The sequence below is a fragment of the Salvelinus alpinus genome, chromosome 26 (genome assembly GCF_045679555.1).
Source record: "Salvelinus alpinus chromosome 26, SLU_Salpinus.1, whole genome shotgun sequence".
Classification (NCBI taxonomy): Eukaryota; Metazoa; Chordata; class Actinopteri; order Salmoniformes; family Salmonidae; genus Salvelinus; species Salvelinus alpinus.
The window spans coordinates 46,373,568-46,517,746 of record NC_092111.1 but is presented as its reverse complement, the minus strand read 5'-3'; the positions used below and the strand labels follow the sequence as shown (position 1 = coordinate 46,517,746).

At 45.7% G+C, this 144,179-nt stretch overlaps 3 protein-coding genes and 1 non-coding gene across 9 annotated transcripts in view; all 4 read left to right on the top strand.

Moving 5' to 3' along the window:
* Positions 1 to 25,339, top strand: part of LOC139555356 (protein spire homolog 1-like) — a 132,003-nt gene extending 106,664 nt beyond the window's left edge. For 2 of the 5 annotated variants that reach the window (XM_071369079.1, XM_071369077.1), the window contains 7 exons: positions 3,930 to 4,057; positions 9,666 to 9,701; positions 13,898 to 14,035; positions 16,298 to 16,368; positions 18,422 to 18,449; positions 18,564 to 18,721; positions 21,553 to 25,339. In XM_071369079.1, the coding sequence (XP_071225180.1) occupies positions 3,930 to 4,057; positions 9,666 to 9,701; positions 13,898 to 14,035; positions 16,298 to 16,368; positions 18,422 to 18,449; positions 18,564 to 18,721; positions 21,553 to 21,802 (809 nt within the window). In that variant the 3' untranslated portion in view covers positions 21,803 to 25,339. The remainder of the gene's footprint in view (positions 1 to 3,929; positions 4,058 to 9,665; positions 9,702 to 13,897; positions 14,036 to 16,297; positions 16,369 to 18,421; positions 18,450 to 18,563; positions 18,722 to 21,552) is intronic. The other 3 variants (XR_011670989.1, XR_011670990.1, XM_071369078.1) reach the window with 3 other exon arrangements.
* An 11,358-nt stretch (positions 25,340 to 36,697) lies between these two features.
* LOC139555355 (protein FAM91A1) lies at positions 36,698 to 132,898 on the top strand. Of its 2 annotated transcripts, XM_071369075.1 has the most exons (24): positions 36,698 to 36,947; positions 38,647 to 38,731; positions 50,877 to 51,028; positions 54,235 to 54,292; positions 58,395 to 58,462; positions 58,794 to 58,907; positions 64,704 to 64,794; positions 69,544 to 69,606; positions 74,874 to 74,980; positions 75,197 to 75,235; positions 81,968 to 82,080; positions 85,971 to 86,080; positions 90,639 to 90,757; positions 93,974 to 94,060; positions 94,641 to 94,770; positions 103,702 to 103,850; positions 106,360 to 106,494; positions 108,189 to 108,302; positions 108,599 to 108,671; positions 108,905 to 109,051; positions 120,704 to 120,802; positions 127,464 to 127,587; positions 127,871 to 127,940; positions 128,520 to 132,898. In XM_071369075.1, exons 1-24 carry the CDS (start codon positions 36,876 to 36,878, stop codon positions 128,706 to 128,708), a joined length of 2,508 nt encoding a protein of 835 aa, XP_071225176.1. In that variant the 5' UTR covers positions 36,698 to 36,875; the 3' UTR covers positions 128,709 to 132,898. The 2 variants fall into 2 exon arrangements, with proteins under 2 accessions (XP_071225176.1, XP_071225177.1); XM_071369076.1 differs by lacking the exons at positions 36,698 to 36,947; positions 38,647 to 38,731; positions 50,877 to 51,028 and adding an exon at positions 52,696 to 52,720.
* On the top strand, positions 95,444 to 95,520 carry trnaa-ugc (transfer RNA alanine (anticodon UGC)). The gene has a single exon. It is a non-coding gene; the product is annotated as a tRNA-Ala (tRNA).
* A 7,468-nt stretch (positions 132,899 to 140,366) lies between the features above and the next one.
* Positions 140,367 to 142,129, top strand: LOC139555354 (protein LRATD2-like). Its single transcript, XM_071369074.1, has one exon. It carries the CDS (start codon positions 140,852 to 140,854, stop codon positions 141,713 to 141,715), a length of 864 nt encoding a protein of 287 aa, XP_071225175.1. The 5' UTR covers positions 140,367 to 140,851; the 3' UTR covers positions 141,716 to 142,129.
* The last annotated feature ends 2,050 nt before the right edge of the window (positions 142,130 to 144,179 follow it).

Here is a 144,179-nt window from a genome sequence, read left to right as displayed (position 1 = left end):
GGATTGCAGATCCCCTAACAGAGTAGCACATGTTATTGGATTACAGATCCCCTAACAGAATAGCACATGTTATTGGATTACAGATCCCCTAACAGAGTAGCACATGTTATTGGATTGCAGATCCCCTAACAGAGTAGCACATGTTATTGGATTGCAGATCCCCTAACAGAGTAGCACATGTTATTGGATTGCAGATCACCTAACAGAGTAGCACATGTTATTGGATTGCAGATCCCCTAACAGAGTAGCACATGTTATTGGATTGCAGATCCCCTAACAGAGTAGCACATGTTATTGCATTGCAGATCCCCTAACAGAGTAGCACATGTTATTGGATTGCAGATCCCCTAACAGAGTAGCACATGTTATTGAATTGCAGATCCCCTAACAGAGTAGCACATGTTATTGGATTGCAGATCCCCTAACAGAGTAGCACATGTTATTGGATTGCAGATCCCCTAACAGAGTAGCACATGTTATTGGATTGCAGATCCCCTAACAGAGTAGCACATGTTATTGAATTACAGATCCCCTAACAGAGTAGCACATGTTATTGGATTGCAGATCCCCTAACAGAGTAGCACATGTTATTGAATTGCAGATCCCCTAACAGAGTAGCACATGTTATTGAATTGCAGATCCCCCTAACAGAGTAGCACATGTTATTGAATTACAGATCCCATAACAGAGTAGCACATGTTATTGGATTGCAGATCCCCTAACAGAGTAGCACATGTTATTGGATTACAGATCCCCCTAACAGAGTAGCACATGTTATTGGATTGCAGATCCCCTAACAGAGTAGCACATGTTATTGGATTGCAGATCCCCTAACAGAGTAGCACATGTTATTGGATTGCAGATCCCCTAACAGAGTAGCACATGTTATTGAATTGCAGATCCCCTAACAGAGTAGCACATGTTATTGGATTACAGATCCCCTAACAGAGTAGCACATGTTATTGGATTGCAGATCCCCTAACAGAGTAGCACATGTTATTGGATTGCAGATCCCCTAACAGAGTAGCACATGTTATTGCATTGCAGATCCCCTAACAGAGTAGCACATGTTATTGGATTGCAGATCCCCTAACAGAGTAGCACATGTTATTGAATTGCAGATCCCCTAACAGAGTAGCACATGTTATTGAATTGCAGATCCCCTAACAGAGTAGCACATGTTATTGGATTGCAGATCCCCTAACAGAGTAGCACATGTTATTGGATTGCAGATCCCCTAACAGAGTAGCACATGTTATTGGATTGCAGATCCCCTAACAGAGTAGCACATGTTATTGGATTGCAGATCCCCTAACAGAGTAGCACATGTTATTGAATTGCAGATCCCCTAACAGAGTAGCACATGTTATTGAATTACAGATCCCCTAACAGAGTAGCACATGTTATTGGATTGCAGATCCCCTAACAGAGTAGCACATGTTATTGGATTGCAGATCCCCTAACAGAGTAGCACATGTTATTGGATTGCAGATCCCCTAACAGAGTAGCACATGTTATTGGATTGCAGATCCCCTAACAGAGTAGCACATGTTATTGAATTGCAGATCCCCTAACAGAGTAGCACATGTTATTGCATTGCAGATCCCCTAACAGAGTAGCACATGTTATTGAATTGCAGATCCCCTAACAGAGTAGCACATGTTATTGGATTGCAGATCCCCTAACAGAGTAGCACATTTCTCTAGTTTGAGACTTCCTTTATCCAGTGGTTAAAAGTAGGAGACAAACCTTCTTTCCACTTAAACAGTTTAAAGCGTCTATCTAGGAGGGTAGTGAATGTTTGCATATTGTCTATATTGAGGAGTGAATGTTAGCATATTACCCATATAACTGTTTAAATACTTGTTCTCCCCACTGTACAGGGTGTTACGGTACAGAGTCGATGTGGAGGCTATATACAGGGTGTTACGGTACAGAGTCGATGTGGAGACTATATACAGGGTGTTACGGTACAGAGTCGATGTGGAGGCTATATACAGGTGGTACCGGTACAGAGTCAATGTGGAGGCTATATACAGGGTGTTACGGTACAGAGTCAATGTGGAGGCTATATACAGGGTGTTATGGTACAGAGCCAATGTGGAGACTATATACAGGGTGTTACGGTACAGAGTCGATGTGGAGACTATATACAGGGTGTTACGGTACAGAGTCGATGTGGAGGCTATATACAGGTGGTACCGGTACAGAGTCAATGTGGAGGCTATATACAGGGTGTTACGGTACAGAGTCAATGTGGAGGCTATATACAGGGGGTACCGGTACAGAGTCAATGTGGAGGCTATATACAGGGGGTACCGGTACAGAGTCATTGTGGAGGCTATATACAGGGGGTACCGGTACAGAGTCAATGTGGAGGCTATATACAGGGGGTACCGGTACAGAGTCAATGTGGAGGCTATATACAGGGGGTACCGGTACAGAGTCAATGTGGAGGCTATATACAGGGGGTACCGGTACAGAGTCAATGTGGAGGCTATATACAGGGTGTTACGGTACAGAGTCAATGTGGAGACTATATACAGGGGGTACCGTTACAGAGTCAATGTGGAGGCTATATACAGGGGGTACCGGTACAGAGTCAATGTGGAGGCTATATACAGGGGGTACCGGTACAGAGTCAATGTGGAGGCTATATACAGGGGGTACCGGTACAGAGTCAATGTGGAGGCTATATACAGGGGGTACTGGTACAGAGTCAATGTGGAGGCTATATACAGGGGGTACCGGTACAGAGTCAATGTGGAGGCTATATACAGGGGGTACCGGTACAGAGTCAATGTGGAGACTATATACAGGGGGTACCGGTACAGAGTCAATGTGGAGGCTATATACAGGGGGTACCGGTACAGAGTCAATGTGGAGGCTATATACAGGGTGTTACGGTACAGAGTCAATGTGGAGGCTATATACAGGGGGTACCGGTACAGTGTCAATGTGGAGGCTATATACAGGGTGTTACGGTACAGAGTCAATGTGGAGGCTATATACAGGGTGTTACGGTACAATGTGGAGGCTATATACAGGGGGTACCGGTACAGAGTCAATGTGGAGACTATATACAGGGGGTACCGGTACAGAGTCAATGTGGAGGCTATATACAGGGTGTTACGGTACAGAGTCAATGTGGAGGCTATATACAGGGTGTTACGGTACAGAGTCAATGTGCGGGGGGGCGCCGGTTAGTCGGTCTGATTGAGGTAGTTCATGTAGTGTAGTTTACTACTTTAGTCCTATTGGCCCTGGTCAAATGTAGTTCACTACTTTAGTCCTATTGGCCCTGGTCAAATGTAGTTCACTACTTTAGTCCTATTGGCCCTGGTCAAATGTAGTTCACTACTTTAGTCCTATTGGCCCTGGTCAAATGTAGTGCACTACTTTAGGCCTATTGGCCCTGGTCAAATGTAGTGCACTACTTTAGGCCTATTGGCCCTGGTCAAATGTAGTGCACTACTTTAGTCCTTTTGGCCCTGGTCAAATGTAGTTCACTACTTTAGTCCTATTGGCCCTGTTCAAATGTAGTGCACTACTTTAGTCCTATGGGCCCTGGTCAAATGTAGTGCACTACTTTAGTCCTATGGGCCCTGGTCAAATGTAGTGCGCTACTTTAGTCCTATGGGTCCTGGTCAAATGTAGTGCACTACTTTAGTCCTATTGGTCCTGGTCAAACTACTTTAGTCCTATCATTTAGTCCTTTCCTCCGACACATTGGTGCGGCTGGCTTCCGGGATAAGTGGGCATTGTGTCAAGAAGCAGTGCGGCTAGGCTGGGTTGTGTTTCGGAGTTGCAGCGATGAGACTTTAACTACCAATTGGATACCACGAAAACGGGGTAAAAGTAAAATATAAAATATATAAACTGCCTGTTCCCTCATTCCTTCCAGCCTGTCTTCTCTCTCTGCCCTCCAGCACCCCCTAGGTTCCTGCCCATCACCATGACTCCCCAGCCTGACAGTCGCCCCTCCCCTCAGAGGAGACACTCCATTGAGAAGGAGCCCCCCTTCACAGCCCCCACCAGACAGAGCTCCAAGTCTCTGGTATGTACACTATTGTGCTGCAGACAGTCAAGCCTCGTGTTTTCAATTACCTGGTTGGCCTCGTGTTTTCAATTACCTGGTTGGCCTCATGTTTTTTAATTACCTGGTTGGCCTCGTGTTTTCAATTACCTGGTTGGCCTCGTGTTTTCAATTACCTGGTTGGCCTCGTGTTTTCAATTACCTGGTTGGCCTCGTGTTTTCAATTACCTAGTTGGCCTCGTGTTTTCAATTACCTGGTTGGCCTCGTGTTTTCAATTACCTGGTTGGCCTCGTGTTTTCAATTACCTGGTTGGCCTCGTGTTTTCAATTACCTGGTTGGCCTCGTGTTTTCAATTACCTGGTTGGCCTCGTGTTTTCAAACACATTGTATGATGCTTCAAATGGGATAACTATTTTGTCCCATCTTCTACACCTGCATTGCTTGCTGTTTGGGGTTTTAGGCTGGGTTTCTGTACAGCGCTTTGAGATATCAGCTGATGTAAGAAGGCCTATATAAAAACATTTGATTTGATTCCTGCCCTACTGTGAGATGGTTTCTCTGAGGTAACTTACTTGCTGAATGACCTGGTACTGGTCAGGTCAGGCAGTGTGTCATGGAGGGGGACGAGGAACTAGAGGTCGACTGATTAGGATTTTTCAACACCGATACCGATTATTGGAGGACCAAAAAAAGCCGATACCGATTAATCAGCCGATTTTACATTAAAAAAATTAAAAAAGAGAAAAAATGACTTATATATATATAAATATATATAAAAAATATAGTAAAAATATAGTAAAAATTTTTATATATTTTTTTAATTTATTTGTGATAATGACAATTACAACAATACTTAATGAACACTTATTTGAACTTAATATAATACATCAATAAAATCTATTTAGCCTCAAATAAATAATGAAACATGTTCAATTTGGTTTAAATAATGCAAAAACAAAGTGTTGGAGAAGAAAGTAAAAGTGCAATATGTGCCATGTAAAAAAGCTAACGTTTAAGTTCCTTGCTCAGAACATGAGAACATATGAAAGCTGGTGGTTCCTTTTAACATGAGTCTTCAATATTCCCAGGTAAGAAGTTTTAGGTTGTAGTTATTATAGAAATTATAGGACTATTTCTCTCTATACCATTTGTATTCCATATACCTTTGACTATTGGATGTTCTTATAGGCACTTTAGTATTGCCAGTGTAACAGTATAGCTTCCATACCTGGGCTCGAACCAGGAACACATCGACAACAGCCACCCTCGAAGCAGCGTTACCCATGCAGAGCAAGTCGCAGAGCGAGTGACGTTTGAAACGCTATTAGCGCGCACCCCGCTAACTAGCTAGCCATTTCACATCGGTTACACCAGCCTAATCTCGGGAGTTGATAGGCTTGAAGTCATAAACAGCGCAATGCTTGAAGCATTGCGAAGAGCTGCTGGCAAAACGCAAGTGCTGTTTGAATGAATGCTTACGAGCATGCTGGTGCCTACCATCGCTCAGTCAGACTGCTCTATCAAATCATAGACTTAATTATAACATAATAACACACAGAAATACGAGCCTTAGGTCATTAAAATGGTCGAATCCGGAAACTATCATTTCGAAAACAAAACGTTTATTCTTTCAGTGAAATACGGAACCGTTCCGTATTTTATCTAACGGGTGGCATCCCTAAGTCTAAATATTGCTGTTACATTGTACAACCTTCAATGTTATGTCATAATTATGTACAATTCTGGCAAATTAATTACGGTCTTTGTTAGGAAGAAATGGTCTTCACACAGTTCGCAACGAGCCAGGCGGCCCAAACTGCTGCATATACCCTGACTGCTTGCACGGAACGCAAGAGAAGTGACACAATTTCCCTAATTATAAGAAATTCATGTTAGCAGGCAATATTAACTAAATATGCAAGTTTTTAAAAATATATACTTGTGTATTGATTTTCAGAAAGGCATTGATGTTTATGGTTAGGTACATTGGTGCAACGACAGTGCTTTTTTCACGAATGTGCTTGTTAAATCACCCGTTTGGCGAAGTAGGCTGTGATTCAATGATAAATTAACAGGCACCGCATCAATTATATACAACGCAGGACACACTAGATAAACTAGTAATATCATCAACCATGTGTAGTTATAACTAGTGATTATGATTGATTATTTTTATAAGATTAATGCTAGCTAGCAACTTACCTTGGCTTCTTGGTGCCCTTGCGTAACAGGTAGCCAGGTGCACGTGGAGTGCAATGTAAGGCAGGTGGTTAGGGCGTTGGACTAGTAACCGGAAGATTGCAAAAACGAATCCCGAGCTGACAAGGTAAACATCTGTCGTTCTGCCCCTGAACAAGGCAGTTAACCCACCGTTCCTAGGCCGTCATTGAAAATAAGAATGTGTTCTTAACTGACTTGCCTAGTTAAATTAAGGTGTAAAAGAAAAAAATCACATTTCCGATTGTTATGAAAACTTGAAATCGGCGTGTATGGTGCATGTGGCATCTCCAGAGGCAGATATAATGGTATTATTATGGTGTATGTGGCATCTCCAGAGGCAGATATAATGGTATTATTATGGTGTATGGGGCATCTCCAGAGGCAGATATAATGGTATTATTATGGTGTATGTGGCATCTCCAGAGGCAGACATAATGATATAATGGTATTATTATGGTGTATGGGGCATCTCCAGAGGCAGACATAATGACATAATGGTATTATTATGGTGTATGTGGCATCTCCAGAGGCAGATATAATGGTATTATTATGGTGTATGTGGCATCTCCAGAGGCAGATATAATGGTATTATTATGGTGTATGTGGCATCTCCAGAGGCAGATATAATGGTATTATTATGGTGTATGGGGCATCTCCAGAGGCAGATATAATGGTATTATTATGGTGTATGTGGCATCTCCAGAGGCAGATATAATGGTATTATTATGGTGTATGGGGCATCTCCAGAGGCAGATATAATGGTATTATTATGGTGTATGGGGCATCTCCAGAGGCAGATATAATGGTATTATTATGGTGTATGTGGCATCTCCAGAGGCAGACATAATGATATAATGGTATTATTATGGTGTATGGGGCATCTCCAGAGGCAGACATAATGACATAATGGTATTATTATGGTGTATGTGGCATCTCCAGAGGCAGATATAATGGTATTATTATGGTGTATGTGGCATCTCCAGAGGCAGATATAATGGTATTATTATGGTGTATGTGGCATCTCCAGAGGCAGATATAATGGTATTATTATGGTGTATGGGGCATCTCCAGAGGCAGATATAATGGTATTATTATGGTGTATGTGGCATCTCCAGAGGCAGACATAATGATATAATGGTATTATTATGGTGTATGGGGCATCTCCAGAGGCAGACATAATGACATAATGGTATTATTATGGTGTATGTGGCATCTCCAGAGGCAGATATAATGGTATTATTATGGTGTATGTGGCATCTCCAGAGGCAGATATAATGGTATTATTATGGTGTATGTGGCATCTCCAGAGGCAGATATAATGGTATTATTATGGTGTATGTGGCATCTCCAGAGGCAGATATAATGGTATTATTATGGTGTATGTGGCATCTCCAGAGGCAGATATAATGGTATTATTATGGTGTATGGGGCATCTCCAGAGGCAGATATAATGGTATTATTATGGTGTATGTGGCATCTCCAGAGGCAGACATAATGATATAATGGTATTATTATGGTGTATGGGGCATCTCCAGAGGCAGACATAATGACATAATGGTATTATTATGGTGTATGTGGCATCTCCAGAGGCAGATATAATGGTATTATTATGGTGTATGTGGCATCTCCAGAGGCAGATATAATGGTATTATTATGGTGTATGTGGCATCTCCAGAGGCAGATATAATGGTATTATTATGGTGTATGTGGCATCTCCAGAGGCAGATATAATGGTATTATTATGGTGTATGTGGCATCTCCAGAGGCAGATATAATGGTATTATTATGGTGTATGTGGCATCTCCAGAGGCAGATATAATGGTATTATTATGGTGTATGTGGCATCTCCAGAGGCAGATATAATGGTATTATTATGGTGTATGTGGCATCTCCAGAGGCAGATATAATGGTATTATTATGGTGTATGTGGCATCTCCAGAGGCAGACATAATGATATAATGGTATTATTATGGTGTATGTGGCATCTCCAGAGGCAGACATAATGATATAATGGTATTATTATGGTGTATGGGGCATCTCCAGAGGCAGATATAATGGTATTATTATGGTGTATGGGGCATCTCCAGAGGCAGATATAATGGTATTATTATGGTGTATGTGGCATCTCCAGAGGCAGACATAATGATATAATGGTATTATTATGGTGTATGTGGCATCTCCAGAGGCAGACATAATGATATAATGGTATTATTATGGTGTATGGGGCATCTCCAGAGGCAGATATAATGGTATTATTATGGTGTATGGGGCATCTCCAGAGGCAGATATAATGGTATTATTATGGTGTATGTGGCATCTCCAGAGGCAGATATAATGATATCATGGTATTATTATGGTGTATGTGGCATCTCCAGAGGCAGACATAATGATATAATGGTATTATTATGGTGTATGTGGCATCTCCAGAGGCAGACATAATGATATAATGGTATTATTATGGTGTATGTGGCATCTCCAGAGGCAGATATAATGGTATTATTATGGTGTATGTGGCATTTCCAGAGGCAGATATAATGGTATTATTATGGTGTATGTGGCATCTCCAGAGGCAGACATAATGATATAATGGTATTATTATGGTGTATGTGGCATCTCCAGAGGCAGACATAATGATATAATGGTATTATTATGGTGTATGGGGCATCTCCAGAGGCAGATATAATGGTATTATTATGGTGTATGTGGCATTTCCAGAGGCAGATATAATGGTATTATTATGGTGTATGTGGCATCTCCAGAGGCAGATATAATGGTATTATTATGGTGTATGGGGCATCTCCAGAGGCAGATATAATGGTATTATTATGGTGTATGTGGCATTTCCAGAGGCAGATATAATGGTATTATTATGGTGTATGTGGCATCTCCAGAGGCAGATATAATGGTATTATTATGGTGTATGTGGCATCTCCAGAGGCAGACATAATGATATAATGGTATTATTATGGTGTATGTGGCATCTCCAGAGGCAGACATAATGACATAATGGTATTATTATGGTGTATGTGGCATCTCCAGAGGCAGGCATAATGGTATTATTATGGTGTATGTGGCATCTCCAGAGGCAGACATAATGATATAATGGTATTATTATGGTGTATGGGGCATCTCCAGAGGCAGACATAATGACATAATGGTATTATTATGGTGTATGTGGCATCTCCAGAGGCAGATATAATGGTATTATTATGGTGTATGTGGCATCTCCAGAGGCAGGCATAATGGTATTATTATGGTGTATGTGGCATCTCCAGAGGCAGACATAATGATATAATGGTATTATTATGGTGTATGGGGCATCTCCAGAGGCAGACATAATGATGTAATGGTATTCTGGAGAAGTCGGTGCTCCAATCAGTTCTACTGAACTATTTTATTTCCTGTCAGGTGGAAAACCCCGCCCCCAGCAGAGGTGTTAAGGTGGTATGTCATGGATGTATTTCGTCACTCCACTCAGAATAACTAAGGATGCGTTCCAGGTCCTCACCACATCGATGTATAATATTGCAATATTCAGAGATTATTGGACCCCCGACTGCAAAAAAAAAGATGACCTGGAACGCACCCAATGACTTCATCAATGATCACCTAATGCAATTTATCATGTTAAAACTAACAATGTTTGGTAACACATTTTAGACTTTATACACTCCAACTAACTACATGACTCACTGGGTGTTAAGATGGGCTCAGAGCTGCTGTGTTGTTCTTCATCATCATCATCATCAGTCTGGGCTCTGTGTGCTCCCTGGGAATGATATGGGTGAGGTGGCGTGGCGACGTAACGGGTGAGGTGGCGTGGTGACGTAACGGGTGAGGTGGCGTGGTGACGTAACGGGTGAGGTGGCGTGGTGACGTAACGGGTGAGGTGGCGTGGCGACGTAACGGGTGAGGTGGCGTGGCGACGTAACGGGTGAGGTGGCGTGGCGACGTAACGGGTGAGGTGGCGTGGCGACGTAACGGGTGAGGTGGCGTGGCGACGTAACGGGTGAGGTGGCGTGGCGACGTAACGGGTGAGGTGGCGTGGCGACGTAACGGGTGAGGTGGCGTGGCGACGTAACGGGTGAGGTGGCGTGGCGACGTAACGGGTGAGGTGGCGTGGCGACGTAACGGGTGAGGTGGCGTGGCGACGTAACGGGTGAGGTGGCGTGGCGACGTGACGGGTGAGGTGGCGTGGCGACGTGACGGGTGAGGTGGCGTGGCGACGTAACGGCTGAGGTGGCGTGGCGACGTAACGGGTGAGGTGGCGTGGCGACGTAACGGGTGAGGTGGCGTGGCGACGTAACGGGTGAGGTGGCGTGGCGACGTAACGGGTGAGGTGGCGTGGCGACGTGACGGGTGAGGTGGCGTGGCGACGTGACGGGTGAGGTGGCGTGGCGACGTGACGGGTGAGGTGGCGTGGCGACGTGACGGGTGAGGTGGCGTGGCGACGTGACGGGTGAGATGGCGTGGTGACGTGATGGGTGAGTTGGTGACGGGTGAGGTGGCGTGGTGACGTAACGGGTGAGGTGGCGTGGTGACGTAACGGGTGAGGTGGCGTGGTGACGTAACGGGTGAGGTGGCGTGGTGACGTAACGGGTGAGGTGGCGTGGTGACGTAACGGGTGAGGTGGCGTGGTGACGTAACGGGTGAGGTGGCGTGGTAAGGTAACGGGTGAGGTGGCGTGGTGACGTAACGGGTGAGGTGGCGTGGTGACGTAACGGGTGAGGTGGCGTGGTGACGTAACGGGTGTGGTGACGTGTGAGGTGGCGACGTGACGGGTGAGGTGGTGACGTGACGGGTGAGGTGGTGACGGGTGAGGTGGCGACGTGGCGGGTGAGGTGGCGACGTGACGGGTGAGGTGGCGTGGCGACGTACCGGGCGAGGTGGCGTGGCGACGTACCGGGCGAGGTGGCGTGGCGACGTAACGGGCGAGGTGGCGTGGCGACGTATCGGGTGAGGTGGCGACGGGTGAGGTGGCGTGACGACGTGACGGGTGAGGTGGCGTGGCGACGTGACGGGTGAGGTGGCGTGGCGACGCGACGGCTGAGGTGGCGTGGCGACGGGTGAGGTGGCGTGGCGACGTGTCGCGTGGCGATGCGACGGGTGGCGTGGTGACGCGACGGGTGGCGTGGCGTGGGGACGTAACGGGTGAGGTGGCGTGGGGACGTAACGGGTGAGGTGGCGTGGGGACGTAACGGGTGAGGTGGCGTGGCGACGTAACGGGTGAGGTGGCGTGGCGACGTAACGGGTGGCGTGGGGACGTAACGGGTGAGGTGGCGTGGCGACGTAACGGGTGAGGTGGCGTGGCGACGTAACGGGTGGCGTGGGGACGTAACGGGTGAGGTGGTTGTGGAATTGAGCCGCATGCTCCAATAATGGTTTTGTCTCCTGTTTCCGTGGTAACCAACCAACATCATCACCTTGTGCTGCTGGGCTGTAGGTTCCCTTTTAGATTCTTTGTTAATGTGATCGCCTCATTTTCACCTTTATGTGATCGCCTCATTTTCACGCTGTCAGAATAAAGGTACAACTCCTCTATGGTATGTTGAGGCTTTCCATTGTCATGGAGCTTTGATAATAGCCTGGTCCCACACCTGTTTGGCATGATGACACAAACAGACACTAGCCTGGTCCCACATCTGTTTGGCATGATGACACAAACAGACACTAGCCTGGTCCCACATCTGTTTGGCATGATGACACAAACAGACACTAGCCTGGTCCCACATCTGTTTGGCATGATGACACAAACAGACACTAGCCTGGTCCCACACCTGTTTGGCATGATGACACAAACAGACACTAGCCTGGTCCCACACCTGTTTGGCATGATGACACAAACAGACACTAGCCTGGTCCCACATCTGTTTGGCATGATGACACAAACAGATAATAGCCTGGTCCCACACCTGTTTGGCATGATGACACAAACAGACACTAGCCTGGTCCCACATCTGTTTGGCATGATGACACAAACAGACACTAGCCTGGTCCCACATCTGTTTGGCATGATGACACAAACAGACACTAGCCTGGTCCCACACCTGTTTGGCATGATGACACAAACAGACAATAGCCTGGTCCCACATCTGTTTGGCATGATGACACAAACAGACACTAGCCTGGTCCCACACCTGTTTGGCATGATGACACAAACAGACAATAGCCTGGTCCCACATCTGTTTGGCATGATGACACAAACAGACACTAGCCTGGTCCCACATCTGTTTGGCATGATGACACAAACAGACAATAGCCTGGTCCCACATCTGTTTGGCATGATGACACAAACAGACACTAGCCTGGTCCCACATCTGTTTGGCATGATGACACAAACAGACACTAGCCTGGTCCCACACCTGTTTGGCATGATGACACAAACAGACAATAGCCTGGTCCCACACCTGTTTGGCATGATGACACAAACAGACAATAGCCTGGTCCCACATCTGTTTGGCATGATGACACAAACAGACACTAGCCTGGTCCCACATCTGTTTGGCATGATGACACAAACAGACACTAGCCTGGTCCCACATCTGTTTGGCATGATGACACAAACAGACACTAGCCTGGTCCCACATCTGTTTGGCATGATGACACAAACAGACACTAGCCTGGTCCCACATCTGTTTGGCATGATGACACAAACAGACACTAGCCTGGTCCCACATCTGTTTGGCATGATGACACAAACAGACACTAGCCTGGTCCCACATCTGTTTGGCATGATGACACAAACAGACACTAGCCTGGTCCCACATCTGTTTGGCATGATGACACAAACAGACACTAGCCTGGTCCCACACCTGTTTGGCATGATGACACAAACAGACAATAGCCTGGTCCCACACCTGTTTGGCATGATGACACAAACAGACAATAGCCTGGTCCCACATCTGTTTGGCATGATGACACAAACAGACACTAGCCTGGTCCCACATCTGTTTGGCATGATGACACAAACAGACACTAGCCTGGTCCCACATCTGTTTGGCATGATGACACAAACAGACACTAGCCTGGTCCCACATCTGTTTGGCATGATGACACAAACAGACACTAGCCTGGTCCCACATCTGTTTGGCATGATGACACAAACAGACACTAGCCTGGTCCCACATCTGTTTGGCATGATGACACAAACAGACACTAGCCTGGTCCCACATCTGTTTGGCATGATGACACAAACAGACACTAGCCTGGTCCCACATCTGTTTGGCATGATGGCACAAACAGACAGGGTGGCCTAGCGGTTAGAGCGTTGGGTCAGTAACCGAAAGGTCACTGGTTCCAATACCCAAGCCGACAAGGTGACATCTGTCTGTCCTTGAGCAAGGCACTTAACCCTAATTTGCTCTGGGATGTCGCACTACTGTGGCTGACCCTGTAAAACAACACATTTCACTGCACCTATCTGGTTGTCCCAGCTAGCTCTTTTACGATGAATGCACAAATTGTTATTTGCTCTGGATAAAAGCATCTGCTAAATTACTCAAATGTATATGCATGTACCCAGGCTACTTTGTTAAAGCTGGATAAAAGCATCTGCTAAATTACTCAAATGTATATGCATGTACCCAGGCTACTTTGTTAAAGCTAATCAGCTAACTGTGTCTGTCTGTGTGTTGTTTCAGGAGGACTTCTGCTACCCTGTAGAGTGTCTGGCTCTAACAGTAGAAGAGGTGATGCACATCAGACAGGTTCTGGTCAAAGCTGAGCTGGAGAAGTTCCAACAGTACAAAGACGTCTACAACGCACTGAGGAAAGGAAAGGTGAGAGCTGGGCCTGTCTAGATATTGTACCGGCGGGGCTAGGCCTGTCTAGATACTGTACCAGCAGGGCCTGTCTAGATACTGTACCAGCAGTGGTGGACCTGTCTAGATACTGTACCAGCAGGGCCTGTCTATATACTGTACCAGCAGTGGTGGACCTGTCTAGATACTGTACCAGCAGTGGTGGACCTGTCTAGATACTGTACCAGCAGGGCTAGGCCTGTCTAGATACTGTACCAGCAGGCCTGGGCCTGTCTAGATACTGTACCAGCAGGGCCTGTCTAGATACTGTACCAGCAGGGCCTGTCTAGATACTGTACCAGCAGGGCCTGTGTAGATACTGTACCAGCAGGGCCTGTCTAGATACTGTACCAGCAGGGCCTGTGTAGATACTGTACCAGCAGGGCCTGTGTAGATACTGTACCAGCAGGGCCTGTCTAGATACTGTACCGGCGGGGCTAGACCTGTCTAGATACTGTACAAGCAGGGATAGACCTGGGCCTGTCTAGATACTGTACCAGCAGGCCTGGGCCTGTCTAGATACTGTACCAGCAGGCCTGGGCCTGTCTAGATACTGTACCAGCAGGCCTGGGCCTGTCTAGATACTGTACCAGCAGACCTGGGCCTGTCTAGATACTGTACCAGCAGGCCTGAGCCTGTCTAGATACTGTACCAGCAGGCCTGGGCCTGTCTAGATACTGTACCAGCAGGCCTGGGCCTGTCTAGATACTGTACCAGCAGGCCTGGGCCTGTCTAGATACTGTACCAGCAGGCCTGGGCCTGTCTAGATACTGTACCAGCAGGCCTGGGCCTGTCTAGATACTGTACCAGCAGGCCTGGACCTGTCTAGATACTGTACCAGCAGGCCTGGGCCTGTCTAGATACTGTACCAGCAGGCCTGGGCCTGTCTAGATACTGTACCAGCAGGCCTGGGCCTGTCTAGATACTGTACCAGCAGGCCTGGGCCTGTCTAGATACTGTACCAGCAGGCCTGGGCCTGTCTAGATACTGTACCAGCAGGCCTGGGCCTGTCTAGATACTGTACCAGCAGGCCTGGGCCTGTCTAGATACTGTACCAGCAGGCCTGGGCTTGTCTAGATACTGTACCGGCAGGGCCTGTCTAGATACTGTACCGGCAGGGCCTGTCTAGATACTGTACCGGCAGGGCCTGTCTAGATACTGTACCGGCAGGGCCTGTCTAGATACTGTACCAGCAGGGCCTGTCTAGATACTGTACCAGCAGGGCCTGTCTAGATACTGTACCGGCAGGGCCTGTCTAGATACTGTACCAGCAGGGCTAGGCCTGGGCCTGTCTAGATACTGTACCGGCAGGGCCTGTCTAGATACTGTACCGGCAGGGCCTGTATAGATACTGTACCAGCAGGGCCTGTCTAGATACTGTACCAGCAGGGCCTGTCTAGATACTGTACCAGCAGGGCCTGTCTAGATACTGTACCAGCAGGGCCTGTCTAGATACTGTACCAGCAGGGCCTGTCTAGATACTGTACCAGCAGGGCCTGTCTAGATACTGTACCAGCAGGGCCTGTCTAGATACTGTACCGGCAGGGCCTGTCTAGATACTGTACCTGCAGGGCCTGTCTAGATACTGTACCAGCAGGGCCTGTCTAGATACTGTACCGGCAGGGCCTGTCTAGATACTGTACCGGCAGGGCCTGTCTAGATACTGTACCGGCAGGGCCTGTCTAGATACTGTACCGGCAGGGCCTGTCTAGATACTGTACCGGCAGGGCCTGTCTAGATACTGTACCAGCAGGGCCTGTCTAGATACTGTACCAGCAGGGCTGGGCCTGTCTAGATACTGTACCAGCAGGGCTAGGCCTGGGCCTGTCTAGATACTGTACCAGCAGGGCTAGGCCTGGGCCTGTCTAGATACTGTACCAGCAGGGCTAGGCCTGGGCCTGTCTAGATACTGTACCAGCAGGGCCTGTCTAGATACTGTACCAGCGGGGTGGTGTTCAGTAGGAAATCATTGCAGATATAAATGGCATGAATAGAGATGACACGGTTCCTTATTCTACATTTCGGAGTGGCCTGTGTTCTACAAAAGTATCTGAACCTTGTACACCGTTGTGTCCTCCTGGGCCTGCAATGCTCCTTGTTGCTGTCACAATAAACATCACACACCTCAATTACCAAAGTAGTCTGACTGGATCATCTTGTAACATTCCTGCAGCGCTTAATGTCTTAGACTTGATATTTACTTGATCTGTGAAATAACCGTTCTCCTCCTCTCTCCTGTAGCTGTGTTTTTCCTGTCAGACTAAACGGTTCTCCTTTTTCACCTGGTCGTACACCTGCCAGTTCTGCAAAAGGTACGTTTATATTATAGCTGAATTTATATTAGAATATAGTTCTCTATTATGGCTGTCACTTTGGTGAATACTAAGTATTTTTAAACCCTCTGGCTTTGGGCTGGATGTGTCAATGTGTAATTCATACATGTATAATCTAGGAGCAGAAGTGCTGTCTAATCCTCAATTAGCCACGAAATCTCTAGTCTGAAGGAGACTGTGTTTCTGGAAGCTGTGTGGTGCCGTTTTCCCCCATGATTGCGAGCTCCTAGCAGTTCAAGCCAATGAGCTTCAGCCCCTCGCCATTTGAGCGACAGCAAGCAAGACACACCAGGCAGAGCGAGAGAACGCAGGGGTGCACATATGTAATGTAGTACGACATTTTCAAGGGACCACTTGACTCGTGACAAGCACTACATTCAAAACTACTTACTCAAAAGTACCGGAGAATCTGTTTTAACATGAATCAGAATTAAGGGGGTCTCTTGGACATTATAAGATCATATGTAAATCACAGAGCATCGTCTGATTATAATTCAACATTTTCTTTAAGGGTTTTTTCTGTATTTGTTTGTGAACTGTACCCCCCCATGCTTGACTCCTGCCAGGTCAGACAGGATGCCTGGCTTGCTGTGGCAGGGCTCGCTGGGTGTCGTGTTTCCTGGTAGGACCCAGGCTACGTACCCTCCAGATTCCACCCATCAATTGTTTATTGTCATGTTTGGATGTTTGTAGTCACTGTTGTTGTTATTGTCCTTCTAAATGGAAAATAAAGTATAAATGAAAAAATATCCAGTACATTCGGGAAGTATTCAGACCGCTCGACTTTCTCCACATTTTGTTACATTACATCCTTATTTTACATTTTTAAGTATTCAGGCCCTTTACTCAGTATAACGCTACAAGCTTGGCACACCTGTATTTGGAGAGGTTCTCCCATTCTTCTCTGCAGATCCTCTCAAACTCTGTCAGGTTGGATGGGGAGCGTTGCTGCACAGCTATTTTCAGGTCTCTCCAGAGATGTTCGATTGGGTTCAAGTCCAGGCTCTGGCTGGGCCACTCAAGGACAAGCAGAGACTTGTCCTGAAGCCACTCCTGTGCTGTTTTGGCTGTGTGCTTGGTGGTTGACTGGGGGTGAGGTCCTGAGTGCTCTGGAGGAGGTTTTCATTAAGGATCTCTCTGTACTTTGCTCCATTCATCTTTCCCTCAATCCTGACTAGTCTCCAAGTCCCTGCCGCTGAAGAACATCCCCACAGCATGATGCTGCCACCCCCATGCTTCACAGTAGGGATGGTGCCAGATTTCCTCCAGATGTGACGCTTGGCATTCAGACCAAAGAGTTCAATCTTGGTTTCATCAGACCAGAGAATCTTGTTTCTCATGGTCTGAAAGTCTTTAGGCCACTCTACCATAAATACCTGATTGGTGGAGTGCTGCAGAGATGGTTGTCCTTCAGGAAGGTTCTCCCATCTCCACAGAGGAACTCTGGCACTCTGTCAGAGTGACCACCTGGTTCTTGATCACCTCCCTGACCAAGGTCCCTTCTCCCCCGACACTGTGTTCTTGGGGACCTTCAATGCTGCAGAAATATTTTGGTACCCTTCTTCAGATCTGTGCCTCGACACAATCCTGTCTCAGAGCTCTATGGACAATTCCTTTGACCTCATGGCTTGGTTTTTGCTCTGACATGCACTGTCAACTGTGGGACCTTATATAGACAGGTGTGTGCCTTTCCAAATCATGTCCAATCAATTAAATTTACCACAGGTGGACTCCAATCAAGTTGTAGAAACATCTCAAGGATGATCAATGGAAACAGGATGCACCTGAGCTCAATTTCGAGTCTCATAGCAAAGAGTCTAAATATATATCTATTTAAATAATTATGTAAATGTACAACACTTTCTATAAACCTGTTTTCGCTTTGTTTTGTAGATTGAGTTTTAATCAATTTTAGAATAATGCTGTAACATAAAATTGGAAAAATTCAAGGGGTCTGAATAATTTCCGAAGGCACTGTATATATCAGAATTCGTGCAATTTGTTGTGACTGAATATTTCACTCTCTCTCCAGGCCTGTGTGCTCGCAGTGCTGTAAAAAGGTGAGCCGAAGTTGTCCTCGTCCGTCCATTGACCACACTATTCCTTTAATTGTTGACAGATGTTCAGATTATGCCTATATATCTGACCCTCCTAACTCTGTCCTGTCGTTCCAGATGAGACTTCCCTCTAAGCCGTATGCCAACCTGCCCGTCTCCTCTCTGGGCCCTACTGCCACTCTACCCAGGGAGGAGGCTGGAGGGACATCAGCCTTGGACACCCCAGAGAAGCCCTCGTCCAGCCAGCGCCACAGCCTGCGCCGGACCGTCTCCAGGTACACAGAACATCATTACCGGTCTTGGGCCTAGAGATGTGACGAATAACGTTGAAACTGCTATTCTTTTTATAGTTTAAACGATAATAAAAAAATATATAAAATGACATGTGAATTCACAATTCAGATATGGTCTGCTGTTTGACCGCTAGGAGGCAGTGCAGTTCAATCTACTGCAGTCCTGGCTACCTACCAGACTGCGTTACTGCAGTCCCCCACTCACTCAAATCACATTTTATTTGTCACATGCGCTGAATACAACAGGTGGTAGACCTTATCATGAAATGCTTACTTACAAGCCCTTAACCAAGAATACAGTTCAAGAAATAGTTAAGAAAACATTTACTAAATAAACTAAAGGAAAAAAAAAAAAAAAACGTTTCCTAAACGTTAACGATCCCAATTTAGTTTAAAGGTTCACGCCCCTATTTACTTAACATTAGGTCCAGACTCCTCCTCTGTGAGCAGTGCTGTGCCACTAGGTCAGTCCAGACTCCTCTGTGAGGAGTGCTGTGCCACTAGGTCAGTCCAGACTCCTCTGTGAGCAGTGCTGTGCCACTAGGTTGATGGAGCAGCAGTGAGGGCTGCATGGTACGGTCTTTCAATTTGGTAGAGCTCCATTTCCATTATAATTATCTGGAAGCTTCAGGGCTCGGGTATTTTCTGTAAACCAGTTTCTTGTAGTCATGGCAGATATTCCCAAAAATGTATTGTCATATGGTCCGATAGGAATTCAGGGAACTCAGTGAGGAACGCTGTATACGGCCCAGGAGGCCTGTTATAAAAAGTGATTGAGTTGAAATCTTTTCCGCCCTCTTCTGAATGGTAGCTATAAATGTGAGATTGCGCACAGTGCAACAATATGATGAAGTGTGAATATTTCTGCCACCCACACACAGGAAAACGTTTCCAAATAAATGACTAGTACGTGTTCCACCACTCATGTTATCTACATGATTAAATGTCCATGTGGGCTGTGTAATGTCGGTTAAACCTCTCGTTCTCTCAAACAGAGAATCAGTGAACATAAAAGTTCAATCAGGACAGGGATTATCCAGTCGCAGTACATTTTAATGACCTAAAACATGACATTTCTACCTTTTTTTTTTAGATTTTGTGGTATAGAGAAAGTTAAGATATCAGACAGGGGAGGAGATAATAATAATACTCTGAGTAAAATATAATGTTTAGGATCTCCACCCTCCAGACATTATTTCCTGAAGTCTTAATGATGGAATGCTGTTCTGGCTAGTTATGTTGTAAATGTGAACATTAATTAATGCCACCATTTTAGATTACTCTGAGGATTTTCTTGCGCTGTACCCAATGATTTATGAGAACTTGCTTGATGGGTCGATGTCCTCATTTTGGTTTTACGGACGTGTTTAATGTGTTTTATGTACACATTTTACTATAATATTTATGGAATGTACATTGCTATATTTGGTAACACTTGTTTTCCCTGGACTCCAACCCCATTCGATGCGTTGAACGGATGTGGGTGGAGCTATGTCTACATAAGGGTGCTAATTTAAAAAAACTCACCACAGTGTCCGGGTTTCTTCTTTCTTTCTCATGACTAGAAGGTCAAAAGACACAAACGCAGTCATTTGCTGTTGTAAATGTTAGCAACACCTCCGACACGACAGGCAGGCTGGCTAACCCTACTCTCCACCCCCAGGTTATCTGAATACGACAGGCAGGCTGGCTAACCCTACTCTCCACCCCCAGGTTATCTGAATACGACAGGCAGGCTGGCTAACCCTACTCTCCACCCCCAGGTTATCTGAATACGACAGGAAGGCTGGCTAACCCTACTCTCCACCCCCAGGTTATCTGAATACGACAGGCAGGCTGGCTAACCCTACTCTCCACCCCAAGGTTATCTGAATACGACAGGCAGGCTGGCTAACCCTACTCTCCACCCCCAGGTTATCTGAATACGACAGGCAGGCTGGCTAACCCTACTCTCCACCCCCAGGTTATCTGAATACGACAGGAAGGCTGGCTAACCCTACTCTCCACCCCCAGGTTATCTGAATACGACAGGCAGGCTGGCTAACCCTACTCTCCACCCCCAGGTTATCTGAATACGACAGGCAGGCTGGCTAACCCTACTCTCCACCCCCAGGTTATCTGAATACGACAGGGAGGCTGGCTAACCCTACTCTCCACCCCCAGGTTATCTGAATACGACAGGCAGGCTGGCTAACCCTACTCTCCACCCCCAGGTTATCTGACTACGACAGGCAGGCTGGCTAACCCTACTCTCCACCCCCAGGTTATCTGAATACGACAGGCAGGCTGGCTAACCCTACTCTCCACCCCCAGGTTATCTGAATACGACAGGCAGGCTGGCTAACCCTACTCTCCACCCCCAGGTTATCTGAATACGACAGGCAGGCTGGCTAACCCTACTCTCCACCCCCAGGTTATCTGAATACGACAGGAAGGCTGGCTAACCCTACTCTCCACCCCCAGGTTATCTGAATACGACAGGAAGGCTGGCTAACCCTACTCTCCACCCCCAGGTTATCTGAATACGACAGGCAGGCTGGCTAACCCTACTCTCCACCCCCAGGTTATCTGAATACGACAGGCAGGCTGGCTAACCCTACTCTCCACCCCCAGGTTATCTGAATACGACAGGCAGGCTGGCTAACCCTACTCTCCACCCCCAGGTTATCTGAATACGACAGGCAGGCTGGCTAACCCTACTCTCCACCCCCAGGTTATCTGAATACGACAGGCAGGCTGGCTAACCCTACTCTCCACCCCCAGGTTATCTGAATACGACAGGCAGGCTGGCTAACCCTACTCTCCACCCCCAGGTTATCTGAATACGACAGCAGTGAGGGGTCTCGTGACGAGCCGGATCTTCCCAAGGAGCTGACAGAGGATTGGTGTACCATGGAGGTCTGCATCAACTGTAAGACGTTTGTCTCTGAGATCATCTCCAGCAGCAAGCGCTCTCTGGCCACCAAGCGAGCCCGTCTGAAGAGGAAGACCCAGTCCTTCTACTTGTCTTCACCTAACACAGACGACTACAGACTCTCTGAGAGGACCGTCAATGAGGTTTAGACTACAGACCCTCTGAGAGGACCGCCAACCAGGTTTAGACTACAGACTCTCTGAGAGGACCGCCAACCAGGTTTAGACTACAGACGATCTGAGAGGACCGTCAACCAGGTTTAGACTACAGACGCTCTGAGAGGACCATCAACCAGGTTTAGACTACAGACGCTCTGAGAGGACCGTCAACCAGGTTTAGATTACAGACGCTCTGAGAGGACCGTCAACCAGGTTTAGACTACAGACGCTCTGAGAGGACCGTCAACCAGGTTTAGATTACAGACGCTCTGAGAGGACCGTCAACCAGGTTTAGACTACAGACACTCTGAGAGGACCGTCAACCAGGTTTAGACTACAGACGCTCTGAGAGGACCGTCAACCAGGTTTAGACTACAGACGCTCTGAGAGGACCGTCAACCAGGTTTAGACTACAGACGCTCTGAGAGGACCGTCAACCAGGTTTAGACTACAGACGCTCTGAGAGGACCGTCAACCAGGTTTAGACTACAGACGCTCTGAGAGGACCGTCAACCAGGTTTAGACTACAGACGCTCTGAGAGGACCGTCAACCAGGTTTAGACTACAGACGCTCTGAGAGGACCGTCAACCAGGTTTAGACTACAGACCCTCTGAGAGGACCGTCAACCAGGTTTAGTTTTAGGGTTAGACCTCTCGCTCTCTCGTCCGCTCCTTGGGGAGACCCTGTTCCCTAGATAGTGCACTACATTTGACCATGGACCCTGGTAGTGCACTACATTTGACCATGGACCCTGGTAGTGCATTACATTTGACCATGGACCCTGGTAGTACACTACTTTAGACCAGGGACCCTGGTAGTGCACTACTTTAGACCAGGGACCCTGGTAGTACACTACTTTAGACCCTGGTAGTACACTACTTTAGACCCTGGTAGTACACTACTTTAGACCAGGGACCCTGGTAGTGCACTACTTTAGACCAGGGACCCTGGTAGTACACTACTTTAGACCAGGGACCCTGGTAGTGCACTACATTTGACCATGGACCCTGGTAGTGCACTACATTTAACCATGGACCCTGGTAGTGCACTACATCAGAGGCCATAGGGGACCAGGCTATAGGTGGGCATGTCACCGTGTGAAGTATTTAGCATGCCAGATGGCACCCTATTCCCTACATAGTGCCAGATGGCACCCTATTCCCTACATAGTGCCAGATGGCACCCTATTCCCTACATAGTGCCAGATGGCACCCTATTCCTTACATAGTGCCAGATGGCACCCTATTCCCTACATAGTGCCAGATGGCACCCTATTCCCTACATAGTGCCAGATGGCACCCTATTCCCTACATAGTGCCAGATGGCACCCTATTCCCTACATAGTGCCAGATGGCACCCTATTCCCTACATAGTGCACTACTTTAGACCAGAGCCCTATAGAACCCTATTCCCTACATAGTGCACTACCATTTGGGACACTGCCCTTGTCTAACAGGCAATGCACTATAGAGCCATCAGTCAGGTCTTAGCAGGCTAGTTTCCAGTTTCCATAGAAATACAATGCCTAGAGTGGTCATGCCTAAGGTAGTCTCTGCCAATCTCCAGCCCCAGCCAATACAATTAAACCAAATGACATGCCTAAGGTAGTCTCTGACAATCTCCAGCCCCAGCCAATACAATTAAACCAAATGACATGCCAATGGTAGTCTCTGCCAATACATTTTTTATTTATTTTTCTCCCAAAAAATATTTGTCCCAGCTGCAGATCTAATTGGCTGGGAAACAGGAAGTGTTCAGAGGTTACTATTGGGTGGGTTTACTATGTCTTTTTTTTTTTTTTGGTCTGAGCCTGGTGCCAAACTAAATTCCCCTCCTGTCTGAATGCTATGTCATTCAATGGACCTGTAGTATATTGTAAATAACTTGGCGAGGAAGTGATATGGGAGATTCTAGAAACAGAATCTGTTGTTTTTACAGGTTTTAGCTGACCAATAGGATCTCAGAATGGTGGGATATGATTGTGTACATCAGTGGAGTCTGCTGAGAGGAGGACGGCTCATAATAATGGATGGAACGAAGCCAACCACATGGAAACCAGCCATTACCACGAGCCCGTCCTCCTGTGGTCTACATGCTGTATCCAAAATCATCCAAAAATACATGATCTATTATTATATTGTAATGTATTATTCTGATGTTTTTCCATTACTATTATCTTAAAGATGTATTTTTATTTTACTTGTAATATTGGATTGTAATCTCCTGTTGGGATCAGACCAGATCAGATAAATGGGTCTCCAAGACCAGTCAGGTCTGGATCAGACCAGGTAGATGGACCTCCGAGATCAGACCAGGTAGATGGACCTCCGAGTCCAGTCAGGTCTGGATCAGACCAGGTAGATGGACCTCCGAGTCCAGTCAGGTCTGGATCAGACCAGGTAGATGGACCTCCGAGTCCAGTCAGGTCTGGATCAGACCAGGTAGATGGACCTCCGAGTCCAGTCAGGTCTGGATCAGACCAGGTAGATGGACCTCCGAGTCCAGTCAGGTCTGGATCAGACCAGATAGATGGACCTACGAGATCAGACCAGGTAGATGGACCTCCGAGATCAGACCAGATAGATGGACCTCCGAGATCAGACCAGATAGATTGTCCTTCTTGACCAATCAGGTCTGAATAGCACTTTTACTGGACCAATGTATTGTTGTTTTGAAGTTCCTTCTCTTTATTCATTTAATTTCTTAATCTTTTGTTTTTTTTCACCTCTTGAAGTTATGGTGAGGGTATCCTAGGGTTAATGGTGAGGGTATCCTAGGGTTAATGGTGAGGGTATCCTAGGGTTAATGGTGAGGGTATCCTAGGGTTAATGGTGAGGGTATCCTAGGGTTAATGGTGAGGGTATCCTAGGGTTAATGGTGAGGGTATCCTAGGGTTAATGGTGAGGGTATCCTAGGGTTAATGGTATCCTAGGGTTAATGGTGAGGGTATCCTAGGGTTAATGGTGAGGGTATCCTAGGGTTAATGGTGAGGGTATCCTAGGGTTAATGGTGTATGCAAATAGCTTGGGGTTTGGTAGCAGGTGTCATCAAAACACAGCTTTCTGAATGTACAGGGTATACTGTCTTTTAAATCTTATTTCACATGCAATGTAAATCTACGTATATAGAATTTTAATGCTCCCGGTAAATTATTTTGTCACGCGCACTATCCATGTGTAGTCCACCTACATACAAGACATGGACGCGTTGTCATTCATACACTTATTACACACACACACACACACACACACACACACACACACACACACACACACACACACACACACACACACACACACACACACACTCCCAATTAGTCATTTATTTATTTTCTGACCTCTTAAACTAACTGCGGTAGAAAGATCATAATTATAACACACAACCGTTTGACATTACTAACGTCAATATCAACCTCGCATAAAATATTCCATTGGACCATATGGATTCCAGTGAGGAAGGAATGGCGTGCATGCTGTCATTTTGTAAACATTGTTTTTTATATGCCAATAAAATGATCTCTGTTTGAATTCTGTGTTGTAGTATTCATACTCTGCAGGGTTGAACCAAAATGTTCCCTGTTTTAATAAATTACAGTATTGTATCATGTGTCAGCTCAACAGTAAAATAAAAATGTAACCACTGCATGAGTAGTGTAGTAGAATCAGCCATTGATATCACTGCATGATTAAAGTAGTGTGTATCAGCCATGTGATTAAATCACATTAAAAGCATCTGAAAATAGAGGGCCATCCTATAAATCAGGCACAAAGTGCAGAAATCGGCAGATAGTTTGGAGAAGGTTGCAAATCTCCGTTTTGTGCAGGTGTCGATGGAAATCCTGTTGGGATTAGAGATCTAGCAAACTCAGGCAGCAATTACTAAAACTACTAGGGTTTTTTCTCAATGGTCCTGATGGCAGTCTGAAATTGAATATGTCTTGCAGAGGACACAGTAAGAGACCATACAGTATGTCTTGCCGAGGACACAGTAAGAGTCCATACAGTATGTCTTGCCTGTGACCCAATCACAGAGCCCATATGTCTTGCCTGAGACCCAAACACAGGGGTTCTGTGTTCATATGGGCTCTGTCTTGCCGGGGACCCAAACACAGAGCCAATATGTCTTGCTGGGGACCCAAACACAGAGCCAATGTGTGTTTGTGGGAGATGATCCCTCTGATGGTAAACCTGATGGGACCATATCCAGGTAAGATGTGCTGAATACATGTGACTATATACAGGACCAGTCAAACGTTTGGACACTCCTACTCATTCAAGGGTTTTTCTTTATTTTTACTATTTTCTACATTGTAGAATAATAGTGAAGACATCAAAACTATGAAATAACACATATGGAATCATGTAGTAACCAAAAAAGTGTTAAACAAATCAAAATATATTTTATATTTGAGATTCTTCAAAGTAGCCACCCTTATTGGTGTCCTTTAGTAGTGGTTTCTTTGCAGCAATTCGACCGCTCTGGTGACAAACAAACTTTGCTGCCCTGTTTTCAGTCGTCCACATGGCTGGGAGAACCTCTTGAGATGAAGGGAGTTAGATATGCATAGGAAGTGTAGTGTACTGTTTTTGTCTGTATATATGAATTACAAATCAGCCTTTACTTAAATCATGTTTCTAGTCTATTGCATAGTTACAATGTGTAATCATTGATGTCCCAGGAGCAAGAGTAGTAAACACTGTTGAAGTGTATAATTGTAATACATACATGCAGACACAGCATCATTCAAATAATGGAGTTTGATACACCTGGTATTGGATGTGACTGAAAATAAACTTGCTAAAGAGCAATTTTCATAAATTAACTTCATGACAAAAAACATATACACAATCGTTTGTCTCTACATTAACATATTCCTCTCAATTGTAAATGTTTTGCTTGACTCATTATGACGTTATAATTACTTACATTTGCTTCCACCGTAAGGTTTTGTCAACCATCTTTACTGAAGAAAGTCACCAGGGACAGGTGGCTCGCATCAAATTCGTCATTGGAACCACTCAATATTTTTATATATATTTTTTTTTCAACCTTTATTTAACTAGGCAAGTCAGTAACAAATTCTTATTTACAATGACGGCCTAGGAACAGTGGGTTAACTGCCTTGTTCAGTTATGATTGGTCATATAAAAACCATAGGACACACATGCATAATAAGTGCTGTCTGTTACTTGAACTCTGTGAAGCATTTATTTTGGCTGCAATCTGAGGTGCAGTCAACTCTCATGAACATAGCGTCATCAGCAGAAATATTTCTGGGTTTTCCATTCTTGTGTTGTGGTCCTCATGAGATCCAGTTTCATTCTAGTGTTTGCTGGTTTTTGCGACTGCACTTGAAGAAACTTTCAAAGTTCTTGACATATTCCGGAATGACTGACCTTCATGTCTTAAAGTAATGATGGACTGTCGTTTTTCTTTGCTTATTTGAGCTGTTCTTGCCATGATATGGCAGAGACCTGCCAAATGCATTAAGAAGGAAAGAAATTCCACAAATGACCTTTTAATAAGGCACGCGTGTTAATTGAAATGCATTCCAGGTGACCACCTCATGATGCTAGTTGAGAGAATGCTAAGCTGTCATCAAGGCAAAGGGTGGCTACTTTGAAGAATCCCAAATATAAAAAATATTTTGATTTGTTTAACACTTTTTTAACACTTTTATCTTCTGACAAGATGGCGCCGACAGAGATGGTCGCCTCGCTTCAGGTCCTTAGGAAACTATGCAGTTATTCGTTTTTTTTAATGTATTTTTTTTGTGTACTATTTCTTACATTGTTAGCCCAGAAAATCTCAAGTGTTATTACATACAGCCGGGAAGAACTACTGGATATAAAAGCGATGTCAATTTACCAACATTACGAGCAGGAATACGACTTTCCCGAAGCGGATCCTTTGTTCAAACCTCCACTCTGGACATGGGATCTTATCCCAGAGGCCGACCCAAAACAACGTGGTCGCCACAGCAGAGGCAGATGGAGCGGACTATTGATCAGAATTAGATGGAGCGCACACCATCCACCGCTTGCGAGCATATTACTCACCAATGTCCAATCTCTAGATAGAAGGTGGATGAAATTAGGGCCAGAGAGACATCAGAGATTGTAGCATTCTCTGTTTCATGGAAACATGGCTCACTCGGGATATGTTGTCAGAGTCGGTACAGCCACCCAGTTTCTTCATGCATTGCGCAGACAGAAACAAACATCTCTCTGATAAGAAGAAAGGCGGGGGTGTATGCCTTATGATTAACGACTCATGGTGTAATTATAACAACATACAGGAACTCAAGTCCTTTTGTTCACTTGACCTAGAATTCCTTACAATCAAATGCGACCACATTATCTACCAAGAGAATTTTCTTCGATTATAATCACAGTTGTGTATATTCCCTCCCAAGCAGATACCTCGACGGCCCTGAAATAACTTCTCTGGACTCTATGTAAACTGGAAACCATATATCCTGAGACTGCATTTATTGTAGCTGGGGAGTTTAACAAAGCTAATCTGAGAACAAGGCTTCCTAAATTCTATCAGCATAACGAATGCGCGACACGAGCATTCTGGACCATTGCTACTCTAACTTCCATTATGAATACAAAGCCCTCCCATGCCCTCCCTTCGGCAAATCTGACCATGACTCCATCTTGTTGCTCCCCTGCTAAAGGCAGAAACTCACAGGTCACGCCCGTGCTTAGGTCTATCCAACGCTGGTCTGACCAATCGGATTCCACGCTTCAAGATTGCTTCGATCACGTGGACCGGGATATGTTCCGGGTAACCTCAGACAACAACATTGATGTATACGCTGACTCAGTGAGCGAGTTTATAAGGAAGTGCATCGGAGATGTTGTACTCACTGTGACTATTAAAACCTTCCCTAACCAGAAACTGTGGATTGATTGCAGCATTCACGCAAAACTGAAAGCGCGAACCACGGCATTTAATCATGGCTAGGCGACTGGAAACATTACTGAATACAAACAGTGTAACTATTCCCTCCAAGGCAATCAAACAAGCAAAGCGCCAGTATAGAGACAAAGTAGAGTCACAATTCAACGGCTCAGACACGAGACTTATGTGGCAGGGTCTACAGTCAATCACAGATTACAAAAGGAAAACCAGCCACATTGCGAACACTGACGTCTTGCACCCAGATAAGCTATACATCTTTGCCTGCTTTGAAGATAATAGAGTACCGACGTGGCTCCCAAGGAATGTGGGCTCTCCTTCGACGTGAGACATTTAAACGTGTTAACCCTCGCAAGGCTGCCGGCCCAGACAGCATCCCTAGTCGCATCCTCAGAGCATGCGCAGACCAGCTGTCTGGTGTGTTTACGAACATTCAATCAATCCCTATCCCAGTCTGCTGTCCCCACATGCTTCAAGATGGCCACCATTGTTCCTGTTCCCAAGAAAGCAAAGGTAACTGAACTAAATGACTATCGCCCCATAGAACTCACTTCTGTCATCATGAAGTTCTTTGAGAGACTAGTCAAAGATCATATCACCTCCACCTTACCTGATACCCTAGCCCCACTCCAATTTGCTTACCGCCCCAATAGGGCCACAGACGATACAATCGCCATCACACTGCCCTATCCCATTTGGACAAGAGAAATACCTATGTAAGAATGCTCTTCATTGACTACAGCTCAGAATTCAACACCATAATACCCTCCAAACTCATCATTAAGCTTGAGACCCTGGGTCTCGACCCCGCCCTGTGCAACTGGGTCCTGGACTTTCTGACGGGTCGCCCCCAGGTGGTGAGGGTAGGGAACAACATCTCCACCCCGCTGATCCTCAACACTGGGGCCCCACAAGGGTGCGTGCTCAGCCCCTTCCTGTACTCCCTGTTCACTCACAACTGCGTGGCCGTGCACGCCTCCAACTCAATCATCAAGTTTGCAGATGACACTACGCTGGTAGGCTTGATTACCAACAACGACGAGACAGCCTACAGAGAGGAGGTGAGGGACCTCGGAGTGTGGTGTCAGGAAAATAACCTCTCACTCAACGTCAACAAAACAAAGGAGATGATCGTGGACTTCAGGAAACAGCAGAGTGAGCAGCTCCCCATCCACATCGACGGGACAGTAGTTGAGAAGGTGGAAAGTTTTAAGTTCCTCGGAGTACACATCACGGACAAACAAAGTCAATACTTTGTAGAACCACCTTTTGCAGCAATTACAGCTGCAAGTCTCGTGGGGTATGTCTCTATAAGCTTGGCACATCTAGCCACTGGGATTTTTACCCATTCTTCAAGGCAAAACTGCTCCAGCTCCTTCAAGTTGGATGGGTTCCGCTGGTATACAGCAATCTTTAAGTCACATCACAGATTCTCAATTGGATTGTGGTCTGGGCTTTGACTAGGCCATTCCAAGACATTTAAATGTTTCCCCTTAAACCACTCGAGTGTTGCTTTAGCAGTATGCTCAGGGTCATTGTCCTGCGGGAAGGTGAACCTCCATCCCAGTCTCAAATCTCTGGAAGACTGAAACAGGTTTCTCTCAAGAACTTCCCTGTATTTAGCGCCATCCATCATTCCTTCAATTCTGACCAGTTTCCCAGTCCCTGCCGATTAAAAAACATACCCACAGCATGTTACTGTCACCACGCTTCACTGTGGGGATGGTGTCCTCGGGGTGATGAGAGGTGTTGGGTTTGCGTCAGACAGCGTTTTCCTTGATGGCTAAAAAGCTCAATTTTAGTCTGCAACACCACTAGGTGATCTGTCACATGATCTCAGAATATATTCACCTGCTCTGAAAGGCCCCAGAGTCTGCAACACCACTAAGCAAGGGGCACCACCAAGCAAGCTGCACCATGAAGACCAAGGAGCTCTCCAAACAGGTCAGGGACAAAGTTGTGGAGAAGTACAGAGCAGGGTTGGGTTATAAAAAAAATATCAGAAACTTTGAACATCCCACGGAGCACCATTAAATCCATTATTGAAAACTGGAAAGAATATGGCACCACAACAAACCTGCCAAGAGGTTAATTAAATTAATTAATTGAAGACATTAAATCCATTATGTGGTTCTAAAAGCCTATTTCACAACATAGCCTGCTGAATTAGCAAGAAAACGTTCATTTAATTTTGATTTCGGCACAAATGAAAATGTGGCACTGTCTCACCCATGGATAGACGTTTCAGCATTGTCTGGTTAGCGTTAGAAAACCCTGAGTACCCCTTAGGACTTGGCTGGTCCTACCTCTGATGAACAATGTGTTAATTCTGCTCTGTTGCTCAGATACTCTGGGTAACTGAGGACTTACCCATTTTGTCCACATGGGGGAAGAGAAGAGCTTCTGTCTATGTCCTTGGCTGTGCAGAGAAAATATTTCTGTCTGTCTGTGACCTTAAACATTGTCATATCTATAACTACAAACCAGATCTATAACTATAGTCAGACCTTCAACTGTCGCCAGATCTATAACTACAGTCAGATCTATAACTATAGTCAGACCTTCAACTACAGCCAGATCTATAACTATAGTCAGATCTACAACTATAGTCAGATCTACAACTACAGTCAGATCTACAACTATAGTCAGATCTACAACTACAGTCAGATCTACAACTACAGTCAGATCTACAACTACAGTCAGATCTACAACTACAGTCAGATCTACAACTACAGTCCGATCTACAACTACAGTCCGATCTACAACTACAGTCAGATCTACAACTACAGTCAGATCTACAACTATAGTCAGATCTACAACTACAGTCCGATCTATAACTATAACTACAAACCAGATCTGTAACCGCATTCAGATCTACAACCACAAACCAGATCTACAACTACAGTCAGATCTATAAACACAAATCAGATCTATAACCACATTCAGATCTATAACGACAGTCAGATCTATAACTACAAACCAGATCTATAACGACAGTCAGATCTATAACTACAAACCAGATCTATAACGACAGTCGGCTCTATAAACACAAATCAGATCTATAACCACATTCAGATCTATAACTATAGTCCGTCTACAACTATAATCCGTCTACAACTATAGTCCGTCTACAACTATAGTCAGATCTATAACTACAAACCAGATCTACAACTATAGTCAGATCTATAAAAACAAATCAGATCTATAACCACATTCAGATCTATAACGACAGTCAGATCTATAACTACAAACCAGATCTACAACTACAGTCAGATCTATAAAAACAAATCAGATCTATAACCACATTCAGATCTATAACTATAGTCCGTCTACAACTATAATCCGTCTACAACTATAGTCAGATCTATAACTACAAACCAGATCTATAACTGTCATGAGAATTTTCAATCCCAATGATTATAACTAACAATTATTTAAGCTTTGACCAATCCCCAAGGTTTGTGAGACCTGGGTTTAATAATAATTAGGCAAAGACTCAGCTCATGCAAAAGGTCCGTACAGTTGATTCAGAGAACATTCTGAAGTCCATAATACAAAGACATCCATTTTATAACTCACTCCCTATTTACGCACATACCTTCACACAAACAGTAGATATCCTACACACATACATACCACGATCAGTAGGTGAGTTGTATCCACTGTTTATCACTACCAAGCCGGCAGTTCCATTCCCCCGAGATTAGAGGAACCTTGTAAGGACTCCCTGTCCTATCATAAGTTTCTCAGAGTTCTAGCCAGGTCGGGTCAAACACAGTTGAATTGTTCTCGGTATTTTCTTAGACACACACACACACACATTTCTCTCCCAAACCTTATTGGACTTATGTTTAGTACTTTAATCATTCATTATACATGCTACATAAACTAATAATCACTAATAGTTACGTTTCAGGGTGGAATTCTTTAATCATTACCTTTAAGCATATAAATTCCCTTATCAATAACTACAAACCAGATCTACAACTACAAACCAGATCTACAACTACAGTCAGATCTACAACTATAGTCAGATCTACAACCTACACTACCTGGATATAACAACATGGATATATTTATTATCTGATAGGAAACAACATGGATATATTTATTATCTGATAGGAAACAACATGGATATATTTATTATCTGATAGGAAACAACATGGATATATTTATTGTCTGATAGGAAACAACATGGATATATTTATTATCTGATAGGAAATAACATGGATATATTTATTATCTGATAGGAAACAACATGGATATATTTATTATCTGATAGGAAACAACATGGATATATTTATTATCTGATAGGAAACAACATGGATATATTTATTATCTGATAGGAAACAACATGGATATATTTATTATCTGATAGGAAACAACATGGATATATTTATTATCTGATAGGAAACAACATGGATATATTTATTATCTGATAGGAAACAACATGGATATATTTATTATCTGATAGGAAACAACATGGATATATTTATTATCTGATAGGAAATAACATGGATATATTTATTATCTGATAGGAAACAACATGGATATATTTATTATCTGATAGGAAACAACAAGGATATATTTATTATCTGATAGGAAACAACATGGATATATTTATTATCTGATAGGAAACAGCATGGATAGATTTATTATCTGATAGGAAACAACATGGATATATTTATTATCTGATAGGAAACAGCATGGATATATTTATTATCTGATAGGAAACAGCATGGATATATTTATTATCTGATAGGAAACAACATGGATATATTTATTATCTGATAGGAAACAACATGGATATATTTATTATCTGATAGGAAACAGCATGGACCCTTGTAAGCAAGCCTCGCAAACCAGCCAGTAAGATTCCATGTTGAGTAAGGCAAGGCAAGACAAAACAAAAACCCCAAAACGAATTGGTTTACAATGAAGTGGCAAGGGGAATCACCCATAATAACTCTGATACACTAACAAAATCAATGGGGGTCTTCCAGACAGTATTTCGACCATGATTACTTCAAGGCCGCAAGACTAACTTACAATCTGACATAACAAGAGAAAAACTAATGACGCACAACCAAACTTCGAAATTACAGCTTCTGTATTCTACTATTCTAACTCTCAACAGTAATTTGAGACCCCGACGGAGTCCACACCCCAAAAATGTTTTTAATTATTTTTTTAGTCCGAGGTCCTACGAAAGGGGGGCAAAAAATACCAGTTGCCCATCCTTGATCTATCCCCATCCTAGTACTCTGAACTCATCTATAGAATCAGAATCCTTTTCCTATAGCTCTGAACTCATCTACAGAATCAGAATGCTGTCCTTATCCTTTAGCTCTGAACTCATCTACAGAATCAGAATGCTGTCCTTATCCTATAGCTGTATTTTCATTTATAGAATCAGACTCCTTATCCTATAGCTGTATTTTCATTTATAGAATCAGAATCCTTATCCTATAGCTGTATTTTCATCTATATAATCAGAATCCTTTTCCTATAGCTGTATTTTCACCTGCATCCCAAATAGCACCCTATTCCCTATGGCACTACTACTACACTATGAGCCCTGGTCAAAAGTAGTCCACTATATACAGTCAGGTCCATACATATTTGGACATTGACCAAGTTATTATTATTTTAGCTATCTACCACAGCATATTGGAGTTGAAGTTATAACTCGAATATGAGCTAGTAGTATAGACTTTCAGCTTTAATTTGAGGGTATTTACATCCATATCGTGTGAACGGTGTAGACCCTGGTTCAATTCCAGGCTGTATCACAACCGGCCGTGATTGGGAGCTCATAGGGCGGCGCACAATTGGCCCAGATTCGCCCGGGGTAGGCCGTCATTGTAAATAAGAATTAGTTCTTAACTGACTTGCCTAGTTAAATAAAGGTTAAATAAAATACAAATTAGAGTAAGACGTCAGCTACTAGGCAGCTAGTTGTAGTCAGAGCTGCACTCCAACACTGTTTATACTGGTTGGTTACCAAGAGCTGCACTCCAACACTGTTTATACTGGTTGGTTACCAAGAGCTGCACCCCAACACTGTTTATACTGGTTGGTTACCAAGAGCTGTACCCCAACACTGTTTATACTGGTTGGTTACCAAGAGCTGCACCCCAACACTGTTTATACTGGTTGGTTACCAAGAGCTGTACCCCAACACTGTTTATACTGGTTGGTTACCAAGAGCTGCACTCCAACACTGTTTATACTGGTTGGTTACCAAGAGCTGTACCCCAACACTGTTTATACTGGTTGGTTACCAAGAGCTGTACCCCAACACTGTTTATACTGGTTGGTTACCAAGAGCTGCACTCCAACACTGTTTATACTGGTTGGTTACCAAGAGCTGCACCCCAACACTGTTTATAATGGTTGGTTACCAAGAGCTGTACCCCAACACTGTTTATACTGGTTGGTTACCAAGAGCTGCACCCCAACACTGTTTATACTGGTTGGTTACCAAGAGCTGTACCCCAACACTGTTTATACTGGTTGGTTACCAAGAGCTGCACCCCAACACTGTTTATACTGGTTGGTTACCAAGAGCTGTACCCCAACACTGTTTATACTGGTTGGTTACCAAGAGCTGCACTCCAACACTGTTTATACTGGTTGGTTACCAAGAGCTGTACCCCAACACTGTTTATACTGGTTGGTTACCAAGAGCTGTACCCCAACACTGTTTATACTGGTTGGTTACCAAGAGCTGTACTCCAACACTGTTTATACTGGTTGGTTACCAAGAGCTGTACCCCAACACTGTTTATACTGGTTGGTTACCAAGAGCTGCACCCCAACACTGTTTATACTGGTTGGTTACCAAGAGCTGCACTCCAACACTGTTTATACTGGTTGGTTACCAAGAGCTGTACCCCAACACTGTTTATACTGGTTGGTTACCAAGAGCTGTACCCCAACACTGTTTATACTGGTTGGTTACCAAGAGCTGCACTCCAACACTGTTTATACTGGTTGGTTACCAAGAGCTGTACCCCAACACTGTTTATACTGGTTGGTTACCAAGAGCTGCACCCCAACACTGTTTATACTGGTTGGTTACCAAGAGCTGCACTCCAACACTGTTTATACTGGTTGGTTACCAAGAGCTGCACCCCAACACTGTTTATAATGGTTGGTTACCAAGAGCTGCACCCCAACACTGTTTATACTGGTTGGTTACCAAGAGCTGCACCCCAACACTGTTTATACTGGTTGGTTACCAAGAGCTGCACCCCAACACTGTTTATACTGGTTGGTTACCAAGAGCTGCACCCCAACACTGTTTATACTGGTTGGTTACCAAGTGACTTGAGGCCTATGGCACCCTATTCCCTATATAGTGAACTACTGTTGACCAGCGCCCATATGGTTCTGGTCAAAAGTAGTGCACTATAGTGAGTCATTGGGATGCAGCAAGTGAGTTGCGGTGCTTTTGCTCATCTTTGAGCTCTGCGTCTTCTCACACTGAAAGCCTGTGGCAAGGTTGACTGCCAGTCCAGCATTTCAGACAGTTGATTTATGTCATGAATTTATACAGTATGCAAGTTGGAATATCTATGTGGTCAAATGCAAAAACATTGTCATATCAGACCAACTGGAGGTTATTTATTTATATCTCATACGTTTGATAACGTTTAAACATTTGTCAATTAGACTTTGTTGAACCAGTTTCATGTGGACATGTGTGATAGTTTGACATTAGTAGCCACCAGCCAGACCGTTTATATGACCATTATGCTCGACGTTAGAAAGAATTATAGACATTTACTTTACAAGGTCGAGTAGACATTACTGGAAGGGAGCCAACCGTATGATTTTCTTAATTGACACAAAAACATTTACATTGAGTTTGATGCAAAAATAATTGTATCAGTGTTCACTTCAACTGCCGTCCCTCATCGACCATTCATCATCCGTTGGTCACGTCTTGGACGGAAGTGACGAATTTAGCCAAAAAGGTGACGAAAATACAACAAGGAAGTGAATATTTATCAAAAAGGAAAATAGGAAACGTTTGAAATATCAAGTTTAATTTGTCGATTTTTTATGTTTAGGAAATATAGTTATCTTGGACTATAGTTATCGTATCGTGGATCCACATTCACTCAAGCAATGAACACAGACGTTGAATTCCACATTAGGCAGAATTATCCGTGGAACAAGCTACCAGCAAATGTCAAACAGGTATGTGATATTGCTAACAGGTTTTACCACAGCTGGCTAGCTACATCTGTCCGTTAACGTTCTCCGTGCGTTTATAAATAGCTGATCAGTCTCCGGCGCATCTGCAACAACAGTGTCAATAACCTGAAAGCATCACTAAAGCACAGCTCCATTAGCTAGGTAGCTGGCTAGCCCAATAACGTTATTCCTTCGTCCAAGGACCTTATATGTTCTGTTTAAAGGGCTAATTGGTTCTGGAAGCCAAAACAGCCAAATACTCCATCTAAAAGTGAATCAGTTGCGGTATGGTTCTAGAAACATAAATCCCTCTACTTTCATATCACATCAAAATAATTTCACAAATGTAAACTACACTTACTGTATGTACACAGTTTTAACTCCATTGCAGCAGACAGTATTTTTAGTGCCAACATGTTTGTAGCCTATGTTTTCCGTTTACACACAGGCGTTCAGAGATGCTTCTACACCTGCATTGCTTGTTGTTTGGGGTTTTAGACTGGGTTTCTGTACAGCACTTTGTGACATCGGCTGATGTAAAAAGAGTTTTATAAATACATTTGATTGATTGAGCTAATAGGGTTGCCTAGGTTACTTTCTAAATGTAATCCGGTACGGTTACTAGTTACCTGTCCAAAATTGTAATCAGTAACGTAATTTTTGGATTGCCCAAACTCAGTAACATAATCTGATTACATTCAATTACTTTTAGATTACTTTCCTCTTAAGAGGCATTAGAAGAAGACATAAACGTAAGTTACCAACTGAACTACATCTATAGCAGGATAAATCAATGTTAAAGTTTACATAGCTGGCCATATATGGATGTTTACATTTTACTTTATGGGTTGGTTATGTAGGCTTCTTCTAACTCATCGCTTTCTACTACATATAGTAATATGATTAAAATATATCTTTACATTTAATATATATAATTTATAAGTCCAAAAATGGACGTAGCAACTACAGATTGTCCCTTTATATCTATCAAAAGTGGGTGGGTTTGAGCATGTCTCCATTAGGCCTATGGATAAAGAATGTTGTCAGCATGAATTAGATTGAGCAATAAAAGCCCCACTTTTATTCCATAGGCTGGTGTCCACATTATGCAGGTGTTGCAAGAGCACATGTTTCACTGTTGGTCCACTGGTTTAAAAAATAATACAAATAAATTAATCTTCGAAGTAATCATCTTGTTTTAAAAAAAAGTATCTGTAATCTGATTACAATATTTTTGCTGGTAATGGATTACAGTTACAGATTTTTTAGTAATCCGTTACTCCCCAACCCTGCTAATTAGCACAGGTAGTCCACTCTGTCTTCCGTCAGTTTTTTCTGTTAAACGCGATGTTACATGGAAATAGGTCCGTGTGGGAACATTAATCCTATGGAGTGGAGTAACTACTAAACAGAATAATAAACGCAACATGATGAGGTCCTGGGCTCACGTGGTCTGAGGTTGTGAGGCCAGTTGGTAATGCCAAATTCTGTAAAACAACAGGTGGCTTATGGTAGAGAAATTAACATTTACCTTCTCTGGCAACAGCTCTGGTGGACATTCCTGCAGTCAGCATGCCAACAGCACGCTCCCTCATAACTTGAGACATCTGTGGTATAATACTTACTGTATGCAATCATGCTTACTGGGTTACTGTATGTTACTGTATATTGATTCACCTCAATGTCCTGTTTTCATTTACAGAGTGTTGGGAACTCGCAGCGTGAATATGAGAAACATGTGCAGTTGTACAGTATCCGCAACCAGCTAAGGTTCCGCAATAACCTAGGTGAGTCACCATGGGAGGAGTCACCGTGGGAGGAGTCACCGTGGGAGGAGTCACCGTGGGAGGGGGCAGCGTGGGAGGAGTCAGCGTGGGAGGAGTCAGCGTGGGAGGAGTCAGCGTGGGAGGGGGCAGCGTGGGAGGAGTCAGCGTGGGAGGAGTCAGTGTGGGAGGAGTCAGCGTGGGAGGGGTCAGCATGGAAATCTCAGGCTTGTCAGAATAACGATGCTGTATGATGACTATATAATGACTACGATGACTATAATATCCACCCCATTTTTCAGGGTGAGCACAGGCTCGTATCTCATACACTTATATCCATTCAATTATAACCAATCATAAATCATTTATGGCTCGGTATAAATGCATTATTCTGAAATCATCTGTTATTGTCTGGTAGGCCTAACGGTCCATAGACCCAGGCCTCAAATCAAAGTTTATTGGTCGCGTACACAGTTTTGGAATTGTTATCGCAGGAGCATCGACATTCTTGTGTTTCTAGCTGCAACAGTGCAGTAATACCTAGCAATAACAAAAATACAATACACACATAATCCAGAATATAAAAAATAAATTAAGAAATATAACGAGCATTGTCAGAGACAGGAATATAAATATATTCAATGCATTAGGAAACTATTCAGACCCCTTGACTTTGTCCACATTTTATTACGTTACAGCATTATTCTAAAATTGATTAAATGGTTTTTTCCCTCATCAATCTACACACAATAACCCATAATGACAAAGCAAAAACAGTTTTTTTAGACATTTCTGCTTCTGTATATATAAAAAAATACAAATTATATAAGTATTCAGACCCTTTACTCAGTACTTTGTAGAAGCACCTTTGGCAGTGATTACAGCATTGAATCTTCTTGGGTATGACGCCACAAGCTTGGCACACCTGTATTTGGGGAGTTTCTCCCATTCTTCTCTGCAGATCCTCTCACGCTCTGTCAGGTTGGATGAGGAGCGTCGCTGCACAGCTAATTAGGTCTCTCCAGAGATGTTCGGTCATGTTCAAGTCTGTGGTCTGGCTGGGCCACTCAACGACATTCAGAGACTGTGCCAAGCTTGTAGCGTCATCCCTAAGAGGACTCAAGGCTGTAATCGCTGCCAAATGTGCTTCAACAAAGTACTGTGTAAAGGGACTTAATACTTATGTAAATGTCTTATTTCCATTTTTTATTTATTTTTATAACTTAGCAAAAATTTCTAGAAACCAGTTTTTGCTTTGTCATTATGGGGAATTGTGTGTAAATTGATGAGGGAATAATTTTTTTTTATTTTTATAATAAGGCTGTAACGTAACAAAATGTGGAAAAAGTCAAGGGGTCTGAATACTTTCCGAATGCCCTGTATATAAATATAATCCTGTGCATAGACAGTAAATAGATAGAACAGGTGTGTACAGCAGTAGTTATATAGGATGAGCCTTGACTAGAATACAGTATATACATATGAAGTGGACAGTAGTAGTTATATAGGATGAGCCTTGACTAGAATACAGTATATACATATGAAGTGGACAGCAGTAGTTATATAGGATGAGCCTTGACTAGAATACAGTATATACATATGAAGTGGACAGCAGTAGTTATATAGGATGAGCCTTGACTAGAATACAGTATATACATATGAAGTGGACAGCAGTAGTTATATAGGATGAACCAGGACTAGAATACAGTATTATACATATGAAGTGGACAGCAGTAGTTATATAGGATGAACCAGGACTAGAATACAGTATTATACATATGAAGTGGACAGCAGTAGTTATATAGGATGAACCAGGACTAGAATACAGTATTATACATATGAAGTGGACAGCAGTAGTTATATAGGATGAACCAGGACTAGAATACAGTATTATACATATGAAGTGGACAGCAGTAGTTATATAGGATGAACCAGGACTAGAATACAGTATTATACATATGAAGTGGACAGCAGTAGTTATATAGGATGAACCAGGACTAGAATACAGTATTATACATATGAAGTGGACAGCAGTAGTTATATAGGATGAGCCTTGACTAGAATACAGTATTATATATATGAAGTGGACAGCAGTAGTTATATAGGATGAACCAGGACTAGAATACAGTATTATACATATGAAGTGGACAGCAGTAGTTATATAGGATGAACCAGGACTAGAATACAGTATTATACATATGAAGTGGACAGCAGTAGTTATATAGGATGAGCCTTGACTAGAATACAGTATTATACATATGAAGTGGACAGCAGTAGTTATATAGGATGAACCAGGACTAGAATACAGTATTATACATATGAAGTGGACAGTAGTAGTTATATAGGATGAACCAGGACTAGAATACAGTATTATACATATGAAGTGGACAGTAGTAGTTATATAGGATGAACCAGGACAAGAATACAGTATGAAGTGGACAGCAGTAGTTATATAGGATGAGCCTTGACTAGAATACAGTATATACATATGAAGTGGACAGCAGTAGTTATATAGAATGAGCCTTGACTAGAATACAGTATTATACATATGAAGTGGACAGCAGTAGTTATATAGGATGAGCCTTGACTAGAATACAGTATTATACATATGAAGTGGACAGCAGTAGTTATATAGGATGAGCCTTGACTAGAATACAGTATTATACATATGAAGTGGACAGCAGTAGTTATATAGGATGAACCAGGACTAGAATACAGTATTATACATATGAAGTGGACAGCAGTAGTTATATAGGATGAACCAGGACTAGAATACAGTATATACATATGAAGTGGACAGCAGTAGTTATATAGGATGAACCAGGACTAGAATACAGTATTATACATATGAAGTGGACAGCAGTAGTTATATAGGATGAGCCTTGACTAGAATACAGTATTATACATATGAAGTGGACAGTAGTAGTTATATAGGATGAACCAGGACAAGAATACAGTATGAAGTGGACAGCAGTAGTTATATAGGATGAACCAGGACTAGAATACAGTATTATACATATGAAGTGGACAGTAGTAGTTATATAGGATGAACCAGGACTAGAATACAGTATTATACATATGAAGTGGACAGCAGTAGTTATATAGGATGAGCCTTGACTAGAATACAGTATTATACATATGAAGTGGACAGTAGTAGTTATATAGGATGAACCAGGACTAGAATACAGTATTATACATATGAAGTGGACAGTAGTAGTTATATAGGATGAACCAGGACTAGAATACAGTATTATACATTTGAAGTGGACAGCAGTAGTTATATAGGATGAACCAGGACTAGAATACAGTATTATACATATGAAGTGGACAGCAGTAGTTATATAGGATGAACCAGGACTAGAATACAGTATTATACATATGAAGTGGACAGCAGTAGTTATATAGGATGAACCAGGACTAGAATACAGTATTATACATATGAAGTGGACAGCAGTAGTTATATAGGATGAACCAGGACTAGAATACAGTATTATACATATGAAGTGGACAGTAGTAGTTATATAGGATGAACCAGGACTAGAATACAGTATTATACATATGAAGTGGACAGTAGTAGTTATATAGGATGAACCAGGACTAGAATACAGTATTATACATATGAAGTGGACAGCAGTAGTTATATAGGATGAACCAGGACTAGAATACAGTATTATACATATGAAGTGGACAGCAGTAGTTATATAGGATGAACCAGGACTAGAATACAGTATTATACATATGAAGTGGACAGTAGTAGTTATATAGGATGAACCAGGACTAGAATACAGTATTATACATATGAAGTGGACAGTAGTAGTTATATAGGATGAACCAGGACTAGAATACAGTATATACATATGAAGTGGACAGCAGTAGTTATATAGGATGAACCAGGACTAGAATACAGTATTATACATATGAAGTGGACAGTAGTAGTTATATAGGATGAACCAGGACTAGAATACAGTATTATACATATGAAGTGGACAGCAGTAGTTATATAGGATGAACCAGGACTAGAATACAGTATTATACATATGAAGTGGACAGCAGTAGTTATATAGGATGAACCAGGACTAGAATACAGTATTATACATATGAAGTGGACAGCAGTAGTTATATAGGATGAACCAGGACTAGAATACAGTATTATACATATGAAGTGGACAGCAGTAGTTATATAGGATGAACCAGGACTAGAATACAGTATTATACATATGAAGTGGACAGCAGTAGTTATATAGGATGAACCAGGACTAGAATACAGTATTATACATATGAAGTGGACAGCAGTAGTTATATAGGATGAACCAGGACTAGAATACAGTATTATACATATGAAGTGGACAGCAGTAGTTATATAGGATGAACCAGGACTAGAATACAGTATTATACATATGAAGTGGACAGCAGTAGTTATATAGGATGAACCAGGACTAGAATACAGTATATACATATGAAGTGGACAGCAGTAGTTATATAGGATGAACCAGGACTAGAATACAGTATTATACATATGAAGTGGACAGCAGTAGTTATATAGGATGAACCAGGACTAGAATACAGTATTATACATATGAAGTGGACAGCAGTAGTTATATAGGATGAACCAGGACTAGAATACAGTATTATACATATGAAGTGGACAGCAGTAGTTATATAGGATGAACCAGGACTAGAATACAGTATTATACATATGAAGTGGACAGCAGTAGTTATATAGGATGAACCAGGACTAGAATACAGTATTATACATATGAAGTGGACAGCAGTAGTTATATAGGATGAACCAGGACTAGAATACAGTATATACATATGAAGTGGACAGCAGTAGTTATATAGGATGAACCAGGACTAGAATACAGTATTATACATATGAAGTGGACAGCAGTAGTTATATAGGATGAACCAGGACTAGAATACAGTATTATACATATGAAGTGGACAGCAGTAGTTATATAGGATGAACCAGGACTAGAATACAGTATATACATATGAAGTGGACAGCAGTAGTTATATAGGATGAACCAGGACTAGAATACAGTATTATACATATGAAGTGGACAGCAGTAGTTATATAGGATGAACCAGGACTAGAATACAGTATTATACATATGAAGTGGACAGCAGTAGTTATATAGGATGAACCAGGACTAGAATACAGTATTATACATATGAAGTGGACAGCAGTAGTTATATAGGATGAACCAGGACTAGAATACAGTATTATACATATGAAGTGGACAGCAGTAGTTATATAGGATGAACCAGGACTAGAATACAGTATTATACATATGAAGTGGACAGCAGTAGTTATATAGGATGAGCCTTGACTAGAATACAGTATTATACATATGAAGTGGACAGCAGTAGTTATATAGGATGAACCAGGACTAGAATACAGTATTATACATATGAAGTGGACAGCAGTAGTTATATAGGATGAACCAGGACTAGAATACAGTATATACATATGAAGTGGACAGCAGTAGTTATATAGGATGAACCAGGACTAGAATACAGTATATACATATGAAGTGGACAGCAGTAGTTATATAGGATGAACCAGGACTAGAATACAGTATATACATATGAAGTGGACAGCAGTAGTTATATAGGATGAACCAGGACTAGAATACAGTATTATACATATGAAGTGGACAGCAGTAGTTATATAGGATGAACCAGGACTAGAATACAGTATTATACATATGAAGTGGACAGCAGTAGTTATATAGGATGAACCAGGACTAGAATACAGTATTATACATATGAAGTGGACAGCAGTAGTTATATAGGATGAACCAGGACTAGAATACAGTATTATACATATGAAGTGGACAGCAGTAGTTATATAGGATGAACCAGGACTAGAATACAGTATATACATATGAAGTGGACAGCAGTAGTTATATAGGATGAACCAGGACTAGAATACAGTATTATACATATGAAGTGGACAGCAGTAGTTATATAGGATGAACCAGGACTAGAATACAGTATTATACATATGAAGTGGACAGCAGTAGTTATATAGGATGAACCAGGACTAGAATACAGTATTATACATATGAAGTGGACAGCAGTAGTTATATAGGATGAACCAGGACTAGAATACAGTATTATACATATGAAGTGGACAGCAGTAGTTATATAGGATGAACCAGGACTAGAATACAGTATTATACATATGAAGTGGACAGCAGTAGTTATATAGGATGAACCAGGACTAGAATACAGTATTATACATATGAAGTGGACAGCAGTAGTTATATAGGATGAACCAGGACTAGAATACAGTATTATACATATGAAGTGGACAGCAGTAGTTATATAGGATGAACCAGGACTAGAATACAGTATTATACATATGAAGTGGACAGCAGTAGTTATATAGGATGAACCAGGACTAGAATACAGTATTATACATATGAAGTGGACAGCAGTAGTTATATAGGATGAACCAGGACTAGAATACAGTATTATACATATGAAGTGGACAGCAGTAGTTATATAGGATGAACCAGGACTAGAATACAGTATATACATATGAAGTGGACAGCAGTAGTTATATAGGATGAACCAGGACTAGAATACAGTATATACATATGAAGTGGACAGCAGTAGTTATATAGGATGAACCAGGACTAGAATACAGTATATACAGTGGGGAGAACAAGTATTTGATACACTGCCGATTTTGCAGGTTTTCCTACTTACAAAGCATGTAGAGGTCTGTAATTTTTATCATAGGTACACTTCAACTGTGAGAGACGGAATCTAAAACAAAAGTCCAGAAAATCACATTGTATGATTTTTAAGTAATTAATTTGCATTTTATTGCATGACATAAGTATTTGAACTCCTACCAACCAGTAAGAATTCCGGCTCTCACAGACCTGTTAGTTTTTCTTTAAGAAGCCCTCCTGTTCTCCACTCATTACCTGTATTAACTGCACCTGTTTGAACTCGTTACCTGTATAAAAGACACCTGTCCACACACTCAATCAAACAGACTCCAACCTCTCCACAATGGCCAAGACCAGAGAGCTGTGTAAGGACATCAGGGATAAATTGTAGACCTGTACAAGGCTGGGATGGGCTACAGGACAATAGGCAAGCAGCTTGATGAGAAGGCAACAACTGTTGGCACAATTATTAGAAAATGGAAGAAGTTCAAGATGACGGTCAATCACCCTTGGTCTGGGGCTCCATGCAAGATCTCACCTCGTGGGGCATCAATGATCATGAGGAATGTGAGGGATCAGCCCAGAACTACACGGCAGGACCTGGTCAATGACCTGAAGAGAGCTGGGACCACAGTCTCAAAGAAAACCATTAGTAACACACTACGCCGTCATGGATTAAAATCCTGCAGCGCACGCAAGGTCCCCCTGCTCAAGCCAGCGCATGTCCAGGCCCGTCTGAAGTTTGCCAATGACCATCTGGATGATCCAGAGGAGGAATGGGAGAAGGTCATGTGGTCTGATGAGACAAAAATAGAGCTTTTTGCTCTAAACTCCACTCGCCGTGTTTGGAGGAATAGAAGGATGAGTACAACCCCAAGAACACCATCCCAACCGTGAAGCATGGAGGTGGAAACATCATTCTTTGGGGATGCTTTTCTGCAAAGGGGACAGGACGACTGCACCGTATTGAGGGGAGGATGGATGGGGCCATGTATCGCGAGATCTACACCAACAACCTCCTTCCCTCAGTAAGAGCATTGAAGATGGGTCGTGGCTGGGTCTTCCAGCATGACAACGACCCGAAACACACAGCCAGGGCAACTAAGGAGTGGCTCCGTAAGAAGCATCTCAAGGTCCTGGAGTGGCCTAGCCAGTCTCCAGACCTGAACCCAATAGAAAATCTTTGGAGGGAGCCGAAAGTCCGTATTGCCCAGCGACAGCCCCGAAACCTGAAGGATCTGGAGAAGGTCTGTATGGAGGAGTGGGCCAAAATCCCTGCTGCAGTGTGTGCAAACCTGGTCAAGAACTACAGGAAACGTATGATCTCTGTAATTGCAAACTAAGGTTTCTGTACCAAATATTAAGTTCTGCTTTTCTGATGTATCAAATACTTATGTCATGCAATAAAATGCAAATTAATTACTTAAAAATCATACAATGTGATTTTCTGGATTTTTGTTTTAGATTCCGTCTCTCACAGTTGAAGTGTACCTATGATAAAAATTACAGACCTCTACATGCTTTGTAAGTAGGAAAACCTGCAAAATCATCAGTGTATCAAATACTTGTTCTCCCCACTGTACATATGAAGTGGGTAAAACAGTATGTAAACAAAGTGACCGGTGTTCCATGACTCTATGTACATAGGACAGCAGAGTTGAGTACAGTCAAATATACTTCACTGCATTGGATCCTTTCCAAGAGTGAAACTGGAGCACTCGATGAGTCTTTAACTTTTTTTACATGACTGTACTTTAAAGGAACAGGGGTCATTCTGATAGACTATCAGTGGGCCACACCTGTGGAGTCAGAGTGCTGATTTTAGAGCAGTTGTGCCTTTTGGATCACATTCAGATCAACTCTCCTGCATCTGAGATGCTTGATACATGGTCTGTTCTTTCTGAATCACAGCTATCCTACCCTGCCCAGTGCAGCAGTGCAATTCGACACATGTTGTTATGGGGCTGACAGAAAAATGTGCAGTTTTACAGCTAATTACCTTTAATTCTACACATTTTGCCGTGGCTTATGCTACCTGAGTGACTAACACATTATAACTAAATCAATGGAGCCCATTCTATGACATTTCTTCCTGCCTGTCTAGTTTTCATTTTGGGGATTGTTAGTAACGTTTTACCATCCCGAAAATGTTTTTCTAAACCATTTTAATCATATCTTTTGGAGTTGCAGGGAAACAGGTGAAACACTACTGCCTATCTGAGTGTCTGTCCTACCCCGTCTCTCTGAGTGTCTGTCCTACCCCGTCTCTCTGATCTGAGTGTCTCTGTCCTACCCCGTCTATCTGAGTGTCTCTGTCCTACCCTGTCTCTCTGATCTGAGTGTCTCAGTCCTACCCCGTCTCTCTGATCTGAGTGTCTCTGTCCTACCCCGTCTCTCTGATCTGAGTGTCTCTGTCCTACCCCGTCTATCTGATATGAGTGTCTCTGTCCTACCCCGTCTATCTGATATGAGTGTCTCTGTCCTACCCCGTCTCTCTGAGTGTCTCTGTCCTACCCCGTCTCTCTGATCTGAGTGTCTGTCCTACCCCGTCTCTCTGATCTGAGTGTCTCTGTCCTACCCCGTCTCTCTGATCTGAGTGTCTCTGTCCTACCCCGTCTCTCTGATCTGAGTGTCTCTGTCCTACCCCGTCTATCTGAGTGTCTCTGTCCTACCCCGTCTCTCTGATCTGAGTGTCTCTGTCCTACCCCGTCTATCTGAGTGTCTCTGTCCTACCCCGTCTATCTGATCTGAGTGTCTCTGTCCTACCCCGTCTCTCTGATCTGAGTGTCTCTGTCCTACCCCGTCTATCTGATCTGAGTGTCTCAGTCCTACCCCGTCTATCTGATCTGAGTGTCTCTGTCCTACCCCGTCTCTCTGATCTGAGTGTCTCTGTCCTACCCCGTCTCTCTGATCTGAGTGTCTCTGTCCTACCCCGTCTCTCTGATCTGAGTGTCTCTGTCCTACCCCGTCTCTCTGATCTGAGTGTCTCTGTCCTACCCCGTCTATCTGATCTGAGTGTCTCTGTCCTACCCCGTCTCTCTGATCTGAGTGTCTCTGTTCTACCCCGTCTCTCTGATCTGAGTGTCTCTGTCCTACCCCGTCTCTCTGATCTGAGTGTCTCTGTCCTACCCCGTCTCTCTGATCTGAGTGTCTCTGTCCTACCCCGTCTCTCTGAGTGTCTCTGTCCTACCCCGTCTATCTGAGTGTCTCAGTCCTACCCCGTCTCTCTGATCTGAGTGTCTCTGTCCTACCCCGTCTATCTGAGTGTCTCTGTCCTACCCCGTCTCTCTGATCTGAGTGTCTCTGTCCTACCCCGTCTATCTGATCTGAGTGTCTCTGTCCTACCCCGTCTATCTGATCTGAGTGTCTCTGTCCTACCCCGTCTCTTTGATCTGAGTGTCTCTGTCCTACCCCGTCTCTCTGATCTGAGTGTCTCTGTCCTACCCCGTCTATCTGAGTGTCTCTGTCCTACCCCGTCTATCTGAGTGTCTCTGTCCTACCCCGTCTCTCTGATCTGAGTGTCTCTGTCCTACCCCGTCTCTCTGATCTGAGTGTCTCTGTCCTACCCCGTCTCTCTGATCTGAGTGTCTCAGTCCTACCCCGTCTCTCTGAGTGTCTCAGTCCTACCCCGTCTCTCTGAGTGTCTCTGTCCTACCCCGTCTCTCTGATCTGAGTGTCTCTGTCCTACCCCGTCTCTCTGATCTGAGTGTCTCTGTCCTACCCCGTCTGTCTGATCTGAGTGTCTCTGTCCTACCCTGTCTCTCTGATCTGAGTGTCTCTGTCCTACCCCGTCTATCTGATCTGAGTGTCTGTCCTACCCCGTCTCTCTGATATGAGTGTCTCAGTCCTACCCCGTCTATCTGAGTGTCTCTGTCCTACCCCGTCTCTCTGATCTGAGTGTATCTGTCCTACCCCGTCTCTCTGAGTGTCTCTGTCCTACCCCGTCTATCTGATCTGAGTGTCTCTGTCCTACCCCGTCTCTCTGATCTGAGTGTCTCTGTCCTACCCCGTCTCTCTGATCTGAGTGTATCTGTCCTACCTCGTCTCTCTGATCTGAGTGTCTCTGTCCTACCCCGTCTCTCTGATCTGAGTGTCTCAGTCCTACCCTGTCCCTGTCTGATATGAGTGGCTGTCCTACCCTGTCCATGTCTGATATGAGTGTCTGTCCTACCCTGTCCCTGTCTGATATGAGTGTCTGCCCTACCCTGTCCCTGTCTGATATGAGTGTCTGTCCTTCCCTGTCCCTGTCTGATATGAGTGTCTCAGTCCTACCCTGTCCCTGTCTGATATGAGTGTCTGTCCTTCCCTGTCCCTGTCTGATATGAGTGTCTCAGTCCTACCCTGTCCCTGTCTGATATGAGTGTCTGTCCTTCCCTGTCCCTGTCTGATCTGAGTGTGTCTGTCCTACCCTGTCCCTGTCTGATATGAGTGTCCGTCCTACCCTGTCCCTGTCTGATATGAGTGTCTGTCCTACCCTGTCCCTGTCTGATATGAGTGTCTCAGTCCTACCCTGTCCCTGTCTGATATGAGTGTCTCAGTCCTTCCCTGTCCCTGTCTGATCTGAGTGTGTCTGTCCTACCCTGTCCCTGTCTGATATGAGTGTCCGTCCTACCCTGTCCCTGTCTGATCTGAGTGTGTCTGTCCTACCCTGTCCCTGTCTGATATGAGTGTCTCAGTCCTACCCTGTCCCTGTCTGATATGAGTGTCTGTCCTTCCCTGTCCCTGTCTGATATGAGTGTCTCAGTCCTACCCTGTCCCTGTCTGATATGAGTGTCTCAGTCCTACCCTGTCCCTGTCTGATATGAGTGTCTGTCCTTCCCTGTCCCTGTCTGATATGAGTGTCTCAGTCCTACCCTGTCCCTGTCTGATATGAGTGTCTCAGTCCTACCCTGTCCCTGTCTGATATGAGTGTCTGTCCTACCCTGTCCCTATCTGATATGAGTGTCTCAGTCCTACCCTGTCCCTATCTGATATGAGTGTCTCAGTCCTACCCTGTCCCTGTCTGATATGAGTGTCTCAGTCCTACCCTGTCCCTGTCTGATATGAGTGTCTCAGTCCTACCCTGTCCCTATCTGATATGAGTGTCTCAGTCCTACCCTGTCCCTGTCTGATATGAGTGTCTGTCCTACCCTGTCCCTATCTGATATGAGTGTCTCAGTCCTACCCTGTCCCTGTCTGATATGAGTGTCTGTCCTACCCTGTCCCTGTCTGATATGAGTGTCTGTCCTTCCCTGTCCCTGTCTGATATGAGTGTCTCAGTCCTACCCTGTCCCTGTCTGATATGAGTGTCCGTCCTACCCTGTCCCTGTCTGATATGAGTGTCTGTCCTACCCTGTCCCTGTCTGATATGAGTGTCTGTCCTACCCTGTCCCTGTCTGATATGAGTGTGTCTGTCCTACCCTGTCCCTGTCTGATCTGACTGTCTGTCCTCTCCCCCCTGTCTGATCTGACTGTCTGTCCTCTCCCCCCTGTCTGTCCAGTGAGACACGTGAGGAAGGATGAGAGGAAGTACTATGAGGAGCTGCTGAAGTACAGCCGAGATCACCTGATGCTCTACCCCTACCACCTGTCAGACATCATGGTCAAAGGCCTCCGCATCACCCCCTTCTCCTACTACATCAGCATCATGGAGGTACAGTAATACTATATACTATATATACTATATCAACTGTAGTCACCCCTTCTCCTACTACATCAGCATCATGGAGGTACAGCAATACTATATACTATATATAATATATCAACTGTAGTCACCCCTTCTCCTACTACATCAGCATCATGGAGGTACAGTAATACTATATACTATATATACTATATCAACTGTAGTCACCCCTTCTCCTACTACATCAGCATCATGGAGGTACAGTAATACTATATACTATATAATATATCAACTGTAGTCACCCCTTCTCCTACTACATCAGCATCATGGAGGTACAGTAATACTATATATAATATATCAACTGTAGTCACCCCTTCTCTTACTACATCAGCATCATGGAGGTACAGTAATACTATATACTATTACTATATATAATATATCAACTGTAGTCACCCCTTCTCCTACAACATCAGCATCATGGAGGTACAGTAATACTATATACTATTACTATATATAATATATCAACTGTAGTCACCCCTTCTCTTACTACATCAGCATCATGGAGGTACAGTAATACTATATACTATTACTATATATAATATATCAACTGTAGTCACCCCTTCTCCTACTAGATCAGCATCATGGAGGTACAGTAATACTATATACTATTACTATATATAATATATCAACTGTAGTCACCCCTTCTCCTACTACATCAGCATCATGGAGGTACAGCAATACTATATACTATATATAATATATCAACTGTAGTCACCCCTTCTCCTACTACATCAGCATCATGGAGGTACAGTAATACTATATACTATATATAATATATCAACTGTAGTCACCCCTTCTCCTACTACATCAGCATCATGGAGGTACAGTAATACTATATACTATATATAATATATCAACTGTAGTCACCCCTTCTTCTACTATGTCAGCATCATGGAGGTACAGTAATACTATATACTATATATACTATATCAACTGTAGTCACCCCTTCTCCTACTACATCAGCATCATGGAGGTACAGTAATACTATATACTATATATAATATATCAACTGTAGTCACCCCTTCTCCTACTACATCAGCATCATGGAGGTACATTAATACTATATACTATTACTATATATAATATATCAACTGTAGTCACCCCTTCTCCTACTACATCAGCATCATGGAGGTACAGTAATACTATATACTATATATAATATACCAACTGTAGTCACCCCTTCTCCTACTACATCAGCATCATGGAGGTACAGTAATACTATATACTATATATAATATACCAACTGTAGTCACCCCTTCTCCTACTACATCAGCATCATGGAGGTACAGTAATACTATATACTATATATAATATATCAACTGTAGTCACCCCTTCTCCTACTACATCAGCATCATGGAGGTACATTAATACTATATACTATTACTATATATAATATATCAACTGTATTCACCCCTTCTCCTACTACATCAGCATCATGGAGGTACAGTAATACTATATACTATATATAATATACCAACTGTAGTCACCCCTTCTCCTACTACATCAGCATCATGGAGGTACAGTAATACTATATACTATATATAATATATCAACTGTAGTCACCCCTTCTCCTACTACATCAGCATCATGGAGGTACAGTAATACTATATATAATATATCAACTGTAGTCACCCCTTCTCCTACTACATCAGCATCATGGAGGTACAGTAATACTATATACTATATATAATATATCAACTGTAGTCACCCCTTCTCCTACTACATCAGTATCATGGAGGTACAGCATGGAGGTACAGTTGAAGTCAGAAGTTTATGTACACCTTAGCCAAATACATTTAAACTCAGTTTTTCACAATTCCTGACATTTAATCCTAGTAAAAATACCCTGTCTTAGGTCAATTAGGATCACCACTATATTTTAAGAATGTGAAAAGTCAGAATAATAGTAGAGAGAGTGATTTATTTAAGCTTTTATTTCTTTCATCACATTCCCAGTGGGTCAGAAGTTTACATACACTAAATTAGTATTTGGTAGCGTTGCCTTTAAATTGTTTAACTTGGGTCAAATGTTTCGGGTAGCCTTCCACAAGCTTCCCACAATAAGTTGGGTGAATTTTGTCCCATTCCTCCTGACAGAGCTGGTGTAACTGAGTCAGGTTTGTAGGCCTCCTTGCTCGCACACGCTTTTTCAGTTCTGCCCACAAATCTTCCATAGGATTCAGGTCAGGGCTTTGTGATGGCCACTCCAATACCTTGACTTTGTTGTCCTTAAGCCATTTTGCTACAACTTTGGAAGTATACTTGGGGTCATTGTCCATTTGGAAGACCCATTTGCGACCAAGCTTTAACTTCCTGACTGATGTCTTGAGATGTTGCTTCAATATATCCACATAATTTTCCTTCCACATGAGGCCATCTATTTTTTCCCCCTTTTTCCTTCTAACATAACGATGGTCCTTATGGCCAAACAGTTCTATTTTTGTTTCATCAGACCTGAGAACATTTCTCCTACTATACACATATTATTGTCATGAATAACCAGGTCTACTAATGTAATGAATAACTAGTCTTCATTGATCATGATATCGTTAAGTATGTTTTTTTTATTATGAAAATCTTTAAAATCAATTTTATTTTCTACATTCTGAGCCAGCATTTCATGGCACTAACTTCGTACTTGACCTGTAAATATCATGACTGTGTCCCTCTAATAATCCCGTTTATGTGTTTAATATAAACTGGGGAAGACGAAATGAACAAGGTGGTTCTCATCTTCAGAAATAGTTGCTACTATGTCCCAAATGGCACTGTATTCCCCCATAGGGCCCGGGTCAAAAGTAGTGCACTAAATAGGGAATAGGGTGCCATAGGGCCATGGTCAAAAGTAGTGCACTAAATAGGGAATAGGGTGCCATTCGGGACATATTTGTTAATTAATGAAGGCTCAGGGAAGGAAGGAATGGTGTAGGAAGAAAAATTGGTTTAATTTGCTGCTCCCATTTCCCGCGATAATATCTCCATTCTCCATCCTTCTCTCCCCTCCCCTCCCTCTCTTCTCTCCCCTCCCCTCTCTTCCTTCTCTTCCCCCCATCTCTTCTCTTCCCCCCTCTTCCTTCTCTTCCCCCCCTCTCTTCTCTCCCCCCTCTTCCTTCTTTTCCCTCCTCTCTTCACCCTCTTCTCTTCCTTCTCTTCCCCCTCCCTCTCTCCACCTCCAGGACATCATGAACGTAGAGAAGAGTTACGACTCGCTGCCCAACTTCACTGCTGCTGACTGTAAGTAGACTGTTGCTGTACTTCCTCTTAGAGCTGTGTGTGTGTGTTGCCTCCAAAAACTGCTGACTGTTACTTGTATTGATTTTGATACGGTAGACCATTCCATTCTTGTCGACCCGCTAAGGAGTATTGGTGTCTCTGAGGGGTCTTTGGCCTGGTTTGCTAACTACCTCTCTCAAAGAGTGCAGTGTATAAAGTCAGAACATCTGATGTCTCAGCCACTGCCCGTCACCAAGGGAGTACCCCAAGGCTCGATCCTAGGCCCCACGCTCTTCTCAATTTACATCAACAAAATAGCTCAGGCAGTAGGAAGCTCTCTCATCCATTTATATGCAGATTATACAGTTTTATACTTAGCTGGTCCCTCCTCGGATTTTGTGTTAAATGCTCTACAACAAAGCTTTCTTAGTGTCCAACAAGCTTTCTCTCCCCTTAACCTTGTTCTGAACACCTTCAAAACAAAGGTCATGTGGTTTGGTAAGAGGAATGCCCCTCTCCCCACAGGTGTGATTACTACCTCTGAGGGTTTAGAGCTTGAGGTAGTCACCTCATACAAGTACTTGGGAGTATGGCTAGACGGTACACTGTCCTTCTCTCAGCACATATCAAAGCTTCAGGCTAAAGTTAAATCTAGACTTGGTTTCCTCTATCGTAATCGTTCCTTTTTCACCCCAGCTGCCAAACTAACCCTGATTCATATGACCATCCTACCCATGCTAGATTGCGGACACATAATTTATAGATCGGCAGGTAAGGGTGCTCTCGAGCAGCTAGATGTTCTTTACCATTCGGCCATCAGATTTGCCACCAATGCTCCTTATAGGACACATCACTGCACTCTATACTCTTCTGTAATCTGGTCATCTCTGTATACCTGTCGCAAGACCCACTGGTTGATGCTTATTTATAAAACCCTCTTAGGCCTCACTCCCCCCTATCTGAGATATCTACTGCAGCCCTCATCCTCCACATACAACACCTGTTCTGCCAGTCACATTCTGTTAAAGGTCCCCAAAGCACACACATCCCTGGGATGCACACTACACAACATACACATAGTATTACTTTCTTAGCTCCAGTATACGTATCTCCCTGGAATATTACATCATTTATGCAGCAGCATACAATACATTTTTGGACTCACCTTGTGAAGTTGGCGCAGCGGTCCTTTGTGTGTAAATTTTGTCATCAACCTTTGTCATCATAGTCTGGCAAAGAAACCAACGCTAGGGGTTAGTCACTGTTTCCTTCCAAACCACTCATTGTTGAATTAACGATTTCCAACTTCTTGTGTAATGTTTATGTCCAATGGCCGATGAGCACCGATTCGTTTTATCTATAATTTCTCTTGATTATTTCTCTTCATATGACATGGATTAAAAAGGATTTGCCAGTAGATTGTCGACTTGATTCATGATGATGACTGCTAGCTAAGACTTTGAAAGTATGATGTTGACAAGATGAGTCCAATCAAAGCTACTGTAGATATAACGTGATTTGATGTCATTGTATCTGTGGCCAATGACCTTGAGCCTTCTTGGTTGGGCACTTCTAATATAAGTCTATGGCAGAACACAAGGGGCTAACATTCTAACCTTAGACTTGGGGATGACTACTGTCCCATGAGTGACAGAAAAATGAACCAATCAGGCGCAGTGCTCTGTATTTTCTGCTGGCTAGCCACACCACCACAGAAAGCACTGAGCTAGGCTACAACACCTGCATTTTGGAGTTGCCTTACTCAAGAAAGGAAAAAATAGACTATGTTTGTATGCAGCTTTATTAACTCAATGACATTTAAAAAAACAATGTTTTACATTGATATGTATTACTTATATGTATTAATGCCAAAATAACATGCAAAAAAGGCAACCCCCCCCAACTGCCCTGAAGGACGGGCCGCCACTGATCGGGAGGAACCAGTATATAGACTTGATGAACCAGTGATTATTGTCTGTTTTCTAGGTCTAAGGCTGCTTGGCATCAGGAGGAACCAGTATATAGACTTGATGAACCAGTGATTATTGTCTGTTTTCTAGGTCTAAGACTGCTTGGCATCAGGAGGAACCAGTATATAGACTTGATGAACCAGTGATTATTGTCTGTTTTCTAGGTCTAAGGCTGCTTGGCATCGGGAGGAACCAGTATATAGACTTGATGAACCAGTGATTATTGTCTGTTTTCTAGGTCTAAGGCTGCTTGGCATCAGGAGGAACCAGTATATAGACTTGATGAACCAGTGATTATTGTCTGTTTTCTAGGTCTAAGACTGCTTGGCATCAGGAGGAACCAGTATATAGACTTGATGAACCAGTGATTATTGTCTGTTTTCTAGGTCTAAGGCTGCTTGGCATCGGGAGGAACCAGTATATAGACTTGATGAACCAGTGATTATTGTCTGTTTTCTAGGTCTAAGACTGCTTGGCATCAGGAGGAACCAGTATATAGACTTGATGAACCAGTGATTATTGTCTGTTTTCTAGGTCTAAGGCTGCTTGGCATCGGGAGGAACCAGTATATAGACTTGATGAACCAGTGATTATTGTCTGTTTTCTAGGTCTAAGACTGCTTGGCATCAGGAGGAACCAGTATATAGACTGATGAACCAGTGATTATTGTCTGTTTTCTAGGTCTAAGACTGCTTGGCATCAGGAGGAACCAGTATATAGACTTGATGAACCAGTGATTATTGTCTGTTTTCTAGGTCTAAGACTGCTTGGCATCAGGAGGAACCAGTATATAGACTGATGAACCAGTGATTATTGTCTGTTTTCTAGGTCTAAGACTGCTTGGCATCGGGAGGAACCAGTATATAGACTTGATGAACCAGTGATTATTGTCTGTTTTCTAGGTCTAAGACTGCTTGGCATCGGGAGGAACCAGTATATAGACTTGATGAACCAGTGATTATTGTCTGTTTTCTAGGTCTAAGACTGCTTGGCATCAGGAGGAACCAGTATATAGACTGATGAACCAGTGATTATTGTCTGATTTCTAGGTCTAAGACTGCTTGGCATCGGGAGGAACCAGTATATAGACTTGATGAACCAGTGATTATTGTCTGTTTTCTAGGTCTAAGGCTGCTTGGCATCAGGAGGAACCAGTATATAGACTGATGAACCAGTGATTATTGTCTGTTTTCTAGGTCTAAGACTGCTTGGCATCAGGAGGAACCAGTATATAGACTGATGAACCAGTGATTATTGTCTGTTTTCTAGGTCTAAGACTGCTTGGCATCGGGAGGAACCAGTATATAGACTTGATGAACCAGTGATTATTGTCTGTTTTCTAGGTCTAAGACTGCTTGGCATCAGGAGGAACCAGTATATAGACTTGATGAACCAGTGATTATTGTCTGTTTTCTAGGTCTAAGACTGCTTGGCATCGGGAGGAACCAGTATATAGACTTGATGAACCAGTGATTATTGTCTGTTTTCTAGGTCTAAGACTGCTTGGCATCAGGAGGAACCAGTATATAGACTTGATGAACCAGTGATTATTGTCTGTTTTCTAGGTCTAAGACTGCTTGGCATCAGGAGGAACCAGTATATAGACTGATGAACCAGTGATTATTGTCTGATTTCTAGGTCTAAGACTGCTTGGCATCGGGAGGAACCAGTATATAGACTGATGAACCAGTGATTATTGTCTGATTTCTAGGTCTAAGACTGCTGGGCATCAGGAGGAACCAGTATATAGACTTGATGAACCAGTGATTATTGTCTGTTTTCTAGGTCTAAGACTGCTGGGCATCAGGAGGAACCAGTATATAGACTTGATGAACCAGTGATTATTGTCTGATTTCTAGGTCTAAGACTGCTTGGCATCAGGAGGAACCAGTATATAGACTGATGAACCAGTGATTATTGTCTGTTTTCTAGGTCTAAGACTGCTTGGCATCAGGAGGAACCAGTATATAGACTGATGAACCAGTGATTATTGTCTGTTTTCTAGGTCTAAGACTGCTGGGCATCAGGAGGAACCAGTATATAGACTTGATGAACCAGTGATTATTGTCTGTTTTCTAGGTCTAAGACTGCTGGGCATCAGGAGGAACCAGTATATAGACTTGATGAACCAGTGATTATTGTCTGATTTCTAGGTCTAAGACTGCTTGGCATCGGGAGGAACCAGTATATAGACTTGATGAACCAGTGCAGGTCTTCCAAGGTAAGAGCAACTTAAACATAATTCAATAATATCCTTATTTATGTTTGTCAACATGTACTCTAAGTGATACTTTGACAATACTACGGTTATTACACCGACAACACACAGAGTGGTTTTCATTTCAGATGTTTTCTGGGGACTAAACATTGCAGTGAGCTTCCTGAAAATATTCAGTTCCTCTTTTAATTGAGTACACTTGTCTGGCTGTGGAGACTTTCACTTAACATGGCCAACACTGCTGACTAGATGTCCGCTGATCTAAACATTACTTGATTTTTTTTTTGATTGATTTAATTACTTTACATAACATACCTGTGTCGTCTCTTGTCAGAAATTCTTCCGTAGGAAAACGGCGCGAGACCTGCTCCCCTCCAAGCCAGTAGAGATCTCTGTAGAGCCGTGGTGGGTGGCTCAGACCGGATACATCACAGAGGATGACATCAGGGTGAGAACCGCATGGTGACCCTTGAACGCTTTGCCTTAGACGAGACAACATAGCATAAACACACACAGCCAAACACCAACAGATTGGTTTTCCTGTCACTATGCCAACCGTCCCCTGCGGAGTTAGGCCAAGGTGTTTGATGGGGTTGAGGTGAGGGCATCCTATGACAGTGCCACGTTGAAAGTCACTGAGTTCTTCAGTAAGGCCATTCTACTGCCAATGTTTGTCTATGGAGATTGCATGGCTGTGTGCTCAGGTGGTGCTGAAATAGCCAAATGCTCTATTTTGAAGGGGTGTCCACATACTTTTGTATATATAGTGTCCATAAAGGCTTATGTATTAACACATGTATTAAGTCTTAGAGAATTATCACTAACAGCTAAAACAAATAAACATGAAAGACATGTTTAAACTATACATTTCCTTTTATTTGTACATTTTTTAAACAATACAAATACAGTACCGGTCTAACGTTTGGACGCACCGACTCATTTAAGGGTTTTTCTTTATTTATACTATCTTCTACATTGTGGAATAATAGTGGAGAATTCAACACCATGAAATAACACATATGGAATCATGTAGTGTGCAAAGCTGTCATCAAGGCAACGAGTAGCTGCTTTGAAGAATCTGAAATATAAAATATATTTTGATTTGTTTAACACTTCTTTGGTTACTACGTGATTCCATATGAGTTATTTCATAGTCTTTTTTGTTTCCACGGGGCTGTGAATAGTGTAGCTTCTCCCTGAGCTGGTGGATGAATGGTTCCTGCCTCTCTGCCTGCTGGAGGTACTGCATGTTGGTTCCAACCTTAAAGTAACAACAAAGTTACCAGGTCTGTTAGGAAATGTCTTTGTCCCACCATCTGGTTAGCAGGTCTGTTAGGAAATGTCTTTGTCCCACCATCTGGTTAGCAGGTCTGTTAGGAAATGTCTTTGTCCCACCATCTGGTTAGCAGGTCTGTTAGGAAATGTCTTTGTCCCACCATCTGGTTAGCAGGTCTGTTAGGAAATGTCTTTGTCCCACCATCTGGTTAGCAGGTCTGTTAGGAAATGTCTTTGTCCCACCATCTGGTTAGCAGGTCTGTTAGGAAATGTCTTTGTCCCACCATCTGGTTAGCAGGTCTGTTAGGAAATGTCTTTGTCCCACCATCTGGTTAGCAGGTCTGTTAGGAAATGTCTTTGTCCCACCATCTGGTTAGCAGGTCTGTTAGGAAATGTCTTTGTACCACCATCTGGTTAGCAGGTCTGTTAGGAAATGTCTTTGTCCCACCATCTGGTTAGCAGGTCTGTTAGGAAATGTCTTTGTCCCACCATCTGGTTAGCAGGTCTGTTAGGAAATGTCTTTGTCCCACCATCTGGTTAGCAGGTCTGTTAGGAAATGTCTTTGTCCCACCATCTGGTTAGCAGGTCTGTTAGGAAATGTATTTGTCCCACCATCTGGTTAGCAGGTCTGTTAGGAAATGTCTTTGTCCCACCATCTGGTTAGCAGGTCTGTTAGGAAATGTCTTTGTCCCACCATCTGGTTACCAGGTCTGTTAGGAAATGTCTTTGTCCCACCATCTGGTTAGCAGGTCCGTTAGGAAATGCATTTGTCCCACCATCTGGTTACCAGGTCTTTTAGGAAAGGTCTTTGTCCCACCATCTGGTTACCAGGTCTGTTAGGAAATGTCTTTGTCCCACCATCTGGTTAGCAGGTCTGTTAGGAAATGCATTTGTCCCACCATCTGGTTAGCAGGTCTGTTAGGAAATGCATTTGTCCCACCATCTGGTTACCAGGTCTGTTAGGAAATGTCTTTGTCCCACCATCTGGTTACCAGGTCTGTTAGGAAATGTCTTTGTCCCACCATCTGGTTAGCAGGTCTGTTAGGAAATGTCTTTGTCCCACCATCTGGTTAGCAGGTCTGTTAGGAAATGCCTTTGTCCCACCATCTGGTTACCAGGTCTGTTAGGAAATGCCTTTGTCCCACCATCTGGTTAGCAGGTCTGTTAGGAAATGTCTTTGTCCCACCATCTGGTTAGCAGGTCTGTTAGGAAATGTCTTTGTCCCACCATCTGGTTAGCAGGTCTGTTAGGAAATGTCTTTGTCCCACCATCTGGTTAGCGGGGCTGTTAGGAAATGCCTTTGTCCCACCATCTGGTTACCGGGTCTGTTAGGAAATGTCTTTGTCCCACCATCTGGTTAGCGGGTCTGTTAGGAAATGTCTTTGTCCCACCATCTGGTTAGCAGGTCTGTTAGGAAATGTCTTTGTCCCACCATCTGGTTAGCAGGTCTGTTAGGAAATGCCTTTGTCCCACCATCTGGTTAGCAGGTCTGTTAGGAAATGTCTTTGTCCCACCATCTGGTTAGCAGGTCTGTTAGGAAATGCCTTTGTCCCACCATCTGGTTAGCAGGTCTGTTAGGAAATGTCTTTGTCCCACCATCTGGTTAGCAGGTCTGTTAGGAAATGCCTTTGTCCCACCATCTGGTTAGCAGGTCTGTTAGGAAATGCCTTTGTCCCACCATCTGGTTAGCAGGTCTGTTAGGAAATGTCTTTGTCCCACCATCTGGTTAGCAGGTCTGTTAGGAAATGCCTTTGTCCCACCATCTGGTTAGCAGGTCTGTTCGGAAATGCCTTTGTCCCACCATCTGGTTACCAGGTCTGTTAGGAAATGTCTTTGTCCCACCATCTGGTTAGCAGGTCTGTTCGGAAATGTCTTTGTCCCACCATCTGGTTAGCAGGTCTGTTCGGAAATGTCTTTGTCCCACCATCTGGTCAAGGGCCTTTTTGTGCTGCGCCAGAAACTCTAAATGGGAAGATGGGTATTTTATTTCTTTTTAACCAGGCAAGTCAGTTAAGAAAAAAATATTTTTTACAGTGACGGCCTACCCCGGGCAAACCCTCGTCTAATCCGGACGACGCTGGGCCAATTCAATTCGTATTATTATATTCCTCTTTCATTTACAAATCTCATGACGTGACTCTGAGACTTGGCTGTATCTAGGGAGATTTGTATTTATGGGAGCCTGCTAGCAAGCAACATTTTGGCTAGCTAGCAATTGCTGTGAAGTTCCCAAAATTATTTGAAATAACAATTGAGGTAGCTACAGTAAGTAATATAACTCAAAACTGAACTACTGCAAACTCATTTAAATTACAATAAATAAAGGTTAACTTGTTTTTCGCTGTCTAGTGGCAGCACACGTGGGTATTTGATCTGCGGACTCATCACACGTTCAGCGTCTCGTCAGCTTAAAGAGTACTTCTGGGTCACGGACTTCTTGAAATGTTCCCCACGTAATAGTACAGAGGTGTCAATAACCATTCATGATATATGAAAAATAATTGTCTTAACATTTAACAATGATTCATATTTGTTAATATTTAGGTGAACATTTGAATTAAATGTAGACTTTTAAAACATGTTCCAAAGTCAAATTAATGTCCCCAATGCCAATCACTGTATATAGAATACAGATTGGCTTTAGATCAGTAACTGTTTTGGGTGCAGCAGTAAACGTATTGTAGGGAATACGCAGTAGGCTCTGTAGAATGTATGTACAGAGCTTTCGGAAAATATCCCAGGACTTTTTCCAAATGTTGTTACGTTACAGCCTTATTGATTAAATTGTTTTTTACAGCCTCTATTGTTCTACATAGGACACTACCTATCTATATCTGACCCAGGACACTACCTATCTGACCCAGGACACTACCTATCTATATCTTACCCAGGACACTACCTATCTATATCTGACCCAGGACACTACCTATCTGACCCAGGACACTACCTATCTATATCTTACCCAGGACACTACCTATCTATATCTGACCCAGGACACTACCTATCTGACCCAGGACACTACCTATCTATATCTGACCCAGGACACTACCTATCTGACCCAGGACACTACCTATCTGACCCAGGACACTACCTATCTGACCCAGGACACTACCTATCTGACCCAGGACACTACCTATCTGACCCAGGACACTACCTATCTGACCCAGGACACTACCTATCTGACCCAGGACACTACCTATCTGACCCAGGACACAGCCTATCTAGCTGGAAATTACACACTGACTATGTCATCTGGAATCTGTGCAGGTTCCCACCAGAGAAGTCCAAATGTTACACCACACAACAGAAAGGCAAAACAGATTCAGCTCGTTAGCTAGACTGATCTCCAGCCTGAAGTTGCTGTGTTCATTTCAGGTGTTTCTTTCTCTTCTGGTCGATGACGTGTGTGGTTTCCCCCTCTTTACCTCTTTCCTCCTGTCGTGTCTTTGACTATGCCAGATTGATTGCTATGACATGCTATTCTATAAAATAATTTCTCCGGTATCAATATTACCTGATTGAACTAACCATGTAAATATTAATTAACTAGAGAGGGACACCACGAAAGAATATTTATAGAGCTGTTATCTTTCGAATAAACTCTTAAAGATTTTGTAATATTTTACTAAATAACAGTCACATTAATCGTCATTTTATTCAGTCTCATCTGAAAGTTGTAAGTCCTTGATTGTCTGCAAGAATCCTGGCTAACAAGTTGAATCAGCAATACAAAATTGGGTTTAATTATTTATTTACTAAATACCTAACTAATCACACAGAATCACACATATACAATTAAATCATAACTTGATCACAAATTACGTCATACAGAAAACGTCCCTAGCGGGCGGAATAGATATGACAGCTTGTTACACAAAGGGAAGGGGCGGGATTTTAGTGAAAGAGCGGGAGACGGGAACATAGGCGAGCTGTGCTCTCGTAAATCAGTATTTGGTGCCTTCTAAATTACCGCCCATTTAAGAAAGAAAATGCAATACATATTTACTCTGAGCTGCGCTTCAGTAGGTTGGTGGTAGATGGAAGACCGTATCGCCAACCCGAGTCCTCTGTCCTTTGGAGGATGTCTCTGGTCTCTGGTAGTCACGGGATACTTTGTAGTACCGTTGTGTGTGGAAGACGGGATACTCGGACTGTCCTTCCTAACCTGCGTTTGTAGCAGCTGTTGCCAACTCAACGGCTAGGAGATATCACTTCTGTAGTGAACACGAGTTCAAAGTTCATACCATTCACAATCAAAGTCCATGCTGATGTTGTCCTAGTTCTGTAGTTATTGTCTGAACCATCTTGACATCGGATCGTCATCCAAAATGTACCCGGAACAGGATGTTACCTTCTGGGAAAATGGCTTTTATAGTGGAGGAGAGGGGTGTGTCTGAAAGGTTTATTACCCAGGTCTCTTCACAGGGGCGGGCCCCTGGTTGAGCAGAAGCCAAATTTATGAAAACACAGATCTCTCATTTGGAAGGTAAAATTACATTTCACCTCTTCACAAACAATGTCATATTCAAACATTTGAACTAAACAACAATTCCATGTGAATCCGATACCTCTGACGTTTAGACTTTTCACAGTAGCGTTTATGTCATTCTATCATTGATGAGAATGTGTCAGAGGGCAACCGAACTGACATAATATACCTTAAGTACCACCGCATATGTACAGTTGGTTGGATTACCAGAATATAGTTCATTTCCCCCAACTTCTGATGTTACCCAGAATCTCTATGTTAACCCATGGGTTTCCTTATGTCACATCAGTTATAGTGGGGAGAGAGAAAAAGGGGGAAGGAGGTATTTATGACTGTCGTAAACCTACCCCCAACCCAACGTCATGACACTCCTCATCCTCCTCCTCTCTCCAACCACCTCTTTCCTCCTCTCCTCCTTACTCTCTCCCTCCACCCAGCTAATGTCTGTCTGTGTCCTCCCTCTGTCCTGTCTGATTTCAGATCTGCTCGGTGGCAGAGAGGAAGGCTATTGATAGGATGATAGATTCAGGACCCCAGCTGGCCGGATCAATGGAGTACAATGTGGTGCTGAGTGAGTGGAATTTATTCTTGTGTGTCTGTCTCTGTGTGTATGTTCATCCCAGCTCACTGCTAAATCAAATCAAATCAAATCAAATTTTATTAGTCACATACACATGGTTAGCAGATGTTAATGCGAGTGTAGCGAAATGCTTGTGCTTCTAGTTCCGACAATGCAGTAATAACAACAAGTAATCTAACCTAACAATTCCACAACTACTACCTTATACACACAAGTGTAAAGGGATAAAGAATATGTACATAAAGATATATGAATGAGTGATGGTACAGAACGGCATAGGCAAGATGCAGTAGATGGTATAGAGTACGGTATATACATATGAGATGAGTACTGTAGGGTATGTAAACATAAAGTGGCATAGTTTAAAGTGGCTAGTGGTACATGTATTACATAAGATGGCAAGATGCAGTAGATGATATAGAGTACAGTATATACATATACATATGAGATGGGTAATGTAGGGTATGTAAACATTATATTAAGTGGCATTGTTTAAAGTGGCTAGTGGTACATTTTTACATAATTTCCATCAATTCCCATTTTTAAAGTGGCTGGAGTTGAGTCAGTATGTTGGCAGCGGCCGCTAAATGTTAGTGGTGGCTGTTTAACAGTCTGATGGCCTTGAGATAGAAGCTGTTTTTCAGTCTCTCGGTCCCTGCTTTGATGCACCTGTACTGACCTCGCCTTCTGGATGATAGCGGGGTGAACAGGCAGTGGCTTGGGTGGTTGTTGTCCTTGATGATCTTTATGGCCTTCCTGTGACATCGGGTGGTGTAGGTGTCCTGGAGGGCAGGTAGTTTGCCCCCGGTGATGCGTTCTGCAGACCTCACTACCCTCTGGAGAGCCTTACGGTTGTGGGCGGAGCAGTTGCCGTACCAGGCGGTGATACAGCCCGACAGGATGCTCTCGATTGTGCATCTGTAGAAGTTTGTGAGTGCTTTTGGTGACAAGCCGAATTTCTTCAGCCTCCTGAGGTTGAAGAGGCGCTGCTGCGCCTTCTTCACAACGCTGTCTGTGTGGGTGGACCAATTCAGTTTGTCCGTGATGTGTACACCGAGGAACTTAAAACTTTCCACCTTCTCCACTACTGACCCGTCGATGTGGATAGGGGGGTGCTCCCTCTGCTGTTTCCTGAAGTCCACAATCATCTCCTTTGTTTTGTTGACGTTGAGTGTGAGGTTATTTTCCTGACACCACACTCCGAGGGCCCTCACCTCCTCCCTGTAGGCCGTCTCGTCGTTGTTGGTAATCAAGCCTACCACTGTAGTGTCATCCGCAAACTTGATGATTGAGTTGGAGGCGTGCATGGCCACGCAGTCGTGGGTGAACAGGGAGTACAGGAGAGGGCTCAGAACGCACCCTTGTGGGGCCCCAGTGTTGAGGATCAGCGGGGTGGAGATGTTGTTACCTACCCTCACCACCTGGGGGCGGCCCGTCAGGAAGTCCAGGACCCAGTTGCACAGGGCGGGGTCGAGACCCAGGGTCTCGAGCTTGATGACGAGTTTGGAGGGTACTATGGTGTTAAATGCTGAGCTGTAATCGATGAACAGCATTCTCACATAGGTATTCCTCTTGTCCAGATGGGTTAGGGCAGTGTGCAGTGTGGTTGCGATTGCGTCGTCTGTGGACCTATTGGGTCGGTAAGCAAATTGGAGTGGGTCTAGGGTGTCCGGTAGGGTGGAGGTGATATGGTCCTTGACTAGTCTCTCAAAGCACTTCATGATGACGGAAGTGAGTGCTACGGGGCGGTAGTCGTTTAGCTCAGTTACCTTAGCTTTCTTGGGAACAGGAACAATGGTGGCCCTCTTGAAGCATGTGGGAACAGCAGACTGGGATAAGGATTGATTGAATATGTCCGTAAACACACCAGCCAGCTGGTCTGCGCATGCTCTGAGGACGCGGCTGGGAATGCCGTCTGGGCCTGCAGCCTTGCGAGGGTTAACACGTTTAAATGTTTTACTCACCTCGGCTGCAGTGAAGGAGAGCCTGCAGGTTTTGGTAGCGGGCCGTGTCAGTGGCACTGTATTGTCCTCAAAGCGGGCAAAAAAGTTATTTAGCCTGTCTGGGAGCAAGACATCCTGGTCCGCGACGGGGCTGGTTTTCTTTTTGTAATCTGTGATAGACTGTAGACCCTGCCCACATACCTCTTGTGTCTGAGCTGTTGAATTGCGACTCTATTTTGTCTCTGTACTGGGACTTAGCCTGTTTGATTGCCTTGCGGAGAGAATAGCTACACTGTTTGTATTCGGTCATGTTTCCGGTCACCTTGCCCTGGTTAAAAGCAGTGGTTCGCGCTTTCAGTTTCACGCGAATGCTGCCGTCAATCCACGGTTTCTGGTTTGGGAATGTTTTAATCGTTGCTGTGGGTACGACATCGTCAATGAACTTCCTAATGAACTCGCTCACCGAATCAGCATATTCGTCCATGTTGTTGTTGGACGCAATGCGGAACATATTCCAATCCGCGTGATCGAAGCAGTCTTGAAGCGTGGAATCAGATTGGTCGGACCAGCGTTGAACAGACCTGAGCGCGGGAGCTTGTTGTTTTAGTTTCTGTTTGTAGGCTGGAATCAACAAAATGGAGTCGTGGTCAGCTTTTCCGAAAGGAGGGCGGGGGAGGGCCTTATATGCGTCGCGGAAGTTAGTATAACAATGATCCAGGGTTTTACCAGCCCTGGTAGCACAATCGATATGCTGATAGAATTTAGGGAGTTTTGTTTTTAGATTAGCCTTGTTAAAATCCCCAGCTACGATGAATGCAGCCTCAGGGTGTGTGGTTTCCAGTTTACAAAGAGTCAGATAAAGTTCGTTCAGGGCCATCGATGTGTCTGCTTGGGGGGGAATATATACGGCTGTGATTATGATCGAAGAGAATTCCCTTGGTAGGTAATGCGGTCGACATTTGATTGTGAGGAGTTCTAGATCAGGTGAACAGAATGACTTGAGTTCCTGTGTGTTGTTATGATGATCACACCACGTCTCGTTAATCATAAGGCATACCCCCCCGCCCCTCTTCTTACCAGAAAGATGTATGTTTCTGTCGGCGCGATGCGTGAAGAAACCAGCTGGCTGCACCGACTCCGTTAGCGTCTTTTGAGTTAGCCATGTTTCCGTGAAGCAGAGCACGTTGCAATCCCTGATGTCTCTCTGGAATGTTACCCGTGCTCGGATTTCATCAACCTTATTGTCAAGAGACTGGACATTGGCGAGTAGTATGCTAGGGAGTGGAGCGCGATGTGCCCGTCTCCGAAGCCTGACCAAGAGACCGCTACGTTTGCCCCTTTTACGGCGTCGCATAGGGTCCCCGGCTGGGATCAGATCCATTGTATTGGGTGGAAGGCAAAACACTGGATCCGTTTCGGGAAAGTCATATTCCTGGTTATAACGATGGTGAGTTGACGTTAATCGTATATTCAGTAGTTCCTCCCGACTGTATGTAATGAAACCTAAGATTACCTGGGGTACCGATGTAAGAAATAACACATAAAAAAACAAAATACTGCATATTTTCCAAGGAACGCGAAGGGAGGCGGCCATCTCGGTCGGCGCCATCTTTTGTGTGGCCCTGTGGTCTGGATAAATGGTAGTCGCTAGCCATCAGGGTGTTTGTCTGGGGTGAATTGGAAAACAGTTTAGTGTGATGAGATGCCTTCCCTGTCATTACGGCCTATTGTGGCTCTGATGGTAGATTTTTTACCTATCTGGGATAGGCGGGACGCTTGCATCCCACTTGGCCAATAGCCAGGCAAAATGCAGAGCGCCAAATTCAAAAAAATGACATAAAATCAAACTTTCATTAAATCACACATGTAAGATACCAAATTAAAGCTACACTCGTTGTGAATCCAGCCAACATGTCAGATTTCAAAAAGGCTTTTCGGCGAAAGCATAAGATGCTATTATCTGATGATAGCACAACAGTAAACAAAGAGAGAGTAGCATATTTCAACCCTGCAAGCGCAACACAAAACGCAGAAATAAAATATAAATCATGCCTTACCTTTGACGAGCTTCTTTTGTTGGCACTCCAATATGTCCCATAAACATCACAAATGGTCCTTTTGTTCGATTAATTCCGTCCAGAGAGAGCACCAGGTAGGAGGGGAGAGAGCACCAGGTAGGAGGGGAGAGAGCACCAGGTAGGAGGGTAGAGAGCACCAGGTAGGAGGGTAGAGAGCACCAGGTAGGAGGGGAGAGAGCACCAGGTAGGAGGGGAGAGAGCACCAGGTAGGAGGGGAGAGAGCACCAGGTAGGAGGGGAGAGAGCACCAGGTAGGAGGGGAGAGAGCACCAGGTAGGAGGGGAGAGAGCACCAGGTAGGAGGGGAGAGAGCACCAAGTAGGAGGGGAGAGAGCACCAAGTAGGAGGGGAGAGAGCACCAGGTAGGAGGGGAGAGAGCACCAGGTAGGAGGGGAGAGAGCACCAGGTAGGAGGGGAGAGAGCATGGCGGCAGATGGGTGGCGGAGTGTCGGGGAGGATGGTAGAGTGACCAGTAAGATGGGAGCCTGGAGAAGATGGGCGAGATGTAGGGGCATCTATGCTCTGTTCTGTGTTTGTTGGAGATTGGGAAAGATGTTGGGTAGGGGTGCGTACGCTGATGTGCCATAACAGAACTTATTGTGGTGCGATACGTTGTAAATGTTTCCTTAGCGTTAATACTTTGTACCCTTTTGTACAATGTTCAGATGAATATGTTAATCAGATCATGACATGGGTAATAAATGCCTTCTCTCTCCTTCAGGTCTGTACAACAGGGGATACATCTATCTAGACGTGCCCATCTCTGATGACAGCTGCATGTCAGGTACTCTACATTATAAACGGAGTGGTTCTAGCCCTTAATGGTGATTGGCTGAAAGCTGTGGTCCAGCATATCGCTTACATGTCTTCGTGGAAGGTACAACTCCCCCGCACAGACCCGCTCGCCCACTTAGCGTCTTTCGAGACATGTTGAGTTTCCTTTGTAGGGCTGTTTGGCGGGGAGCCTCGCTGTATATCCTATTGCCTGTTTCTGTTTGAGTCTTATTAAAGAATGTGAAACAGCGTGTCTGGATGCTGCTGTTCATGACAACACACATAGCTGTTCTTCATATGGCCTAAAATGTGTTCGTACGGGCACAATATCGCCTGTATGCTATAGCAGACTGAATTCTGATCACCTGTATGTTATAGCAGACTGAATTCTGACCACCTGTATGTTATAGCAGACTGAATTCTGACCACCTGTATGTTATAGCAGACTGAATTCTGACCACCTGTATGTTATAGCAGACTGAATTCTGATCCCCTGTATGCAATAGCAGACTGAATTCTGATCACCTGTATGCTATAGCAGACTGAATTCTGACCACCTGTATGTTATAGCAGACTGAATTCTGATCACCTGTATGTTATAGCAGACTGAATTCTGATCACCTGTATGCTATAGCAGACTGAATTCTGACCACCTGTATGTTATAGCAGACTGAATTCTGATCACCTGTATGTTATAGCAGACTGAATTCTGATCACCTGTATGCTATAGCAGACTGAATTCTGACCACCTGTATGTTATAGCAGACTGAATTCTGATCACCTGTATGTTATAGCAGACTGAATTCTGATCACCTGTATGCTATAGCAGACTGAATTCTGATCACCTGTATGCTATAGCAGACTGAATTCTGACCACCTGTATGTTATAGCAGACTGAATTCTGATCACCTGTATGTTATAGCAGACTGAATTCTGATCACCTGTATGCTATAGCAGACTGAATTCTGATCATCTGTATGTTATAGCAGACTGAATTCTGATCACCTGTATGTTATAGCAGACTGAATTCTGATCACCTGTATGCTATAGCAGACTGAATTCTGATCACCTGTATGCTATAGCAGACTGAATTCTGATCACCTGTATGTTATAGCAGACTGAATTCTGACCACCTGTATGTTATAGCAGACTGAATTCTGATCATCTGTATGCCATAGCAGACTGAATTCTGATCACCTGTATGCTATAGCAGACTGAATTCTGATCATCTGTATGTTATAGCAGACTGAATTCTGATCACCTGTATGCTATAGCAGACTGAATTCTGACCACCTGTATGTTATAGCAGACTGAATTCTGATCCCCTGTATGTTATAGCAGACTGAATTCTGATCCCCTGTATGTTATAGCAGACTGAATTCTGACCACCTGTATGCTATAGCAGACTGAATTCTGATCACCTGTATGCCATAGCAGACTGAATTCGGATCACTTATGAACATAGAACATGCTATGTTAGAGAATAAATATATATTATAATAAATATCTGGTAACATTTGGACGTTTCAATTGAAAAAAGACTGTCACATGATTATAGACATTTGACCTGCCAGATCTGAATAAATGGGTTGGATGGATGGCTTCCATTTTCCAGCAATTGAATTACAAGTCGTTCATATGCTAAAAATATTCTGCTGAAAAAGATGCTTCCCTCAGCATGCATTATCCTTAGAGGTCAGAACAAGCAACAGGGGCCTCCGACCCCAATACCAGGGGCTGACAGGGACCTCACCAGAGTTTCAGAAGGAGGGCCTCAGACCCCAATACCAGGGGCTGACAGGGACCTCACCAGAGTTTCAGGACCAGGGCCTCCGACCCCAATTCCAGGGGCTGACGGGGACCTCCGACCCCAATTCCAGGGGCTGACGGGGACCTCCGACCCCAATACCAGGGGCTGACGGGGACCTCCGACCCCAATACCAGGGGCTGACAGGGACCTCACCAGAGTTTCAGGACCAGGGCCTCCGACCCCAATTCCAGGGGCTGACGGGGACCTCCGACCCCAATTCCAGGGGCTGACGGGGACCTCCGACCCCAATACCAGGGGCTGACGGGGACCTCCGACCCCAATACCAGGGGCTGACAGGGACTTCACCAGAGTTTCAGGACCAGGGCCTCCGACCCCAATTCCAGGGGCTGACGGGGACCTCCGACCCCAATTCCAGGGGCTGACGGGGACCTCCGACCCCAATACCAGGGGCTGACGGGGACCTCCGACCCCAATACCAGGGGCTGACGGGGACCTCCGACCCCAATACCAGGGGCTGACGGGGACCTCCGACCCCAATACCAGGGGCTGACGGGGACCTCCGACCCCAATACCAGGGGCTGACGGGGACCTCCGACCCCAATACCAGGGGCTGACGGGGACCTCCGACCCCAATACCAGGGGCTGACGGGGACCTCCGACCCCAATACCAGGGGCTGACGGGGACCTCCGACCCCAATACCAGGGGCTGACGGGGACCTCCGACCCCAATACCAGGGGCTGACGGGGACCTCCGACCCCAATACCAGGGGCTGACGGGGACCTCCGACCCCAATACCAGGGGCTGACGGGGACCTCCGACCCCAATACCAGGGGCTGACGGGGACCTCCGACCCCAATACCAGGGGCTGACGGGGACCTCCGACCCCAATACCAGGGGCTGACGGGGACCTCCGACCCCAATACCAGGGGCTGACGGGGACCTCCGACCCCAATACCAGGGGCTGACGGGGACCTCCGACCCCAATACCAGGGGCTGACGGGGACCTCCGACCCCAATACCAGGGGCTGACGGGGACCTCCGACCCCAATACCAGGGGCTGACGGGGACCTCCGACCCCAATACCAGGGGCTGACGGGGACCTCCGACCCCAATACCAGGGGCTGACGGGGACCTCCGACCCCAATACCAGGGGCTGACGGGGACCTCCGACCCCAATACCAGGGGCTGACGGGGACCTCCGACCCCAATACCAGGGGCTGACGGGGACCTCCGACCCCAATACCAGGGGCTGACGGGGACCTCCGACCCCAATACCAGGGGCTGACGGGGACCTCCGACCCCAATACCAGGGGCTGACGGGGACCTCCGACCCCAATACCAGGGGCTGACGGGGACCTCCGACCCCAATACCAGGGGCTGACGGGGACCTCCGACCCCAATACCAGGGGCTGACGGGGACCTCCGACCCCAATACCAGGGGCTGACGGGGACCTCCGACCCCAATACCAGGGGCTGACGGGGACCTCCGACCCCAATACCAGGGGCTGACGGGGACCTCCGACCCCAATACCAGGGGCTGACGGGGACCTCCGACCCCAATACCAGGGGCTGACGGGGACCTCCGACCCCAATACCAGGGGCTGACGGGGACCTGAGAAAAAAAAAAATATATATAAATGCTATTGTGCACTTCAGATCTGTTTTCCAGAGGAGTTTACACACACCTCTTTGTTCCTGTTTATCTTATAGTGTGTTAGTGGTGTATTCATCAAGGGATCATGGGTAATGGCAGCAGGGATCATGGGTAATGGCAGCAGGGATCATGGGTAATGGCAGCAGGCATCATGGGTAATGGCAGCAGGCATCATGAGTAATGGCAGCAGGGATCATGATAATGGCAGCAGGGATCATGGGTAATGACAGCAGGGATTATGGGTAATGGCAGCAGGGATCATGATAATGGCAGCATGCATCATGGGTAATAACAACATTACCATCTATAACTGTCTGAGGGCTGTGAAGAGGCCCCACAACATTACCATCTATAACTGTCTGAGGGCTGTGAAGATGCCCCACAACATTACCATCTATAACTGTCTGAGGGCTGTGAAGATGCCCCACAACATTACCATATATAACTGTCTGAGGGCTGTGAAGAGGCCCCACAACATTACCATATATAACTGTCTGAGGGCTGTGAAGATGCCCCACAACATTACCATCTATAACTGGCTGAGGGCTGTGAAGAGGCCCCACAACATTACCATCTATAACTGGCTGCGGGCTGAGGGCTGTGAAGAGGCCCCACAACATTACCATCTATATCTGTCTGAGGGCTGTGAAGAGGCCCCACAACATTACCATCTATATCTGTCTGAGGGCTGTGAAGATGCCCCACAACATTACCATCTATATCTGTCTGAGGGCTGTGAAGAGGACCCACAACATTACCATCTATATCTGTCTGAGGGCTGTGAAGAGGCCCCACAACATTACCATCTATAACTGTCTGAGGGCTGTGAAGAGGCCCCACAACATTACCATCTATATCTGTCTGAGGGCTGTGAAGAGGACCCACAACATTACCATCTATAACTGGCTGAGGGCTGTGAAGAGGACCCACAACATTACCATCTATAACTGTCTGAGGGCTGTGAAGAGGCCCCACAACATTACCATCTATAACTGTCTGAGGGCTGTGAAGATGCCCCACAACATTACCATCTATAACTGTCTGAGGGCTGTGAAGAGGCCCCACAACATTACCATCTATAACTGTCTGAGGGCTGTGAAGAGGCCCCACAACATTACCATCTATAACTGTCTGAGGGCTGTGAAGAGGACCCACACCATTACCATCTATAACTGTCTGAGGGCTGAGTGTTGGCTGTTCACTTGCTGGTCGGTTGCCATTGACAACCCTTTATGTATTTTTGTTGCGCTCCATCCCTTTTTTATATTTTTTTATTTTTTATTTTTACCGTTATTTTACCAGGTAAGTTGACTGAGAACACGTTCTCATTTGCAGCAACGACCTGGGGAATAGTTACAGGGGAGAGGAGGGGGATGAATGAGCCAATTGTAAACTGGGGATTATTAGGTGACCGTGATGGTTGAGGGCCAGATTGGGAATTTAGCCAGGACACCGGGGTTAACACCCCTACTCTTACGATAAGTGCCATGGGATCTTTAATGACCTCAGAGAGTCAGGACACCCGTTTAACATCCCATCCGAAAGACGGCACCCTACACAGAGCAGTGTCCCCAATCACTGCCCTGGGGCATTGGGATCTTTGTTTAGACCAGAGGAAAGAGTGCCTCCTACTGGCCCTCCAACACCACTTCCAGCAGCACCTGGTCTCCCATCCAGGGACTGACCAGGACCAACCCTGCTTAGCTTCAGAAGCAAGCCAGCAGTGGTATGCAGGGTGGTATGCTGCTGGCATCCCTCTCCCAGTGCGCCCCCCCCGAAGGCTTTGTGATTATTTTATTATGTTTTATACTTCTTATGATCTATTAATGAATATATTACTGTGTTCCCCAGTGCCCCCCCTGGAAGGCTTCGTGATGAACAGGGTCCAGGGAGACTACTTTGAAACCCTTTTGTACAAAATATTTGTTTCCATCGACGAGCAGACTAACGTGTCAGAGGTGAAATAATATTACGTCTCAGCCTCGTTGAACCATCCAGGTCTTGATCACATTCTGTTTCATACCGTAGGAGCTTGATGCTCAAACGAAGCTAATAAAATATAAACGATAATTATTTAACAATGTTGTTTATTGGTGTGTTTTCTTATTGACTTTATTAAAGTGATTTCAGTCCCATTTAGTATTGATCCTCTTCCTCTGGTGGTTCTGTTCCAGCTGGCTAATGTTCTGGAGATTGACTTGGGCCTGGTGAAGGTATGTATCTACGGAGATATAGATCACACACTGTTATATTGTCCATGGCGGTGTTCACCAACCTTTTCTGAGTCAAGATCACTTTCACAGTCAGGAAGCAAGCCGAGATCTACCGCTCTGAATCTTTTTAAAACTTAAAATAATATAACATGAACCTAATAAAAACAGTTTAGTCAGAATGAGGTTTGTGTAGTAGCCCTAATACATTATCACATCATATTGGCTATATGCCTGGTCCAATACATTATCACATCCTATTGGCTATATGTCTGGTCTAATATATCATCACATCCTATTGGCTATATGCCTGGTCTAATACATTATCACATCATATTGGCTATATGCCTGGTCCAATACATTATCACATCCTATTGGCTATATGTCTGGTCTAATATATCATCACATCCTATTGGCTATATGCCTGGTCTAATACATTATCACATCATATTGGCTATATGCCTGGTCCAATACATTATCACATCCTATTGGCTATATGTCTGGTCTAATATATCATCACATCCTATTGGCTATATGCCTGGTCTAATACATTATCACATCATATTGGCTATATGCCTGGTCCAATACATTATCACATCCTATTGGCTATATGCCTGGTCTAATACATTATCACATCCTATTGGCCATATGCCTGGTCTAATACAGTATCACATCATATTGGCTATATGCCTGGTCTAATACATTATCACATCCTATTGGCTTTATGTCTGGTCTAATACATTATCACATCCTATTGGCTATATGCCTGGTCTAATACATTATCACATCCTATTGGCTATATGCCTGGTCTAATACATTATCACAGCATAGTGGCTATATGCCTGGCCTAATACATTATCACAGCACATTGGCTATATGCCTGGCCTAGTACATTATCACAGCATATTGGCTATATGCCTGCCCTAATACATTATCACAGCACATTGGCTATATGCCTGGTCTAATACATTATCACATCCTATTGGCTATATGCCTGGCCTAATACATTACCACATCCTATTGGCTATATGCCTGGTCTAATACATTATCACATCCTACTGGCTATATGCCTGGTCTAATACATTATCACATCCTATTGGCTATATGCCTGGTCTAATACATTATCACATCCTATTGGCTTTATGCCTGGTCTAATACATTATCACAGCATATTGGCTATATGCCTGGTCTAATACATTATCACAGCATATTGGCAATATGCCATGAAATCATGGGGATTTCAAGAGCTCTGAAAAAAGTGAGGTCAACTCATGACGTCAGTGATCTTCAGGTCATAAATTCGGAGCTCTGGGAAGATGCCCTAGTCTGACTTGGAATCCCGAGTGGGATGACCGTTCGTTCAAAAAGTTTTATTTTGCAGAGTTCCCAGTTGTCTTGAACGCACCATTAGTATCAGCGGAGGGAGGGATCAGCCTCTCACGGTCCATGCATCACCGTGGGTAGTGGTGGAGATACAGCACCATGGGTAGTAGTGGAGATGCAGCACCGTGGGTAGTAGTGGAGATGCAGCACCGTGGGTAGTGGTGGAGATGCAGCACCGTGGGTAGTGGTGGAGATACAGCACCGTGGGTAGTAGTGGAGATGCAGCACCGTGGGTAGTAGTGGAGATACAGCACCGTGGGTAGTAGTGGAGATGCAGCACCGTGGGTAGTAGTGGAGATGCAGCACCGTGGGTAGTAGTGTAGATACAGCACCGTGGGTAGTAGTGGAGATGCAGCACCGTGGGTAGTAGTGGAGATACAGCACCGTGGGTAGTAGTGGAGATACAGCACCGTGGGTAGTAGTGGAGATGCAGCACCGTGGGTAGTAGTGGAGATACAGCACCGTGGGTAGTAGTGGAGATGCAGCACCGTGGGTAGTAGTGGAGATACAGCACCGTGGGTAGTAGTGGAGATGCAGCACCGTGGGTAGTAGTGGAGATGCATCACCGTGGGTAGTAGTGGAGATGCAGCACCGTGGGTAGTAGTGGAGATGCAGCACCGTGGGTAGTAGTGGAGATGCAGCACCGTGGGTAGTAGTGGAGATGCATCACCGTGGGTAGTAGTGGAGATGCATCACCGTGGGTAGTGGTAGAGATGCAGCACCGTGGGTAGTGGTGGAGATGCAGCACCGTGGGTAGTGGTGGAGATGCAGCACCGTGGGTAGTAGTGGAGATGCAGCACCGTGGGTAGTGGTAGAGATGCAGCACCGTGGGTAGTGGTAGAGATGCAGCACCGTGGGTAGTGGTAGAGATGCAGCACCGTGGGTAGTGGTAGAGATGCAGCACCGTGGGTAGTAGTGGAGATGCAGCACCGTGGGTAGTGGTAGAGATGCAGCACCGTGGGTAGTAGTGGAGATACAGCACCGTGGGTAGTAGTGGAGATGCAGCACCGTGGGTAGTAGTGGAGATACAGCACCGTGGGTAGTAGTGGAGATGCATCACCGTGGGTAGTAGTGGAGATGCATCGCCGTGGGTAGTAGTGGAGATGCAGCACCGTGGGTAGTAGTGGAGATGCAGCACCGTGGGTAGTGGTGGAGATGCAGCACCGTGGGTAGTAGTGGAGATGCAGCACCGTGGGTAGTAGTGGAGATGCATCACCGTGGGTAGTAGTGGAGATGCAGCACCGTGGGTAGTAGTGGAGATGCAGCACCGTGGGTAGTAGTGGAGATGCAGCACCGTGGGTAGTGGTGGAGATGCATCACCGTGGGTAGTAGTGGAGATGCATCACCGTGGGTAGTAGTGGAGATGCATCACCGTGGGTAGTAGTGGAGATGCATCACCGTGGGTAGTAGTGGAGATGCATCACCGTGGATAGTAGTGGAGATGCATCACCGTGGGTAGTAGTGGAGATGCATCACCGTGGGTAGTGGTGGAGATGCAGCACCGTGGGTAGTGGTGGAGATACAGCACCGTGGGTAGTAGTGGAGATACAGCACCGTGGGTAGTGGTGGAGATACAGCACCGTGGGTAGTGGTGGAGATACAGCACCGTGGGTAGTAGTGGAGATGCAGCACCGTGGGTAGTGGTAGAGATGCAGCACCGTGGGTAGTAGTGGAGATACAGCACCGTGGGTAGTAGTGGAGATGCAGCACCGTGGGTAGTAGTGGAGATGCAGCACCGTGGGTAGTGGTAGAGATGCAGCACCGTGGGTAGTGGTAGAGATGCAGCACCGTGGGTAGTAGTGGAGATACAGCACCGTGGGTAGTAGTGGAGATACAGCACCGTGGGTAGTAGTGGAGATACAGCACCGTGGGTAGTAGTGGAGATACAGCACCGTGGGTAGTGGTGGAGATACAGCACCGTGGGTAGTAGTGGAGATGCAGCACCGTGGGTAGTGGTAGAGATGCAGCACCGTGGGTAGTAGTGGAGATACAGCACCGTGGGTAGTAGTGGAGATGCAGCACCGTGGGTAGTAGTGGAGATGCAGCACCGTGGGTAGTGGTAGAGATGCAGCACCGTGGGTAGTGGTAGAGATGCAGCACCGTGGGTAGTAGTGGAGATACAGCACCGTGGGTAGTAGTGGAGATACAGCACCGTGGGTAGTAGTGGAGATACAGCACCGTGGGTAGTAGTGGAGATACAGCACCGTGGGTAGTGGTGGAGATACAGCACCGTGGGTAGTAGTGGAGATACAGCACCGTGGGTAGTAGTGGAGATAAAGCACCGTGGGTAGTAGTGGAGATACAGCACCGTGGGTAGTGGTGGAGATGCGGCACCGTGGGTAGTAGTGGAGATACAGCACCGTGGGTAGTGGTGGAGATGCAGCACCGTGGGTAGTAGTGGAGATACAGCACCGTGGGTAGTGGTGGAGATACAGCACCGTGGGTAGTAGTGGAGATACAGCACCGTGGGTAGTGGTGGAGATGCAGCACCGTGGGTAGTGGTGGAGATGCAGCACCGTGGGTAGTGGTGGAGATGCAGCACCGTGGGTAGTGGTGGAGATGCAGCACCGTGGGTAGTGGTAGAGATGCAGCACCGTGGGTAGTGGTAGAGATGCAGCACCGTGGGTAGTAGTGGAGATACAGCACCGTGGGTAGTAGTGGAGATACAGCACCGTGGGTAGTAGTGGAGATACAGCACCGTGGGTAGTGGTGGAGATACAGCACCGTGGGTAGTAGTGGAGATACAGCACCGTGGGTAGTAGTGGAGATACAGCACCGTGGGTAGTGGTGGAGATGCAGCACCGTGGGTAGTGGTGGAGATGCAGCACCGTGGGTAGTGGTGGAGATGCAGCACCGTGGGTAGTGGTGGAGATGCAGCACCGTGGGTAGTGGTGGAGATGCAGCACCGTGGGTAGTGGTGGAGATGCAGCACCGTGGGTAGTGGTGGAGATGCAGCACCGTGGGTAGTAGTGGAGATGCAGCACCGTGGGTAGTAGTGGAGATGCAGCACCGTGGGTAGTAGTGGAGATGCAGCACCGTGGGTAGTGGTGGAGATGCAGCACCGTGGGTAGTGGTGGAGATGCAGCACCGTGGGTAGTAGTGGAGATACAGCACCGTGGGTAGTGGTGGAGATACAGCACCGTGGGTAGTGGTGGAGATGCAGCACCGTGGGTAGTGGTGGAGATACAGCACCGTGGGTAGTGGTGGAGATGCAGCACCGTGGGTAGTAGTGGAGATACAGCACCGTGGGTAGTGGTGGAGATGCAGCACCGTGGGTAGTGGTGGAGATGCAGCACCGTGGGTAGTAGTGGAGATACAGCACCGTGGGTAGTGGTGGAGATGCAGCACCGTGGGTAGTGGTGGAGATGCAGCACCGTGGGTAGTGGTGGAGATGCAGCACCGTGGGTAGTGGTGGAGATGCAGCACCGTGGGTAGTGGTGGAGATGCAGCACCGTGGGTAGTGGTGGAGATGCAGCACCGTGGGTAGTGGTGGAGATGCAGCACCGTGGGTAGTGGTGGAGATGCAGCACCGTGGGTAGTGGTGGAGATGCAGCACCGTGGGTAGTGGTGGAGATGCAGCACCGTGGGTAGTGGTGGAGATGCAGCACCGTGGGTAGTAGTGGAGATGCAGCACCCTGCTATCTGACAAGACAAGCCTGTGTACTCACTTTTGTTATTGTCACATATGGAACAATGTTGCAAATGTCTATTTCCTCGAGCGTTTATGGACACAATGTACCAGCCATTCTGTTAACAGTGGAGTCGCTGCAGTTTGTTTTGAGCCTCTGCCAGTGCCACAAAGATCGGTGAATGTGAGATGGAGATTGCCTTCGAAACTGCGTTGAGAGGTTGTGTGTAGCCTACACATGATGTCAGCAATGCAAGTGATGTTTTCTGTTGGGGACTTGCCGTGCAGTAGGCTGAATATGGTAGGCTGCCTGCGTTGTGATAAGGCTGGTCTAATGTATGAATGAAGCCAGAGAGGTGATATGTCTGTTTCATGCAGCTTTTCACAGGTGCATGTTTTGCATCAGTGCAGCATAACATCTGTATATTATTGGTTCACGGGACACATCGTCATTTTTCTTGGGAAACGAGGAAGGAGCTTGTCGGGAAGTCATGGAATGCAGGTCAACGGTGTTAAACTCTAACACACACACACACACACACACACACACACACACACACACACACACACACACACACACACACACACACACACACACACACACACACTGTAAGATCAGTTGACTGCATCCCATGGCACAGCCACAGACAGACGGCAAACTGTCTGGAGTTGAATTAGTGCTTGAGCCGTCATCAAGTCTGGCCTAATTTCCTAGGGTATCTCTCTCTCTGTCTCTCTCTCTCGCTCCCTCAGTATCTCTCTCTCTGTCTCTCTCTCTGTCTCTCTCTGTCTCTCTCTCTCTGTCTCTCTCTCTCTGTCTCTCTCTCTCTCTCTCTCTCTCTCTCTCTCTCTCTCTCTCTCTCTCTCTCTGTCTCTCTCTGTCTCTCTGTCTCTCAGTCTCTCAGTCTCTCAGTCTCTCAGTCTCTCTGTCTCTCTGTCTCTCTGTCTCTCTGTCTCTCTGTCTCTCTGTCTCTCTGTCTCTCTCTGTCTCTCTGTCTCTCTGTCTCTCTGTCTCTCTGTCTCTCTCTGTCTCTCTCTCTCTCTCAGTCTCTCTGTCTCTCTCTCTCTCTCTCTCTCTCTCTCTCTCGCTCCCTCAGTATCTCTGTCTCTGTCTCTGTCTCTGTCTCTGTCTCTGTCTCTCTCTCTCTCTCTCTCTCTCTCTCTCTCTCTCTCTCTCTCTCTCTCTCTCTCTCTCTCTCTCTCTCTCTCTCTCTCTCTGTCTCTGTCTCTGTCTCTGTCTCTCAAAAACTGAAATGTTGATGTCAGTGAGAATTTCCTTCAGCAATTAACTTTTAGTTGTTAGCTGCAGGAAACTTTCTCCACAGATTTTATTATTTTCTGTGTGACCATAATGATGCAGGGTGAATCACAATAAATTGCTGCAGTGCTTTTATTTTATTTATTTATTTTACCGTTATTTTGCTAATGATTAGTTGGTGTGAAGGTGGTCTGACCGACCAGGGGATTGTCTTCAGTGCACATTGAGAGGTCAGTCGGAGGAGCAGGACAAAGCAGCCGCCCATGGATTCTAACTTGGCTGACAACGTTCTGTTTGACCCTCATGGCATACCATTGATTAGGAAAAGGCTGCTTCTGGCTGTACACTATGTTATGTTCTCTCTCTCTCTTTATCCCCTCTCTCTTTCTCTCTATCCCCCCCTCCCCTCCCTCTCTCCCCCCTCCCTCTCTCCCCCCTCCCCCCCCGCTCTCCCTCCCTCTCTCAGAATGCTGTGTCTATGTACTGTCGCCTGGGTTTTGCCCTGAAGAAAGGAAGCTCTTTCAGCTCAGAGCAGCTCCACCCCTCGTGGAAGACTGCCCCCTCTGTCAACAGACTGAAGTAGGTCTTCAATACCACTATACCACTATACTACCACACTACTACACCACTATATCAACAGACTGAAGTAGGTCTTCAATACCACTATACCACTATATACCACTATACTACTATACTACTATACTACTATATACCACTATACCACTATACTACTATATACCACTATACTACTATATACCACTATACTACTATATACCACTATACTACTATATACCACTATACTACTATATACCACTATACTACTATATACCACTATACTACCACACTACTACACAACTATATCAACAGACTGAAGTAGGTCTTCAATACCACTATACCACTATACTACCACACTACTACACAACTATATCAACAGACTGAAGTAGGTCTTCAATACCACTATACCACTATACTACTATACTACTATACTACTATACTACTATACTACTATATACCACTATACTACTATATACCACTATACTACTATATACCACTATACTACTATATACCACTATACTACTATATACCACTATACTACTATATACCACTATACTACTATATACCACTATACTACTATACTACTATATCAACAGACTGAAGTAGGTCTTCAATACCACTATACTACTATACCACTATACTACTATACCACTATACTACTATACTACTATATATCACTATGTCACTACACTACTATATCACTATACTACTATACTACTACAACACTATATCACTATACTACTATACTACTACAACACTATATCACTATACTACTATACTACTACAACACTACACCACTGTAATACTACACTACTATATATCACTATACTACTATATATCACTATACTACTCTATATCACTACACTACTATATATCACTATACTACTCTATATCACTACACTACTATATATCACTACACTACTATATATCACTACACTACTATATATCACTATACTACTATATATCACTATACTACTCTATATCACTACACTACTATATATCACTATACTACTCTATATCACTACACTACTATATATCACTACACTACTATATATCACTACACTACTATATATCACTATACTACTATATATCACTACACTACTATATATATCACTATACTACTATATCACTATACTACTATATATCACTATACTACTATATATCACTACACTACTATATATCACTACACTACTATATATCACTATACTACTATATATCACTACACTACTATATATCACTACACTACTATATATCACTATACTACTATATATAACTACACTACTATATATCACTACACTACTATATATCACTACACTACTATATATCACTATACTACTATATATCACTACACTACTATATATCACTACACTACTATATATCACTACACTACTACATATCACTACACTACTATATATCACTATACTACTATATATCACTACACTACTATATATCACTACACTACTATATATCACTACACTACTATATATCACTATCCTACTACAACACTACACCACTATATCACTATACTACTATATATCACTATACTACTATATATCACTACACTACTATATATATCACTATACTACTATATCACTATACTACTATATATCACTACACTACTATATATCACTATACTACTATATATAACTACACTACTATATATCACTACACTACTATATATCACTACACTACTATATATCACTACACTACTATATATCACTATACTACTATATATCACTACACTACTATATATAACTACACTACTATATATCACTACACTACTATATATCACTACACTACTATATATCACCACTACTATATCACTATACTACTATATATCACTACACTACTACATATCACTACACTACTACATATCACTACACTACTATATATCACTATACTACTATATATCACTACACTACTATATATCACTACACTACTATATATCACTACACTACTATATATCACTATACTACTACAACACTACACCACTATATCACTATACTACTATATATCACTATACTACTATATATCACTATACTACTCTATATCACTACACTACTATATATCACTATACTACTACACCACTACACCACTATATCACTACACTACTATATATCACTATACTACTATATATCACTATACTACTATATATCACTACACTACTATATATCACTATACTACTACAACACTACACCACTATATCACTATACTACTATATCACTATACTACTATATATCACTATACTACTATATATCACTACACTACTATATATCACTATACTACTACAACACTACACCACTATATCACTATACTACTATATATCACTACACTACTATATATCACTATATTACTATATATCACTATATCACTACACTACTACATATCACTATACTACTATATATCACTATACTACTATATATCACTATACAACTATATCACGTCACTACTATATATCACTATACTACTATATCACTACACTACTATATATCACTATACTACTATATATCACTATACTACTATATCACTACACTACTATAACACTATACTACTATATCACAATACTACTATAACACTATACTACTATATCACAATACTACTATAACACTATAACACAATACTACTATAACACAATACTACTATAACACTATACTACTATATCACAATACTACTATAACACTATACTACTATATCACTACACTACTATAACACTATAACACAATACTATTATGACACCATATCACTACACTACTATATCACTACACTTCTATATATCACTACACTACTATATATCACTACACTACTATATATCACTATACTACTCTATATCACTACACTACTATATATCAATATACTACTATATATCACTACACTACTATATATCACTACACTACTATATATCACTACACTACTATATATCACTACACTACTATATATCACTATACTACTATATATCACTACACTACTATATATCACTACACTACTATATATCACTATACTACTACAACACTACACCACTATATCACTATACACTACACTACTATATATCACTATACACAATACTACTATAACACTATATCACTATACTACTATAACACCATATCACTACACTACTATATCACTATACTACTATAACACTATACTACTATATCACTATACTACTATAACACTATACTACTATAACACTATACTACTATAACACCATATCACTACACTACTATATCACAATACTACTATACTACTATAACACTATACTACTATACCACAATACTACTATAACATTCTTAATGTTCTGAGAACATGACTTTAAATAGAACCATGAGGAAACCTGTAGAAAACGTTATACTGAAGTACTGAGATTCCCACCTAAGAAGGATGGTTCTCAGAACGTTATGTGCTAGCTGGGTATCCTGCACCATTCCCAGAACGTTGCGGAAAGGTTGCATGCCACGCTCTCACCAAGCTCTAAGAAACAAATGGTTCTCAGAACGTTATGGACTAGCTGGGTTATCACCTGTGGAAGGCGTGGCTTCCAGCGAGGCGTGAATTTCATTTGCCTTGTCGGGCGTGATTGTAGATCGTTCAACCGAAGTCTCGAGAGTACTTCTGCCCATTGTATGTTGTACTGAAGTTGACTGAGTGAAAGGGAAGCAGTCCAGCTCCAAACCAATGGGGAAATGAAGCACTACACAATACAAAACCAGATTACAGTACATCTAAAGCACGTTAATTAATCACATCCACAATATAAGACACAAGCCCCCTAATGCACACACACACACACACACACACACACACACACACACACACACACACACACACACACACACACACACACACACACACACACACACACACACACACACACAGCCCCAGTGTAATGTATGTGTGGGGTTTCCCACCCCGTGTCCCAGGAGCACAGTGGACCCCAAACAGATGCTGCTGTCGTGGGAACAGGGGAGTCCTGTGATGGAGGCTGGATCTTCGGCTACAGACACGGACACCACCAGCCTGGAGGACCAAGGTGAGAGTCTCCACTGTTACCACCCAAAACACACTACAAGCCCTGGTTCTGGCCCAGGCTGCCCAAAGTAACCTTTGTGTTGTATCCCCCTGAGTAGTAGTATCCCCCTGAGTAGTAGTATCCCCCTGAGTAGTAGTATCCCCCTGAGTAGTAGTATCCCCCTGAGTAGTAGTATCCCCCTGAGTAGTAGTATCCCCCTGAGTAGTAGTATCCCCCTGAGTAGTAGTATCCCCCTGAGTAGTAGTATCCCCCTGAGTAGTAGTATCCCCCTGAGTAGTAGTATCCCCCTGAGTAGTAGTATCCCCCTGAGTAGTAGTATCCCCCTGAGTAGTAGTATCCCCCTGAGTAGTAGTATCCCCCTGAGTAGTAGTATCCCCCTGAGTAGTAGTATCCCCCTGAGTAGTAGTATCCCCCTGAGTAGTAGTATCCCCCTGAGTAGTAGTATCCCCCTGAGTAGTAGTAAACCCCCTGAGTAGTAGTAACCCCCCTGAGTAGTAGTAACCCCCCTGAGTAGTAGTAACCCCCCTGAGTAGTAGTAACCCCCTGAGTAGTAGTAACCCCCCTGAGTAGTAGTAACCCCCCTGAGTAGTAGTAACCCCCCTGAGTAGTAGTAACCCCCCTGAGTAGTAGTAACCCCCTGAGTAGTAGTAACCCCCTGAGTAGTAGTAACCCCCTGAGTAGTAGTAACCCCCTGAGTAGTAGTAACCTCCCTGAGTAGTAGTAACCTCCCTGAGTAGTAGTAACCTCCCTGAGTAGTAGTAACCTCCCTGAGTAGTAGTAACCTCCCTGAGTAGTAGTAACCTCCCTGAGTAGTAGTAATCTCCCTGAGTAGTAGTAACCTCCCTGAGTAGTAGTAACCTCCCTGAGTAGTAGTAACCTCCCTGAGTAGTAGTAACCTCCCTGAGTAGTAGTAACCTCCCTGAGTAGTAGTAACCTCCCTGAGTAGTAGTAACCCCCTCTGAGTAGTAGTAACCTCCCTGAGTAGTAGTAACCCCCTCTGAGTAGTAGTAAACCCCTCTGAGTAGTAGTAAACCCCTCTGAGTAGTAGTAACCTCCCTGAGTAGTAGTAACCCCCTCTGAGTAGTAGTAACCCCCAGAGTAGTAACCCCCAGAGTAGTATTCCCCCCAGAGTAGTATTCCCCCCAGAGTAGTATTCCCCCCAGAGTAGTAACCCCCAGAGTAGTAACCCCCAGAGTAGTAACCCCCAGAGTAGTAACCCCCAGAGTAGTAACCCCCAGAGTAGTATTCCCCCCAGAGTAGTATTCCCCCCAGAGTAGTATTTCCCCCAGAGTAGTATTTCCCCCAGAGTAGTAACCCCCCCAGAGTAGTAACCCCCCCAGAGTAGTAACCCCCCCAGAGTAGTATTCCCCCCAGAGTAGTATTCCCCCCAGAGTAGTATTCCCCCCAGAGTAGCATTCCCCCCAGAGTAGTATTCCCCCCAGAGTAGTATTCCCCCCAGAGTAGTATTCCCCCAGAGTAGTATTCCCCCCAGAGTAGTATTCCCCCCAGAGTAGTATTCCCCCCAGAGTAGTATTCCCCCCAGAGTAGTATTTCCCCCAGAGTAGTATTTCCCCCAGAGCAGTATTTCCCCCAGAGTAGTATTTCCCCCCCAGAGTAGCATTCCCCCCCAGAGTAGTAACCCCCAGAGTAGTAACCCCCAGAGTAGTAACCCCCAGAGTAGTATTTCCCCCAGAGTAGTATTTCCCCCCCAGAGTAGTATTCCCCCCAGAGTAGTAACCCCCAGAGTAGTATTTCCCCCAGAGTAGCATTTCCCCCCCAGAGTAGTATTACCCCCCGAGTAGTAACCCCCAGAGTAGTATTTCCCCCCCAGAGTAGTATTTCCTCCCCAGAGTAGTATTTCCCCCCCAGAGTAGTATTTCCCCCCCAGAGTAGTATTTCCCCCCCAGAGTAGTATTTCCCCCCCAGAGTAGTAACCCCCAGAGTAGTATTTCCCCCAGAGTAGTATTTCCCCCAGAGTAGTATTTCCCCCAGAGTAGTATTTCCCCCAGAGTAGTATTTCCCCCAGAGTAGTATTTCCCCCCAGAGTAGTATTTCCCCCAGAGTAGTATTTCCCCCAGAGTAGTATTTCCCCCAGAGTAGTATTTCCCCCCCAGAGTAGTATACCCCCCGAGTAGTAACCCCCAGAGTAGTATTTCCCCCCCAGAGTAGCATTTCCCCCCCAGAGTAGTATTTCCCCCCCAGAGTAGTATTACCCCCCGAGTAGCATTTCCCCCCCAGAGTAGCATTTCCCCCCCAGAGTAGTATTCCCCCCCAGAGTAGTATTCCCCCAGAGTAGTATTCCCCCAGAGTAGTATTTCCCCCCCAGAGTAGTATTTCCCCCAGAGTAGTAACCCCCAGTAGTAACCCCCAGAGTAGCATTTCCCCCAGAGTAGTATTTTCCCCACAGAGTAGTATTCCCCCCAGAGTAGTAACCCCCAGAGTAGTATTTCCCCCTGAGTAGTAACCCCCAGCAGTATTCCCCCAGAGTAGTATTCCCCCAGAGTAGTATTCCCCCAGAGTAGTATTCCCCCAGAGTAGTATTCCCCCAGAGTAGTATTCCCCCAGAGTAGTATTCCCCCAGAGTAGTATTCCCCCAGCGTAGTAACCCCCAGCGTAGAAACCCCCAGAGTAGTATTCCCCCAGAGTAGTATTCCCCCAGAGTAGTATTCCCCCAGAGTAGTAACCCCCAGTAGTAACCCCCAGAGTAGTATTCCCCCAGAGTAGTAACCCCCAGAGTAGTATTCCCCCAGAGTAGTAACCCCCAGTAGTAACCCCCAGAGTAGTATTCCCCCAGAGTAGTAACCCCCAGAGTAGTATTCCCCCCCAGAGTAGTATTCCCCCAGAGTAGTATACCCCCAGAGTAGTATACCCCCAGAGTAGTATTCCCCCAGAGTAGTAACCCCCAGTAGTAACCCCCAGAGTAGTATTCCCCCAGAGTAGTATTTCCCCCAGAGTAGTATTTCCCCCAGAGTAGTAACACCCAGAGTAGTATTCCCCCAGAGTAGTATTCCCCCAGAGTAGTATTCCCCCAGAGTAGTATTCCCCCAGAGTAGTATTTCCCCCAGAGTAGTATTTCCCCCAGAGTAGTAACCCCCAGAGTAGTATACCCCCAGAGTAGTATACCCCCAGAGTAGTATACCCCCAGAGTAGTATACCCCCAGAGTAGTATACCCCCAGAGTAGTATTCCCCCAGAGTAGTATTCCCCCAGAGTAGTATACCCCCAGAGTAGTATTTCCCCCAGAGTAGTAACCCCCAGTAGTAACCCCCAGAGTAGTATTTCCCCCAGAGTAGTAACCCCCAGTAGTAACCCCCAGAGTAGTAACCCCCAGAGTAGTAACCCCCAGAGTAGTAACCCCCAGTAGTAACCCCCAGTAGTATACCCCCAGAGTAGTAACCCCCAGTAGTATACCCCCAGAGTAGTATACCCCCAGAGTAGTATACCCCCAGAGTAGTATACCCCCAGAGTAGTATACCCCCAGAGTAGTATTCCCCCAGAGTAGTATACCCCCAGAGTAGTATTCCCCCAGAGTAGTATTCCCCCAGAGTAGTATTCCCCCAGAGTAGTATTCCCCCAGAGTAGTATTTCCCCCAGAGTAGTAACCCCCAGTAGTAACCCCCAGTAGTAACCCCCAGAGTAGTAACCCCCAGAGTAGTAACCCCCAGAGTAGTAACCCCCAGAGTAGTAACCCCCAGAGTAGTAACCCCCAGAGTAGTAACCCCCAGTAGTATACCCCCAGTAGTATACCCCCAGAGTAGTAACCCCCAGTAGTATACCCCCAGAGTAGTATACCCCCAGAGTAGTATACCCCCAGAGTAGTATACCCCCAGAGTAGTAACCCCCAGTAGTATACCCCCAGAGTAGTAACCCCCAGTAGTATACCCCCAGAGTAGTATACCCCCAGAGTAGTATACCCCCAGAGTAGTATACCCCCAGAGTAGTATAATCCCAGAGTAGTATACCCCCAGAGTAGTATACCCCCAGAGTAGTAACCCCCAGTAGTATACCCCCAGAGTAGTAACCCCCAGTAGTATACCCCCAGAGTAGTATACCCCCAGAGTAGTATACCCCCAGAGTAGTATACCCCCAGAGTAGTATTCCCCCCAGAGTAGTATTTCCCCCAGAGTAGTATTCCCCCCAGAGTAGTATTCCCCCCAGAGTAGTATTCCCCCAGAGTAGTATTCCCCCAGAGTAGTATTTCCCCCAGAGTAGTATTCCCCCCAGAGTAGTATTCCCCCCAGAGTAGTATTCCCCCCAGAGTAGTATTTCCCCCAGAGTAGTATTCCCCCAGAGTAGTATTCCCCCCAGAGTAGTATTCCCCCAGTAGTATACCCCCCCGAGTAGTATTCCCCCCCAGAGTAGTATTCCCCCAGCGTAGTAACCCCCAGAGTAGTATTCCCCCAGAGTAGTAACCCCCAGTAGTATTCCCCCCCAGAGTAGTATTCCCCCAGAGTAGGGCGGCTGTAGCCTGTGCTGTATTAAGGTTGTTGTCTTGCAAAACAATCCACTCCAATCCACAGCATCATGGGATTATGAGTTCTTCTCTCTCTGTGTGTTAGACAACACCAGTGTGAGCAGCCTGAGTAACCCTGGTCCTGCTGCCCCGCCCACCAAGAGGATCGCCTTCCTGTTTGACTCCACCCTCACCGCCTTCCTCATGATGGGGAACCTCTCTCCGGTACGTACCCTAACCTCTGACCCCTGACCCTCACTGCCTTCCTCATGATGGGGAATCTCTCTCCGGTACGTACCCTAACCTCTGACCCCTGACCCTCACTGCCTTCCTCATGATGGGGAACCTCTCTCCGGTACGTACCCTAACCTCTGACCCCTAACCCTCACTGCCTTCCTCATGATGGGGAACCTCTCTCCGGTACGTTCCCTAACCTCTGACCCCTAACCCTCACCACCTTCCTCATGATGGGGAACCTCTCTCCGGTACGTACCCTAACCTCTGACCCCTAACCCTCACCACCTTCCTCATGATGGGGAACCTCTCTCCGGTACGTACCCTAACCTCTGACCCCTAACCCTCACTGCCTTCCTCATGATGGGGAACCTCTCTCCGGTACGTTCCCTAACCTCTGACCCCTAACCCTCACTGCCTTCCTCATGATGGGGAACCTCTCTCCGGTACGTACCCTAACCTCTGACCCCTGACCCTCACTGCCTTCCTCATGATGGGGAACCTCTCTCCGGTACGTACCCTAACCTCTGACCCCTGACCCTCACTGCCTTCCTCATGATGGGGAACCTCTCTCCGGTACGTACCCTAACCTCTGACCCCTAACCCTCACCGCCTTCCTCATGATGGGGAACCTCTCTCCGGTACGTACCCTAACCTCTGACCCCTGACCCTCACTGCCTTCCTCATGATGGGGAACCTCTCTCCGGTACGTACCCTAACCTCTGACCCCTGACCCTCACTGCCTTCCTCATGATGGGGAACCTCTCTCCGGTACGTACCCTAACCTCTGACCCCTGACCCTCACTGCCTTCCTCATGATGGGGAATCTCTCTCCGGTACGTACCCTAACCTCTGACCCCTAACCCTCACCACCTTCCTCATGATGGGGAACCTCTCTCCGGTACGTACCCTAACCTCTGACCCCTGACCCTCACTGCCTTCCTCATGATGGGGAACCTCTCTCCGGTACGTACCCTAACCTCTGACCCCTGACCCTCACTGCCTTCCTCATGATGGGGAACCTCTCTCCGGTACGTACCCTAACCTCTGACCCCTAACCCTCACCACCTTCCTCATGATGGGGAACCTCTCTCCGGTACGTACCCTAACCTCTGACCCCTGACCCTCACTGCCTTCCTCATGATGGGGAACCTCTCTCCGGTACGTACCCTAACCTCTGACCCCTGACCCTCACTGCCTTCCTCATGATGGGGAACCTCTCTCCGGTACGTACCCTAACCTCTGACCCCTAACCCTCACCACCTTCCTCATGATGGGGAACCTCTCTCCGGTACGTACCCTAACCTCTGACCCCTGACCCTCACTGCCTTCCTCATGATGGGGAACCTCTCTCCGGTACGTACATTAACACCTGACCCCTGACCCTCACCCACTTCCTCGTGATTTTAATTATTTTTCTCCAGTGAGTCCTCTGATTCTAACAGTTTTGTGACTTCAATATATCTTTAAAAATCTTCTTTCTGCAAAATGTAATAAAGTGATCACTGATTCCGTAGACTATTACTCGACTCTTTTTCAAACATCAGTATTGACATCTCCTAACAAAATTATTTCCTTCACCAGAGAATCATTACAGTTTGACAACACCATTTCAAGACCTTTATAGAATGCATTCTGATTGGGCGGCTTGTAACACCCCCCCAACAAATCGGTTCTGGTTTTGGGAAGGCAGATATCCAGCCAGACAATCTTTAGATCAGCGATTAAATCCGATCTGATGTTGTATGCAATGTTGGATCTAACAAAGGCACATATCCCCCCACAGTTCTGATTCCGATCCTTCCTAACAACAGAGTAATTGGGTCACAAACCAGTAAAATACGTAGAGCCGTTCATGTAGTATTAGATGCAGTAGTATTTGATGCAGTAGTATTTGATGCAGTAGTATTTGATGTGGTAGTATTAGATGTAGTAGTATTAGATATAGTAGTATTAGATGTAGCAGTATTAGATGTAGTAGTATTAGATGTAGCAGTATTAGATGTATTAGATGTAGCAGTATTAGGGGTATTCATCTTTTACCCTACCAGGTCTGGAGCCTGCTAGTTTTCTGTTCTACCTGATAATGAATTCCACCACCTGGTGTCCCAGGTCTAAATCAGTCCCTGATTAGAGGGGGAATCACCCACCTGGTGTCCCAGGTCTAAATCAGTCCCTGATTAGAGGGGAATCACCCACCTGGTGTCCCAGGTCTAAATCAGTCCCTGATTAGAGGGGAATCACCCACCTGGTGTCCCAGGTCTAAATCAGTCCCTGATTAGAGGGGAATCACCCACCTGGTGTCCCAGGTCTAAATCAGTCCCTGTTCAGAGGGGAATCACCCACCTGGTGTCCCAGGTCTAAATCAGTCCCTGATTAGAGGGGAATCACCCACCTGGTGTCCCAGGTCTAAATCAGTCCCTGATTAGAGGGGAATCACCCACCTGGTGTCCCAGGTCTAAATCAGTCCCTGATTAGAGGGGAATCACCCACCTGGTGTCCCAGGTCTAAATCAGTCCCTGATTAGAGGGGAATCACCCACCTGGTGTCCCAGGTCTAAATCAGTCCCTGATTAGAGGGGAATCACCCACCTGGTGTCCCAGGTCTAAATCAGTCCCTGATTAGAGGGGAATCACCCACCTGGTGTCCCAGGTCTAAATCAGTCCCTGTTCAGAGGGGAATCACCCACCTGGTGTCCCAGGTCTAAATCAGTCCCTGATTAGAGGGGAATCACCCACCTGGTGTCCCAGGTCTAAATCAGTCCCTGATTAGAGGGGAATGACCCACCTGGTGTCCCAGGTCTAAATCAGTCCCTGATTAGAGGGGAATCACCCACCTGGTGTCCCAGGTCTAAATCAGTCCCTGATTAGAGGGGAATCACCCACCTGGTGTCCCAGGTCTAAATCAGTCCCTGATTAGAGGGGAATCACCCACCTGGTGTCCCAGGTCTAAATCAGTCCCTGTTCAGAGGGGAATCACCCACCTGGTGTCCCAGGTCTAAATCAGTCCCTGATTAGAGGGGAATCACCCACCTGGTGTCCCAGGTCTAAATCAGTCCCTGTTCAGAGGGGAATCACCCACCTGGTGTCCCAGGTCTAAATCAGTCCCTGATTAGAGGGGAAGGATGAAAACATAGCAGTGGAACTGGCTTCAAGGTCCAGAGTTGAGTTTGAGGCAACTAAACCATGTCTCTGTTTTCCCCCTCAGAACCTGAAGAGCCATGCTGTCACCATGTTTGAGGTGGGGAAGCTGTCAGACGAGACCCTGGACAGCTTTCTGATGGAGCTGGATAAAGTAAGCTGTGTGTCTGTGTGTGTTTTAATAGGCTTTATGGGAACTAACAGAGGTGCTGTAGAGCGGGAGACAACGTAATATGGCAGCCTCAGATACACAACACACTCACAGGAACACAGAATACACAGGCATACACACACACACACACACTCACAGGAACACAGAATACACAGGCACACACACACACACACACACACACACACACACACACACACACACACACACACACACACACACACTCACAGGAACACAGAATACACAGGCACACACATACACACACACACACACACACACACACACACACACACACACACACACACACACACACACACACACACACACACACACACACACACACACACACACTCACACACACGACAGTACATAAGACATAACTGTACACACACCAGTCTAATCTGTTGACAGGGTTGTTGTTGAGAGTTGTCTTGTTGTTGTCAATCAGGAAGAGAGCACAGGTACTACCTCTGTCTCTCTCTGTCTCTCTGTCCCCCCCCCTCAGGTAGAGAGCACAGGTACTAACCTCTGTCTCTCTCTGTCTCTCTGTCCCCCCGTCCCTCAGGTAGAGAGCACAGCAGAGGGTGAGGCCCAGAGGTATTTTGACCACGCTCTGACCCTCAGGAACACCATCCTGTTTCTCCGCTACAACAAGGAACTGACCACCGACCAGGGCCCTGACCTGCCTAACAACGGTAACTAACAACACAACTTACAGCCTCTTCTTTTAGTTAGGAAGAAAGAATTCTTCTTATTATTAAAAGTAGTTGGAATTAAAAATTAAAGTTTTAGTTATAAGTTGTGAGATATTGATATTCAGTGTGCAAGTAGTTAGTAGCTTTAACATGTTAGTAGCTTTAACATCCTGTCTGTAGGTAGTTAGTAGCTTTAACATGCAAGTAGTTAGTAGCTTTAACATCCTGTCTGTAGGTAGTTAGTAGCTTTAACATGCAAGTAGTTAGTAGCTTTAACATGTTAGTAGCTTTAACATCCTGTCTGTAGGTAGTTAGTAGCTTTAACATGCAAGTAGTTAGTAGCTTTAACATGTTAGTAGTTAGTAGCTTTAACGTGCAAGTAGTTAGTAGCTTTAACATGTTAGTAGTTAGTAGCTTTAACATGTTAGTAGTTAGTAGCTTTAACATGCAAGTAGTTAGTAGCTTTAACCTGTTAGTATTTAGTAGCTTTAACATGTTAGTAGCTTTAACATGTTAGTAGTTAGTAGCTTTAACATGTTAGTAGCTTTAACATGTTAGTAGTTAGTAGCTTTAACATGTTAGTAGTTAGTAGCTTTAACATGCAAGTAGTTAGTAGCTTTAACATGTTAGTATTTAGTAGCTTTAACATGTTAGTAGCTTTAACATGTTAGTAGGTCCCGTGTGGCTCAGTTGGTAGAGCATGGCGCTTGCAACGCCAGGGTTGTGGGTTCAATTCCCACGGGGGGACCAGGATGAATATGTATGAACTTTCCAATGTGTAAGTCGCTCTGGATAAGAGTGTCTGCTAAATGACTTAAATGTAAATGTAGTAGCTTTAACATGCAAGTAGTTAGTAGCTTTAACATGTTAGTAGCTTTAACATCCTGTCTAAGTAGTTAGTAGCTTTAACATCCTGTCTGTAAGTAGTTAGTAGCTTTAACATCCTGTCTGTAAGTAGTTAGTAGCTTTAACATCCTGTCTGTAAGTAGTTAGTAGCTTTAACATCCTGTCTGAGTGTTGTTTTGTTTTTGTTGGTGCTTTTTGTTTTATGGTTTGGGTGCTTTCATCAAGTCAAGTTTTTTCACATTCAGTTATTGTGTTTATATTTTGGTCTGCGTAAATGAAATACTCGTGCCAACAGAACTGAGTGTGTCAGACCCAAATGAGATGCACACAAACACAGCAATTGTTACTCTGTCCAGAGACACTCTGAATTCAGAATGAACGTACCTTTATTTTATTTTTTAACAACTTTTCATTTGTTTTTATAACATTTTTTAGAGGGGGAGGTTACAAAAACAATCAATGAAATGCATACCAAGATACCCATTCCCCCTCTCCTCGGTCCCCACCCACCCTCTCCTCGGTCCCCACCCACCCTCTCCTCGGTCCCCACCCACCCTCTCCTCGGTCCCCATCCACCCTCTCCTCGGTCCCCATCCACCCTCTCCTCGGTCCCCACCCACCCTCTCCTCGGTCCCCACCCACCCTCTCCTCGGTCCCCACCCACCCTCTCCTCGGTCCCCACCCACCCTCTCCTCGGTCCCCATCCACCCTCTCCTCGGTCCCCATCCACCCTCTCCTCGGTCCCCACCCACCCTCTCCTCGGTCCCCACCCACCCTCTCCTCGGTCCCCATCCACCCTCTCCTCGGTCCCCATCCACCCTCTCCTCGGTCCCCACCCACCCTCTCCTCGGTCCCCATCCACCCTCTCCTCGGTCCCCACCCACCCTCTCCTCGGTCCCCACCCACCCTCTCCTCGGTCCCCACCCACCCTCTCCTCGGTCCCCACCCACCCTCTCCTCGGTCCCCACCCACCCTCTCCTCGGTCCCCATCCACCCTCTCCTCGGTCCCCACCCACCCTCTCCTCGGTCCCCACCCACCCTCTCCTCGGTCCCCATCCACCCTCTCCTCGGTCCCCACCCACCCTCTCCTCGGTCCCCACCCACCCTCTCCTCGGTCCCCACCCACCCTCTCCTCGGTCCCCACCCACCCTCTCCTCGGTCCCCACCCACCCTCTCCTCGGTCCCCATTCCCCCTCTCCTCGGTCCCCACCCACCCTCTCCTCGGTCCCCATCCACCCTCTCCTCGGTCCCCATCCACCCTCTCCTCGGTCCCCACCCACCCTCTCCTCGGTCCCCACCCACCCTCTCCTCGGTCCCCACCCACCCTCTCCTCGGTCCCCACCCACCCTCTCCTCGGTCCCCATCCACCCTCTCCTCGGTCCCCACCCACCCTCTCCTCGGTCCCCACCCACCCTCTCCTCGGTCCCCACCCACCCTCTCCTCGGTCCCCACCCACCCTCTCCTCGGTCCCCACCCACCCTCTCCTCGGTCCCCATCCACCCTCTCCTCGGTCCCCATCCACCCTCTCCTCGGTCCCCACCCACCCTCTCCTCGGTCCCCATCCACCCTCTCCTCGGTCCCCACCCACCCTCTCCTCGGTCCCCATCCACCCTCTCCTCGGTCCCCACCCACCCTCTCCTCGGTCCCCACCCACCCTCTCCTCGGTCCCCACCCAACCTCTCCTCGGTACCCACCCACCCTCTCCTCGGTCCCCACCCACCCTCTCCTCGGTCCCCATCCACCCTCTCCTCGGTCCCCACCCACCCTCTCCTCGGTCCCCACCCACCCTCTCCTCGGTCCCCACCCACCCTCTCCTCGGTCCCCATCCACCCTCTCCTCGGTCCCCACCCACCCTCTCCTCGGTCCCCACCCACCCTCTCCTCGGTCCCCACCCACCCTCTCCTCGGTCCCCACCCACCCTCTCCTCGGTCCCCACCCACCCTCTCCTCGGTCCCCACCCACCCTCTCCTCGGTCCCCACCCACCCTCTCCTCGGTCCCCATCCACCCTCTCCTCGGTCCCCACCCACCCTCTCCTCGGTCCCCACCCACCCTCTCCTCGGTCCCCACCCAACCTCTCCTCGGTCCCCACCCACCCTCTCCTCGGTCCCCACCCACCCTCTCCTCGGTCCCCACCCACCCTCTCCTCGGTCCCCACCCACCCTCTCCTCGGTCCCCATCCACCCTCTCCTCGGTCCCCACCCACCCTCTCCTCGGTCCCCATCCACCCTCTCCTCGGTCCCCACCCACCCTCTCCTCGGTCCCCACCCACCCTCTCCTCGGTCCCCACCCACCCTCTCCTCGGTCCCCACCCACCCTCTCCTCGGTCCCCATCCACCCTCTCCTCGGTCCCCACCCACCCTCTCCTCGGTCCCCACCCACCCTCTCCTCGGTCCCCACCCACCCTCTCCTCGGTCCCCACCCACCCTCTCCTCGGTCCCCACCCACCCTCTCCTCGGTCCCCACCCACCCTCTCCTCGGTCCCCACCCACCCTCTCCTCGGTCCCCACCCAACCTCTCCTCGGTCCCCACCCACCCTCTCCTCGGTCCCCATCCACCCTCTCCTCGGTCCCCACCCACCCTCTCCTCGGTCCCCACCCACCCTCTCCTCGGTCCCCACCCACCCTCTCCTCGGTCCCCACCCACCCTCTCCTCGGTCCCCATCCAACCTCTCCTCGGTCCCCACCCACCCTCTCCTCGGTCCCCACCCACCCTCTCCTCGGTCCCCACCCACCCTCTCCTCGGTCCCCACCCACCCTCTCCTCGGTCCCCACCCACCCTCTCCTCGGTCCCCACCCAACCTCTCCATAGACAAACATTGGCAGTAGAATGGCCTTACTGAAGAGCTCAGGGAGTTTTAACGTGGCACCGTCATAGGATGTCACCTTTCCAACAAGTCAGTTCGTCACATCTAGAGCTGCCCCGGTCAACTGTAAGTGCTGTTATTGTGAAGTGGAAACATGTAGGAGTAACAGAGGCTCAGCCGCAAAGTGTTATGCCACACAAGCTCACAGAACGGGACCGGCGAGTGCTGAAGCACACAGCGCGTAAAAATCGTGTCTTCGATTGCAACACTCACTACCGAGTTCAAAACTGCCTCTGGAAGCAACGTCAGCACAAGAACTGTTGGTCGGGAGCTTCATGAAAGGGGTTTCCATGGCTGAGCAGCCGCTCACAAGCCTAAGATCACCATGCGCAATGCCAAGCGTCGGCTGGAGTGGTGTAAAGCTCGCCGCCATTGGACTCTGGAGCAGTGGAAATGCGTTCTCTGGAGTGATGAATCATCTGGCAGTCCAACTGACGAATCTGGGTTTGGCGGATGCCAGGAGAACGTTACCTGCCCGAATGCATATTGCCAACTGTAAAGTTTGGTGGAGGAGATAGTGTTCTGGGGCTGTTTTTCATTGTTCGGGCTCCTTAGTTCCAGTGAAAGGAAATCTTAACGCTACAGCATACAATGACATTCTAGACGATTCTGTGCTTCCAACTTTGTGGAAACAGTTTGGGGAAGGCCCTTTCCAGTTTCAGCATGACAATGCCCCCGTGCACAAAGTGAGGTCCATACAGAAGTGGTTTGTTGAGATCGATGTGGAAGAACTGGACTGGCCTGTACAGAGCCCTGACATCAACCCCATCGAACACCTTTGGGATGAATTGGAACGCCGACTGCGAGCCAGACCTAATCGCCCAACATCAGTGTCCGACCTCACTAATGCTCTTGTGGCTGAATGGAAGCAAGTCCACCCAGTAATGTTCCAACATCTAGTGGAAAGCCTTCCCAGAAGAGTGGAGGCTGTTATAGCAGCAATGGGGGACCAACTCCATATTAATGCCCATGATTTTGGAATGAGATGTTCGACGAGTAGGTATCCACATACTTTTGACCATGCAGTGTATGTAGGTAAGGTAAGGTAGACATGTACATATAACTAGGAATAAGTAACAGATAATTAACAGTAGCAGCAGCGAATGTGATGAGTCAAAAAAGTGCAGATAGTTAAATAGTTAACCAATAGCTGCCCGGACTAACAATTTATCAGTCTTATGGCTTGGGTGTAGAAGCTGTTCAGGGTCCTGTTGGTTCCAGAATTGGTGCATCGGTACAGCTTGCCGTACGGTAGTAAAGAGAACAGTTTATGACTTGGGTGGCTGGAGTCTTTAACCTTTTTCTGACACCGCCTGGTACAGAGGTCCTGAATGCAGAGAGCTTGGCCCCAGCGATGTACTGGGCCGTACACACTACCCTCTATTATAGCGCCTTGTGGTCGGATGCTGAGAAATTGCCATACCAAGTGATACAGCCAGTCAAGATGCTCTCAATGGTGCAGCTGTAGAACTTTTTGAGGATCTGAGGTTCCGTACCTTTTCAGTCTCCTGAGGGGGAAGAGGCGTTGTCCTGCCCTCTTCATGACTGTGTTGGTGTGTGGACCATGATAGGTCCATAGTGATGTAGACACGGAGGAACATGAAGCTCTCGAGATACAAGTTTTGATTATACTTACCATAATATATGTTCGTAAACTTACCATAAAAAATACCAGGATGATTGAGTGTCTGTACCATGATATTTGCACTGCGACTAAAACTTCCCTCTAACCCATGTTTGGTTGTCGTCCCAGTAACCTGGCAGACCACCCCTGTTCACCTTCATCCTTGGGCCTTTGAGAGATTGGGACCCATCCTTTGAAAAGAGCTCTTGGTGCAAACTACAGTACAGAAGCAGTTTAATTAACAGCCAAAAGCATTACCTTGGCCTCGGTTGTATGTAGTTCTAAAAAATATATACAGTACCGGTGAAACGTTTGGACACACCTACTCATTCAAGGGCTTTTCTTTATTTTTAACTATTTTCTACATTGTAGAATAATAGTAAAAAGATCAGAACTATGAAATAACACATGGAATCATGTAGTAACCAAATAAGTGTTAAACAAATCAAAATATATTTTCTATTTTAGTTCCTTTTAAATAGCCACCCTTTGCCTTGATGACAATTTTGCACACTCTTACCGGGCAGTGCAGTTGCCATACCAAGCAGGATGCTCTCAATTGTACATCTGTAAAGGTTTGTGAGAGTTTTAGGTGCCAAGCCAAATTTCTTCAGCCACCTGATGTTGAATGAGGCACTGTTGCACCTTCTTCACCAAACTGTCTGTGTGGGTGGACCATTTCATATCGTCAGTGGTGTGTACTCCGAGGAACTTGAAGCTTTCCACCTTCTCCACTGCGGTCCCCGTCAATGTGGATAGGGCAGTGCTCTCTCTGCTGTTTCCTGAAGTCCAAGATTATCTCCTTTGTTTTGTTGACGTTGAGTGAGAGTTTATTTTCCTGGCACCACACTCCCAGAGCCGTCGCCTCCTCCCTGTAGGCCGTCTCGTCGTTGTTGGTAATCAGGCCTACCACTGTTGTGCCGTCTGCAAACTTGATGATTGAGTTGGAGCTGTGCTTGGCCATGCAGTCATGGCTGAACAGGGAGTACAGGAGGGGACTGAGCAATCACCCTTGTGGGGCCCCAGTGTTGAGGATGAGCGAAGTGGAGGTGTTGTTTCCTACCTTCACCACCTGGGGGCGGCTCGTCAGGAAGTCCAGGACCCAGTTGCACAGGGCGGGGTTTAGACCCAGGGCCTCGAGTTGAATGCTGAGCTATAGTCAATGAACAGCCTTCTTACGTAGGTATTCCTCTTGTCCAGATGGGTTAGGGCAGTGTGATGGTGATTGCATCGTCTGTGGATCTATTGGGGCGGTAAGCAAATTTAAGTGGATCTAGGGTGACGGGTAAGGTAGAGGTGATATGATCCTTGACTAGTCTCTCAAAGCACTTCATGATGACAGAAGTGAGTGCTACGGGGCGATAGTCATTTAGTTCAGTTACCTTTGTTTTCTTGTGTACAGGAACAATGGTGGACATATTGAAGCATGTGGGGACAGCAGACTGGGATAGGGAGAGATTCAATATGTCCGTAAACACACCAGCCAGCTGGTCTGCGCATACTCTGAGGACGCGGCTTGGGATACCGTCTGGGCCGGCAGCCTTGCGAGGTTTAACCAGCTTTTAATATCTTACACACGTCGGCCACGGAGAAGGAGAGCCCACAGTTCTTGGTAGCGGGCCGCGTCGGTGGCACTGTGTTATCCTCAAAGCAAAGAAGTTGTTTAGCTTGTCCGGGCCAAGACGTCGGTGTTGTGGCTGGTTTTCCTTTTGTAATCTGTGATTGTCTGTAGACCCTGCCACATACGTCTCGTGTCTGAGCCGTTGAATTGCTACTCCACTTTGTCTTCATACTGACGTTTTGCCTGTTTGTTTGCCTTACGGAGGGAATAACTACACTGTTTCAGCCATATTCCCAGTCACCTTGCCATGGTTAAATGCGGTGGTGTTGCGGTGGAATGCTTCCTTCTATCCACTGTTTCCGATTAGGGTTTTAAGTCATAGTACAAAATCTATACACTTCCTGATAAACTCAGTCACCGTATCAGTATATTGGTCAATATTATTCTCTGAAGCTACCCGGAACATATCCCAGTCCGCGTGATCAAAACAATCTTGAACCGTGGATTCCAATTGGTCAGACCAGCGTTGAATAGTCCTTAGCACGGGTCCTTCCTGTTTGAGTTTCTGCCCGTAGGAAGGGAGGAGCAAGATGGAGTCGTGGTCAGATTTGCCAAAAGGAGGGCAGGGGAGGGCCTTGTAGGCATCCCGGAAGTTGGAGTAGCAGTGATCCAGTGTTTTATCAGTGTGAGTACTACAGTCAATATGTTGATAGAACTTTGGCATCCTTTTCCAAAAATGTGCTTTGTTTAAATCCCCAGCTTCAATAAATAGCCTCAGGATATGTGGTTTCCAGTTTGCATAAAGTCCAGTGAAATTCGTTGTCGTGGTATCGGCTTGAGGGGGGATGTACACTGCCATGACTATAACAGAAGAAAATGATCTTGGGAGGTAATAAGGTCGGCATTGGATTGTGAGGTATTCTAGGTCGGGTGAACAAAATGGCATGAGTTCCTGTATGTTATCACAATTACACCATGAGTCGTTAATTATGAAACATACACCCCCGCCATTCTTCTTCCCGGAGAGATATTTATTCCTGTCTGCGCGATGAACTGAGAACCCAACTGGTTGGACCGACTCAGACAGTATATCCCGCGAGAGCCATGTTTCTGTGAAACAGAGCGTGTTACAATCCCTGATGTCTCTCTGGAAGGAGATCCTCGCCCTGAGCTTGTCAACTTTATTATCCAGAGACTGAACATTAGCGAGTAATATCCTCGGAAGCGGTGGGTGGTGTGCGTGCCTCCTAAGTCGGACTAGATGACCACTCCTCCGCCGCCGTTGTTTTGGGTTGGCTTCTGGAATCAGTCCAATTGCCCTCGGGGTTACGAACAGTGGATCCGCTTCGGGAAAGTCGTATTCCTGGTCATAATGCTTTTAATGCTGGTGATTTACCACAGCTCTGATATCCAATAGTTATTTCCGGGTGTATGTAATAACACAAAACATTTTCTGTGCTAACAATGTAAGAAATAATACATAAATATACTGCAGTTACCTAAGAGCTAGAAGCGAGGCAGCCCTTTCTCTTGGCACCATTTTGTGTAATACAGTGAACGTCCCACGCCTTAATGTGATGTTATATGTTGACAATTATTAGAACATAGTCTAGTGCTTTTGCTGTTCGTTACTCATCTTGTTGGCCGACGAAAAGTTAATGTGAACAGTTCTTCTAACATATTCAATATGCGCCTCGGAAGACGATAAGAAGGACGTGCTCCGTTGCCTCCCCGATGTGTCGGTCTTCACTAGTAATGCCTGTTGCAATGCCTGTTAGAAGGACCCGATCATTTGACGGGCATTGGCTAATAAGAATTGAGATATCTGAGAGAGCCATATGAGTGAGGTGCTTCGGAGCAGGGCGTTTGTCCACCGGGAGGAGGGAATTACATTTTTATATTCAGCCCAATGGCCACTTTGGCCGCAAGGCATGGATTTTTTTTAGGAGGCATTACGACCATGGCCATCGATGGTGTCGAGAAATTCGAGGTTTGCTGCTGGATCTGATTGATCCGTGTGTGATTGATCCCCCCAGGCCTGCCCCTGGACATGCTCCGTTGTGAGAGTCTGCTGGGTCTAGACCAGGCCACCTGCAGCCGTGTCCTCAACAAGAACTACAAACTACTGGTCTCCATGGCACCGCTCAGCAACGAGATACGACCTATCAGCAGCTGCACGCCTCAGGTACACACTGGTCCCCTTTCACAGCCCCTCCTCTCACCACCCCAGGCAATGCTGGCTGCTCCTCTGTCTCGGACTAGAGCCTGTTGAGAGTGTGTATGTACTGTGTGTGTGTGTTTGCACAAGTCACCATGCTCTTAGACTGCTCCAGACTCCACAACAGGTCTGGGGATTCACACTCATTCAGACTGGAGAGCTATTTGTCCTGGACAGACTCCAGTCTTCATCTCCAGGCTGGGATCTGACTGACAGGGAGAACAGAGAACTATACAACTAGATATATTTAGTTGGATCCCCATTAGCTCATTCTGAAGCAGCAGCTACTTGTCCTGGGGTCCACACAAAACACAACACATACTAAGTAACAAAACACTAATAGACAAGTACAGTCACACACATTTTAAATACAACAATATACAAACAATAAAACAATTGTGTGTGTGTGTGTGTGTGTGTGTGTGTGTGTGTGTGTGTGTGTGTGTGTGTGTGTGTGTGTGTGTGTGTGTGTGTGTGTGTGTGTGTGTGTGTGTGTGTGTGTGTGTGTGTGTGTGTGTGTGTGTGTGTGTGTGTGTGTGTGTGTGTGTGTGTGTGTGTGTGTGTCCTATACAATTATACAACTACAGGCTAACTGTGTTGTCTGCCTCTCTCCCCAGCTCTGTAGTCTGGGTTGGATCAATCTCAGTGCACCCTGCCCAGTGTGTGTGCACACACACACACACACACACACACACACACACACACACACACACACACACACACACACACAGAGAAAAACAGGCTAACTTGTTTTTCTGTTCATTCAAGCCTGTCTCTCTGACTAACAGGACATGTTGACGAGCCTGTCTCTCTGACTAACAGGACATGTTGACAAGCCTGTCTCTCTGACTAACAGGACATGTTGACAAGCCTGTCTCTCTGACTAACAGGACATGTTGACAAGCCTGTCTCTCTGACTAACAGGACATGTTGACAAGCCTGTCTCTCTGACTAACAGGACATGTTGACAAGCCTGTCTCCCTGACTAACAGGACATGTTGACGAGCCTGTCTCTCTGACTAAATGGACATGTTGACAAGCCTGTCTCTCTGACTAACAGGACATGTTGACGAGCCTGTCTCTCTGACTAACAGGACATGTTGCCGAGCCTGTCTCTCTGACTAACAGGACATGTTGACGAGCCTGTCTCTCTGACTAACAGGACATGTTGACAAGCCTGTCTCTCTGACTAACAGGACATGTTGACAAGCCTGTCTCCCTGACTAACAGGACATGTTGACGAGCCTGTCTCTCTGACTAACAGGACATGTTGCCGAGCCTGTCTCTGACTAACAGGACATGTTGACGAGCCTGTCTCTCTGACTAAATGGACATGTTGACGAGCCTGTCTCTCTGACTAACAGGACATGTTGACAAGCCTGTCTCTCTGACTAACAGGACATGTTGACAAGCCTGTCTCTCTGACTAACAGGACATGTTGACAAGCCTGTCTCTCTGACTAACAGGACATGTTGACAAGCCTGTCTCTCTGACTAACAGGACATGTTGACAAGCCTGTCTCTCTGACTAACAGGACATGTTAGGAGGGTGGATCAGCACCAGTCAGGAGGGTGGATCAGCACCGGTCAGGAGGGTGGATCAGCACCGGTCAGGAGGGTGGATCAGCACCGGTCAGGGGGGTGGATCAGCACCGGTCAGGAGGGTGGAACAGCACCGGTCAGGAGGGTGGAACAGCACCGGTCAGGAGGGTGGATCAGCACCGGTCAGGAGGGTGGAACAGCACCGGTCAGGAGGGTGGAACAGCACCGGTCAGGAGGGTGGATCAGCATCGGTCAGGAGGGTGGATCAGCACCGGTCAGGAGGGTGGATCAGCACCGGTCAGGGGGGTGGATCAGCACCGGTCAGGGGGGTGGATCAGCACCGGTCAGGAGGGTGGATCAGCACCGGTCAGGGGGGTGGATCAGCACCGGTCAGGGGGGTGGATCAGCACCGGTCAGGGGGGTGGATCAGCACCGGTCAGGGGGGTGGATCAGCACCGGTCAGGGGGGTGGATCAGGCTGTTTTCTATCAGGATTTAAAAATTATTGTAAATTCAATCAACTTTGTTGTTTGATGGATTGAATTGAACACTGAGTTGACCCCATCCTTGGCTGGGATCCAGTTGACCCCATCCTTGGCTGGGATCCAGTTGACCCCATCCTTGGCTGGGATCCAGTTGACCCCATCCTTGGCTGGGATCCAGTTGACCCCATCCTTGGCTGGGATCCAGTTGACCCCATCCTTGGCTGGGATCCAGTTGACCCCATCCTTGGCTGGGATCCAGTTGACCCCATCCTTGGCTGGGATCCAGTTGACCCCATCCTTGGCTGGGATCCAGTTGACCCCATCCTTGGCTGGGATCCAGTTAATCAGACGGATGTAATGGTACGTAAAGTAGTATGTGCTTTTTTCTGTCCCTTTTCAAATCAACCATACATTCATTAATAAATAAATGTTATTGTTGTTCCCCCTGCAGCACATTGGGCCAGCCATCCCAGAGGTGAGCTCCATCTGGTTCAAGCTCTACCTGTACCATGTGACCGGCCAGGGTCCTCCCTCCCTGCTGCTGTCCAAGGGCTCCAGGCTCCGGAAACTACCGGACATCTTCCAGGTCAGTCTATAGAAACCACCAGACATCTCCCAGGTCAGTCTATAGAAACTACCAGACATCTCCCAGGTCAGTCTATAGAAACTACCGGACATCTCCCAGGTCAGTCTATAGAAACTACCGGACATCTCCCAGGTCAGTCTATAGAAACCACCAGACATCTCCCAGGTCAGTCTATAGAAACTACCAGACATCTTCCAGGTCAGTCTATAGAAACTACCAGACATCTCCCAGGTCAGTCTATAGAAACTACCGGACATCTCCCAGGTCAGTCTATAGAAACTACCGGACATCTCCCAGGTCAGTCTATAGAAACTACCAGACATCTCCCAGGTCAGTCTATAGAAACCACCAGACATCTACCAGGTCAGTCTATAGAAACCACCAGACATCTCCCAGGTCAGTCTATAGAAACCACCAGACATCTTCCAGGTCAGTCTATAGAAACCACCAGACATCTCCCAGGTCAGTCTATAGAAACTACCAGACATCTCCCAGGTCAGTCTATAGAAACTACCAGACATCTCCCAGGTCAGTCTATAGAAACTACCAGACATCTCCCAGGTCAGTCTATAGAAACTACCAGACATCTCCCAGGTCAGTCTATAGAAACTACCAGACATCTCCCAGGTCAGTCTATAGAAACTACCAGACATCTCCCAGGTCAGTCTATAGAAACTACCAGACATCTCCCAGGTCAGTCTATAGAAACCACCAGACATCTCCCAGGTCAGTCTATAGAAACTACCAGACATCTTCCAGGTCAGTCTATAGAAACTACCAGACATCTCCCAGGTCAGTCTATAGAAACTACCGGACATCTCCCAGGTCAGTCTATAGAAACTACCGGACATCTCCCAGGTCAGTCTATAGAAACTACCAGACATCTCCCAGGTCAGTCTATAGAAACTACCAGACATCTTCCAGGTCAGTCTATAGAAACTACCAGACATCTCCCAGGTCAGTCTATAGAAACTACCAGACATCTCCCAGGTCAGTCTATAGAAACTACCAGACATCTTCCAGGTCAGTCTATAGAAACCACCAGACATCTCCCAGGTCAGTCTATAGAAACCACCAGACATCTCCCAGGTCAGTCTATAGAAACTACCAGACATCTCCCAGGTCAGTCTATAGAAACCACCAGACATCTCCCAGGTCAGTCTATAGAAACTACCAGACATCTTCCAGGTCAGTCTATAGAAACTACCAGACATCTCCCAGGTCAGTCTATAGAAACTACCGGACATCTCCCAGGTCAGTCTATAGAAACTACCGGACATCTCCCAGGTCAGTCTATAGAAACTACCAGACATCTCCCAGGTCAGTCTATAGAAACCACCAGACATCTCCCAGGTCAGTCTATAGAAACTACCAGACATCTCCCAGGTCAGTCTATAGAAACCACCAGACATCTCCCAGGTCCAGTTTAAACTGTCCAATATTCTGTGGACTGGTTTCACAGACATACATTAATCTTTGTTTTGGACTCAAAATATAATTCAATGAAGAACTTCCGTCTAAGTCTAGGACTTGGCTTTATCTATGTCTGGGAAACCGCTGGTCCTTCCTGTTTAGCCTTCGAGCTACTGTCTGTCATCGGAAAGACAGACTCCAGTAAACCAATTATTGCATCAAAATACAATTTCTCTGGTTGTGAGGATCCCTGGTGATTAATTATGTTGTATGAGTTCCAGGTCTATGACAGGTTGCTGATCACTTCCTGGGGTCACGACCCAGGTGTGGTACCTTCGTCTAACGTGCTGGCCATGCTCAATGACGCCCTCACACACTCCGCTGTACTCATTCAGGTAAGAGACACACACACCCGAGTGGCGCAGCTGTCTAAGGCACTGCATCTCAGTGCTAGAGGCGTCACTACAGACACCCTGGTTCGATTCCAGGCTGTATCACAACCGGCCGTGATCGGGAGTCCCATAGGGCGGCGCAGAATTGGCCCAGCATTGTCAGGGTTTGGCCGGTGTAGGCAGTGATTATAAATAAACATTTATTCTTCACTGACTTGCCTAGTTAAATAGAGGTTAAATAAAATAATATATATATAATTTAAACACACACTCTAACGTAAGTCTCTCTGGGTCCACAGGGCCATGGGCTGCAGGGTCATGGAGAGACAGTTCACGTCCCCTTCCCGTTTGACCAGGAGGATCTCAAAGGAGGTAGCTGGTTCTTTTAGCTGCTGTATTTGATGCACTGCGATCTATCTGAGCCTGCAGAACTGACGATAGTTTCAGATAATCAAGTCAGAGACCTGTTACTTTTCTCAAGCCCTCTCTTCTTTTGAATTTGGTTGACTACAGGAAGTGACACGTTAGAAGTATCACATGTAAGAGTTGATATACAAATCTTTCTGCGTAAACCTAATTGAACCCTTTCTGCCCCCTCCTCCCAGAGTTCTCCTTCTCCAACATGTGTGTCCACAAGGCCCTGCTGCTGCTGAGGGAGAAGCTGGATCTGGAGCACCAGTGTGGTTACATCACCATGCTCAACCCCAACACCAGGCACCGCAGGATGGCCAGCGAGAGCTCCGACGGCAGGGGTGAGTGGAGTAGAGGACCGGGGTGGGGGTAGGATCAGACGGCAGGGGTGGGTAGCAGGATAGCGGGGCGAGCTGGGTAGTGGTGCAGGGTGGGAGTAGGTCTGATGGCAGGTGGGTAACAGTGGCAGGGTAGGGTGGACAGGAGGAAGGTTACTGTCTCTTTTCAGTGACATTTACCAAGGCATTGATGCACGTACTATCTGCTAAGCAGCACCTGGCTAGGAAAAACTCAGGTGGATGGGAAAGACTCCTGGCCCTGACGAAGCAGGAGACCCAGAACTAATGAGGAGAGCAGTCTGGTTGGCATCCTGGGTTCTGCTCCCTGAGCTGGAGACACAGAACTAATGAGGAGAGCAGTCTGGTTGGCATCCTGGGTTCTGCTCCCTGAGATGGAGACACAGAACTAATGAGGAGAGCAGTCTGGTTGGCATCCTGGGTTCTGCTCCCTGAGCTGGAGACACAGAACTAATGAGGAGAGCAGTCTGGTTGGTATCCTGGGTTCTGCTCCCTGAGCTGGAGACACAGAACTAATGAGGAGGGCAGTCTGGTTGGCATCCTGGGTTCTGCTCCCTGAGCTGGAGACACAGAACTAATGAGGAGAGCAGTCTGGTTGGCATCCTGGGTTCTGCTCCCTGAGCTGGAGACACAGAACTAATGAGGAGAGCAGTCTGGTTGGTATCCTGGGTTCTGCTCCCTGAGCTGGAGACACAGAACTAATGAGGAGGGCAGTCTGGTTGGTATCCTGGGTTCTGCTCCCTGAGCTGGAGACACAGAACTAATGAGGAGAGCAGTCTGGTTGGCATCCTGGGTTCTGCTCCCTGAGCTGGAGACTCATAACTAATGAGGAGAGCAGTCTGGTTGGCATCCTGGGTTCTGCCCCCTGAGCTGGAGACTCATAACTAATGAGGAGAGCAGTCTGGTTGGCATCCTGGGTTCTGCTCCCTGAGCAGGAGACTCATAACTAATGAGGAGGGTAGTCTGGTTGGCATCCTGGGTTCTGCTCCCTGAGCTGGAGACCCAGATGGTTTAATGGTGTTAAGGTACCAGTGAGGTAACGATAGCCATCAGTCTGGTTTAATGGTACCAGTGAGGTAACGATAGCCATCAGTCTGGTTTAATGGTGTTAAGGTACCAGTGAGGTAACGATAGCCATCAGTCTGGTTTAATAGTGTTAAGGTACCAGTGAGGTAACGATAGCCATCAGTCTGGTTTAATGGTGTTAAGGTACCAGTGAGGTAACGATAGCCATCAGTCTGGTTTAATGGTACCAGTGAGGTGACGATAGCCATCAGTCTGGTTTAATGGTGTTAACTTCTCACGAGTCACCAACCCTGATCCGGTAGCACCCCCCACCCCCCCCCCCCCACTGAGTAGCATAGCTAGCATAGCGTCACAAGTAACTTGTAGCATCTAAATATCATTAAATCACAAGTCCAAGACACCAGATGAAAGATACAGGTCTTGTGAATAAAGCCACCATTTCAGATTTTTAAAATGTTTTACAGGGAAGACACAATATGTAAATCTATTAGCTAACCACGTTAGCAAAGGACACGATTTTTTTACTCCCAACAGTTTTTTCCTGCGTCAGTAGCTATCACTAATTCGACTAAATAAAAATATATATAGCCACTAACCAAGAAACAACTTCATAAGATGACAGTCTGATAACATATTTATGGTATAGCATAGTTTTTTTTTGGAAAAATTTGCATTTTTCAGGTATAAATCACAGTTCTACATTGCAGCTGCAATCTGAAATAGTGCTGACCCAGCCAGAACAATTACAGAGACCAACGTCATATAACGAATTACTCATCTTAAAACATTTCAGAAAAATACACAGCGTACAGATATTGAAAGCCCAACATCTGGTGAATCCAAACAATATTTCAGATTTATTAAATGTTTTATAACGAAAACAAAATGTAGCGCTAAATTAGCATAGCTATACCAGGCAGATTCGGCTAGGCGCCCACGGCCAGTTCACATGCACAACAGATATGATATAACATCGTAAATTGGGTCTTACTATGGCTGATCTTTCATCAGAATGTTGATCAAAGTGTCCTTTGTCAAGATGAGTCGTTGGTTCCGTTCAGAATTGTTCCTTTCCCACTCCATTTAGCACAGGTACTGGTCGAGTGGCACGGATCTCTCAAACGTAAATAAAATCAGACAACGGAACACCACAAAACTCCCGAAAAAATTCAAATAATCTGATTAAACTATATTGAAAAAACATACATTACGATGATATGGTCACATGTATCAAACAAAATTCGACACGGAGATAGTTTTCATCCATAACGCCAGCAAAACAGTACACAATCGCAGCTCCAACTCGTGCGAATCAGAAAACCGGAAGTTGTCGGTCACGCCAAAGAAATAGGTCTTATTTCACGTCAGTACCAGATAAACAAAGAATTTCTCCTCTGATGTCCTCTTGACACCCAGAGGAAGGCGAATGAAGTGTGTTTCTGGTCATAGGGGTCATGACCATATATAGGCAGAGCGTTGAAGCGAGCATAGACTTCTTGCATTCTACTTCTTGGTCAGGGAAAGTGCTGTCAAATGACTTGTGTATCACTCAGAGACAAAATTGAAACGGTTTTAGAAACTAGAGATTGTTTTCTTTCCAATGGTATTATTTATATGCATATAGTAAGAGCAATAATTGAATAAGAGGCAGTTTAATCTGTAGAGCAAATTATGCTAATGGGAAAATAGCACCCCCTGTATTCTCAAGAAGTTAAGGTACCAGTGAGGTGACGATAGCCATCAGTCTGGTTTAATGGTGTTAAGGTACCAGTGAGGTGACGATAGCCATCAGTCTGGTTTAATGGTACCAGTGAGGTAACGATAGCCATCAGTCTGGTTTAATGGTGTTAAGGTACCAGTGAGGTGACGATAGCCATCAGTCTGGTTTAATGGTACCAGTGAGGTAACGATAGCCATCAGTCTGGTTTAATGGTGTTAAGGTACCAGTGAGGTGACGATAGCCATCAGTCTGGTTTAATGGTACCAGTGAGGTGACGATAGCCATCAGTCTGGTTTAATGGTGTTAAGGTACCAGTGAGGTAACGATAGCCATCAGTCTGGTTTAATGGTGTTAAGGTACCAGTGAGGTAACGATAGCCATCAGTCTGGTTTAATGGTGTTAAGGTACCAGTGAGGTAACGATAGCCATCAGTCTGGTTTAATGGTGTTAAGGTACCAGTGAGGTAACGATAGCCATCAGTCTGGTTTAATGGTGTTAAGGTACCAGTGAGGTAACGATAGCCATCAGTCTGGTTTAATGGTGTTAAGGTACCAGTGAGGTAACGATAGCCATCAGTCTGGTTTAATGGTGTTAAGGTACCAGTGAGGTAACGATAGCCATCAGTCTGGTTTAATGGTAGTGAGGTAACGATAGCCATCAGTCTGGTTTAATTGCAGCATTCCTGTTGCTAATTGTTTCTCTCATCATCATGATGATCTTTGCTAATAGACATGTCACCGCAGCCTCTTACCTACAAAAGATTGCGTTAAATATGTATTATAAAATTGTAAAGGGATGAGTTAACAATTTTAATTTGACTGTCTGAATAGGTTATATAAGAGGCACATGTGCGTACCGATAGGACGCATGGGGTGTCAGTAGCTCCGTTTTGTACTGACAAACTGTGGTTCTATGTAGAAACCAGACTAACATATCCCCAAGCAGCTGGGAGAGTGTGAACGATCAGTTATGTACAGCAGGGAACCAATCAGTTTGTAAAGTGGTGCGGCGACACAAATCTAACAAGCCATGCCTTCCCTCAGAGGAAAAGACAAGGAACAACTTGGCGATTCAAGCGAGAGTAATGAACAGTTAAATACTATCAAGGAAAACATAGCTAAAATGCTCTCAAAACAAACAAACTGTTCGACTCTGTTATTATAAAAGTAGATTCACTAAAAAGAAAGGAGAAGCTATTGTGTCAGACGCACAAACAAGGCATGTGCATGAATGAACACGACAACAAAATGTACCTTTTGGAAACAAAGCTGCAAACTTTAGAAGATTAATTGGACCAGGAAGCAAACAGAATGAGACGAAACATGAGAATATTGTCCTTACCGGAAGACGAGCAAAAAGTAGATCTTTCTAGCTACGTTGTCAAACTAATGTCAGAGGATCTTGACGTGGGTATATCACCAGAAGATCTGAAACGAAGCCATCGGATCGCGGTGAAACAGAGGAACGCTAAATACCCACGCATGGTAATCTTCAAACTGTGGAACTATCAGACCAAAATAAACATGAGGGCAAAGGGGAGAAAAGAGATCAAAATCCACGGCCGGTCCATTCGATTCATCCAGAAACTGTCTGCTAAGCTAAGAGAGGGACACAAAGAATACATTCCAATCAGACATTCACTGGAGGAAAAAGGAATTAAGTCTCAACTCCGCTTCCCGGCAGTGCTGTGAGTATGGAAGGTAACGCGCATGATGGAATTCAGAAGTGTCGATGAAGCTCTAATCAAGCTACAAGAAACCTTTCCAGTTTGAAGGAGGAGAACCCCCTGCTCTGAGAAGAGGATGAAGTAGTAAACATTCCCTGTTGAAGGAGGAGAGCCCCCTGCTCTGAGAAGAGGATGAAGTAGGAAACCTTCCCTGTTGGAGGAGAACCCCCTGCTCTGAGAAGAGGATGAAGTAGGAAACATTCCCTGTTGAAGGAGGAGAACCCCCTGCTCTGAGAAGAGGATGAAGTAGGAAACCTTCCCTGTTGGAGGAGAAGCCCCTGCTCTGAGAAGAGGATGAAGTAGGAAACATTCCCTGTTGAAGGAGGAGAACCCCCTGCTCTGAGAAGAGGACGAAGTAGGAAACCTTCCCTGTTGGAGGAGAAGCCCCTGCTCTGAGAAGAGGATGAAGTAGGAAACCTTCCCTGTTGGAGGAGAACCCCCTGCTCCGAGAAGAGGATGAAGTAGGAAACCTTCCCTGTTGGAGGAGAACCCCCTGCTCCGAGAAGAGGATGAAGTAGGAAACATTCCCTGTTGAAGGAGGAGAACCCCCTGCTCTGAGAAGAGGATGAAGTAGGAAACATTCCCTGTTGAAGGAGGAGAACCCCCTGCTCTGAGAAGAGGACGAAGTAGAAAACCTTCCCTGTTGAAGGAGGAGAACCCCCTGCTCTGAGAAGAGGACGAAGTAGGAAACATTCCCTGTTGAAGGAGGAGAACCCCCTGCTCTGAGAAGAGGATGAAGTAGGAAACATTCCCTGTTGAAGGAGGAGAACCCCCTGCTCTGAGAAGAGGACGAAGTAGAAAACCTTCCCTGTTGGAGGAGGAGAACCCCCTGCTCTGAGAAAAAAAGTGGTGCGCACTACAGTCGTGGCCAAAAGTTGAGAATGACACAAATATTAATTTTCACAAAGTCTGCTGCCTCAGTTTTGTATGATGGCAATTTGCATATACTCCAGAATGTTATGAAGAGTGTTCAGATGAATTGCAATTAATTGCAAAGTCCCTCTTTGCCATGCAAATGAACTGAATCCCCCCAAAAACATTTCTACTGCATTTCAGCCCTGCCACCAAAAGACCAGCTGACATCATGTCAGTGATTCTCTCGTTATCCTCTCTAGGGTATGTGGGACGGTAGCGTTCCACCTCGTCAACAGCCAGTGAAACTGCAGGGTGCCAAAACAACAGAAATCCCATAATTTAAATTCCTCAAACATAGAAGTATTTTACACCATTTTAAAGCTACACTTGTTGTAAATCCAGCCACAGTGTCCGATTTCAAAAAGGTTTTACGACGAAAGCACACCAAACGATTATGTTAGGTATGAGCCAAGTCACAGAAAAAGACAGCCATTTTTCCTGCTAAAGAGAGCAGTAACAAAAAGCAGAAATAGAGATAAAATTAATCACTAACCTTTGATAATCTTCATCAGATGACACTCATAGGACTTCATGTTACACAATACATGTATTTTTTGTTCGGTAAAGTTCATATTTATTTCCAAAACTCTGAGTTTAGGCAAGATGCTACTGTCTCACTTGGCAAAAAGCCGGAGAAAATGCAGAGCTCCAAATTAAAATGAATTACTATGAAAATTACTATAAAATCAAACTTTCATTAAATCACACATGAAAAATACCAAATTAAAGCTACACTGGTTGTGAATCCAGCCAACATGTCAGAATTCAAATAGGCTTTTCAGCGAAAGCATACGATGCTATTATCTGAGCATAGCACCATAGTAAACAAAAGAGAGAAAACATTTCAACCCTGCACGCACGACACAATACGCAGAAATAAAAATATAATTCATGCCTTACCTTTGACGAGCTTCTGTTGTTGACACTCCAATATGTCCCATAAACATCACAAATGGTCCTTTTGTTCGATTAATTCCGTCGATATCCAAAATGTCCATTTATTTGGCGCGTTTGATTCAGAAAAACACCGGTTCCAACTTGCTCAAACGTGACTACAAAATATCTCAAAGGTTACCTGTAAACTTTGCCAAAAAATGTCAAACTACTTTTGTAATTCAACTTTAGGTATTTTTTAACGTTAATAATCGATCAAATTGAAAACGGGATGATCTGTGTTCAATACAGGATTAAAATGAAATTTTGCATGCCTTCTGTTTGATTGAAGCGCATGTCCAGGACACCTGGAGTGCCTCGACTTCAAGATGGCCGTATTTCTTCATTACACAAAGGAATAACCTCAACCTATTTCTCACGACTGTTGACATCTAGTGGAAGCCGTAGGAATTCGCTTAGAAATCTGGTTTCCCAATGAAAACTCATTGAAAAGACAGTGACCTCAAAAACAAAACAAAATCTGAATGGTTTGTCCTCGGGGTTTCGCCTGCTAAATAAGTTCTGTTATACTCACAGACATGATTTAAACAGCTTTAGAAACTTCAGAGTGTTTTCTATTCAAATCTACTAATAATATGCATATCTTATCTCCTGGGGATGAGTAACTGGCAGTTGAATTTGGGTATGCTTTTCATCCAAACGTGAAAATGCTGCCCCCTACCCTAGAGAAGTTAACACAGGTGTGAGTGTTGACGAGGACAAGGCTGGAGATCACTCTGTCATGCTGATTAAGTTTGAATAACAGACTGGAAGCTTAAAAAGGAGGGTGGTGCTTGGAATCATTGTTCTTCCTCTGTCAACCATGGTTACCTGCAAGGAAACACGTGCCGTCAACATTGCTTTGCAAAAAAAAAGGGCTTCACAGGGAAGGATATTGCTGCCAGTAAGATAGCACCTAAGTCAACCATTTATTGGATCGTCAAGAACTTCAAGGAGAGCGTTTCAATTGTTGTGAAGAAGGCTTCAGGGCGCCCAAGAAAGTCCAGCAAGCGCCAGGACCGTCTCCTGAAGTTGATTCAGCTGCGGGATCGGGACAACACCAGTACAGAGCTTGCTCAGGAATGGCAGCAGGCAGGTGTGAGTGCATCTGCATGCACAGTGAGGCGAATACCTTTGGAGGATGGCCTGGTGTCAAGAAGGGCAGCAAAGAAGCCACTTCTCTCCAGGAAAAACATCAGGGACAGATTGATATTCTGTAAAAGGTACAGGGATTGGACTGCTGAGGACTGGGGTAAAGTCATTTTCTCTGATGAATCCCCTTTCTGATTGTTTGGGGCATCCGGAAAAAGCTTGTCCAGAGAAGACAAGGTGAGCGCTACCATCAGTCCTGTGTCATGCCAACAGTAAAGCATCCTGAGACCATTCATGTGTGGGGTTGCTTCTCAGCCAAAGGAGTGGGCTCACTCACAATTTTGCCTAAGAACACGGCCATGAATAAAGAATGGTACCAACACATCCTCCATGAGCAACTTCTCCCAACCATCCAGGAACAGTTTGGTGATGAACAAAAGTGATAGCTAAGTGGCTCGGGGAACAAAACATCGATATTTTGGGTCCATGGCCAGGAAACTCCCCAGACCTTAATCCCATTGAGAACTTGTAGTCAATCCTCAAGAGGCGGGTGGACAAAGAAAAACACACAAATTCTGACAAACTCCAAGCATTGATTATGCAAGAATGGGCTGCCATCAGTCAGGATGTGGCCCAGAAGTTAATTGATAGCATGCCAGGGCGGATTGCAGAGGTCTTGAAAAAGAAGGGTCAACACTGCAAATATTGACTCTTTGCATCAACTTCATGTAATTGTCAATAAAAGCCTTTGACACTTATGAAATAAGTAATTATACTTATATAGTTTTCCATAGTAACATCTGACAAAAATATCTAAAGACACTGAGGCAGCAGACTTTGTGTCATTCTCAAAACTTTTGGCCACGACTGTAGGCTACACACAGTGATCCCTAACACCAGTTTATAGGCTAGATACAGTGATGCCTAAAACCAACTTATCATAAGTTGACACAATATCCTTTCCCCTCCCCCAATACAATCTATACTCTACTTTCCCCAAGTCTACTGTTCTTCTCTTTGGCGTAACGATGGAAGTAGCTGATGCCAATTGGCTACATGGACACTGAAAAGACAATTCAAAGGGGGAAATAATAGCATGTATGTCAACTGTTCTATGGATGTGTGTGTATATGAATGGGAGTATATATGAATGGGAGTGTGTATGTGAATGGGAGTTGTGGTAAACCGTGAGGTGTTGGGTTGAGCGTGCAGAGATTCACACAGAGACAGGGAGGTTTTAGTCCGCAAAAACAACTTTACTAAGACAGAAAAGAAACATAACAAAGAAAATAATTTAGGTTTTGCTCGGTCCTTCTCTACTTTTGCTCGGTGTCGGTCTCTCCTGGTTCTCTCCCGCGGTGTGCCACAGTGCTCCTTTTATGTGGCCTCCACGGCTGGTTGGCACTTTCCCATAATTACCTCCGCTTGGAGCTATCCGTGTCGGGGTGCCCATCTCCCGTATTCCCAGCAGAGGGAGCCAACGTTGCATCACGTACCTCCCCTCTATTGCCATCCCTCGGGGTAGACCCTCCTGGGATACCACCCCCCCCCCCCCCCCTAGCCCTGACTGGGAGGGAGGCATGCTCAAGGCTAGGTTGGCATCCCTCCTGGAGAGTGCCGTGCTGGGCCCCCGACCTGTGGATGACAGAGAAAGAGAATCGCTGTAAGGACAGGAACCATTGCCATCCACACTAGGGGGGGTATGGTCAGTGATCAGGGTGAACTGCCCACTTCACGGCGAGGCACTCCTTCTCGAAAATCAAGTATTTCTTCTCCCTCGGGAGGAGCTTCCTGCTGACATACATGATTGGGTGGTCCTCGCCTTCTTGCTCTTGGGAAAAAACGGCCCCTACCCCAGTGTCCGACGCGTCTGTCTGGACCAGGAGGTTTTTTGAGAAGTCCGGGGTGACGAGTACCAGGTGCGAACATAGCACATCCTTCAGGGCCTGGAACGCCGCCTCTGTGTCCTCCGTCCATCGCACCGTCTGGGGTAGTCGTGCCTTCGTTAAGTCTGTGAGTGGAGAAGCTATTGCGGCAAAGTTAGGTACAAATCTACTGTAGTATCCTGCTAACCCCAGGAATGACTTCAACTGCCTCTTGGTTCGGGGGACCGGGCATCAAATCAAATCAAGTTTATTTTATATAGCCCTTCGTACATCAGCTAATATCTCGAAGTGCTGTACAGAAACCCAGCCTAAAACCCCAAACAGCAAGCAATGCAGGTGTAGAAGCACGGGGCATCCCCTAATGGCAGCGATTGTTTTTCTTGGGGCTTCACATTTCCCCTCCCGATCTGATATCCCAGGTGCTCCACCTCGGCGTAGCACATCTTGCACTTGTGGGGGTTCGCGGTCAGGCCTGCATTCCTTAGCTCATCAACCACGGCCTGTAACCTACAAAGATGTGACTCCCAACTGTCACTGTGCACAATTATGTCATCCAGATAAGCAGCAGCGTACTCACTGTGCGGCTGCAAGACGCGGTCCATGAGACGCTGAAAGGTCGCTGGTGCCCCGTGGAGCTCGAAAGGCAGAACCCGCTAGTGGTATAGCCCCCCCCCCCCCCCCGGGGTGGAGAAGGCAGTCTTCTCCCAGGAGGCCGCTGCCAGTGGCACCTGCCAATACCCATTCGTCAGGTATAAGGTGCTGACGTATCTTGCCATCCCCAAGCGGTTGATCAGTTCGTCCACCCAGGGCATCGAACTTACTGACCTCGTTCAGGCCCCAGAAGTCATTGCACAAGCAGAAGGTTCCGTCCGGTTGTGGAACCAGTACTATGGGGCTAGACCACTCGCTGTGGGACTCCTCCAGGACCCCCATTTCTAGCATTGCCGTCACTTCCCGCTGGACCGCCACCCTCCGGACTTCTGGTATCCGGTATGGCCGTTTACACACTTTTTCTCCCGGATAGAAATATGGTGTTTCACGAGATCCGTGCGCCCCGGCACCTCGGAGAACACGGACGCGTTCCGCTGGACAAACTCTCTGAGCTCTTGTCGTTGGGTCGGGCTGAGGTCTTCCCCAATTGCAACTTCGACCGAGGGCGGGCCCTGCTGTGGCCGGGTCCACGTTACGCACAGAGCCTCGCGTGCGTGCCATTTCTTCAGTAAGTTCACATGGTAAAGCTGTAGGGGTTTTCTCCGCCCCGGTTGGCGGACCTTATAGTTGACGTCGCCTACCCGCTCAAAGATGTCGTAAGGCCCATGTCACGTAGCCAGGAATTTACTCTCCGTTGTAGGGATCAGTACCAAGACCTTATCACCTGGTTGGAACTCTCGTGGTTGGGCCCCCCCGGTTGTAGACACGCTCCTGGGCACATTGCGCCTAGGCCATGTGCTCTCTCACCACTGGCCAAATCGCCGTCATCCTCTCCCTCATCTCCGCCACATGTTCTACTACGCTGCGAAGGGGGGAGGCTGCTCTTCCCAGACCTCCTTGGCTAGGTCCAGCAGCCCGCGGGGCCGACGTCCATACAGGAGCTCAAAGGGGGAGAACCCTGTGGATGCTTGGGGTACCTCACGCACTGAAAACATCAGGTGCGGCAGCAGCTGGTCCCAGTTCCCCCCCGTCTCTCTCGATGACCTTCTTCAGCATCTGTTTTAGGGTCTTATTGAAGCGTTCCACCAGCCCGTCCGTTTGTGGATGGTACACACTGGTCCTCACCTGTTTTATTTGTAACAGATTGCAGACATCTTTCATCACACGAGACATGAACGCGGTGCCCTGGTCCGTTAGGATTTCCTGCGATCACCAGGATGTATTGGTGTCCCCTCACGGTCTTCACCAACGGACCCATTGCCACCCGCTCGAATGGCACTCTTATAATGGGCAAGGGAACCAAAGGGTTTCTATAATGTACCCTCTGAGCTGTGATCTAGCACTCCGGGCAACTACAGCAGTAGTCCTCCACGGTGCGCTTGACTCCGGGCCAGTGGAACCGGTTCCCGATCCGCTCCCTGGTTTTCTCCATCCCCAGGTGTGCCCCAAGCAGGTGGGTGTGGGCAAGCTGCGACACAGTCCTAACATACTGGCTGGGTAACACGTCTTTTGTCTCCCTATTATGCTTTACTACCTGATACAATAAATGATGCTTGATTGTGAAGTGGGGGTAGCACCAATCACTTACCCCAGGTAACAGTACGCCATCCACATCAATCACCTGGCCCCTAGCGTTCTGGAGTGTGTGTGTATACTCAGTGTATAATGATTTGATATTGTCTATACAGGGGACGGTCATCTGGGAGGTGGGCTGGAGGCCAACAGCAGCACGGAGTCCTTTGAGCTGGTCACAGAGGACAACAATGGAGGAAAGCAAACTGCAGAAGGTATAGTACAGCCTGCTCAAACTAGGGTGCGATCTGAAATAGCACCCTATTCCCTATGTAGTAGTGCACTACTTTTGGAGAAGGAAAGCAGAAGGGACATTACAGTAGGGGTGTTTCTCAAAATGCGTACTACCGTTCTCCGAGCACGCAAAGTGGAGAGCACAAGAGGGTCGGAGGGTGTTAAACGGATGCGTACTCCGTTTGTACATATTTTTAAGCATCAAGGAAAAGCTTCAACGGAAAGTATGCACAGAAATATGATGCAACCATGTAAAATGATGCAACATGTATTGAAATCAGTGGCCGCCATTATTTGAGCTGAAGCATGAAAATCAACTCCAACTTCAGAATTACATTTTGCCCTTTCACATCTCGTATGTTGCCTGCCTACAATCTTTTATCTTGATACGTTAATAAATACAGGCTGTGTTAATTTTGTTATGTTTATCTGCCTACAATACCCACAGTAATGTGCGTAAATCGCAATCCCATAGTAAGTCAATAGGGCTAACTGGCTAGCTACTACTGTTAGCTATCTAGATAGCCACAAAGTATTTGCAGCTACCTTGCATAACGTTAGTGTTAAGTCATTTTTGCCTGTTTAAACTATCTGGTTAGCCACATTATTACGATTCACATACAGCTAAGCTGATAATTTGCTTTGTGTACATCTTGTTGTGTCTTCATTGTTGCCATTGTCCTGGCTGGAAGAATGTTTAGTGAATGGAGAGGTCCAGCGTGAGGTAATACAGTAGAGGGAGTGCTGCTCAGCGTGAGGTAATACAGTAGGGGGAGTGCTGCTCAGCGTGAGGTAATACAGTAGGGGGAGTGCTGCTCAGTGTGAGGTAATACAGTAGGGGGAGTGCTGCTCAGAGTGAGGTAATACAGTAGAGGGAGTGCTGCTCAGCGTGAGGTAATACAGTAGGGGGAGTGCTGCTCAGCGTGAGGTAATACAGTAGGGGGAGTGCTGCTCAGCGTGAGGTAATACAGTAGGGGGAGTGCTGCTCAGCGTGAGGTAATACAGTAGGGGGAGTGCTGCTCAGCGTGAGGTAATACAGTAGGGGGAGTGCTGCTCAGCGTGAGGTAATACAGTAGAGGGAGTGCTGCTCAGCGTGAGGTAATACAGTAGGGGGAGTGCTGCTCAGCATGAGGTAATACAGTAGAGGGAGTGCTGCTCAGTGTGAGGTAATACAGTAGGGGGAGTGCTGCTCAGCGTGAGGTAATACAGTAGGGGGAGTGCTGCTCAGCGTGAGGTAATACAGTAGGGGGAGTGCTGCTCAGCGTGAGGTAATACAGTAGGGGGAGTGCTGCTCAGCGTGAGGTAATACAGTAGGGGGAGTGCTGCTCAGCGTGAGGTAATACAGTAGGGGGAGTGCTGCTCGGCGTGAGGTAATACAGTAGGGGGAGTGCTGCTCGGCGTGAGGTAATACAGTAGGGGGAGTGCTGCTCAGCGTGAGGTAATACAGTAGGGGGAGTCCTGCTCAGCGTGAGGTAATACAGTAGAGGGGAGTGCTGCTCAGCGTGAGGTAATACAGTAGGGGGAGTGCTGCTCAGCGTGAGGTAATACAGTAGAGGGGAGTGCTGCTCAGCGTGAGGTAATACAGTAGGGGGAGTGCTGCTTAGCGTGAGGTAATACAGTAGGGGGAGTGCTGCTCAGCGTGAGGTAATACAGTAGAGGGGAGTGCTGCTCAGCGTGAGGTAATACAGTAGGGGGAGCGCTGCTCAGCGTGAGGTAATACAGTAGGGGGAGTGCTACTCAGCGTGAGGTAATACAGTAGGGGGAGTGCTACTCAGCGTGAGGTAATACAGTAGGGGGAGTGCTGCTCAGCGTGAGGTAATACAGTAGGGGGAGTGCTGCTCAGCATGAGGTAATACAGTAGGGGGAGTGCTACTCAGCGTGAGGTAATACAGTAGGGGGAGTGCTGCTCAGCATGAGGTAATACAGTAGGGGGAGTGCTACTCAGCGTGAGGTAATACAGTAGGGGGAGTGCTGCTCAGCGTGAGGTAATACAGTAGGGGGAGTGCTGCTCAGCGTGAGGTAATACAGTAGGGGGAGTGCTGCTCAGCGTGAGGTAATACAGTAGGGGGAGTGCTACTCAGCGTGAGGTAATACAGTAGGGGGAGTGCTGCTCAGCGTGAGGTAATACAGTAGGGGGAGTGCTGCTCAGCGTGAGGTAATACAGTAGGGGGAGTGCTGCTCAGCATGAGGTAATACAGTAGGGGGAGTGCTACTCAGCGTGAGGTAATACAGTAGGGGGAGTGCTGCTCAGCATGAGGTAATACAGTAGGGGGAGTGCTGCTCAGCATGAGGTAATACAGTAGGGGGAGTGCTGCTCAGCGTGAGGTAATACAGTAGGGGGAGTGCTGCTCAGCGTGAGGTAATACAGTAGGGGGAGTGCTGCTCAGCGTGAGGTAATACAGTAGGGGGAGTGCTACTCAGCGTGAGGTAATACAGTAGGGGGAGTGCTGCTCAGCGTGAGGTAATACAGTAGGGGGAGTGCTGCTCAGCGTGAGGTAATACAGTAGGGGGAGTGCTGCTCAGCGTGAGGTAATACAGTAGGGGGAGTGCTGCTCAGCGTGAGGTAATACAGTAGGGGGAGTGCTACTCAGGGTGAGGTAAGGGGTTTTATCTGTTCTCCACACTCATCTTCACAAGAACGTACTGGAAGAGAACGTGGTGGGAGAATGCACTCGCAGCATGAGAGAGTGGACCACGGTAGAATGCATACTGAGAAACACCTTAACGTTCATACTGCTAGCCTATTCTGAGTAGTGTGATAGTGTGGATACCCTATTCTGAGTAGTATGATAGTGTGGATACCCTATTCTGAGTAGTATGATAGTGTGGATACCCTATTCTGAGTAGTATGATAGTGTGGATACCCTATTCTGAGTAGTGTGATAGTGTGGATACCCTATTCTGAGGAGTATGATAGTGTGGATACCCTATTCTGAGGAGTATGATAGTGTGGATACCCCATTCTGAGTAGTGTGATAGTGTGGATACCCTATTCTGAGTAGTGTGATAGTGTGGATACCCCATTCTGAGTAGTATGATAGTGTGGATACCCCATTCTGAGTAGTATGATAGTGTGGATACCCTATTCTGAGTAGTATGATAGTGTGGATACCCCATTCTGAGTAGTATGATAGTGTGGATACCCTATTCTGAGTAGTATGATAGTGTGGATACCCCATTCTGAGTAGTATGATAGTGTGGATACCCTATTCTGAGTAGTATGATAGTGTGGATACCCCATTCTGAGTAGTATGATAGTGTGGATACCCTATTCTGAGTAGTATGATAGTGTGGATACCCCATTCTGAGTAGTATGATAGTGTGGATACCCTATTCTGAGTAGTATGATAGTGTGGATACCCCATTCTGAGTAGTATGATAGTGTGGATACCCTATTCTGAGTAGTATGATAGTGTGGATACCCTATTCTGAGTAGTATGATAGTGTGGATACCCCATTCTGAGAAGTATGATAGTGTGGATACCCCATTCTGAGTAGTATGATAGTGTGGATACCCTATTCTGAGTAGTGTGATAGTGTGGATACCCTATTCTGAGTAGTATGATAGTATGGATACCCCATTCTGGGTAGTGTGATAGTGTGGATACCCTATTCTGAGTAGTATTACATTTACATTTAAGTCATGATAGTGTGGATACCCTATTCTGAGTAGTATGATAGTGATAGTGTGGATACCCCATTCTGGGTAGTGTGATAGTGTGGATACCCTATTCTGAGTAGTATGATAGTGTGGATACCCCATTCTGAGTAGTGTGATAGTGTGGATACCCTATTCTGAGTAGTTTGATAGTGTGGATACCCTATTCTGAGTAGTATGATAGTGTGGATACCCCATTCTGAGTAGTATGATAGTGTGGATACCCTATTCTGAGTAGTGTGATAGTGTGGATACCCCATTCTGAGTAGTGTGATAGTGTGGATACCCCATTCTGAGTAGTGTGATAGTGTGTATACCCTATTCTGAGTAATATGATAGTGTGGATACCCCATTCTGAGTAGTGTGATAGTGTGGATACCCCATTCTGAGTAGTGTGATAGTGTGGATACCCTATTCTGAGTAGTGTGATAGTGTGGATACCCCATTCTGAGTAGTGTGATAGTGTGGATACCCCATTCTGAGTAGTGTGATAGTGTGTATACCCTATTCTGAGTAATATGATAGTGTGGATACCCCATTCTGAGTAGTGTGATAGTGTGGATACCCCATTCTGAGTAGTGTGATAGTGTGGATACCCTATTCTGAGTAGTGTGATAGTGTGGATACCCCATTCTGGGTAGTGTGATAGTGTGGATACCCCATTCTGAGTAGTATGATAGTGTGGATACCCCATTCTGAGTAGTATGATAGTGTGGATACCCCATGCTGGGTAATATGATAGTGTGGATACCCCATTCTGAGTAGTGTGATAGTGTGGATACCCTATTCTGAGTAGTTTGATAGTGTGGAAACCCTATTCTGAGTAGTTTGATAGTGTGGATACCCCATTCTGAGTAGTATAATAGTGTGGATACCCTATTCTGAGTAGTGTGATAGTGTGGATACCCCATTCTGAGTAGTGTGATAGTGTGGATACCCCATTCTGAGTAGTGTGATAGTGTGTATACCCCATTCTGAGTAGTATGATAGTGTGGATACCCTATTCTGAGTAGTATGATAGTGTGGATACCCCATTCTGAGTAGTATGATAGTGTGGATACCCTATTCTGAGTAGTATGATAGTGTGGATACCCCATTCTGAGTAGTATGATAGTGTGGATACCCTATTCTGAGTAGTATGATAGTGTGGATACCCCATTCTGAGTAGTATGATAATGTGGATACTCTATTCTGAGTAGTATGATAGTGTGGATACCCCATTCTGAGTAGTATGATAGTGTGGATACCCTATTCTGAGTAGTATGATAGTGTGGATACCCTATTCTGAGTAGTATGATAGTGTGGATACCCCATTCTGAGAAGTATGATAGTGTGGATACCCCATTCTGAGTAGTATGATAGTGTGGATACCCTATTCTGAGTAGTGTGATAGTGTGGATACCCTATTCTGAGTAGTATGATAGTATGGATACCCCATTCTGGGTAGTGTGATAGTGTGGATACCCTATTCTGAGTAGTATGATAGTGTGGATACCCTATTCTGAGTAGTATGATAGTGATAGTGTGGATACCCCATTCTGGGTAGTGTGATAGTGTGGATACCCTATTCTGAGTAGTATGATAGTGTGGATACCCCATTCTGAGTAGTGTGATAGTGTGGATACCCTATTCTGAGTAGTTTGATAGTGTGGATACCCTATTCTGAGTAGTATGATAGTGTGGATACCCCATTCTGAGTAGTGTGATAGTGTGGATACCCCATTCTGAGTAGTGTGATAGTGTGGATACCCCATTCTGAGTAGTGTGATAGTGTGTATACCCTATTATGAGTAATATGATAGTGTGGATACCCCATTCTGAGTAGTGTGATAGTGTGGATACCCCATTCTGAGTAGTGTGATAGTGTGGATACCCTATTCTGAGTAGTGTGATAGTGTGGATACCCCATTCTGAGTAGTGTGATAGTGTGGATACCCCATTCTGAGTAGTGTGATAGTGTGTATACCCTATTCTGAGTAATATGATAGTGTGGATACCCCATTCTGGGTAGTGTGATAGTGTGGATACCCTATTCTGAGTAGTATGATAGTGTGGATACCCTATTCTGAGTAGTATGATAGTGATAGTGTGGATACCCCATTCTGGGTAGTGTGATAGTGTGGATACCCTATTCTGAGTAGTATGATAGTGTGGATACCCCATTCTGAGTAGTGTGATAGTGTGGATACCCCATTCTGAGTAATATGATAGTGTGGATACCCTATTCTGAGTAGTGTGATAGTGTGGATACCCCATTCTGAGTAGTATGATAGTGTGGATACCCTATTCTGAGTAGTATGATAGTGTGGATACCCCATTCTGAGTAGTATGATAGTGTGGATACCCCATTCTGAGTAATATGATAGTGTGGATACCCCATTCTGAGTAGTGTGATAGTGTGGATACCCCATTCTGAGTAGTGTGATAGTGTGGATACCCTATTCTGAGTAGTGTGATAGTGTGGATACCCCATGCTGAGTAGTGTGATAGTGTGGATACCCTATTCTGAGTAGTGTGATAGTGTGGATACCCCATTCTGAGTAATATGATAGTGTGGATACCCCATTCTGAGTAGTGTGATAGTGTGGATACCCCATTCTGAGTAGTACGGTAGTTGGATATTAGTCTCTTTGGAAGAGTTTATGACTGCGTTCTGATTCTCTACCCTTCTCCAGAAGTGTACACTCGTGCATTTAAAAGCATTGGATTAATGCAAGTATGGCTGGAGGGAGTTTCCAACCTATTCCTGACACCATTTATTTTAAATGGGGGAGAGTAGGACTGCACACTTGTCTGTGTTACTGTGAGCTTATGTCAAATTGGAATTTCCATCCTTGGCAAAGATCATAAAGTTGTATTTTAAATATTATTATGCTCTCGCTTTCCATTCTATATGACTTCTCTCTCCTCCGTGTCCCCGTTTGATGACGTCACGATGCTCCCCCTTGCCCGTTTGCTGACGTAATGTTTTGTTCCCCCTGCAGTGCCGTTGACAGAAGACGAGTGGGTCCCTCTAGAGCTGTGCTTTGGGATGCCCCTATTTAGCTCTGAGCTCAACCGCAAAATATGCCGAAAGATCGCCTCTCACGGCCTCTGTAGCAAAGACAGGTACGAGAAGAACATAATGAGTTTTTTTATGTCTTAAAAGGGAGAAGGTGTTGATTTATAAGCGGTCCTTTGTAGCTCAGTTGGTATAGTATGGCGATGTTAACTCCAGGGTAGTGGGTTTGGTTCCCTGGACCACTCATACGTAAAATATATGCACGCACGACTGGCTGTAAGTCGCTAAGGATAAAACCGCCTGCTAAATGGCATATATTTTATTATTATTTACTACTATAATTTTTTTTTTAAGAACGTAAGTTGACGGTGTAATTCTTTGTTGTTTCAGCCTTCAAGACTTACTTCATTCCAGCCGAAAACTATCAGTGAATGTTCTGAGTTTTGTTCAGTCATTCCAGGTAAAAGGTCTCTCTGTGTGTGTTCTGTACTATTCTGCCTCAATGCCACTTGAAGAGCGCCCCTGTCAAACCAGCCAGTCGCATAATGACAACCAGAACACTTTGTTTCCCTTTAAAACAACACTCAAGTCTAGACAGACATCCCACACACATTACAAAATAGGATTGCTGGTTTGTTGTAGAGAGGAGGTGTCGTCTCCTGTATGTCTCCCAACACCACCACAATGTTGTCTCTCTTGTCGTGATGTGTGTTTTGTCCTATATTTTTAATCCCAGCCCTCGTCCCCGCAGGAGGCCTTTTGCCTTTTGGTAGGCCGTCATTGTAAATAAGAATAGTTAAATAAAGGTTAAATATAACAATACAAAAATAAAAATGAAAGTACCTGGGTACACAACAGAAAAGATTATTAATGTTTTCCAACTGTAAATTTGAATTTCGTATTGCACAATTCCAGGTATTTGTTATTGGACAACTCCTGCCCTTTCAATCCATTTTCTTCCGCTTGGTGCCTAATGAACACGACCCTGTACTGTATTATACACAACTGACCTTTGACCCCTGACCTGTGTGTCCTGTAGGATGGCAGCCAGGGTCAGCCCGACCCTGACAGTGGAGTGTCCGGTCCTCTCAGCCAGCCCCCGGCCGAGTCTGGTGTTCCGCTGCCCGCTCTCAACCTCATCTTCAAGGACGGACAGCTGAGGGAGTGGAGTGGACGAGCACCTCCACCTCTCCACATCTCAGCCCTGCAGACAGACCAGTCCTTATAGACCCCTCCACATCTCAGCCCTGCAGAAAGACCTTATAGACCATCTCAGCCCTGCAGAAAGACCTTATAGACCCCTCCACATCTCAGCCCTGCAGAAAGACCTTATAGACCCCTCCACATCTCAGCCCTGCAGACAGACCAGTCCTTATAGACCCCTCCACATCTCAGCCCTGCAGAAAGACTAAAGTATTTTGCCACCTTAAGTACGTGTTTCTGATGGACTTTCCCTCCTCCACATATTGTCCTATGATCAGAACCAACCGCTCCTCTTCCTCATATTGTTCTATGATCAGAACCAACCCCTCCTCTTCCTCATATTGTCCTATGATCAGAACCAACCCCTCCTCTTCCTCATATTGTCCTATGATCAGAACCAACCCCTCCTCTTCCTCATATTGTCCTATGATCAGAACCAACCCAACCCCTCTTCCTCCTCCTCCTCCTCATATTGTCCTATGATCAGAACCAACCCAACCCCCCCTCTTCCTCCTATTGTCCTATGATCAGAACCAACCCAACCCCTCCTCCTCCTCCTGATCAGAACCAACCCAACCCCTCTTCCTCATATTGTCCTATGATCAGAACCAACCCAACCCCTCCTCTTCCTCATAATGTCCTATGATCAGAACCAACCCAACCTCTCCTCCTGATCAGAACCAACCCAACCCCTCCTCCTGATCAGAACCAACCCAACCCTGCATGATACCACTGCACTAAATATTTCTGAAAAGACTTTGTCATTAACGTGTTGTTGCTTTCATGATAAAATGTGTGGTCTTTAAATGGCCCCGTGAGACGAGCGTGGTGCTCTTCTCCTCTATAGCCCGATCATACAGCACGTTGACTCAAAAACCCGTTCCCTTTTCATCCATGGGGGTATTGTTGTTGCTCGTGATGATTCCCAGAGGTGCAGTTCTTCTTTAGGTCATCCTTGGATCAGAAGAGAGCTTGAACCTGAGCTTGTCTTTCTTTTAAAGAAAACAAATACTATTTGAACCCAGGTCTGCTTGGGTTATCCAGACAACACCAAAGCCTGGACCTAGTCCCTCACAGAGAAGAACCATATTAGAATCCGTGTTCTGTCTACGACACTGTTTATTCATAGTGGGAGTTTTTCCCTGTCAGAATCTGTAATGCTCCTTCGAGAATAGAGTACAGTATTACACTCAGTAGTACACTCAGTAGTACACTCAGTAGTACACTCAGTAGTACACTTCATATTACACTCAGTAGTACACTTCATATTACACTCAGTAGTACACTTCATATTACACTCAGTAGTACACTCAGTAGTACACTCAGTAGTACACTCAGTAGTACACTCAGTAGTACACTCAGCAGTACACTCAGTAGTACACTCAGTAGTACACTCAGTAGTACACTCAGCAGTACACTCAGCAGTACACTCAGTAGTACACTTCATATTACACTCAGTAGTACACTCAGTAGTACACTCAGCAGTACACTCAGTAGTACACTCAGTAGTACACTCAGTAGTACACTTCATATTACACTCAGCAGTACTCAGCAGTACACTCAGCAGTACACTCAGCAGTACACTCAGTAGTACACTTAGTAGTACACTCAGTAGTACACTCAGCAGTACACTCAGTAGTACACTCAGCAGTACACTCAGTAGTACACTCAGCAGTACACTCAGTAGTACACTCAGCAGTACACTCAGCAGTACACTCATTTCCACCCCATAATGGTTGTTTTATTTGCATGGACGGGTTCAGTCTCCATTTCCACCCCATAATGGTTGTTTATCGTTATTGACCCCTACCCTGCATAACTAGTCTCCTATTGATGGATTGAGCTATTATTGACCCCTACCCTCCATAACTAATCTGCTATCGATCGATTGATCTGTCAGACCCCTATCTGTCTGGTAGACCCAGGGCCGGCTCCAGGCATAAGTGACATAAGCTCAGTCGGGGTCTCAACTCACGGAGAGTTAGAATAGTAACACCAGGTGCAAGTTGGACACAGGTTGTGCATCAGCAGTTTTTCTCTTGTTATGTCAGTCACTGACAGTCAATCAATTAGCCATGTCAGCTAACAGCTTTTAGATTGGTAAGTTAGTCTAGCCAGCTTGTAGTAATCATGGTCAAATATCAACTAGGCACGCAGGGCACGTGTCCAGGGCCCCCCCCCCCCCCCCTCTCACTCAGATATCATTAACATGGCATCCACTACCGGTCAAACGTTTTAGTAAACCTGCTCATTCAAGGGTTTTTCTTTATTTGTACTATTTTCAACGTTGTAGAATAATAGTGAAGACATCAAAACTATGAAATAACACATATGGAATCATTTAGTAACCAAAAGAAGTGTTAAACAAATCAAAATAGATTTTATATTTGAGATTCTTCAAATATCCACCCATTGCCTTGATGACAGCTTTGCACCCTCTTGGCATTCTCTCAACCAGTTTCACCTGAAATGTTTTCCCAACAGTCTTGAAGGAGTTCCCACATATGCTGAGCACTTGTTGGTTGCTTTTCCTTCACTCTGCAGTCCAACTCATCCCAAACCATCTCAATTGGGTTGAGGTCGGGGGACTGTGGAGGCCAGGACATCTGATGCAGCACTCCATCACTCTCCTTCTTGGTCAAATATCCCTTACACAACCTGGAGGTGTGTTGGGTCATTGTCCTGTTGAAAAACAAATGATAGTCCCACTAAGCCCAAACCAGGTAGGATGGCGTATCGCTGCAGAATGCTGTGGTAGCCATGCTGGTTAAGTGTGCCTTGAATTCTAAATAAATCACAGACAGTGTCACCAGCAAAGCCCCCCCACACCATAACACCACCTCCTCCATGCTTCACAGTGGGAAATACACATGCGGAGATCATCCGTTCACCCACACCTCGTCTCACAAAGACTCCATACCAAAACACAGATGTCCACCGGTCTAATGTTAATTGCTTATGTTTCTTGGCCCAAGCAAGTCTCTTCTTATTATTGGTGTCCTTTAGTAGTGGTTTCTTTGCAGCAATTTGACCATGAAGGCCTGATTCACACACTCTTCTGAACAGTTGATGTTGAGATGTGTCTGTTACTTGAACTTTGTGAAGCATTTATTTGGGCTGCTATTTCTGAGGCTAGTAACTATAATGAACTTATCCTCTGCAGCAGAGGTAACTCTGGGTCTTCCTTTCCTGTGGCGGTCCTCATGAGAGCCACTTTCATCATAGCGCTTGATGGTTTTTGTGACTGCTCTTGAAGAAACTTTCAAAGTTCTTGAAATGTTCTGTATTGACTGACCTTCATGTCTTAAAGTAATGATGGACTGTCGTTTCTCTTTGCTTATTTGAGCTGTTCTTGACATAATTTGGACTTGGTCTTTTACCAAATAGGGCTATCTTCTGTATACCCCCCTACCTTGTCACAACACAACTGATTGGCTCAAATGCATTAAGAAGGAAACAAATTCCACAAATTAACCTGTCAATTGAAATGCATTCCAGGTGACTACCTCGTGGAGCTGGTTGAGAGAATGCCAAGAGTGTGCAAAGCTGTCATCAAGGCAAAGGGTGGCTATTTGATTTGTTTGATGATTTTTTGGTTACTACATGATTCCATATGTGTTATTTCATAGTTTTGATGTCTTCACTATTATTCTACAATGCAGAAAATAGTAAAAAGAAAGAAAAACCCTTGAATTACCCGGTAGTGTAAGTCATGGCAAAATGTGTAGAATTTAACAATTTTCACTTTTAAAACGTTAATTTTTCTCTCCGCCGTCGGGAGCGGGGGGGGGCACCAAAATGTTTTGCCTGCAAGGTGGGGCAACCAAATCTCGCTTAGGGTCTTCAAAAGGCTAGAGCCATCCCTGGGTAGACCCTTACCAGTACATCCACCCCTCCATCCTAACCTCCACCACAGTGTTAGAGTTACCAATAGTTACCATTAGTTACCAATAGTTACCATTAGTTACCATTAGTTACTATTAGTTACCAATAGTTTTATATAATGCCAACCTTGCATTTTAGGAATCTTTGTTGTAGCTTGTTCGATGGGACAGTCACAAAAAAATGTCAAATTCAACGATATACAAAGAATGTGTGTAATGAAGTGGGAACAAAATGTGACATTCCTCCTGACGTCTTCTTCATTTGCCTGAGATGTTGTTATTCAATGTAAATATCAATACTGTATGTTACAATAAAATAATACCCCCCCAACTAATGTGTTTGTGGTGTGTATCTGTCTATATGCAGTTGAAGTGGGAAGCTTATATACACTGCTCAAAAAAATAAAGGGAACACTTAAACAACACAATGTAACTCCAAGTCAATCACACTTCTGTGAAATCAAACTGTCCACTTAGGAAGCAACACTGATTGACAATACATTTCACATGCTGTTGTGCAAATGGAATAGACAAAAGGTGGAAATTTATAGGCGATTAGCAAGACACCCCCAATAAAGGAGTGGTTCTGCAGGTGGTGACCACAGACCACTTCTCAGTTCCTATGCTTCCTGGCTGATGTTTTGGTCACTTTTGAATGCTGGCGGTGCTTTCACTCTAGTGGTAGCATGAGACGGAGTCTACAACCCACACAAGTGGCTCAGGTAGTGCAGCTCATCCAGGATGGCACATCAATGCGAGCTGTGGCAAGAAGGTTTGCTGTGTCTGTCAGCGTAGTGTCCAGAGCATGGAGGCGCTACCAGGAGACAGGCCAGTACATCAGGAGACGTGGAGGAGGCCGTAGGAGGGCAACAACCCAGCAGCAGGACCGCTACCTCCGCCTTTACCTCCTTGCACAAAGGTGGAGGTAGCGGTCCTGCTGCTGGGTTGTTGCCCAACTACGGCCTCCTCCACGTCTCCTGATGTACTGGCCTGTCTCCTGGTAGCGCCTCCATGCTCTGGACACTACGCTGACAGACACAGCAAACCTTCTTGCCACAGCTCGCATTGATGTGCCATCCTGGATGATGTGCCATCCCGTTCCCCTCACAGCTCCGTAGGCAAGCACCATGGTCTTGTAGCGGATGCGAGCTTCAACTGGAAGCCAGTGGAGAGAGCGGAGGAGCGGGGTGACGTGAGAGAACTTGGGAAGGTTGAACACCAGACGGGCGGCGGCGTTCTGGATGAGTTGTAGGGGTTTAATGGCACAGGCAGGGAGCCCAGCCAACAGCGAGTTGCAGTAATCCAGACGGGAGATGACAAGTGCCTGGATTAGGACCTGCGCCGCTTCCTGTGTGAGGCAGGGTCGTACTCTGCGAATGTTGTAGAGCATGAACCTACAGGAACGGGTCACCGCCTTGATGTTAGTTGAGAACGACAGGGTGTTGTCCAGGATCACGCCAAGGTTCTTAGCGCTCTGGGAGGAGGACACAATGGAGTTGTCAACCGTGATGGCGAGATCATGGAACGGGCAGTCCTTCCCCGGGAGGAAGAGCAGCTCCGTCTTGCCGAGGTTCAGTTTGAGGTGGTGATCCGTCATCCACACTGATATGTCTGCCAGACATGCAGAGATGCGATTCGCCACCTGGTTATCAGAGGGGGGAAAGGAGAAGATTAATTGTGTGTCGTCAGCATGATGACCTCATGATGAGCTCTCTGTAGCCTGTGGGACAGTGACAGCACGATGACCTCTCTGTAGCCTGTGGGACAGTGACATCATGATGACCTCTCTGTAGCCTGTGGGACAGTGACAGCACGATGACCTCTCTGTAGCCTGTGGGACAGTGACAGCATGATGACCTCTGTAGCCTGTGGGACAGTGACATCATGATGACCTCTCTGTAACCTGTGGGACAGTGACAGCATGATGACCTCTCTGTATCCTGTGGGACAGCATGATGACCTCTCTGTAGCCTGTGGGACAGCATGATGACCTCTCTGTAGCCTGTGGGACAGCATGATGACCTCTCTGTAGCCTGTGGGACAGCATGATGACCTCTCTGTAGCCTGTGGGACAGTGACAGCATGATGACCTCTCTGTAGCCTGTGGGACAGTGACATCATGATGACCTCTCTGTATCCTGTGGGACAGCATGTGTAACGGATGTGAAATGGCTAGCTAGTTAGCGGGTACGCGCTACTAGCGTTTCAATCAGTTACGTCACTTGCTCTGAAACCTAGAAGTAGTGTTGCACCTTGCTCTGCAAGGGCCGCGGCTTTTGAGAAGGTCCCTGGTTCGCGCCCGTGTCGGGGCGAGGGGACGGTTTAAAGTTATACTGTTACATTGATGCTGTTGACCCGGATCACTGGTTGCTGCGGAAAAGGAGGAGGTTGAAAGGGGGGTGAGTGTAACGGATGTGAAATGGCTAGCTAGTTAGCGGGTACGCGCTACCAGCGTTTCAATCAGTTACGTCACTTGCTCTGATAACTAGAAGTAGTGTTGCCCCTTGCTCTGCAAGGGCCGTGGCTTTTGTGGAGCGATGGGTAACGACGCTTCGTGGGTGACTGTTGTTGATGTGTGCAGAAGGTCCCTGGTTCGCGCCCGTGTCGGGGCGAGGGGACGGTCTAAAGTTATACTGTTACACATGATGACCTCTCTGTATCCTGTGGGACAGCATGATGACCTCTCTGTAGCCTGTGGGACAGCATGATGACCTCTCTGTAGCCTGTGGGACAGCATGGTGACCTCTCTGTAGCCTGTGGGGCAGTTAGTGACAACATCAGCCTTACACCATGTCTCCTGCAGAATGATGACGTCAACATCTTTCAGATTGTTGTTGAACTCCAGTGCTAAACTCAGAGTTTAGGCCCTGAATGTTCCACATGCTAACTGATAGGATGATGAGTTTAGGCCCTGAATGTTCCACATGTTAACTGATAGTGATTTCATGTTGCAAAAAGAAAGAATAGCAGTCAGAAATACAGTAACTACTGAGTTGTTCAGATAAACAGGATAACAGCAAACATTTGTTCTGTTTTATATATATATATACAGTGGGGAGAACAAGTATTTGATACACTGCCGATTTTGCAGGTTTTCCTACTTACAAAGCATGTAGAGGTCTGTAATTTTTATCATAGGTACACTTCAACTGTAAGAGACGGAATCTAAAACAAAAATCCAGAAAATCACATTGTATGATTTTTAAGTAATTAATTTGCAATTTATTGCATGACATAAGTATTTGATCACCTACCAACCAGTAAGAATTCCGGCTCTCACAGACCTGTTAGTTTTTCTTTAAGAAGCCCTCCTGTTCTTCACTCATTACCTGTATTAACTGCACCTGTTTGAACTCGTTACCTGTATAAAAGACACCTGTCCACACACTCAATCAAACAGACTCCAACCTCTCCACAATGGCCAAGACCAGAGAGCTGTGTAAGGACATCAGGGATACAATTGTAGACCTGCACAAGGCTGGGATGGGCTACAGGACAATAGGCAAGCAGCTTGGTGAGAAGGCAACAACTGTTGGCGCAATTATTAGAAAATGGAAGAAGTTCAAGATGACGGTCAATCACCCTCGGTCTGGGGCTCCATGCAAGATCTCACCTCGTGGGGCATCAATGATCATGAGGAAGGTGAGGGATCAGCCCAGAACTACACGGCAGGACCTGGTCAATAACCTGAAGAGAGCTGGGACCACAGTCTCAAAGAAAACCATTAGTAACACACCATGCCGTCATGGATTAAAATCCTGCAGCGCACGCAAGATCCCCCTGCTCAAGCCAGCGCATGTCCAGGCCCGTCTGAAGTTTGCCAATGACCATCTGGATGATCCAGAGGAGGAATGGGAGAAGGTCATGTGGTCTGATGAGACAAAAATAGAGCTTTTTGGTCTAAACTCCACTCGCCGTGTTTGGAGGAAGAAGAAGGATGAGTACAACCCCAAGAACACCATCCCAACCGTGAAGCATGGAGGTGGAAACATCATTCTTTGGGGATGCTTTTCTGCAAAGGGGACAGGACGACTGCACCGTATTGAGGGGAGGATGGATGGGGCCATGTATCGCGAGATCTTGGCCAACAACCTCCTTCCCTCAGTAAGAGCATTGAAGATGGGTCGTGGCTGGTTCTTCCAGCATGACAACGACCCGAAACACACAGCCAAGGCAACTAAGGAGTGGCTCCGTAAGAAGCATCTCAAGGTCCTGGAGTGGCCTAGCCAGTCTCCAGACCTGAACCCAATAGAAAATCTTTGGAGGGAGCTGAAAGTCCGTATTGCCCAGCGACAGCCCCGAAACCTGAAGGATCTGGAGAAGGTCTGTATGGAGGAGTGGGCCAAAATCCCTGCTGCAGTGTGTGCAAACCTGGTCAAGAACTACAGGAAACGTATGATCTCTGTAATTGCACACAAAGGTTTCTGTACCAAATATTAAGTTCTGCTTTTCTGATGTATCAAATACTTATGTCATGCAATAAAATGCAAATTATTTACTTAAAAATCATACAATGTGATTTTCTGGATTTTTGTTTTAGATTCCGTCTCTCACAGTTGAAGTGTACCTATGATAAAAATTACAGACCTCTACATGCTTTGTAAGTAGGAAAACTTGCAAAATCGGCAGTGTATCAAATACTTGTTCTCCCCACTGTATATATATATATACACACTACCGTTCAAAAGTTTGGGGTCTACTGAAAGAACATTTTTTTAAATTGTCCATTAGAATAACATCAAATTGATCAGAAATACAGTGTAGACATTGTTAATGTTGTAAATTACTATTGTAGCTGGAAATGGCTGATTTGGGTTTTCTAATGGTCAATTTAATTAAATTTCATTCATTAATTTATTAATTTAAAATTTAAAATGATAAACTTGGATTAGCTAACACAACGTACCATTGGAACACAGGAGTGATGGTTGCTGATAATGGGCCTCTGTACGCTTATGTAGATATGCCATTAAAAAAATCTGTCGTTTCCAGCTACAATAGTTATTAACAATGTCTACACTGTATTTCTGATCAATTTGATGTTATTTTAATGGACAAAAAAGTGTGCTTTTCTTTCAAAAACAAGGAAATTTCTAATTGACCCCAAACTTTTGAACGGTAGTGTGTGTATACATATATAAACTCAGCAAAAAAAGAAAAGTCCTCTCACTGTCAACTGCGTTTATTTTTGTATTTTCAGCAAAATTAACATGTGTAAATATTTGTATGAACATAACAAGATTCAACAACTGAGACATAAACTGAACAAGTTCCACAGACATGTGACTAACAGAAATGGAATAATGTGTCCCTGAACAAAGGGGGGGTCAAAATCAAAAGTAACAGTCAGTATCTGGTGTGGCCACCAGCTGCATTAAGTACTGCAGTGCATCTCCTCCTCATGGACTGCACCAGATTTGCCAGTTCTTGCTGTGAGATGTTACCCCACTCTTCCACCAAGGCATCTGCAAGTTCCCGGACATTTCTGGGGGGAATGGCCCTAGCCCTCACCCTCCGATCCAACAGGTCCCAGACGTGCTTAATGGGAATAAGATCCGGGTTCTTTGCTGGCCATGGCACAACACTGACATTCCTGTCTTGCAGGAAATCACGCACAGAACGAGCAGTATGGCTGGTGGCATTGTCATGCTGGAGGGTCATGTCAGGATGAGCCTGCAGGAAGGGTACCACATGAGGGAGGAGGATGTCTTCCCTGTAACGCACAGCGTTGAGATTGCCTGCAGTGACAACAAGCTCAGTCCGATGATGCTGTGACACACCGCCCCAGACCACGAATGACCCTCCACCTCCAAATCGATCCTGCTCTAGAGTACAGGCCTCGGTGTAACGCTCATTCCTTTGACGATAAACGCGAATCCGACCAGCACCCCTGGTGAGACAAAACCGCGACTCGTCAGTGAAGAGCACTTTTTGCCAGTCCTGTCTGGTCCAGCGATGGTGGGTTTGTGTCGACGTTGTTGCCGGGGATGTCTGGAGAGGACCTGCCTTACAACAGGCCTACAAGCCCTCAGTCCAGCCTCTCTCAGCCTATTGCGGACAGTCTAAGCACTGATGGAGGGATTGTGCGTTCCTGGTGAAACTCGGGCAGTTGTTGTTGCCATCCTGTACCTGTCCTGCAGGTGTGATGTTCAGATGTACCGATCCTGTGCAGGTGTTGTTACACGTGGTCTGCCACCGCGAGGACGATCAGCTGTCCGTCCTGTCTCCCTGTAGCGCTGTCTTATGCGTCTCACAGTACGGACATTGCAATTTATTGCCCTGGCCACATCTGCAGTCCTCATGCCTCCTTGAAGCATGCCAAAAGCACATTCACGCAGATGAGCAGGGACCCTGGGCATCTTTCTTTTGGTGTTTTTCAGAGTCAGTAGAAAGGCCTCTTTAGTGTCCTAAGTTTTCATAATTGTGACCTTAATTGCCTACCGTCTGTAAGCTGTTAGTGTCTTAACGACCGTTCCACAGGTGCACGTTCATTAGTTGTTTATGGTTCATTGAACAAGCATGGAAAACAGTGTTTAAACCCTTTACAATGAAGTTATTTGGATTTTTACGAATTATCTTTGAAAGGCAATGTACTGAAAAAGGGACGAGTTTATATGTGTATATATACAGTATATCACAAAAGTGAGTACACCCCACACATTTTTGTAAATATTTGAGTATATCTTTTCATGTGACAACACTGAAGAAATGACACTGCTACAATGTAAAGTAGTGAGTGTACAGCTTGTATAACAGTGTAAATTTGCTGTCCCCTCAAAATAACTCAACACACAGCCATTAATGTCTAAACCGCTGGCAACAAATGTGAGTACACCCGTAAGTGAAAATGTCCAAATTGGGCCCAATTAGCCATTTTCCATCCCCGGTGTCATGTGACTCGTTAGTGTTACAAGGTCTCAGGTGTGAATGGGGAGCAGGTGTGTTAAATTTGGTGTCATCGCTCTCACACTCCGTCATACTGACTGGTCACTGGAAGTTCAACATGGCACCTCATGGCAAAGAACTCTCTGAGGATCTGAAAAAAAGATTTGTTGCTCTACATAAAGATGGCCTGGGCTATAAGAAGATTGCTAAGACCCTGAAACTGAGCTGCAGCACGGTGGCCAAGACCATACAGAGGTTTAACTGGACAGGTTCCATTCAGAACAGGCCTCGCCATGGTCGACCAAAGAAGTTGAGTGCGCGTGCTCAGCGTCATATCCAGAGGTTGTCTTTGGGAAATAGACGTATGAGTGCTGCCAGCATTGCTGCAGAGGTTGAAGGGGTGGGGGGGTCAGCCTGTCAGTGCTCAGACCATCAAATTGGTCTGCATGGCTGTCATCCCAGAAGGAAGCCTCTTCTAAAGATGATGCACAAGAAAGCCCACAAACAGTTTGCTGAAGACAAGCAGACTAAGGACATGGATGACTGGAACCATGTCCTGTGGTCTGATGAGACCAAGATAAACTTATTTGGTTCAGATGGTGTCAAGCGTGTGTGGCGGAAACCAGGTGAGGAGTACAAAGACAAGTGTGTCTTGCCTACAGTCAAGCATGGTGGTGGGAGTGTCATGGTTAAATGTAGCTGAATATGTATAATAACAAAGTTATGTCCAGTCTTACACATTGACTTAAATCTTATTCCTTTCCAAGGAGTAGAATGTAATGGAAGCCTATGAGCAGAATGGGTTGTAATATTTCACGCCGACACTAACTTTTTAGCCCATTGCTTTATGGGGAGTTGGGAAAAGATCATGAAAAGAAAATGCGCACTACAGCTTTAAATGAGATTGTTTGGTCGCTGTTGCCAAGTCGAGATCTGCCTGCCATCGAATCCACAATTACTCGCAGGCTTCACTATCGCCTCTGTGGTGTTGACGGAAACTATTCATGCAGCCTACTTTATCGGCGAGCACGGACATAACATGTATTTAGTCACCGGGCACGAAGAGCCCGTAGCCTATTAATCGATCTAATCGTAATGTGCATGATAGTTAAATGTTCTAACTTTACGCACGTAGAATAGACTAGGCAACAGTAATCCATAACAAGGCACTTGTTGATTTGAATAGGCTTCCTCACAGCGGTCCGCTGCTTGGGAGTACTACTACCTGCGGCTACAGATGGATCGGAGTCCATTGGGAGGTTGTCATTAGTTTACCCAGGTTGTGTGTTACAGAGGCGGCTACAGATGGCGATGATCCTCGGCTTGTAAGAGGTGGACCGCTCGGCAGCGTCCTCCAGAAACGTCAACATCCTCACTATCAGCTACCGAGGGAGGGGCCATGGGCAACCAGGTGGATAAGATTAAACTGTCACATCTAAGTTACGCAGAAGTTCCCACAGTGGACCCCAACGGGCTGAACACTGAGGAGAGTCCTCGGATCGGAGTGTCTTATATTTTCTCAACAGATGACGAGGAACAGGAGGGGGGAAACGGTAACGTAGACGGAGCGGATAAAGAGCACCACACTGGTACGGAACAGAAACACTACGACAAGCGCAACGAGGTGGATTGCGCCGTTTTCCACCGGGGGGAATGTATTTATGAGAAGAGCGTCAAGACCGCCGGCATGGAAATATACTCCCCCGAGAATCTATTAAACAAATGTAACGCAGGTGACCTGGTGGAGTTTGTAACAACGGGGCAGTACCCCCACTGGGCGGTGTATGTCGGTGACTTCCAGGTGGTGCACCTGCACAGAGCAGAGATAAAGAACAGCTTTCTGACAGAAGCCAGCCAGGGAAGGAGATGTAGGATAGTCAACGAGCTGTATAAATTCAAAGCCCTCAGCGCCGAGATGGTGGTTCAGAACGCTATGGAACAGGTAGGAGGTAAAGACGGAGAGTTGAGCTGGAGAAATTCAGAGTGTTTTGCCGCTTGGTGCAGGTTTGGCAAACGGGAGTTCAAAATGGGTGGGGAGATCCGGATAGGAAAACAGCCATACAGGTTAAAGATCCTGATGTCTGATAAACAGTCTCACATGCTGGAGTTTCAGTGTTTAGAGGACTTGATCACGGAGAAGAGGAGACGCGACCAAGTGGGAAGGACATCAGGGGTCCAGGAGCTGGCCAATCAGTTGAACAGTGTGGAAGAGATCAAAAGGAATCCACTCAGTGATCCAGTAACTGCACAGATGGCTCAGTGATCTGATGGATGTAAGATGATGATGCCCCTCTCCTGTCTAATCACAGACCACGAAGTGGAGTACAAAACACACATTTTATACTACATGTTGATGAATAGAATCAACAGTCATTGTCTGTGATTTTTGATGAATTGAATCAAATGGCACATTGTCTGTTTTTTTTTTTTGAATGATGGAAGAAAAATAGTCTCAAAGGTGCAGAATAGGATTTGTTTCTGTTTCATAATGATTGATATGATAATATACTTTGCATGTTTTCATGCCTCGAACAGGAAACGATCATACCTATAGCCCTAAGGTTATGTAATTCTGATGAAAACATGTTGTAGAGCATAGATTGATCAATCATCTCGCTTATTGTACCGTACCAGTCATCTGAGTCAAGTAAAAGATCATTACATCTTTGCAAACGAACTGGCTTTTATTCCTGGCTGTGTACAGGTGTGTGTTTCTTCAGACACTCTCTCTAGGCCACTTTCCAAGTGGACCACTATTCCCTACAGTGCACTACTTCTGCCCAGGGCTCCAAAGTAGTGCACTACTTCTGCCCAGGGCTCCAAAAGTAGTGCACTACTTCTGCCCAGGGCTCCAAAGTAGTGCACTATGAAGGGGATAGGGTGACGTTTGGAACACAGGCATAGAATTTTCATCATTCACTTCCTGTTTCCACCTGCTTTACAGTCAGCCTCATACCAGAGTACTAGTCTGTTTCCATCTGCTTTACAGTCAGCCTCATACCAGAGTACTAGTCTGTTTCCACCTGCTTTACAGTCAGCCTCATACCAGAGTACTAGTCTGTTTCTACCTGCTTTACAGTCAGCCTCATACCAGAGTACTAGTCTGTTTCTACCTGCTTTACAGTCAGCCTCATACCAGAGTACTAGTCTGTTTCTACCTGCTTTACAGTCAGCCTCATACCAGAGTACTAGTCTGTTTCTACCTGCTTTACAGTCAGCCTCATACCAGAGTACTAGTCTGTTTCTACCTGCTTTACAGTCAGCCTCATACCAGAGTACTAGTCTGTTTCTACCTGCTTTACAGTCAGCCTCATACCAGAGTACTAGTCTGTTTCTACCTGCTTTACAGTCAGCCTCATACCAGAGTACTAGTCTGTTTCTACCTGCTTTACAGTCAGCCTCATACCAGAGTACTAGTCTGTTTCTACCTGCTTTAGTCAGCCTCATACCATAGTACTAGTCTGTTTCTACCTGCTTTACAGTCAGCCTCATACCAGAGTACTAGTCTGTTTCATCCTCAGTAGAACCAGACCTGCTTTGGTTTCGTTGTTGGTACCAATGCTTTACTCAGTTGGACAAGAAAAGAGAAACAGGTTGTGTGTGTCGGACTCTATTCAACAGGTTGTGTGTGTTGGACTCTGTTCAACAGGTTGTGTGTGTTGGACTCTGTTCAACAGGTTGTGTGTGTTGGACTCTATTCAACAGGTTGTGTGTGTTGGACTCTGTTCAACAGGTTGTGTGTGTTGGACTCTGTTCAACAGGTTGTGTGTGTTGGACTCTGTTCAACAGGTTGTGTGTGTTGGACTCTGTTCAACAGGTTGTGTGTGTTGGACTCTGTTCAACAGGTTGTGTGTGTTGGACTCTGTTCAACAGGTTGTGTGTGTTGGACTCTGTTCAACAGGTTGTGTGTGTTGGACTCTATTCAACAGGTTGTGTGTGTTGGACTCTATTCAACAGGTTGTGTGTTGGACTCTGTTCAACAGGTTGTGTGTGTGTTGGACTCTGTTCAACAGGTTGTGTGTGTGTTGGACTCTGTTCAACAGGTTGTGTGTGTGTTGGACTCTGTTCAACAGGTTGTGTGTGTGTTGGACTCTGTTCAACAGGTTGTGTGTGTGTTGGACTCTTCAACAGGTTGTGTGTGTGTTGGACTCTTCAACAGGTTGTGTGTGTGTTGGACTCTTCAACAGGTTGTGTGTGTGTTGGACTCTTCAACAGGTTGTGTGTGTCGGACTCTGTTCAACAGGTTGTGTGTGTCGGACTCTGTTCAACAGGTTGTGTGTGTCGGACTCTGTTCAACAGGTTGTGTGTGTCGGACTCTTCATCCCAAATGTAACCATATTCTCTATATACTATATATCTAATGTTGGCCATGGCACGTAGAGCTCGCTCTGCCTGTTCCCCGTAGAGCTCTCTCTGCCTGTTCCCCGTAGAGCGCGCTCTGCCTGTTCCCCGTAGAGCTCTCTCTGCCTGTTCCCCGTAGAGCTCTCTCTGCCTGTTCCCCGTAGAGCTCTCTCTGCCTATTCCCCGTAGAGCTCTCTCTGCCTGTTCCCCGTAGAGCTCTCTCTGCCTGTTCCCCGTAGAGCTCTCTCTGCCTGTTCCCCGTAGAGCTCTCTCTGCCTGTTCCCCGTAGAGCTCTCTCTGCCTGTTCCCCGTAGAGCTCTCTCTGCCTATTCCCCGTAGAGCTCTCTCTGCCTGTTCCCCGTAGAGCTCTCTCTGCCTGTTCCCCG

What these genes read in the sequence shown, in the direction of transcription:
- LOC139555355 (XM_071369075.1), top strand. Translation starts at nt 36,876, where the DNA reads ATGAACACAGACGTTGAATTCCACATTAGGCAGAATTATCCGTGGAAC. An exon ending in TCAGCAGCTGCACGCCTCAG is followed by an intron (nt 103,851 to 106,359) that starts GTACACACTGGT and finishes TTCCCCCTGCAG; the next exon opens with CACATTGGGCCAGCCATCCC. An exon ending in ACTCCGCTGTACTCATTCAG is followed by an intron (nt 108,303 to 108,598) that starts GTAAGAGACACA and finishes CTGGGTCCACAG; the next exon opens with GGCCATGGGCTGCAGGGTCA.
- LOC139555354 (XM_071369074.1), top strand. Translation starts at nt 140,852, where the DNA reads ATGGGCAACCAGGTGGATAAGATTAAACTGTCACATCTAAGTTACGCA.